The 144,179-nt window shown below is 43.3% G+C and overlaps 3 protein-coding genes and 1 pseudogene across 7 annotated transcripts; 2 read left to right on the forward strand and 2 right to left on the reverse strand.

Moving 5' to 3' along the window:
• Window positions 1–18,007: 18,007 nt before the first annotated feature.
• Window positions 18,008–100,566, forward strand: peb (pebbled). 5 transcript variants are annotated; one of them, XM_065220311.1, is made up of 4 exons: window positions 18,008–18,661; window positions 92,869–96,951; window positions 97,028–97,883; window positions 97,987–100,566. In XM_065220311.1, the coding sequence occupies exons 2-4, from the start codon at window positions 92,882–92,884 to the stop codon at window positions 98,404–98,406; spliced, it is 5,346 nt and encodes a 1,781-aa protein (XP_065076383.1). In that variant the 5' UTR covers window positions 18,008–18,661; window positions 92,869–92,881; the 3' UTR covers window positions 98,407–100,566. The 5 variants fall into 5 exon arrangements, with proteins under 5 accessions (XP_065076383.1, XP_065076381.1, XP_065076382.1 ...); XM_065220309.1 differs by lacking the exon at window positions 18,008–18,661 and adding an exon at window positions 82,471–82,721; XM_065220310.1 differs by lacking the exon at window positions 18,008–18,661 and adding an exon at window positions 82,471–82,721 and having other exon boundaries at window positions 97,031–97,883.
• On the reverse strand, window positions 89,805–90,410 carry LOC135700005 (uncharacterized; annotated as a pseudogene).
• A 15,371-nt stretch (window positions 100,567–115,937) lies between the features above and the next one.
• On the reverse strand, window positions 115,938–118,250 carry Srp54k (signal recognition particle 54k). The gene is made up of 5 exons (XM_065220326.1): window positions 117,864–118,250; window positions 117,551–117,802; window positions 117,029–117,483; window positions 116,699–116,960; window positions 115,938–116,631 (listed from the first exon to the last, which is right to left on the reverse strand). The coding sequence occupies exons 1-5, from the start codon at window positions 117,939–117,941 to the stop codon at window positions 116,164–116,166; spliced, it is 1,515 nt and encodes a 504-aa protein (XP_065076398.1). The 5' UTR covers window positions 117,942–118,250; the 3' UTR covers window positions 115,938–116,163.
• Window positions 118,251–127,594: 9,344 nt separating this feature from the next.
• On the forward strand, window positions 127,595–129,635 carry LOC135699988 (46 kDa FK506-binding nuclear protein-like). The gene is made up of 3 exons (XM_065220332.1): window positions 127,595–127,705; window positions 127,853–128,211; window positions 128,273–129,635. Exons 1-3 carry the CDS (start codon window positions 127,696–127,698, stop codon window positions 129,029–129,031), a joined length of 1,128 nt encoding a protein of 375 aa, XP_065076404.1. The 5' UTR covers window positions 127,595–127,695; the 3' UTR covers window positions 129,032–129,635.
• The last annotated feature ends 14,544 nt before the right edge of the window (window positions 129,636–144,179 follow it).

Genomic DNA, 144,179 nt, shown 5'->3' on the forward strand with positions numbered 1-144,179 from the left:
GTTGACCAACTCGTCGATTGTGCAGGAATTGCTGAACTGACAGCTACGTGGATCTTGGTGGTCGTGGTTTTCCAGCGTACATTCTCCTGAGACGACCCAACCGAATTCTGTGTTCTGGATCAGAGGAAGATCGATGCCAAGAGAAATTCGGCCATAACGGAGAACACGGAAGAAGTGTGCAGCGCCAAGGATCATGTCAATGCTACCGGTGATGGCGAACATGGGATCAGCAAGGTCAACGTGCTTTGGAATCGACCATTCACGAACGTCGACGGAGAACTGCGGCAGTTTCATGGTAATCGACGGGAGTATGAGCATGGAACTTTTCAGGGTGAATGGCGACACCCGGGAGGAGATGGTGACTGATGTTTCGTGTTCCACGATCGTGGTGGTGTTGCCAATTCCACTGACGGTAATCGGCTGTGGAAGTCGAATGCGAGGAAGTTGAAGCTTTTCGCACATTGATACAGAGATGAAGTTTCGTTGAGAAGCACAATCCAACAAACAACGTGCGGTAATGGTCCGACCTCTGCTAGTGCGAATGTTCACGAGAGCGGTTGGAAGAAAGACGGTTCCGGGGATCGCTGCTTGGGATTGCGAGACCAGAGCATATTGCAAATTCCCAGAAGTGTCGTGAAAACTGGAAGCTTGATTTACAGGAGCAGCAGAAGTAGACGGTTGCTGGACTGGAACATTCGGAACGAAATTAGGCTGCTGAATAGCTGGGGTGGACTGAGGAGCTTGCTCGATACCAACACAACATGTAGAATCAGCAGATTGATTGTTCGAAGCAGACTTGAAATCACTGCTATCCGTATGAAGCAGCGTGTGGTGTTTTTTGGAACAGACACGGCATAGGGTGCCCGTACAGTTTCGAGCAAAGTGGGAAGAGGAACGCAAACAGTTCATGCATATGTTTTTCTGCCTTACCAGATCGGCCCGTTGACTGACATCTAGTTCCTGGAATTCCGGACAATGGTACAGGTAATGCCCTTGACCACATCGTTCACACGGCTTCTCCGACTTGCTGGAGCTGGAATTTCCTGAGCTGAATGCGTTCTTCTGCGTGGTGACTGGAAAGGCGGCTGACCTTTGCAAAAACTTAGGCTTGCTGCGAGAAGGAGAAGATGTAGCTGGGGACACTGCGAACAATACTCGAGCATAATTCTGGAGGAAGTTGATCATCTTGACGTAGGATGGCATGGAATTCCACTCATCTGCAGGGGCGCTGGAACTCGAAGCAGTTCCTCCCAGAACTGAAGCAATGTTTTCAGTGTCGAGTCGTGCACAGTGGTTCTCCCATTCCCGGAGCGTACAAGGATCGAGGCGGACTGAAAGCAGATAAACCAGTATCGAGCTCCATCTGTCGGCTGGTTCACCCAAACCTTTCAAAACGGATATTTGCTGCTCGAAGCGATCAACCAACGCAAGTAGTTCCTCGGCTGATTCCTCCCGCATCGCTGGAGTGTCGAACAGCGTCTTGAGATGACACTTGATGAGCTGCCGCTTATTCTCGAACCGAAGCTTGAGTGTCCTCCAAGCGTCCTTGTAGCCCTGCTCGCTGACTTTAATCGGGTCGAGGATGCGTGCTGCTTCTCCTTGGACAAGACCCTTGAGATAGTGCATCTTCTCGACTGCGCCGATGTCACTCCGGGAACCTACAGCTGATTCGAAGGAATCACGAAAGACGCACCAGTCCTCCAAACGACCACTGAACTTCGGGAGATTCAACTCGGGAAGTCGAACGTTCATCTGCTTAACGGTTGGTGGTTGATTTGAGGAAAAGGAACTGGTGGACTTGGTCATCTTGTTGAGGTAGAACGCACGTAGGACATAATATCTACAGTCAAATTTCTTTCGCTCACCTTTTAGATCGATGGGATTCTTTTCAGTAGACAGCGCTTCCATCTTGACTGCTACCCGATGGAATTCGTCGTAGAACCGCTCAAGCTTCTCAGCCCAAGCCTCTACCTGTGCTGGTTGTGTCTCCTCCGCGTTGAAGTTCTTCACATAATACTCCAAAAGAGCCACGGAATCCAGGATGTTTTCCTTTTTCTGCTGCCATTCTCCACAATTCTTCGCTTCTTCGGCCATGACTTGGCTCCCGTACGGCACCTTTTGTCAATAAACGCACTCTTTCCACCACCGAGAATCCAAGAAACGTTCCCACGATCAACCCGTATGTGAATTCACAACTTTAACTTTGTTCGATATTTTTCACTTTAGCCACCGATTGAACCCACCGTTCAATCAGCACCAGATAGTCACACACACTAAGTAAAAAGGTTTCCAAGGCAAGGCTATCGGCCGGCTGGTGATTGCTTTGTATCACTTTCACACGCACGGCAATGAAACGATGTCACGCAAAATGGGGGATTCTTGGAAAGGAAACAGCACTTCTTTTTCCGCACTGGCCAACGACAATGGCGGTTAACAAAGAGCGAATTTGCACAATATGCACTTTGTTGCTGATTTGTTTGCTTCTAGTAGGCTTATCGAGAACACTTTTTCTTCACCGGAGGTTCTGATCCGGCTCGAAGGACCAAATTTATGTTTAAGCACTTGACCACTTTTCTTCAAAGGAATGAATTGTTGGAATCCTTAACCAACCAATCAAGATGTACACGGGATTTTCTCCTAGGAATCGTTCGGAAACACCACAGAAAAACGATACGATGAGAGTTCGAGTGCAGACGCGACGGAGTACGTAGTTCAACTGATTTATTTACACTATGTACAAATTGTTATGCTGCACTGGTTTGACAGCGGGTGTGTTGCATCTTTCAGCTGCTTGTACGCTACGTACGCACAATGGGTGTGGTGCGCGTTGTACAGTGGCAGTAATTATTAATATTCGGAATTTCATTTCAATCTGATTGGTTTTAAACAGTGGGAATGAGGCATTGATGCCGAAAATTGATATCACGCCATTTTTTTTTTGGAATCGGGCTTAAATCTAGAAGCCAGAAATCGATGTGCGACGCCATCTTGAAATTCAATTTAAGAAGAAGTGTCAAATAGCCCACAAATCTAGACTAACATTTGAAAAGGGCGTAATTCCAAAATGACCATATCGAGAAAATCGGTTCTGAATTTTGTTGACCTAAAAATTAATCATATTTCACGACTTTCCATTTTATGGTTGATTTTATAAGCTTGACATATAGTTAATAGTGTAATCTATCATCATGCTTCACTAAAAACTCAAAAAAAGTTTTCTTTGTCGTGAAATTGAGAAGAAAACATCATACGCCCTGATAATTTCATACATGTTGTTACCCCCCAGATCTTCCACCCTTTGAACTGCCAACACTGGTGATACGCCGTGGAAGTACACCCTCGGGATTTTTTGTTTGTTGTTCCGCCTTGGTTCTTCGTTCGCAAATTTTGTGAGAGTGGAATTACGCCCGGAGATTTTTTGGTCTTCTTTTTGTTCGTTGTTTACACGTGAACTATCAACCGGATGCATTTCAAATGAATCGGGCGTGACTAGATACTGCAGAATCAAAACATTTGGCATATTAAAACGATATAATTCGTAGTTCTGGTGCAAGGCGTAACAACCAGATTAATCATAGAGTTGAAAGTTGGAAATACGCCATGTAAGAAGAAACGTTTTTGATGATTTGAAGTGATATTTTCTTCTACTTTTTCGTGTTTATCGAGTAGTTTGTGAACTATTCTCTCTATATGTGGCAAAATATGGTTTGTTTACATTTTGGCTCTTCCGCCCCTTTCAAATGTTAGTCTAGAAATGGCATCGAATATCGATTTTTGGCATGTAAACGTTGTCCTCATTCCGAAAGTACCCATAATGTAAGGTATTTGACACTTTCTGAACCCTGATGGCCACCATATTGGATTCCAAAGTGGTATCTGATATCGATTTTTGGCATCTATTCGTTGTTCCTGTTCTGAAACTAACCATATTGTAGGGTATTTGACACCTTTTCTGCAACCCTATGGACGCCATATTGGAGTCCAACATAGGATCGGATATCGATTTTCGACAGCCACGCGTTGTCTCCGTTCTGAAAATACCCATATCTTAGGGTATTTGACACGTTTTAGGAAACTTGATGGCTGCCATTTTGGATTCCAAAATAACGTCGAATATCGATTATCCGCACCTTCATGTCGTCCTCGTTCCGAAAATACCCATATTGTGGGGTATTTGAGACTTTCCCTGACACCGATGGCCGCCATCTTGGAGTCCAGAATGGCCTCGTTAATTTAATTTTCGTTCAATATAAAATAATATATTATTACTACACCTAATCTGGATGCCTTCCCTATCGGCAACCTATATTGTGCGGATACTATCCAGATACTATATTTTGATTCCTGCGTCATCAAGTCGAATGAGCCCCGAATTGAAGTGAAAGTGGAAAAATGAAGGAAGCAGTTTTTGAGTCATTCATTGCGTCAATTGAAACAAGTCTTTGCTTCAAATGAAATGAACTGAAGCACTCGATGAACGAAACAAGTGATAGTCCTGTCATGTTTGAAAAGAGGAATGTTCATCGTGATTCGATAACAAGAAACACGATGACTTACGCGAAAATGATATTGCTCGAAATGAAGCGATTCTGCGGAAAGTTCATTTTCTTTTCTTTGTTTCGAAAATGCAGAACCCTGCACCGGACATGTTGACGAAAATTTCCATCAGTTCATCCGCTGAGAACAGATCGAGGTTGTTGTTTCGCGCTGTTGGTTATCTCCAAAATCCAGGGGGTGGAGAGCTTTGGCCAGCAGAATCACCGGAAGTTGCTTGAGCGGAATGCAGCCGCGAATTCGCTTGCCTTTGCTGAGGAGCACGACGAGGCGGGAATTCCTCCGTCCGAAATGCCGGGACTTTGTCCTTCTTGCGTCCTGGTTGGTTGTTAGTTGCCGCCTGTTTTCGGATGCGTTTGAAGTCCTCGCGTTTGGAGCACTGTCTGTCGAAACCTTGATGAGCACCACCACAGCGCACTTTAACGCCACGGCTCCATCCGCAGGGCAGTTGGAAGTGGCGTGTTCTTGAGCGCAGTTGCTACAACGTGGATTAATGTTGCAGTTGCGAGTGCCGTGCCCAAAGTTCAGACATCGTTGGCACGGTATGGCTCCCATCGTACGATGATGGAATAGATTGAGCGGATAGCCTGAAGCGCATTCAGCGTCACCGTTCCCTTCTGGAAGTGTACCAGGAAAAGACAATCCGGGTACGTCTTCACGTTTTCGTCTCTCCTCCAAAGACAGCGATTGGGGCCAGCTCGTACCGGTCCTTGAGTTCTTCTTCGATCGCCATGGGGTCAACATTCGGTAGACCCCTGATGACTACCTTGAAGGGCTTCTCACCAGGGATGTCGTGCGTGAAGTATTCCGCATTGGAATCCTTCAGGAATTTGACGGCGATTTCGTATTCCACTTTCGTCCGGAGCATCACCTTAGTGCCGATCCTGCTGATCTTGCACTCAGCTGCGATGCCCAGCGATGAGAAATCGCCAATGAGTGTCTTGAGTGGCACTACCTTCACCACCAGTGGAGGCAGCATGACTTTCACCGCACTCGGGCCGGCAGAATTCTCGGTTTCGACGGCGTCGCCGAAATCACCGATGTCTCTGGCGTTCGTCGCGGTAACATCGTCGCATCCGCTCGTACCATCGGACTGTCCTTGATTCTTCTTCCTCTTTTTCGTCGGCTTCACCGGGACTGGGTTGGTATTCCCAACATCGGTGGGAAGAGTAGCGTACCTATTCGAGGTAGGACCGAGCTACCCTCACCACTGTTCTTCTTCTCCTGTGTAATATCGAATCGTCCCCAAGTTTTGCACAGTTGTTTGGGACCCCCAATGGAACCAAAAAAAGGGTTGTTCTTGCTTGATGAGTTTGCGTTTTTCCATATAACGGTGATCCGTCCTAGTAAGTATCAATCGTTACTTTCATTCACCTTACAACCACACCAAAGTTACACTCGTTAACAAGGCCGAGATTGTTTGCATACTTTTATCCGAAACTGTCAACTAGTTAATCCGGTCCTAAATCTAGGCACACATTCCGCTCGAAAATTCCGGTAACACTTCGCTTTTACCTTTCCCTCCTTCGACCATCTCCCAATTTTAAGGTACCCAGCTTTGCCATGATAGTAGGTGAAATCCACGCCCTGCCGTCAGAGACGCCTTTCTCCAAAAAATGTAAAAGTGCCATGTATGCAAACAGCAACCATAATTCGATGATCACGCACGGGCGCGGCTGCCACCGCCACCGTTTATGACCGCTTATAAGCCAAATCGCAGCCACGAAGGCCACACACACACACACGCTCGCATATTCCCGTTTCATCGAAAAACAGAAGAAACAAAAATACCCCCCAAACAGTAGGCGGGTTAAACGCGCATTGTGACTGCTCTGCACCTCCACCAAAAGTCAACCAACAAGGGCACAAATGAAGATATTTTCGGCTATCTCCCGCTCGCTTGCCGACGACATCATCAATGAATGGTCACTAACTCTATATATATTATATTGGTTTTTCGGTCAGGTATGAATATGAAATTACCTGGGCGGACGCTGATGGTGTGGTGTCTGTCTATTGTCGATTGTTGCCATCGCGCTACCTGTGTTCAACCCTAGCGCCGTCGCCTACTTCGTCTTGGTCGTCTCGAAAACTAATCTTCCCTGCCTCCTCGAACGCCTACTTTGACGATTCCGTTCGTGTAACTCCGGTAGCTTAAGCCATGCAGCTAATTAATAATTCGTGGAGGACGTTGAAGCTTCCAAAAATGTTCGAGCAGGCACTTTTATTACCATAGATGCCAATAGACGCATTTTTGGGTGCATTTTCTAAAGATTTCTCTTCGACCTGGAATATGGGCATTTATTCATATCTCGTCACCGCACCTTCGGAGGCCGGTTTCGCGCTGAAACTAAAGTGAAAACAGTCTTTCTCATTAGCCCCTCCGGGCCCCGATCGGTGGCGGCAGCGTGCGCAAAGGTTAATGATATTTCAATTTCCAATAGGTGGACTTGTCCGAGTACAGTCCGGTCCGGTCGAAGGCACGTGGTACATCGGTGGCGACAACGAAGACGACAGCGAGGCAAGAAGAATCAATCCGAAGAGCTTAGCGCGCTTCTAGCCGTAGTGCGCTGCTGACTTGGCCCCGTATAAATGTATGCAGATTTCGACCTCATTGAACTTTAATAGCAAAACAGCTTTGGAAAGAAGATAGAGGACGTTTTAAAAATGAAAATCAACTTTGGGTGTAGACGAGTGGCGGTGGCGAGTCACGACGACAAATGAAGACGATTACCGCAAGAGGGCGCAACGAGACGAGTTGAGGTGAGTGAAGAAGAAAACGTTCAAAAAGTCACCTACCGATACGAAGAAGACACACAGAGACACCTGAAGTCAAACGGGCAGGCCATGTCTCATATCACTTCCGGATGTAATAACTTTCCTTTTGACTTGACTTTATGGTCTCGCTTTGAGGGTTGCCATCATCAGCAAATCTTTTTATTTTGTTTTACTTTTGGGGCTGTGTCTCGATGCGAGACGAAGAAGAACCGGATCGTTGAGACTTCCTGACTGCTTCGGGGTGAGATAGACCCGGTTTTTCGGCACAACAGCTTAAGCGGGTTGTCGCCGAACGAGATGTGGGAGTAGGTTTTGTCGCCAGGGTGCAAAGAGTTTTGGAATTTGATATGTCTGCAGCAGGTCAAATTGCACAGGTTACATTAGAGACCATAATTAAGTTTGCAGTGGTCAATTAACTCAATGCAATTTTACCCTCACGGTGGTTTAGCTTGCAAAGAGTCCAATACCTCGTGAGGGAACTCTAATATATCCATGCGAATGCTGTTGAGCTCATACGAAAATCGTCTCCAAATTAGCTATGAAAAGCTTACAGAAGTAGTTCTCTCCCATACACAGCAGGATGGAGTTTATTTTTTAAATAGTTCGGGAACATGTTTTTCCTTCAAAAATGGATTATTTGGATCATTAACGTTTAAAGGTGACACAAGGCGGTCTGAGTCCAAAATATCAAATGGTGAAATTTTCAAATTAAACATATGCTTCTATAGGTATTAAAGTGGTTCAACATATTGGTTTTGCTCCACCAAGCTTAATCGATTTCAAATCAGGTCCTGATCATTCTCCTAAAATTTGAGCTCATTTGGATGCGAACTCATACTGCACTGCCATTTGAAGTTTATATGGGAATTACTATGAAAAAAAGTGAACGCTGTAATGTTCTACGGGAAAGTTTGCTATAAGTACTAATGTAAAATTTTCCTGGTTGCAACTTTGCTCAAGACCACTGGTGGATTGAACATGATGATAATTAGTTATTAATTAATTGAGAAGATGATGCTCTTGTGACATGCTCCATGAACTGCTCCGCAGGCAACATTGGTGTGCTTGGTGGAAGGAATAGTGCAGAAGATCCAGGCTACTATGTCATAATGTTTCTACAGAGGGAATATAATTGTACCAACTGCAAAAGGCTGGGACACTCGCCCAACCATTGCGGCAACAAAACTCGTTGTGGTAAATGTTGTGAAAACCACAAAGAAGATTCTTGCCACATAGAATCAATAAAATGCGCTTACTGTGGCGAGAATCCTCACCCCTTGCAGGAGTGCTCGATGTACAAGCAGCACTCCGATAAAGTGCATCGTTCAATCTCCGGACGCTCCAAGCAGTCATATGCATCAGCCGTCCAAGATGAAAATCAAATTTCGATTTTGTCAGCTGAAGAATCGGACTCTGACTCATCCGATGAGGGCGACTCTACGGTGGTACAGTACTTGTTCGCTAACTGGGCGTTCTTTTTTTTTAATAATCCATTTATTTGTCAAGGCTCAAATGCGTTAGCTTTGTGGAGCCGAATACTTTTTACATTATTGAGTGTGAATATCATTTTCTTACAACTAATGTTAGTAGAACGGGGGCCGATTACTCGCGGTTTACTCGAGATTAGGGATTACATTTATTGATCATTTGGAGGGAGGACAAGGGAAAGCATTTTGAACTAATTTAAAACTTAAACGTAAAGGATGACTAAAACACAAAACATTAAACACATACATCAACAGCTTTAAGAAAGTCGTAAATAAGCTTCATAAAGTCGATATCACGGCAAGCCAAGACGTCTGTAATTGGCTTTAACACTCCGAATACGATGCCTCCGAAAAACGTGTAACGGCAAGTTTGCAATGTCATAACTTAGCCATTTCTTAATGAATTTCAAAAAATGTGGTACCTTTAGAATTCATAGGGTTTGTAGATGATTTTGATTGCAAAAAGATTGGAAATAAAGTCGTCTACTTTTTTAAAAAGTGAAAAGAGTTGTTACACGTTTTTTTGAAAAGTGTGTTTGTAGGGTTTTGCAAGTGGCGCAAGATCTGTAATTTAGATTAATGGGCACAAATGTTCACAATTAGCCAGAAAACAGTCATGGGTGCTATATATGAATCCTGGAAACAACGGAACGGTCCTCAAAAAATCCGGAACATCCGTAAAATTGGTCAATCCATGAAACTGATCCTAGAGCTCTGCGGTTTTTTTGAAAACATTAGGAACTGTGATATAAAAAAAAATATTTGGGGTCGTGACATAAACATGTACCTGGATGGCCATGAGACCGTCCTCCGGAAGATCCGGAACATCCGTAAAAGTGGACAATGCATGAAACTGATCCTAGAGCTCCACGTTTTTTTTTAACATTAGGATCTATGATATAAGAATGAATTTGGGACATGGACCCAGATGGCCATCGGACCGTCCAGCGGAAGGTCCGGAACATCCGTAAAAGTAGTAAATCCACGGTCCTGATCCTAGAGCTCCGCATTTTTAACATTAGGAACTGTGATGATAGAAGCAATTTGGGGTTGTGACATAAACATGAACCTGGGTGTCCATGGGACCGTCTTCCGGAAGATCCGGAACATCCGTAAAAGTGGTCAATCCATGAAACTGATCCTAGAGCTCCGCAGTTTTTGAAAAACACTAAGAACTGAGAAGATAGAATGAATTTGGGATCGTGACATAAACATGGACCTTGATGGCCATGAGACCGTCCTCCGGAAGATCCGAAACATCCGTGAAAGTGGAAAATTCACGAAACTGATCCTAGAGCTTCGTGGTTTTCTTGAAAAAGTTAGGAACTGTAATATAAGAATGAATTTGGGATCGTGACATAAACATGAACCCAGATGGCCATCGGACCGTTCTCTTGGAACTGTCATATATAAAATAATTTGCGGTCGTGACATAAACATGTACCTAGAAGGTCATGGGACCGTCCTCCGCAAGATGTAGAACATCTTTAAAAATGGTCAATCCGCGAAACTGATCCTAGAGTTCTACGTTTTTTTTTTGAAAGCATGTGGAACTGCGATTTTGGGGTCATGGAATCACACAGAACGGATCTCGCCTCATGATGCAAGGATCAGGACCAAACTTCATGCTCGATATCGTGATAACCGTTTCCACAGGTACTGTTGCTGCTAGGGTGGGGTACCTAGGGGGCTACCAGGACAAACACTTCGGAGGGCTTGGCAAAGCAACGGCCTACCAGTGAGGGTGGGTTATACAACAACCTCTTTTAATGGCTAGCAGAGCTGGAGAACTATTTCTGAGTCTCAAGGTCGGCTGGTGTACTTTACTCGGCAAATCAGACCTCGGATAAGGTGTAGTAAAAAGAAGCTGGTGAAATACAATTTTACCATTTATTTCCCTAATTTAACATGGTGTGTGTGTGGGGGGGGGGGGGGGTGTGTAATACCTGACCGGCCGGTGGCTGCTGGAATTTACTGGTGGGGGTGATGGTGCTGGTGGTGGTGGTCTCGATGACGGTGGCTAGCTTGATGGCGGGAAACAGTGAGGCTGATGAAGACTCGGTGAAAGCGTCTGGCGACGTCGGTCGGTTGGCACAATGGCGGACTCTGGCGAACAAATGTTGGCTATGCTGAGAGTCTGTGGTTCCAGGCTTGGAGATGGCAGACTTGGATTTCACGGGTGTGTGGAGACCTGCTCGGTACCATTTGGGGTGGAACCCAAATCCTAATCTTACCGAGTCCAATCTCGGTATCGTCGAGAGGCCAGTTCTCCACCAAAAGCTACCCTCACAACTAACGGGTCCTGACTCTCTCTCTCTCTATCCACTCCTGCTACTACGACACTCTTACTCTTCTTCAATAAACTTTTAACGGATTTTAACTTATGCAACTGCTCTTGTTTGAGTTTACTTGGCAAGTGGCGGAAGAAGTTTCCGTGCTACTCGCCGTTCCCTTTCTCTGTACTTCTCGTACCCATTCTCCTATGTTCCACTGAACTCAATTTGTTGGCTCATCACCTATTCCAGCAGTTGGTAGTAAACTGTGGTAGTGTATAGTGTACTAAAACTAGGGGTATCAAATTGGAAATTATTATTCAAATTTAAATGGACATGCAGATTACGATAAACATACAGAAATACATCAACAAATGTTACAAACGGTAACAGTACACAAGTTGCTGTCGACAAGCGTAATACGGAAGAGGTGAGATTTTAACGAACAGTGATTCGACATGAACCTGGACATTACACGAATAAAATCACGACTCATATCCAACCCTTTGAACCAGGGTTTGATCGACACCTGTGGGACAATAGAAGGTAGCCATCTTCCCAGATCACCATCATTCCACTTTTGTTGCCAGTTGGCGAGGACTTGCTGACGAGAAATCGTGAAAAAATCGTGGTAGGCGATTTGTCGCTCGTAAATATCGCCTTCCATAGCGCCCACCTTGACCAGCGAGTCCGCTTTCTCATTGCCCGGCATAGAGCAATGAGAAGGGACCCAGGGTGATGACATGCGAGCTGTTTGATAAAGCACTCAATGACGATCGTATTTCCTGGAGGAAATACGCCGAGTGCTTCATCGGCCTCATTGAACGCATAGCCTCCAGGGAGCTTCGGCTATCCGTAAAAATGAAATAATGGTCAGATGGAAGTGAGGCAATACGCTCTAACGTGTACGATATAGCTGCTAGTTCAGCAACGTATACCGAACACGGCTTTTGAAGCTTGTATGAGGCGCTATGAAGATCGTGGAATACTCCAAAACCAGTGGAAGCATTTATCACCGACCCACCTGTGAAAAATCTCTTCTTGGTGGGGAAGTGGCGGTATTTGTTCGCAAAAATAGTTGGGACAGTCAGGGAACGGTGAGGCTCCTTGAATCTCCTACCTCATTGTGAGATCGAATCTCACGAAAGAACAACTGAAATGATGAGAGACAGCGCGATTGGGGTTGAACGAGGAGGGGCCGATGCCCAGAGTCATGTACTCGTAGTACAAGCTCATGAATCGTGTTTGAGGATTCCGCTCTAGCAGCTTCTCAAAGTTTTCGATCACTAGCGGGTTCATGACTTCTCAGCGGACGAGGAACCGGAACGATAAATCCGCTAAACGATTTGTTAAGGGGAGGACGCCCGCAAGAACTTCAAGACTCATGGTATGCGTCGATTGCATACAACCTAGCGCGATTCGAATGCAACGATATTGAATCCTTTGGAGCTTCAATATGTGCGTCCCCGCCGCCGATTGAAAGCAAAAGCTACCGTACTCCAAAATCGAGAGAATGGTGGTCTTGTAGAGTCTTATCAGATCTTCCGGATGGGCTCCCCATGAAGTGCCGGTAATGGAGTGAAGGAAATTGATTCGCTGTTGGCATCTCTGCCTCAGATACGCTATGTGTTTTCCCCAAGTGCACTTGGAATCGAACCAGACACCTAAATACTTAAACGACATGCTGTGAGTGATTGTTCTACCCATAAGTTGAAGCTGAAACTGTGCTGGATAAAGCTTCCTAGAAAAAACAACCATCTCTGTTTTCTCCGGAGAGAATTCGATACCCAGATTCATTGCCCAAGTAGACAAATTATCCAAGGTATCTTGCAATGGTCCTTGCAGGTCCGGTGCTGTTGGTCCAACCACAGAAACCACGCCGTCATCTGCAAGCTGCCTTAGCGTGCAATTTTCGGCCAGACATTCATTAATGTCTTTGACATAGAAATTGTACAGGAGAGGACTTAAACATGAGCCTTGTGGAAGACCCATGTAGCTGATTCGTGCAATTTCCGAGTTGCCATGAGAAAAGCTCATTCGTTTCTCGGACAACAAATTAAACAGGAAATTGTTGATAATCGGAGAAAGGCCACTCGCATGGAGTTTGTCCGAAAGTATGTCGATGCAAACAGAACCAAACGCCCCTTTAATGTCCAAGAAAACTGAACCCATCTGCTGTTTTTCAGCATAGGCTTATTGGTTTTCAGTTGAAAGCAACGCAAGGCAGTCGTTCGTCCCTTTGCCCCTGCGGAATCCAAATTGCGTACCTGAGAGTAAGCCATTCGCCTCGACCCACTTGTCCAGACGAAGAAGAATCATTTTTTTCTAACAGCTTCTGAATACACGACAGCATCGCGATGGGACGGTACGAATTGTGATCCGAAGCGGGTTTACCGGGCTTCTGGATGGCGATAACTCTCACTTGTCTCCAATCATCCGGAATAACGTTGAGCTCAAGGAATCGATTGAACAAGTTCAACAATCGCCTTTTTGTGACTTCTGGGAGGTTCTTGAGCAGGTTGAACTTGATTCGATCAATTCCCGGAGCCGAGTTATTGCATGAAAGAAAAGCAATTGAGAATTCTACCATCGAAAACGGGGAGTCCATGTCATCGTTTTCCAGCGGCGGATCGCGAGTGTTGCATTGAACCGGAACCGAATCGGGACAAACCTTACGCGCGAAGTCGAAAATCCACTTGTTAGAGTATCCTGGGCGTTCTTTAACTGGGCTGCTTTTTAACTGGGCGTTCGTTAACTGGGCTGTAGCCCAGTTAAAAAGCAGTTATACGTTAACAATAGACGTCACATTTAGTTTGACATTTCGTTGTCATAATTGGTGAGGGGCATTCGAATGGAAGTTTAAGTGTTAATTTAAATAAATTTGCAAATATTTTCATTTCACACTGAAATCTAGACTTGAAAGCGTTTTTAGCAAAAGCGTTAAGCCTTTTAAAATTCGCGAGTATGAATGCTGTGAAAATAGCAATAACAAACTTTACACTACTTCAATCCAATACACGTGAATTTTTTTAACGTCGACCAAATTTTAAGTTTGTTTTTTTAGGTTGGACAAGCCAGCCCAGTTAGCGAGTGGAATTCGCTATCTGGACTGTACTTTTAGCCCTAACTAAAGTCACAGACTTTTAGAAATGGGGATGAAAAAATTAAATCGAATGCTCCTACTGCTCCACTTCATGGCTACAGTAAGGATTTTCCGCCATTACCGAACAAAGATAAGAAAAATTAAAAAAAAATGCTCCTCAAACTTCTCAAAAGAAATCTAAATCCGAACGAGGTTTGCTAGCTTTTTCGAACATTGTTGAATTCATATTAAATATGTTCAACATACAAGACCCTCTTAGAAGCATATTTTCTGCCTTGCTTCCAACATTAGAATAGTATCTTAAGCAATTGACTGTTTCATGGCTCCTCCTTGCATCAATCATATCTTTCAATGGATAATTCATCGGACGAGGTCGAAGATATGATCACTGTTCTACAGTAGAACAGCCTCAGTCTAGTGCCTAAACTAGACTCATTCAAATTTTTACTCCACAATTCTGATTGTGATATATTTGCTCTCTGTGAAACATGGCTTTCTTCCGATAAAGAACTCAACTTCCACGATTTTAACATCGCCTGGATAGACGATTCTTAAGGAGGAGTACTTTTAGGGATCAAATTTCCCTTCCTGCTCTATCAGGCGTCGAAATCGTCGCTTGTCAAATCAATGTGAAGAACAAAGACCTTTGCATAGCTTCAGTATATGTTCCACCAAGAACCTCCATTAGCCGTAGTCAACTCTGGAATCTAGTTTCGATTCTTCCATACCCAGTATTATTTCTGGGTGATATGAACTCCCATGATGCTGGGTGCCTCACGATGACAATAGAGCGGCTATTTTTTACGATTTATGTGACGATTTCAACTTGACTATTTTGAAAACTGGTGAAGTGACACGTATACGCAAACCTCCGGCACGAGAAAACCGACTCGACCTAATTTTGTGTTCAAGATCACTATCATTGGATTGTCTGTGGAAGGTTATCAATGATCCACATGGCAGCGATCATTTGCCAATCATCATATCAATTAAGTGTGGCCCTCAATCTGCAGAACCAGCTCGAGTTCCATTTGATCTTACAAGGAACATCGACTGGCTGAAATACGCTCTATCATCCTCTATCCCTCACCCAGCCGGAGGCGTTGGACAAGTAAAACTGCGAATAATTTGATCAAATCTCATGCTCCGTAATGGTGCCCTTTATATTGTGAAGACTAGTACTTCAAAAAGGGTAACTTTTGAGGCAAGACAGAGCGTCCTCAACAAGTTAAGGGCACGGCAAAACATCACATAGACGCTCTTATTCACACTAACTACTCAGGGGGTAGAAGGTCAAGAAGAGCCACCACCGCCAACTGAAGCTTGAACGGGTTCTCCCACGATATACCCACGGCAATGGTCGGCAGACGATACTCTATGCGTATTTAGTATGTAATATGTGTTATTTGGATTCACAAATTGTTTGAAGCCATGCGTCATCTAAACCATTATTTGCATCACCACAAATGCACTTTTCAACAATCTTCAACTGGGACGTACTCACCAAATCATTACACCCGGGAGCGCATTCCCGATGCTGCCACGTATATTTTTCTCTAGTCATTTTAAACCACTCCTCCTCCAGCGATTCCAACCACACAATAACTAAATATCACTTTAAGCGCTTCTTGTTCGCTTTTAGCATGAAGAGAGCAGTGAAGAAAGCACAGGTCTGATTATCGCAACGTTCGTGGTTCGAGTCCTGCCCGACACCCTTTTTGTTTTCATCATAATTAATTTCTTTCACTTATACACTCCACATTTTGCGGTCTTCAATTTTCTTGCATTGGACCGCAGCTCGGTTTATTTCATCCTGCGTTCATGGGGTCTCCACTAACATCCTGTGATGATGAATCCAAAATAATTGTTACCAAATCTTACTTCTCACCGGTAGGGTGCAGCTTCTTAAAAATTCTCGTCGCCTATATGTGTTGCGTATGCAATGAAATAAATATACAACCTTTTGGTTTGGTATAGTTAGTATAAGAATGATTTATAAACTCTGACAGTCATAGATTACAACTTTGTCATGGCTTGCTATCAAAAATTAATGATTTTGATATGAATATCATTTACCATATTAAAATCCAAGTGAGTAATAGAGTATAGATTTCTTCATGTGATTTAGTGGTGCAATTTCCAATTGTAAATGTCCTGTAAAACGTTCAGTTCGAACGTAAACAAGACCTCCTACTAAGATCGTCAATTTCGTCTGAAAATGCGTCTCCAACTCGATGTGATCAGACTTGCCGAAATTGGATTGCTTCGACGAACCTTTTACAAACTCCGAAGAAACAATTGGAGACACATTTCCTCCTCGTTCGACACTATGGGCAAGGCAGGTAACCATGGCAGACAATAAGGAAAGAGGCAAAAGAGAACCGTCATCACCACCGCGCGCCTTGGCGTAATGTCTTTGCAATTATCACATTTCACTTACGGAACGGCCTCTTTCGATCCCCCTCGGCAGCACCAACCAGCATAAGAAGAAGTCCCCATCATGAACATCGCGGCAACGGACTAAGCTATGTGTTTATGTGTTACATAGGAGCACGTACAGGTAGGCAGGCAGGCAAGCAGGCGGAAAAAGGTAAACAACACATCACCAGCAGCTCCAACAGCAGCAGCAACAACAACATTACATTTTGAACGTCGACTTTTGAGCGCGCGCGGATTCGGATGTGAAAAATTTCCATCTACCTAGCCTACCGACAACTCTAGACTAACATTTGAAAAGCCCTCGGGATTTTTTGTTTGTTGTTCCGCCTTGGTTCTTCGTTCGCAAATTTTGTGAGAGTGGAATTACGCCCGGAGATTTTTTGGTCTTCTTTTTGTTCGTTGTTTACACGTGAACTATCAACCGGATGCATTTCAAATGAATCGGGCGTGACTAGATACTGCAGAATCAAAACATTTGGCATATTAAAACGATATAATTCGTAGTTCTGGTGCAAGGCGTAACAACCAGATTAATCATAGAGTTGAAAGTTGGAAATACGCCATGTAAGAAGAAACGTTTTTGATGATTTGAAGTGATATTTTCTTCTACTTTTTCGTGTTTATCGAGTAGTTTGTGAACTATTCTCTCTATATGTGGCAAAATATGGTTTGTTTACATTTTGGCTCTTCCGCCCCTTTCAAATGTTAGTCTAGAACTATACTCCTAGAAGAGTCCATCTCCTCACCGGAATCCAAAGGAGGAGGAAGGTGGTTTATCTACAAACAAACATTCGAACGAACGAACGCAAAGTCAGACGGTAGAAGAAGAAGAGCAACCCGACGGAGACGAGAGCGAGCATAAACTCACCACACCACCCTTCTCTGTATTCACCATGGGCGCTCTCGCATCAGCGCAATCGGTAGCAGAAGAGCAGCAGTAGGCCTTGGGGAGTTTCGAATCATTCTCCGTCGGTTGTTGTTGTTGGTGTTGCTGCGACGTCGTTCACCTGGAGCAGGACTGATTGAAACTTTTCAAGAGAGAATCATCAAGCAAAAGAGAGCGCCGTGCACACACACTTTTCTCGCTCGGACTCGTCGTTCGGATCGGATTCATCATAATCACATCGACATCACGGTGAGTGCAGTCTGTGGGTGCGCCGAGAAGTGCGGAGACGGAACGGGAAAAAGCGAAAGCCTCTTCGTCGGTCGTTCTCGCTCCCCGGAGCCGTAGAAGAGCAGAAGGTTTGCTGCGTGTGTGAGTGCGGGAAGATATCGAAGGAGACTCCGCAGCAGCAGCAGCAAACAGCGAGGTGACGGGCGATATCGCGCAGCAGCAGCAGCATGAGAAACTTCTTTCTCAATTTCTCATAGTCATATCTGCCAAGACTGTCGTGGAAGAAACATCTCTTCTTCGTTCGTTCGTCCGTGTGGTGCGCCGACGATCACGCAGCAGTAGTAATTTTTGCAATTTTCATTCGGAAACGGTAACAAGAGGATCTTGCACATTTTGCATTGGACGCGCGCGCGAGTGTGTTAATATAAGATTGCAGACTTGATCGCCCGTCTGCCATTTGGATGTTTAGTTTTTAAGTGTGGAAGTTGTGAATTTGTTTCAAGTCCCAGAAACTTGTCAAGACTGGGAAGAAGCTGTGAGTTTTGTGAAGACAGCGAAATTAGTGAAAACAGTACAACGAAAACTACTGGTCAAAACGTGGGTGTTCAATCAGAAGTGTGAAGCAATCAAATCAGTCGGATGAAGCGAACGAGAGATTCAGTGGCTTGTTTTTGCAACTGAAAGAGTGATGAAATGATTGTAAATGGATTATGTGACCGAATCGGATGGAAAAGTGCCTTTGGAAAAATCCAGCGAGAAAAAATAAGTGCAATTTAAGATTTTAAGGAGAACAAACCAACAGTGAGAAGAAGCTAAAGAACTGAAGCAAGCAGCGAGAAGGAGCACTAGCCCAAGCTGAAACATTTACACGACTCAGACCGTGGCGGCGAGGAAACTGCACTCGAAGCTCAAGGTAAGTGTTTTATTTTTACCCGTCACATTTGCGCGCCCCGCATGAAAAACTTAGCAGGCGAGGAAGAGAAATCATCAGGGTCATCCGGGCTTCTCAGTAGGCGCGCGCGTTCGTTGTCTTGAAAGCGTACTAGACTCCTTTGTAGGCAACATTGTTGCCACATATCAGTCAAGATTGTTACGAAACGTCTCAGCCCGAGCGTTTTAAGGGGCGGCACCACACCCTGAGGCTGAAAAATTTCCTATCGATTTTTCTTCGCTCCGAAGGACGAGATATATCTCTTATCTAACTCTCGACGAATCCACTCCCGTAAGACACACAGCGGGACGAGCTTGTGAGTACACAAGAAAAAATCCCACCCGTTTCTGCGCATATTCCGTCCCAGCACCGACCACCATCTCCACCACCGCCGTCACTGTCGCCACCATCACCAGGTGAGAGGCTGATGAAATCACCTCATCATCATCAAGAACCCGTAAACCGTCAGCTCCCTTGCTTAAGCTGATCGGTAAACATCTCGCTGCCCCCACCCCCCTCCTCCTGTCCTCCATCGACATCGCAGTAAGCCCTTATCTCGTTCGCTAGTCGAAGCAAACAAAGCCAACTTCGATCTCGCTTATCAACACTCTTGGTATCGAAGAATGTGTCAACACACACAAATAGACCACAGCACAGCTTGCTTCGATCGAAAACATCATCATCACCATCATCATGGCCCGCCTGCTTGCTTCCTGCTCGCGCTCATCGTGCAAAGGGACGAACGAGAGTACCTTTTACAGCAGGTGATGAGGTAAGACCTCTCGACCATTAGCGCTGCTCAGCCGAGTCACACCAAAAATTTAATATTCTCGGAACGGGGCAGCACCAGATTTTGAAACGATTTTGATTCGATCAATCGCCTGTGCTGTGTGTGTGTGTGTTTTTTTAGCTCGGTGGGGATTTTCGAGAGCCGAGTCCGGGAGATAAGGCGTCGAAACCGTTTCTCCGATGTTTGCTCTAGATAAAACGCCCGGGGCGAGAAACCGACTCAGCTTGCGGTGAGTGAGAGATCTGATGATGGGCTGCTTTATCAGTTCGTTTCGTTTTGGCCGGGTTTGGGACCGCAGTGCCGTTGCGGTTGAAATATATATACATATAAAAAATGTGCGATAGTGTCCCCACGCCCGATGGATGCGCATGATCGATTTCGTCAGATGCTGTCAGAGTTTTGGCTTGACGATTTTGACAGCGCGTTACCCCAGATGGGATGCTTTTGGGCGGGCGTTCGTAGCCGCCTGATTGACCGCCTTTGATGATGACTCTGATTTTGCACGCTTATTTAATTTTAACGTTTTTAAATATTTAAAAAATAACGAGCGTTTAGAAGCTACGATCGAAAACCGTGCTCTAAGGATAGTTTACCAATTAAATCATTTATTGACCTGAGTTTGATGAAGTTGGCGGACAGTACTAGATGAGTTTTCTCAATTTACCCTAGGAAATTTTATCAACTGCGGTAGCTCTGTAAAATGAATGAAAATTGAAATTAATGGATCACATCATTCGAGCAGTTTAATATGACGTTTCCCACCACTCGAACTTTGCCGTGGAACAATGTTTTGTTTTTTTTTTCTACTAGAACCTCGAGAAAATGGGGTCTTATGTATGCTCAGCTTGAAAAATCTGGAGTTTATTGCCTCATTTTGGTCGTCTGAAAACTGCTGGACAATGTGATAAATTGATTATCTAAATTTGGATAGTCGATTCGTCGAGCTTGTATGCAAGATGCCGATGATTCTGAAGGATTTTTGTACTGTGGATTAGCACAAATGGAAATGTCACAAAACAAACTATATTGGCAACCTACACTACCCGTCATACGTATGGAATCGCTTGGAAAAGTATTGCAACACTCTTTTGAATATTACATCACCTTAAAAAGTTTAGCATCATAAAAAATGTGTATACTGTTTTAAGTACTTAAAGGGTGGAACGAGCAAAAAGTAGGCACACAAAATTAAGTGTAGAAAAAAATAATTTTAATAAATTAAGCATCTGTTTTATGTTATTCTGAAAGCCCTAAAATTGTACGGACTTAACAGTTGACCCCTTCCATTGAGTTTTGCACAACCTTATTGTATTGCTAAATTAAGTCATTTGACAATGTTTACTCCATTTTGTGTGGATTATTTTTTTAAATTAATGATTGTTTAATATTTTTAAAATGGCCGAAGTATAATGAACTTGGGGCGGGTTCTAGTATTTGGTTTTATACAATGTTCACGTAATTTTACCGCAATGACAAGGTGCGAGATCAGGTTCATACAGCTTAGGGTATCAGTGGTTTCTAATGCAAGGCAATGCCCATTTGTTCTAACACTCGCTCACGTAAATATTCTGGTTGATGATACCAGCTGTCTCAAAGACAATTGCTCGTCAGCTCACCAGTGCGAATAACCTGCCCGACCAAACAGTGTTCTTCAACATGTCGACTTATTTGTTTTGCTTAAGTTGTCCTGAGTTATTTCTCTTCCGGATGCAGTGTAAAATTCTTGATCATAAAGCTGTTGAAAATCGGCCTTCACAAAAAATTTAATTTAACGAATGCGCGTACGGAATTTTAAAATACTGGTTCTCTTTTTTGATAGCGTAGACACAGGCCTTCGTAAATCAACGTAAATCGGAGACAATTTTGAACGTACTGATTATTTAGTATTACTTCAAAATTTACTGAATCACTTCGGAAATGTTTGGTATCATTTTGGAAAGTGCTGACTAACTTCAGTAAATTTTGGAGTCAGTTCGGAAAGTACTGAATCAGTTCATAACAGTTTGGAATCCCTTCAGAAATTACTGAATCACTTCGGGAAATTTCAGAATCACTTTGGGAAGTACTGAATCATTCCAGAAAAGTTCGTAACTACTTCCGCAAATACGTTGGAAAGTACATTGAAATTTGAATCACATCAGAAAAAATCGGAATCACTTAGGAAAGTGCAGAATCAATTCATCCAAATTTGTGATCAATGCCGCAATTATTGAAACACGTCAGAAAGTACTGAATCATTGCACGCTTAACAGAAATGTACTGAATTTGAGTAGGCTACTTTTTGCTCGCTCCACCCTTTAAGGTGGATTCCGTACTGAGCGATATTTCACGCGCGGGGCGAGATTTTCCGAAGGTGTGAGAAGGAGAGAAAAACTAGTTGGCTCTCTCGTTCCGCTCCACTAATGCACGCTCAAATCTGAATACACCATTAATCACTTTTAAAAAGATCGGAATGACATCAGAAGGTATTGAACCGATTCAGAAAAGTTTGGAATCACTTCGGAAAGTACTGAGTCACTTCAGAAAAGTTAGTTAGCATTTCGGAGTACTGAATCACTTCTAGGGAGAACAACACATCCCCATCCATCCTCATCCCACATCCATTTTATTCTTAAATCTGCATTCTCATCCACATTAACACAACAAATCAGTAATTTTTTCTGTTTTAGACATCCCTTTTCTATTGTTCTGCAAAATATTCTGAACATCCCTGTTTATCCATCTGTCTATTCCGATCTATTCTTTCCATCCCGCTCGCATGCCATAGCAGCGCTGCCAAGTATTTTTTCGAAATAAAATGCATCCGAATGGGTGTCGTTCCCCCCGATCCGTTCTGAAAGTACTGAATCGCTTCGCAAAACTTTTGAATCAGTTCGGAAAGTACGGAATCACTTCGGAAAGCTCTGAATCATTTCAGAACAACACCGAATCACTTTGAAAAGGACTGAATCGCTTCATAAAGGTTCGGAACCACTTAAGAAAAGTTTGGAGTAAATTCGGATAGCACTGAATCACTTTAGAAATGTATCAATCACAACGGAATCATTCTGAATCACTTCAGAAAGGTTCGGAGTCAATTCTGAACGTACTAATTATTTGGTATTGCATCAGAATTTACTGAATCACTTCGGAAATGTTTGGAATCATACTTTAGAAAGTTCTGAATCATATCAGAAAAGTTTGGAATCACTGCCGAAAGTCCTGAATAGTTTCAGTAAATTTCGGACTCAGTTTGGAAGGTACTGAATCAGTGCATAACAATTTGGAACAACTTCAGGAATTAATGAAGCACTTCTGAAAATTTCAGAAACACTTTGGAAAGTATTGAATCATTCCAAAAAAGTGTGTAACCACTTCTGCTAGTACTGAATCACGTCCGAAACTGCATTAAAATTGGGAATCACTTCTTCAGGAAAACATCGAATCACTTTGAAAAGGAGTGAATCGCTTCAGAAAAGTTTGGAGTAAATTCCAAAAGTACTGAATCACTTTAGAAATGTTTCAATCACAACGGAATCATTCTGAATCACTTCAGAATGGTTCGGAGTCAATTCTGAACGTACTAATTATTTGGTATTACTTCAGAATCTACTGAATCACTTCGGAAATGTTTGGAATCATAATTTAGAAAGTTCCTAATAATATCAAAAGTTTGGAATCACTGCCGAAAATCCTGAATAACTTCAGTAAATTTCGGAGTCAGTTTGGAAGGTACTGAATCAGTGCATAACAATTTGGAACCTCTTCAGGAATTAATGAAGCACTTCTGAAAACTTCAGAATCACACTGGAAAGTACAGAATCATTCCAGAAAAGTTTGTGTCCACTTCAGAAAAAATCCACCCACTTCAGAAATGTTCGAAATCACTTCGGAAAATTCTGAGTCACTTCAGGAAAACACCGAATCACTTTGAAAAGGAATGAATCGCTTCAGAAAAGTTTGGAGTATATTCTAAAAGTACTGAATCACTTTAGAAATGTTTTCAATTACTGTGGGATTGTTCTGAATCACTTCAGAAAGGTTCGGAGTCAATTCTGAACGCACTAATTATTTGGTATTACTTCAGAATTTAATGAATCACTTCGGAAATGTTTGGAATCATTTTGGATCATATCAGAAAAGTTTGGAGTCACTTCCGAAAGTCCTGAATAACTTCCGTAAATTTTGGAGTCAGTTCCGAAAGTACTGAAACAGTCTGCAGTCTCTTCAGAAATCACTGAAAAACTGCGGTAAATTTCAGAATCACTTTGGAAAGTACTGAATCGTTCCAGAAAAGTTTGTAACCACTTCCAGTACTGATCACGTCGGAAAGTACATTGCAATTGGGAATCACTTTAGCAATAACTGAATAACTTAAGAAAATTTGAATCACTTTAGAAATGTTCGAATCACTTCGGAAAATTTTGAATCACTTCAGGAAAACACCGAATCACTTTGAAAAGTAGTGAATCGCTTCAGAAAAGTTTGGAGTAAATTCTGAAAGTACTGAATCACTTTAGAAATGTTTTCAATCACAACGGAGTTGTTCTGAATCACTTCAGAAAGGTTCGGACTCAATTCTGAACGTACTGATTATTTGGTATTGCTTCAGAATTTACTGAATCACTTCGGAAATGTTTGGAATCATACTTTAGAAAGTTTTGAATCATATCAGAAAAGTTTGGAATCACTTCCGAAAGTCCTGCATAGCTTCAGTAAATTTCGGACTCAGTTTGGAAGGCACTGAATCAGTTCATAACAATTTGGAACCTCTTCAGGAATTAATGAAGCACTTCTGAAAACTTAAGAACCACTATGGAAAGTACTAAATCATTCCAGAAAAGTTTGTAACCTCTTCTGCTAGTACTGAATCACGTCGGAAAGTATATTAAAATTGGGAATCACTTCTTCAGGAAAACACCGAATAAATTTGAATAGGAGTGAATCGCTTCAGAAAAGTTTGGAGTAAATTCTGAAAGTACTGAATCACTTTAGAAATGTTTTCAATCACTGCGGAATTGTTCTGAATCACTTCAGAAAGGTTCGGCGTCAATTTTGGACGTACTGATTATTTGGTATAGAATCTACTGAATCACTTAGGGAATGTTTGGAATCATTTTGGATCATATCAGAAAAGTTTGGAGTCACTTCCGAAAGTCCTTCGGCAAATTTTGGAGTCAGTTCGGAAAGTACTGAATCACCTCATAACAGTTTGCAGTCTCTTCTACTGAATCGTTCCAGAAAAGTTTGTAACCACTTCCAGTACTGAATCACGTCGGAAGGTTAAAACATTTTTAATCACATCAGAAAAATCGGAATCACGTATGAAAGTACAGAATCAATTCATGCTGTATTGAGTATTGAAACACGTTTGAAAGTACTGAATCATTTCAGAAAAGTTCGGAATCACTTTGGAAAGTACTGAATCACTTCAAACAAAATTTTGAATCACGTCAAAAAAGTTTGCATTCACCTCTGGAAGAAATGAATAACTTCGGAAAGGCCTGAATAACTTTAAAAAAAAAGTTTATAATCATTTCAGAAAGTACAAAATCACTTCAGAAAATTTCGGAATAACTCCGGAAAGTACTTAACAATTGCCAGAAATCTTGTTAGAACTTCCGCAAGTACAAGGTAGAATCACATCAGGGAAGTTCGGAATCACTAAACCACTTTAAAAAAATGTCGGAATCACTTCGGGAAGTACTGAATCAATTCATAGAAGTTTTGAATCAATTCAGCAATAACTAAATCACTTCAGAAAAGTTTGGAATCACGCTGGAAAGTACTGAATAATTTAAGAAAAGTTCGGGATCACTTTGGAAAGTACTGAATCATTTCAGAAAACTTTGGATTCACCTCCGCCAAGAAATGAATCACTTTGGAACGGTCTGAATCACTTTAAAAAGTTTATAATCATTTCAGAAAGTACAAAATCACTTCAGAAAATTTCGGAATAACACCGGAAAGTACTTAACAATTGCCAGAAATCTTGTTAGAACTTCCGCAAGTACAAGGTAGAATCACTTAAGAAATAACTGAATCACATAAGACAAATTCGGAATCACTGAACCACTTCAAAAAAAATGTCGGAATCACTTCGGAAAGTACTGAATCAATTCATAAAAGTTTGGAATCGCTTCAGCAATAACTGAATAATCTAGAACCACACTACCGTTCATACTGGCGACATCGCTCTGGTGAGATAACGAAAACCTAACCCCAAGCTCCTCCCCTGTTCCTATCCTTCGACAATGTACCCCTCTAACCTTGGGTAACCCGCGAGTATTCGGCCTAAGTCCTACTAGACATAGAATTAAGTGAAGTTTATTACAAACAAAGAACAATGAATTATCGGCTCCGTAAAACTAACGCGATTAAGCCTTACAAATAAGCGATCTAGATAAAACAAAAGCAATAACTGAATCTGTTAAAAAAAAATGGAATCACGTTGGAAAGTACTGAATAATTTAAGAAAAAATTCGGTATCACTTTGGAAACTACTGAATCATTTCAGAAAAGTTTGGATTCACCTCCGCAAGAAATTAATCACTTCGGAGCGGTCTGAATCACTTGTTTTAATTTCAGAAAGTATCCACTTTCACTTCAGAAAATTTCGGAATAACTCCAGAAAGTACTTACTAATTCCAGAAAGTTTGTTAGCACTTCCGCAAGTACAAAGTAGAATCACTTCAGAAATAACTGAATCACATCAGGCAAGTTTGGAATCACTCAACCACTTCAAAATAATGTCTGAATCACTTAGGAAAGTACTGAATCAATTCATAAAAGTTTGGAATCACTTCAGCAATAACTGAATCACGTCAGAAAAGTTTGGAATCACGTTGGAAAGTACTGAATAATTTAAGAAAAATTCTGGATCACTTTGGAAAGTACTGAATCATTTCATAAAAGTTTGGATTCACCTCCGCCAAGAAATGAATCACTTTGGAACGGTCTGAATCACTTTAAAAAAGTTTATAATAATTTCAGAAAGTATCCACTTTCACTTCGTAATAACTTTGGAAAGTACTTACTAGTTCCAGAAAATTTGATAGCACTTCCGCAAGTACAAAGTAGAATCACTTCAGAAATAACTGAATCACATCAGGCAAGTTCGGAATCACTAAACCACTTTAAAAAAATGTCGGAATCACTTCGGAAAGTACTGAATCAATTCATAAAAGTTTGAAATAAAGTCAGCAATAACTAAATCACTTTAGAAAACATCAGAGTCACGTAGGAAAATACAAAATCAATTCATACAAATTTGAGATCAATGCCGCAAGTCTTGAAACACGTCGGAAAGTACTGAATCATTTCAGAAAAGTTCGGAATCACTTCGGAAAATACTGAATCACTTCAGAAAAGTTCGGGATCACTTTAGAGAGTACTTAATAATTCCAGAAAGTTTGTTAGCACACTTCCACAAGTACAAAATAGAATCACTTCAGAAATAACTGAATCACATCAGGCAAGTTCGGAATCACTAAACCACTTTAAAATAATGTCGGAATCACTTCGGAAAGTACTAAAACACTTGGGAAAAAACTGAATCCGATCTAAGTTAGCCATGAGTATTTGAATTAAATAATTGTTCTTTTCCTTGCAGTGCTGTTAGTTCTCAAAATCAATTGAGCATTTTTGATGAAAATGAGAAAAGCAACTATCGGCTATCAAAGGGGACCTCCTTCGGATGGGTGATATCTGCAGGCTTGCTGAAACTCCTCAAACTCACTGGAGGTTTAAAAAAAAACTCTTGTTCAGTGGGTTTAGCCAGCCAGGCAGGAATATGGAAAAAGAAAACAAAAACTCCTCGATAGAGAGGAAGAGTGAACTTCAGCGAGAGGATGATTTGACGTGAGGTGCGCTTTTCGAGACTCTGGATGACTTTTCTGTTCGACGTAAGAAGCTCAGAGTTCACCCAGAGTGAGAGTAAGAGCTTGTGATAGAAAACATGGACATGAATGGCAGCAAACCTCACTCTCATTTTATCCCCCTTCGCTCACAAGCTCTGAAGCTCAGTGGAATGATTTGGCAGTAGGCATTCTACTCCTCAGAAACATGCTACGCTCGGTTCATTTCAAACTCGCGAGCGAGGTTCCATCAAGCCTGGATATCAGTTGCTTAGTCATTTGACGAAGGCATGGATCATTCTCATTTGAGAAACGCTTTATGTCATCCAATTGAGTGTAACCTACACATAAACGGAGCTCTGGTCGACATCCCGGCGAAAAAGCTAAGCCAACCCGACACCAACCTGACTTCTACCAAACCCATTCCCGATGTTGACCCGACATAAACCCAAAATTGACCCGACAACAACACGACATTGGGTCGACATCGACCTTGAATTCGCCTTACATTGATCCGATATCGTGTCGACTTGTCTGTTCGGGACCATTTTGCTGGGTTTCTTCCATACTTCACTGACGTATTTCAAATGATAGTGAGTGACTCACTTGTCAGTGACGATGAGCTTCGAATGAGAAAGGGGCTCTTCAAATTATGATCATTTGATCTTCAATCGAATGATATGAAAATTAACAGCACTGCTTCCTTGTAGTCGCTATAACGGACAGGTCGTCTTTTTACTTTGCTCCATTCATTCCAAGAATAGAATCTTCTGCAACACGCGATCATAGTTTAAAAAAAATCATAATTCTGATACCTAGACAACTAAATCAAGCGTAACTATTCAAATCGACGTATCTGCTTTTGTAAAAAATCACCCACGCAAACAAACACCATCATCAGGTAGGGGAATCTTTCCCCTGATAGTTGGTGTTGTCAGTTTCTGAGCTAGCAGATGCCACAAATCGTTGATTGAAGTGATTGTATACAAAATCAGATACGTCGATTTGAATAGTTACGCTTGAAATATTTAAATATTTCGTAAGTTCAAGAATCTTTAAACATTTTTGAATTTTTGAATTGCCTAGAAGATTTTTTTTAATGTGCGTGATCTCAAAAGCTTTTCAAAAGTATCTGATAATTTGAATTTCATAGAAACTTTTCGAAGTCTTTAAACGCTACTGAGCTACAAGGGCCATTATCCTGAGTGTTTTTTTTTTTTTAAGAGAAGGAATAGACATGAAAATTGATTTAGAAACTTTCCAAGACTGTGAGACTCAAAAAAAAATCAAAATCACGAGTCATCTTCTGAAACACGAATATTAGAAAAAATAGAATATTTTCAAAATTTTGAACGATTGAAAATGAATAATCCAAGCTTGGATAATTTTTCAAGATTCTAGAACAAAGATTCAGATGAGGGACTTTGAAAATTTTCAGAAGAATTTCTATGGTGATTTTTGGGAGTTCGAAGGACAATTCGAACGGAATTCTGATAAGTATTCTAAGAGAGTTGAGTTGACTAGAATCCCATTTCAGTTTCGAGGAGAATTCAAAAGTAGTTATGATGAGAGAGTTGTTCACACGAAATCTAAGGAATGCTTCCCTGGACCGCTTGATCGTGGTAAATGTTCAGGAGAATATCAATGGAGTTCTGTGAATAATTCCTTTGTAGTTTTGAAGAGCATTCAAGTTAGAAGAGCTTGCATTTCATCATGAAGAAAATTTTCAATATCTTGGTTCTTAGAGAAAGAATAGTCCAAGCTTGAATAATTTTGCAAGATTCTAGAACAAGGATTCAGATGACGGACTTTGAAAATTTTCAAGATTATTTTGCTTGAAGAATTTCTATGATGATTTCTGAATAATTTTAAGGCAAACATAATGGGAATTCTAAGCATAATTCCAACGGAATTCTGATAAGTATTCTAAGAGAGTTGAGTTGACTGGAATTCCATTTCAGTTTCGAGGAGAATTCAAAGGTAGTTAGGAGGAGACAGTTATTCACACGAAATCTAAGAAATGCTTCCCCGGACCGCTTGATCGTGGTAAGAGAGAGAATTCAAGAGAATTCATATGAAGTTTTGAAGAGCATTCAAGGTAGAAGAGCTTGAATTTAATTCGAAAGATAATTATGAAGAAAATTTTCCAAATCTTGGCCCTTAGAAAAAGAATAGTCCAAGCTTGAATAAATTTGCAAGATTCTAGAATAAGGATTCAGATGACGAACTTTGAAAATATTCAAGATTATTCTGCTTGAAGAATTTCTATATTATTTTCTGAATAATTATAAAGCTAACATAATGAGAATTCGAAGGATAATCCCAACGGAATTCAGGTAAGTATTCTAAGAGAAGTGAGTTGACTGGAATTCCATTTCAGTTTCGAGGAGAATTCAAAAGTAGTTATGACGAGAAAATTTTTCACATGAAATCTAAGGAATGCTTCCCTGGACCGCCTGAATCTTGGTAAAAGCCCAGGAGAATTCCAAGGGAGTTCTGCGAATAATTCCTATGTAGTTTTGAAGAGAATTCAAGGGAGAAGTGCTTCAATTTAGTTCTAATGATAATCTTGAAGAAAATTCTTAGGATTTAATATCATTTATTTGTCAAGGCTCAATTGCGTTAGCTTTGCGGAGCCATGATTCAATGTATATGAGCAAGATTTCCTAAGACTAAAGTCAGTAGAACGCGGCCGAATACTCGTGGCTTACTCGAGGTTAAGGACTACAATTTTTAAGCAGGTTAGAAGAGGAAAAAGGTGCGGGGTGTGAATTTTTGTCTTAATCTCCGTCGCCGTTGCATCGGTGATTGAACGTGGGAGAAGCACTGCAGTGGCGAGCATGTACTCTGGATAATTCAGAGGCGTCGCGTGCCTCATTTGTTTACCTTTGCACCAAACTTTGTTCGTTATAGCTTACCATCACATATTACTTTTTGTTTTATTTTTCAATGCTCCATGAATCCGAGGGACATATTCACAATTACTATATTAATCACTACATAACGTAACATTTGAAGGGTCTATCATCTTGTGTAAACAAAACTTGTATGGCCCTTTTCGCGCTAACCGAAGTAGGAGGAATTGCAAAACTTAACTAATTCTCGTTTTTATCACAAGGCTAACTCTTTCGACTGAAGTGTAATGAAGAATATCCGTTAAACACTTCCGAAAATGAAACAGTGTCAAAATCTTGAGAAAATTCATGAAGTCCCCTGGGTAGCAAACTTGAATTGATCAACTCTTTATTCATCAGAAGAACACTATCAGAAAACAGGGGAAGCTCATAAGTTTTGACAGGCGCACCGGCGCAACCATCGGTAATTGAGAGATTTACAACTGACAATACAGTGAGAGCGAGCTTTTGCGCTCTCTTTCTCCATTACTCTCTTTGCTTGCAATCAGATATCCAAGTGCACAGCGAGAAATGCACGCTTTAGGCACCCATACATCAAAAATGTTCTTCTAATTTAAACTCACACATTCAAACCGGTCTGCAAGTATGATAACGTCCAAAGCGTACCAGACTGCTGTTTCCGTGTTGCTCCCGTTTGACGCGTGACTGCTGAAAGTTTCAATTACAATTAGTGGTGCAAGCCACCATGTATTGTGGAAAATTCTCGGGAAAATTTGTGGTACGTTTCAAGCGGTGATAGAAGGTCTGCTTCGCAAACTTATCACCCGCCTCCCAGAAAAGCTCGCTTTTAGGTGCACTATTTAACAAGTTTTGTCATGGTAGTGATATCGGCATGCTTAGAAATCAATGCATTAGGGATTTGGCAGACCATCTGAACTGAATTTAATCCTTTTATAAGCAATCCAAGGTCGAACATTTAATTGAGACACATTATAAAATAGTGTATTCATGGTCACTTGTAGTCTGGAGTACAGAAGTACAGCTATAATGTGACCATAAAATCTATATAAATCTAAACGTATTTTTTTAATCTTTTACACCTGTGTCGTGCACAGGTTGCACATGTGGACGTGACGCCACTGGGATAATGCAAAACATCATGTAACCGGCATGTTCGTGACGGGGTATTTTGGTACCCAGCTCTCATTTGAATGGTGTTAAGCATAATTACACTAGCCATTCGCTAAATGAAACGTCTTTTAACTGAAATTCTGCACTGTAACAAGCTAAAAGACATTTCCAAATACATTTCAAGATGGGTCAAATGAATACGAGATTAAACACTGCTGATCAGCTGATAGGATAAAATTCGAGAATTTGTGATGACGAAATCTCTTGATAATTGTCATTGTCGGTCTCCAAAAAAAAAGTTGGACATGGCCATTTGCGACGAAACTATTGAGTGTAGCATCGTGATTTCTTCTAGAATATTTCTTCATTTTTTAAGTACTTTATTTGAGAGGTAAACATTTTTGCTTAAGGGGGATATACACTCAGATAAAAAAGAAAACTATTTTATGTCTTGTTAAAATTGATGAACATCTATGGAGACATTGTAGATGAAGTCATTTTAAGAAACTTTTCCTCAGACAACAATTTTGTATCTCTCAACTGGACGAAGTTATAGGGTGAAATGGAGTACAAACGGTAGTACTCCCTTAAAACCCCTTTTTTTACCATAACTTTTTTGTTTGAATTTTACATTTTTTTCAATGTTCTACAAAGTTGTATGTGCTCTGAAATTGCACATTTTTGCTAAAGAAAGCAAATCGCTATCTCTTCGTTTAAAGGACATCTGCATTTCTATTTTTTTTAACACTATCTTTAAGGGGGTGTATCTTGCAGGTTAACAAGTATTAGCAGCTAAACTCCACGTAATTTCGTTAAGCAACTTATACCATACTTTTAGTACTCCATTGAAAAAGCATTGGAGAACTCACCCTAATGTAAATGCTTGGAAAAAAAAGGGTCATGCAATCAGCAAAACGTAACATAACATTGAGGTACTTCATTAGATAATTCTTTAGGCATCCCCCTTGGATCCCCCTACGAATTGTATATGTAACAGTAGGGTATAAGATCTTGATCAAAATAACGTTGAGGTTAGCTGCTAATATCTGCAAGATACACCTCATTAAATATAGCGTTAAAAAAAATATAAAAACGCACGTAAATCCTTAAAGCGAAAAGATAGCGATTTAGTTTCTGAAACAAAAATGCGCTTTTTCAGAGCACTTACAATGTTGTAGAACATTGAAAAAATCAAAAAATTCAAACAAAAAAGTTATGGTAAGAAAACGATATTTAAGGGGGTACTACCGTTTCCACCCTATATCTTCGTCCAGTTGAGAGATAGAAAATTGTCGTCTTGGACAAAGTTTCTTAAAATGATGTCATTTACAATGTCTCCATAAATGTTCATCGATTTTAACAAGACATAAATAAATAAAAAAAAATTATCTTGGACGTAGCCTTTCTGAAGAAATTCCAAAAATATAAGGTTATAACTACACACTTAGAAATTATTAATTTTACACGAGACGTAATTCAGCTTTGACGTAAATCATGGAACGTAAACAAACATGGCATGTAAAATTAAGTGTCTTGAATCTGAAACATATGCAACTCGACGAAAAGTGCGTTTGATTGAATTGATTTTCTCGTCCTTTTCAACTGATTCTTATGTCAATGGGGCCGACATCTACATGTCTTTTTCGTTGTGTGTATAAGCCATAGGATTAAGGTACGGACACCCACCCTACCCAGCGTAGTAAAGAGGATGGAAGCAGAGTTCATCAAGGATAGCATCAGACGGCTATATAGCAAACTAGACATGAAGGTTTTGGAATGTTATTATCTACATCTCGAATTGGCCAAGGAGTATCCAATTAAATTCCAGGAGTTTCTGTCTAGGGCCAAGGAAGCAGAGGAGTGCGAATCGGATAGGAAGCGGAAGCTAAACAGACTACGACAGGAGTCTCAACGGAGACGGACGACACACCGAACGGGTGAGCCGATCCAATCAACCATCACCACGACGCCGAGGGTTCACTCCATTGATGGGTTGGTTGTCAACCGATCGACGACCGCATTCACGGAAGAACAATTGACACACCTCAACAAGGGGCTAGGATACGCGGTTACAACCAAGCTAGACGTGAAGCAGATCATCATTGACGTAGAAACAGCGATTACCAAGACACTTCCAACATCAACACAGAATACGGTTAGGACTATCACATCGAACATAATCAAGGACGGACAGGAACATAGTCGCGCCAACGAAAAAGAAATTCGGATTGTAAAGGAGCTAAAAAGTCAAGCAGTAGGTATACTACGTGAAGGCAGACAAGGGTCGTTATCATGGACAAGGACGATTACGACAAGCTACAGCTTCGAGTAGACCCCTTACAGAACATAGTGAAACGCGTGGAGAAAGCCCTGAAGGAGTGCAAATCGATATTAGGAGATGGAGCAGGTCGTTTACGGGAACCCAATCCCATTCTACCCAGGATCAAAGGTCTCCCGAAAGTCCACAAACCGGGAAATGAAATGCGAGAGATCGTGTCTGCAGTTGGTTCCCCCACCCACAAACTAGTGAAGTGGCTAGTCAAAGAGTTCCAGAGTATGCCGAATCAGTCCCAGAGTAAAGCAGTTAGTAACACCCAGGAGTTCGCCCAGCAACTACAATCTTCAAGAGACATCAACGAGGATGAAATTATGGTATCTTTCGACGTCACAGCTCTTTTTCCCAGCGTACCGGTCAAGGAAGCGATCAACCATTTGGAAGACTGGCTATTAACACAACGAGAGGATGCAGTATGGAGAAACAAGGTTCGGACGTACCTTAAGCTGACCCGCCTTTGTATGGAAGAGAACTACTTCTCTTTCCGAGGTAACTTCTACAAGCAGACGAAAGGAGCCCCAATGGGAAACCCCCTATCCCCCTTCTTGTGTCAACTTTTCATGGCCAACTTGGAGACAATCCTGAAGGAGAAAGGACTATTACCGTTGGTGGAGGTTTGTTGACGATATCTTCAGCGTAGTTAAACGGGGAGCCCTTCCACAAATTTTAGATGAGATCAACTGAATTCACTCAGGAGGTAGAAAAAGACGGGAAACTCCGAGGGGGACGACTCTATCTACGATGCAGAAAAGATTGTGTTTTGCTGTGGCTAGCTGCGCGCACGCTGAGTAAATAGAAAGAAGATTGATGACGATTCTGAAGATTTCCTGCAAAAAGATGATGCGCGATGCAAATAGATGCGACAAATGAAAGAAGATTTTTCAAAGATTGATTCGCTAGTGTGAGATTTGTTGAGCATCTAAACTTGAGATTTAGATGTGTCACCCCCCTCGGGAAACTCGCATTTCTCGATCTTCTAGTCATCAGGGAATCGTCATCATCTTCCTCGCTTGAATACGAAATTTACAGGAAACCAACAAGCACCAAAAGAGTTATCCCCTATACTTCCAACCATTCGTTCCAGCAGAAAATGGTCGACTTTCACCACATGATTCATCGAATGCAGACTCTTCCACTCAGCGATACAGAAAAGGTTAAGGAATTACAGTACTTCTTCGGAACAGCAAGACTCAACGGATACAAGGAGACCACAATCCAGGCGATCATCGATAAAAAAGCGAGAATTCTACAAAGGAGATTATTTACAACCCTCACCATTGAAACGAGTGTCCGTTCCATTTGATCAAGATATTATTTGTAAGCCCACAGTTAACACAATTCGGATTAGATTTAGTTTTCACCAGTAGACATAACCAGTTGAAATCATTGTTAGGATCCACTAAAGACCCAGTTAATGTTTTAGGTAAAGCAGGTGTATATCAAATAAGCTGTAATCATTGTAATTTACTAATCCTTCTCTCTCTCATTACACTTCAAATCGTCAATTGTTCCTTTTACCCCCGTATACAAATTTGACCCCCACTTTCCCTAACATTTTCATTTCAGCGAAGGGTAAGATTGAAAATTATTTAGAGTGAAAAGTTTTAGAATTCAAACTGAAAAATTTAGGGGAATCTGCAGGTTGACAAAATCGGGAAAGCACTGTATTTAGTAAACATAAAAGTATTGGCCTGGAAAAGATTATAAAACTTATAACCAAAAACGTGAATTCCAGACAAATTTCACAAAATATCGTTATGTTGTTTGGAGATGTACAGATTTTATGTCTTCAGAGAGTTTTCATAAAACTTTACGTTCTAGCGAACGAATTAAAAATGGTGGTATCGCTGCGCCATCTTTGCGGCAAAAACTTGAACTATTTTAATCAACCAAATTATAGTCGAAACTAAGTCAAGAAACTTTGCTGAAGACGTCAACTTGATTGGCTTGAATCCCAGAGCGTTATTATTTTTCTACTGCAAAATTTCATTCCTGGCCCACTGTGCAGCGGTACTTTAAAATTTAATAAATTACTCCTTAAGAAGAGTTTTTGAGTGGATTTAGTGATTTCCTTTAACATTTCGTTATAATTGCTTATCTTTTGACAGATAAGCGTATTTCGTCCCACTACCTCTAGACTTCCTCAGTACCTGTACTCCACACAGGACTGCAACGCCTGTCATCTGCGAACAACTCGAGTGAAGCCAAATTTCTCTGGTGCCCTGCAAATTGCGCTCGTCAATTCGAAAACAACTAAATCATTTATTAACTGTCCATTGCGGGAAAGTAAGAATGGTTTTGAAGGCATGACATTTGTTACCACCTTGCCGCATTTAATGTTACATGGTTGGAGCTTAAATATGTTATGGATCACCAGCGCTGCTGGAGGTTTTCGGCACTTTCAAGAACTGGGTAACCACTATAATGTAATTAACTGGATTAGATTCTATACCACGGATTGACAAACAATTTTGACATTTTACCACAATACGTCACAATTAAGCCATTCGCTACACGCCGCACCCACGTAACGAAAATAGTGCTTCGTCGTCGCCTTCGTCGCAAACGCCTATGACGATGCCGACGACGTCTACTGCAGCGGGATCAATTTGCCTAAACAAAAGCAGATAAAAACGACACCTTTTTGCCCGCCACTCCGCGTCCTGTCCCCCTTCTAGGCTGTGCGCCGCGCGCGCGCCCCCCCCCCCATACATCGTCGATTAATTTATCTGAAACAATAACATAATCGCAAAGCGTGTTAAGTCGCAGTTGCCCATGCTTCTCTTCCATTCCATGGGTGGTAACCATGGCGCAAGGGGGATGTGTGTGTGTGTGCGTGTGTGAGGGCGGCTGAGCAAAAACAATCGAACCTCAAGACGGCGGCAGCAGCGTGCAGTTTTTACTCGTATTTCTTCTTCTTCTTCTTTTTCCCTATTTATTGCTTCTAATGTCAATCCGTCAGAAAGGCAGAGATGGTGGTGCAAAGATCGTTTCTAATCATACTCACATGGACGGTCGTCGTCGTCGACGACGTCTGCGGTGCAGCAGAAGAGGAGGAAGATGATGGCGTATTGTTAGCTGTGCCCCAAACGGCGGCTGCGGCGACGACTAATTTTTAAACGATGAAAAGCAATTGAAGTTACACCGATTTGGATGACGACGACAACGGCGGCGAGCGTAGTTGTGATTTAATGGGCGCAATCTGCCATCAGATGGATTTGTGATGTGCGGAGCCGGGCTCGCTCTAATGTGTTATAACAATAGCAATTATCAATTTACGACGAGTGAATGGCGGGGGCGGTGGCTGCTGGAGCTAAACGATGCGCGTTAAAAATAAGCACATTGTCACCTCCTCTTCTCCGGCCGGATGATAATTTTGAATATTATAATGTACAGGCAGATGAGGGACGAATCAGCACTTTTGATCTCGCTCGTGAGCGCGACCCTGCGGCAGAAAAGTCAGAGAACCCAAAAATAAAAAAAAGATGATGATGGTGGCGGCAGTGACGGGCAACACAATGCGTGTACGTGACACGTACATTTCGGCAGTGCCATTAATCAGACTGAAAATCCATTCATCATCATTAGTAATCATCATCGCACACACATTGCGATCCGAAGGCTCCCTATGTACCACCTTAACAACGGCGAACCTGTTTGTATCTATGTAGATACCAAGGTATATACAGATGGACGAGAATCGTGTGCTCTTGGGAAGGGTTTCCGAGCGCCCTCTTTGATCAGCAGAGCCCAAGATGGCAGGACGCCATCTTTGTGCTCTTCTGATGTGTGCGAAATCCCTGTTTTCCGATGCGCGCGCGCAAGATCCCAGCAGAGTTTTTATCTCATTATACATTACCGCACCAACCATCGTCGGGGTCGGGGCATCGCATCCAATCCGGCCAGGGGGAGGGAGAGCGAGAGATAGAGAGCGAGAGTGCGGGCGCCGAAGCGCGGGCAGAATGGCGAAGGGCGGGAAGAGGGACTCTTCTGGGAATAATGGTTTTTTCCCCCCGTTGCAGCTAGAGCAGAGAGCTCGACTTTTGCCCGGGGTTGGGTGTTTGGGGTGAACGTCACGCGATGTTCGTCGCCGTCGGTTGGATCCGTGTGGCTTTGTTTTTTTTCTTCTTCTTCTTCTTCCCCTGGACGGACGGTCGCAGGTGGGATGTGTGTGAGTGCGGGTTCAGCGTTGGCGGGCGGCAGGTGTGTGGGTGGGAGGAATGACGAAGGATAATGGTGATGATTCTGCGATGGAGAGTTTCTGAAAAATAGCTCCTCTATCTGCGGGAAGAGGAAAGTATTGGTACGTTGGGACCGCTGTAAATAAATTATTTAGAAAGACATTGACATTTCTATATTTTTGTAGAATTTTGGTTTCTATTGTTTTCCTACATGCTCACTCAATTATCTTCCTTGAAATTCACTTTCCTAGTGCTGTTCGTAATATTCTTTAAAATTTAATATGGGGAATAATTATGAAAGCTCGAGTCATTTAATATCTGGAATCACTGTTTATTTTACTGCAGTGCTCCTAGCGATCGGGTCGGATCTGGAATGTTTTGACAGTTTGTTTTGAAATGTTACAAAGTTCGTCACGATTCATTTTGTTTAAAAGAAGTTATACTTGATGGAAGCCGCGAACCGGAAATTACAGTTGGACACCCACTTGGAAAATCCGACGTGGTCAGGTTCAAAAATCGCGAAGTCGTTGAAATTGGCTAAATCGACCGTTTGCAGTTTCCGTGAGCGGCAGGTTCATAGCAAGCGTCGTAGTGGAACTAAGGATCGGAAGGTGCATTTGAAGGTGTTGGGAACGGTTAGGGCAAACCCAGGTCTGTCGAATTTTGATATCGCCAAGAAATTCAAAGCCAGCCAAAGCACCGTCAGAAGGATTCGTCAGCGAGAAGGATTTCGATCTTTTCGGGCCAGTCAGCAACCAAACAGGACACTGAAGCAGAAACTAGTGGCCAACAGATGTGCCTGGAAGTTGTACAATGAGGTTCTTACAAAGTACGAAGGATGCATCCTGATGGACGACGAAACGTACGTGAAGATGGATTAGGGGCAGCTTTCCGGACAAAAGTTCTATAAAGCCACTGGTCGAGGTGATGTCCCTAGCAAGTTCAAATTCGTTTTTGTCAATAAATTAGCAAGGGTGTCGACTACCTGAGAAAAAAACTGGAAAATCGGGGAATACCAGGGAATTCATTTTTGGACCTGGAAAATCAGGGAATCTTAGGGAATTTAATTGAAATGCAGGGAAGTATTTCCTAATCACAGAAGTATGACAACCTTTGCTAGTTAGCTAGCCTAATATAAATTCTGTTCCTACTGGATGTTGACACATTCCTGAGTTAAACTGAGATCCTGAGGGTTGATAAAAAAAATCTATTTCCGTAGACACTAGACATTGTTATTCGTTGCAAAATATAACATCCAAATGGGTATGTGCGTCTCTCTTTATAGATGTTACGCCTAATTGCGTCTGACGTAGATCCTTTGGGCGCTTTTTAACAAATTCAAAACTGGTAATGAGTTAGGAGAAGAAGATGATTTTTTTTCTGAACACTTGTAGACTAGCTCAGAGAATTAACTAAATGAGTATTTACGATAATGGCCTTGGAGTATCACTTTAATGTTTGTATAATTATTCAAGAAACGTAGACTAACGTTGCCTCGACAGCATAGAGTGGTGTTATTCAGTATTCTAGGTCTTCATTGTAAATCTGATTAGCTTAGAAAATTATCTTCTCAGTTAAGTTTTAGTATTGCAATTGCCGCGGAAATTAAGCTACTGAATTTTGGAGGTGAAAGTGTTGTTTTTTTTTCGATTTCCCACCCTAGGAATCTGGTCGGGAATTAGCATTTTGTTAAGCGTATTATCCGAAGTAAGTTTCTTATATAACTGGGTCTCAAATTGTGCTCAAGGGAAAAAAACATAAAGGGATTAAAGACAAGTGTTTCATATGCAAGATGTAGGAGAACTGTGTAAATTTTTGACCCTAGCGTTGATTGAAAAAGTTCAGGAGTCATAAGGAGTTTTGGTGAATATTTTCAACACTGCTTCTAAGGGTGAGAAAATCGCCACGCCAAGGACCTCTTCTCATATCATGAAGTTAATCGAGCAAATTTGCTGCAAGCTTTAAGCGATTAAGCAAGCCTTGTTTGTAGATTGATATCGAGATGGTTGCAGAACTGATTCCCTGGCGCTTACCACGATTACAATTTTGTGAATTTAAAAAAATGCGGTGCCTTCCCGGTTTTGGTAACACGCGATTTCTGTGTTTTTTTGCATCCTATAAAAGGTATCGAACGCTTTATTCAATTTGAGATTGTACTGGACCACTCTTCATGGGTTAGAGGTCCATAGAGGTCCAGGCACTACCCAACTAACAATTTTGGCTGCAGACTAGCTCATACAGCCAAAAATTTCCTTATGCAGCTAATGTGTGCCTGTATAGGCTGGTCTGCAGCTAGAATTGTTTGTATATCTGAGGAAAGTAATAGCTGATGAGGTCGTGTTGACAAAATCCTGGAAAATTACTGGAAAATCAGGGATTAGCAGGGAATTTGGTTTTCTTCATCGAGTCGAAACCCTGAGAAAGCTTATGATCTGGCAAGGTATTTGCAGCTACGAACAAAAAACCCAGGTTTTCGTGACAAACAAGACTATGGATTCCAAAATGTACAAGCAGGAGTTTCTGAAAAAAACTTCATCCGTACATTTAGGCTCACAATAGACCTATAAAGTTTTGGCCTGATTTGGAAAGCTGCAACTACAGCGGAGAAGTTCTACAGTGGTACCGAGTCAACGCGCAGTTGATTTCTTCGAAAAGGGCATCAATCCACCCAACTGCCACTCAATATCATAAAAATACACAGCTTTTCTGAAGACAGCAATATTGTAAACCACTTCATTTCCACCGAAAAGACTATTGGAAGTACCTCTGTACCCGAGCAGATCAGATTTGTCGTACATTAGCACTTCATATCATGATTGATCGAACAACGTAAATTTGGGCTGCCAGAAACTGTGGAGATTTTCGATGCTGCCAAAGAAAGTTCCAGTGGATTCTTCTGACGTTATCGGCGAAAGAGGTTCAGTCGATTCCGGTGAAGATCTTCGATGCTGCCAACGACGGAGGAGGTTCCAGTCGATTCCAGTAGACATTTTGATGCTCCCAGCCAAAGATCTGTTGGGGTTTTCTGCATTCTCGGGGGAGCATGTTCCTCTCGATTTTGGTGGAGATTTTCGATGCTACCAATGAAAGTTCCAAGAATCTGCTACGTTGCCGACGTAGGAGGTTCCACCCGATTCCACTTAAGTTGACTGGAACATGCTCCGTTGAGAATTCAACAAATCAAACGGAACATTCGTTGGCAGCATCGAAAACCTCACTGGAATCGACATGAACTCAGCACTCAGGATGTAATTGCTGCGTCTAGTTACGTCTCTCCCTCGACCTTCTCCAGCCATCCATTTTCTATCACCAGCGAAATGGTTATTTCATCCGGGAAGCAGCCAAAAACTTCAACGGGTTCCGGTCCAGATGGCGTACCGTCGTTAGTCCTCAAACGCTGCCTGACTGCTCTCGCGACACCTCTAGCCAACATTTTCAATCTCTCCTTGATGTCTTGGGTTTGCCCAGCTTGCTGGAAAGAGTCTTTCGTGTTCCCAATCCACAATAAAGGCTGCAAAAGGACTGTTTCAAACTACCGTGTAATAGCTTCGTTTAGTGCTACGTCCAAACTTTTTGAGTTGATTATGCTCGAAAAATTGGTTCAAAGTTTTGCACACTGTATCTCGACGGATCAGCATGGCTTCATGCCAAAGCGTTCCACGACGACCAATTTCGTAACGTTCACTTCGTTCATCATTCATGAAGTAGAACGTGACCATCAAGTAGATGCCATCTACACAGACCTCTCTGCAGCATTTGACAAAATGAACCATGACATTGCGTTGGTTAAATACGACAGGATAGGTGTTCACGATGGCCTGCTTACTTGGCTCTACTCTTACCAGGCTGATCGAAACATGTCTTTTAAGATTGGAGACTATGTTTCTTCATCCTACCCCGTGACATCCGGCGTTCCTGAAATGCCTTAAACTATCGTATGCGTTCGTTCCTTCACCATGACTACACCCTGACGGGCATAACTTTGAAACGCGAATCGACTATCAAGGATCTGGGAATACTGATCGACTCCAAGCTCAGCTTCAAGGATCATGTTCCATACGTAGTATCCAAAGCTTCCTCACAATCCCAGCTTCGCCAAAAAATTCAAAGATGTATACTGCCTAAAAGTATTATACTCTTCGTTGGTGCGACCTATTTTGGAGTATTCGACGGTCGTGTGGTCTCCATACTACCAAAATGAAACGATGCGTATTGAAGCTATTCAACGAAAGTTCATCCGGTATGCTTTAAGGCTAGCTGCCTAGCTATGAAAGCCGTTGTATGCTTATCAACTTAGAGCTTTTGGATGCGAGACGTAACGTAGCAATGGCGAGTTTCGTCGGTGATCTTCTTCAGGGAAACATTGACTGTTCTACACTGCTGAGTAGAATCGACATCAATACCCGCCGCCGTAGTCTACGATCGCATGCTTTTCTGAACAACCGCCTCTCACGAACCAACTACGACTGGAATGAACCCATGCGGAGGATGTGTCGCATCTTTAACAGATGCTACAATGTATTTGACTAGAATAAGTATACTGTCATTGGGGTGAATATTTTACCTGTTGACCATAACATTAATAAGCCTACTCGGTCGAGAATTGAGAAAAAATTCACCGGCACTGTCGTTGGCATCATCGAAAATCTTCACCGAAATCGATTGGAAGAAAACTCCGCGGAAATCCACTGGAACTTTCGTAGGTTGGAAACGCCTGCAAACTCCTTTAAATTGTCTGCAACTCGGTCTGGAACGTCAGAGGAAAATAATAAACAACTTTACATGGCGTCACCAGTCACCAGTCTCTATGAGTGACCTAGGCTTTTGAGAATTTGAATGAACGGGACTCAAATATGAGCCGTGCTCAGATTCAATTGGCGTTGACGGCGACTCTGTAGCTCTTTACTCCAATGGTAAAATCCATAAGCAAACGTCAGACTGTGCGTGAAACATGGCGGATTTCGTACTATCCTTTCACTCCACTGAAAATTCCCATAAGAAACTGTTGATAGAAGAGACGACGCCAACGCCAACTTAGCTGCGCATCCCAGTAGGAAGAATCTCCCAACTGAAGACTGACAACATTCCCAGATGGGAAAAAATCGTCTTATCGCCAACCCCGATTGCTCGGGCGGCTAATTCAGTTTGGTGACGCACACGGCATGCTTCGATTCTGTCAGCAATCAAGAGCCATTGTTTTTTTTTCTGTTTAACTAAACTTCTTTATGAGCCGGGTGAGATTTGATGGATTCCCGCGTATGTTTGCAGATTCATAAACTCAAGCAGTTCGAATCGACTCGAGAACTTTTTCTTCCCCCAGCTTCGAATGATAAAGCAAAAGGAGACTCACACTCTCGAGTGGGTGCAGTCAAGCGAGAAGATTCACTTCCTCCCGGCTACCTTGATGATCATCACACGATTCGCTGAGCCAGGGTTGCTCGTCTTTCTTTGCTCGACCGTGTCTCGGTTGGAGTCAGTTGGAAGAAGTATCTTTCCGCTTTCGTGCACTCTTTTTCTCCTCCTGTGCAATCTTCTACCTTGAACCAACAACGTGTGCGAGTAGCTGCGGCTGCCTGCTGGAAAAGAAGATCGGTCTTGAAGGTCCACCAACGACGACGACTTGGAGGGAGCAATAAAAGAGCAAGCCAAAGTAGTAATATTTCAAATGATTCCACTCCAATTAGCGACCGGACCCCCAGCCCGAGCGGCTGCGTCCGGATCCATGTGCGGAGATGGTGATCACACGAGAAGAGACGAGCCACGAGACCACCACACCAAGAGGAGGGGTAACCATTTTGAATTTAATCTCCCGCCGTCAGCGAACCGTATCATGATGTTGTGATGCGACCGGTGTGCTGAGGGTCTTATCGAAAGTCGCAAGCGCGCAGAACCTTGTCTTGAAAAGGGGGCTCTCTTCCGACAAGAAAAGAAGAGCAAACCCAGTCAAGCGATGATCCGACACGGGCGCTTTCAGTCTTCACGACCTGGCGGAGTATTCTTTCCGGTCTACCAAGCTTGCGAACACACAAGATCATCATCACACACAAGGCGTCATGTAGTCAAAAATTGGGAAACGACTGTTGCCTCTTTGTCCGCCACGTCAAGAGCGTCCGTTGGAGATAAAAAGCCAAACCATCATTCACTCCTCTGTGCGCTACAGCACGGCGCGCGATCGTCGCCTCAGCCCCCAGAAGATCGCTGGAGGAGAGCCGGAGACAAGAAGAAAATAAATTTCCTTCATTTATTATTATTCTTTCGCTTCACGCATCAGAGAGGATCAAGCTTCTTGTTCTCATTCGCTCTCTTACTGAATTTCCTTTGTGCCACGACATTTTGGGGTCTTTGTCTTCTGCCCCGAAAAATAAAAGAAGAATCCGTCAGATTCTTCACATCTTTATGCTGGAGTCCTTCTTCCTCTTGCTGCGACCATCAACACAAAAACGAAACAACGAATTCGTGACTCTGCAGATCATAAATCTGCCCGAGCCGTTGGTCGTCGCTTGTTCGAATAATGGCCGGCCGAGAAATCAAAACCTCAGCAATCTGCCGGAGCCCAAACCAACGCAACGAGTCGACGTCCTTCTCGAAATCCAAGCAACCAGATTGAATTATGTTTATTTCGAGTTTCGCTCTTCATCCCGCCCGCGTTTCGATCGTTCGTTCATTCGCCCAGACGCCGCCACCCCGACTGAAAACGTGATTTTATTTTAAAATGTATTCCACTTTTTCTCCGCCGATCACCCTTCTTCTTAACGAGCAGGCAAGCGAGAGCAAATCACGATCGATCGCCGCTAACTTCCACCCGACCGTATAGCCATCTTCTCGCGCCGCCGACTTTCGTCACGACGACGACAACGAGCATTGGGTAGAATCTTTCGCCCGCTTCGCCCTTCCGCCCACCAGAGCTGCCCTCCGAAACTGCCCCCGTGCCGCCCATTGCTCGTTCGTCCGTCGTGATCCAAAAGGCCGGATCGTGCTGATGGCGATGATGATGATGATGATCATGCATGTGCGCGGAGGAGATTCTTCTACTTCCTTCTCTATCTCTCGCTTCTTTTCGCCTTCGCATCATCCTGCTTCGATTCGTCGGTCGTGATTTCGTTCGATTTTTATTGGTCGATTGAATCATGGCCATCGCTTGGAAAAAGAATCTCGTAAAAATCGCTCTTTGTTGCGGCCATGAGCGGAACCATAAATGTTTTGGAAATTTTTTCGTTTTCGGTCACCCCTTCCAAGGTGATTTATCGTCGTTATTGATGAGGCATTCTGCGAACGAAGGCGTAAAAAATCTGCTGAGGCATTTCTACATCGAACATCATCATCTTCTTATCTCCAAACCCCACCACCACCACCACTGCACCGCCCCTTCACTCTCAGTAGGCGCTGCTATCGCAATCTTGAGAAATGTACCCGAAGAAAACACGTTCGGTCTTATCGCGTTCGTACCCGTCCCCCGTCGCACCACCACCGTGCTTCGTCTTAACCACAATTCGGTGGCGGCGGCGGCAGCGGCGATCAAATTCCTTCGAATCCAGCGAGACTCGACGGCTAAAAATATCCATCACCGCACCGGCGTGGACAGCCATCAGCGCGAGCCCTCTCATCGGCGGAATTCAAATCATCGAACAACTGAAGCGAGATAATAATTGAGCGGGGCATGTCTGCTTTTCGGACAGCACGCCATTCCCATCTGACAGCACCAATCGGGAGCGATTGGAACGCAATCGGTTTGACAGGTGAATTTTTCCCCGTCCCTCTCTTGTGAATCTCCATGCGGCCAGCTAGTTTCATTTTTTTTAATTTAGGTTTGGGCTGGAAATTGGATTAATCGAAATTTTTTCTTGAATTGGGCTTTCTGCCGAAGCCAGTTTTGGCTCGGTAATCTGGTAATCGGCTACTGTTAGAACAACCTAAGATGAAGGACAAATGTTCAGTGGCGTCCCGTAACCTCACTGTTTACCGGTGCACCGACTTTCAAAACCTGGTTTAATGTTATATTCATACTCGAATCGGTTGAAAAATACACTTAATCTTCTATATAGTTTACTCGATATCTATCCATCGCAAGCAATATTTTGATAATTGTTTATGTTTTGAGAGTTGGTGCACAGGTAGATTGGGGTTAAGGAAACGCCACTGCAAATGTCGCTTTGCTGTTGTAAGATGCAACTAAGCACGCTTAGTAGATAGAAAGAAGATTGATGAAGATTTTGAAGATTTCCTGCAAAAAGGTGGAGGGTGGTGGAGTAGATGGATTCAGATGCAAGAGTCAAAACAAGATATTTCGTAGATTGATTCGCTAGCGTGAGATTTTCCGACCATCTTAAATTGAAATATAGATGTGATATGTCTATGGGTCGCGAACCACCGGTAGGTCGCAGGAATTCAGACATTTTGGGCATGTTTTCAAAATGTCTGAATTTATAATTAGGGACCATCCGAAATGTAATTTTTGTGTTTAATTTCAACGAATTTAAGGTTGTTTTCTTTTTTTGAGAGCTGTTCGACCAGTAAATTTTAGGGCAATTACGGCATTTGTAATGCCATTCTGATTTTTTTTTAGTGTTGTGGAACATTTCGGAAATTTCGGACCATGCTTTTCGATGTTTGGACCTTTCGACGTTTTTGGGCCATGTTAGGCGTTTTTTGGATTATATTTGAATTTTAAAGTCAGTGCTAGTCAGAAATCTAGACCACTTTGATAATGTTTGACCAATTATGGCCCAATTTTTTTCGTTTTCAGTACCGTCCCGACATTTTCAGACCATTTTTGGTGTCATTTTTCTTGTGTTTTTGGCCATGTTTTTTTAATTTTTGGATTGTTTTTGTAATTTTTTAGAACATTTTTGGCGTTTTGTTAAGCATTGTTAAGTCAGTTTGATGCCATTTTTCACAATTTTTGGGCTGCTTTGGGTCAAATTTGGCGTTTTTGGGTCATTTTTGGCATTTTCTGAACATTTCTTAATTTTAAAGTCAGTTCCAGGTCAGTAGTCAGTTCATGCCATTTGGGCAATTTTGGACCAATTTTGGCACAATTTTTCACGTTTTTATCAGAATTTTGAAATTTTTGAACCATTTTTTGTACTTTTTGCTCGTCTTTTTACTTTTTTGGTGATTTGGCGTTTTTTGGATGAATTTTTTCGTTGTCGATTTCTGGCTTTTTTTGAATTTCAAAGTCAGTTTGGAGACTAGTTTGGTGAAAGATCCAGGCCATTTAGACGATATGAACCGTTTTTGGCACATTTTTTCTCGTCTTTGGATCTTTCTGACGTTTTCAAACTATGTTTCTCGTTTTTTTAGATTATTTTTGAATTGTTGGACCACTTTGTGTTTTCTGGTTATTGTGAAATCTTGAAATCAGTTTGGAATCAGGCCATTTTGACCTCGATTTTGACAATTTTTACCCGGTTTTGGCCTGGGGTGGGACGTGCTGTCAAATCAGTCTACTGATCATTCTTGTATGAAGTTGGTTCCAAACGTAAACAAACCCTGTAGGTTTCTTATGGCTTGTTTACGTTTGGAACCAGTTGTGCGAGGTAGGCGACGATTGTTCGTATTTCTCCGTAGTATTCGTGCGTTCCGCTTCGCTTCGTGTGCATCCTCTTCATCATATTCTCGCCATCTTTTTCACATTTTTCATCGTTAACGGGTTCGGGTCGGGTACGGGAATCTAAAAAAATATATGTCGGGTTCGGGTCGGGTACGGGTAACAAAATAAATGAACAAGTCGGGTACGGGTTGGGTTTGGGTAATATTATTTGCATCAGTGTCTTTGATTGAAAAAGATTAATCGATTCGTGTAAAATTAAAAAAAAGATAGATCGCCCAATGTTTTTCATGCCACCACAGCTTGCTTTGTGGTTACTTGCTATTCCAGCTTCATCGACTTCGGATGAGCGAACTTTATCAGTGACAGGAGCAACATTAGACGCTAGAAGAACAAACCTCTCACCGGAAACTTTGAGCACATTGACATTCGTTCACATGAATAAGCATTTTTGGCCTACCGGTAATTAATGTTTACTCTCATATTCACTTGTAAAATACTCAATACGAATGATGACTAACAAATAAATATGTTGTGAAATAGTTTTAATTTTTTAATAAGCATATCAAAAATTTCAGTTTTAGCTGGATATTTAGGTTCGGGTTGGTGTCGGGTACGGACGGGTATTAAGATTTATGATTTGTCGGGTTCGGGTCGGGTACGGGTTTTAGAAAATGTAATCGATCGGGTTCGGGTCGGGTACGGGTAAAATTCTTTTCAATTTATCGGTTCGGGTACGGGTAATGGTATGTATTTTGAAGTCGGGTTCGGGTCAGGTACGGGGTCTTGAAAATTTAATGAGTCGGGTACGGGTCGGGTTCGGGTATTGGAATTTCCATACCCAACCATCTCTAGTAAACCTAGTATGACTATACTGATCGATCCACTCATTCGTTTCCCTTTTGACCTCCTTCAGCTTGATATCTGTCAATTGTGCCCAACGTGCTTCCTATTACTGACGACTTGGTTGATATTCTTGTATAAATGGCCAAAGCACGGTTAAACCGGTTTGCCAGCAACTCCAGCTCCACCCGCCGTTTCACATCCCAAAGCATATGCGGCTTGGGTTCATACCATTCTCGGTTGGCGAGACGTAGCCCACAGCGACTCACGAAGAGCTATTGATTCCGATCAGTAGCGGCGCGGCTTCTTCCTCCTTCTTCGGTAAATGGACGCTTATGTGGGCTGCTTGCGGGCAGCCTTACATAGTGCCCTGCTGCTACTGCTGATCACGAATAGAATTCGATTTTGAAATCTGTGTTAGGGAAAGCGCTTTTTCAGACAATCGGTGATAATTTTGATCACCATTGTAACAGTTGGACATTTGTGTAATTTTCAACAGTGACCTATTGAAAATTAATGAAGGGTTCATTTTAGCAGATTCGTAGAAAAACTTCCAATCGATTGGCTTGTTTAGAGTTAATATCCATCCGCTATTGACAGAGTTATTAGTGGCCAAAACCTAACCACTTTTCGTAACGCGGTCGATTTTGTTTTTATTTTTGAAATTGCTTCCCAATATGTTGCCGAAATACGCCAGGCGATCGGACGACCGTTCCGCAACTGGAATATTTCCCAATCAAACGAATTGCAACACGAATTATAGCTTGCAGAATCATAAGATCGAACGGCAATGAACCTGCTTCAGCCATAATCGCTGGAATCGGACTGGTGACGTACGCCACTGCACTACCGAATCCTTCGGTCTACTGACGAGCCCGATACCGTACATAAGTCGCGAAGTGACGATTGCCGATCCGATACACAACAGAGAATCGCGGTGCCCTCGCAGAAGTTTAGCCCCAATCATCTTCAAGATTCGCAGCCTAGAGTCACATGTGGTTTTGACTATCTTGCAATGGTGTTTGAAGGAAAGCTTGACGCCGACAACTTTTAGTTTATTCGTCCTCGGTACAGTTGCGCGGTCGGTGAAGATATCATCGCTGGGTTCTCGACGGGTTGATTTTGTCGCGGAAATTCTGAAGCCGGCGCGTTTCGCTCACTTGTCGACAGCTTTCACTGCAACCTGTAGATCTCGATATAGAGGACGCTCCTTATTCCTCCGTACCATCAGCAAAATATCGTCCGCATAGAGTAGTACCAACCGGTGGAAACTTACGATTTTAAATTGGCTCACTACTTGACTAGCCTATTGGTCCCAAGCAAATCGATTAACGTACCCCATTCTAGACAAAATTCTAGTACTACACTATGTTTGTTTTGATTCGCTATGAAAGTTTGACAGATAAAATGAGGGGTTAGTGGATTTTCCTATGTTTCGAGGGGTGAATCGACTAGCTTGGGACCGAAGATAGTACCAGATCTGAGCCAAAAAGTTGAGCAGGTTTCTTCGGGACCTACTAGTCTTAGAGTTACCTCTATGGTAGTACCAACAATCAATACGAAACTAACGATTTTAAATTGGCTCACCACTTTAGTAGCCTATTAGTCCCAAGCAAACGATTAACGTACCCTATTCTAGTTGAAATTCTATTACTACACTATGTTTGTTTTGATTCGCTATGAAAGTTTGACAGATAACATCAGGGGTGTGTGGATTCATGCAGAACATGCAGGGGTGAGTGAAATAGCTTGGGACTGCTTGGGACCGTTGTTCTGGTACTGAGTGAGCCAAAAATAATAATGATTTTCTTCGGGACCCAGTGGTCTTAGAGTTACCTCTATGGTAGTACGGTGACAGTATGCGGCTGCATCGCAATAAGGATTAACGTGACGGACAACACTGACTCTTGGGGGACTACGTTCTCCAATGGCATTTCACCCGGTAAATGTCGTTCCACGTTCACCCGGAAATACCTGTTGGCAAGGAAGCTGTTCAGCACGTTGAACATGCGCCCAGCGATCTGCCTCTTCCGCGGAGTGCACAACATACCGTACCGCCAGCCAAGTGGTGCCGCATGCTTTCGACAGATCAGTGTTCATCCCGATATGGCAATGACCTATCCAACTCCGCCAAGTATGTATCGACGCCTCTCCCAACTCTAAAGACGTGCTGCCTCTTGTCCAGTCGTCCATTCGACTCCAACTCAGTCGTCAACCTGCGGTCCACGAACGTTTGGATACCTTTGCGATACAGTTGACGATGTTTGGTATTTTTGGATGGCTTTTTTGGAATTCAAATGTCAGTTTGGAGATTAGATTGGTTAAAAATCTAAGCCATTCACTCGATACGAACCATTTTGTTTCTCGTTGGAAGTATTTAAAAGTCACAGTTTCTGCTGTAATAGGAACTTCTTGAAGATCTTAAGAGAGCTTTGCTAAGAGACATTCTGAGACCTTCTTGGAGAATTCTGCTAATCTATAGCAGCGAAAGTCTAGGCAAGCTCAAATGAAAGCGCAAATGTCTTCAAAACGAAGAGAAAGCTCCGTGAAAATCGAAGAATTGAAGAACCAATCCCTAGTTTCAAATCAAATTTGTCGGAATTGATAACCGTTTGCTTACAGCGGCACAGTGAAAACCTGCCAAATAATCCTTCACCACCAATCTCCTACACCAAAACCAAACCAAACGCTCCACTTCAAATTGAAAATTTCCCGCCCGAAACCGCCCCAGTTCCACCAAAAAAGAAAAACCCCATCTCGGAGACGCATTGTCGCTACCGAAATCGCACAAACAAACAAACGGAAGAAGAAAAAAAACAAACCATTCCCGGTTGCCATAACAATAAAGAATTCGCCCCCGTCAGTGACAACCTCCGCAGAATTATAAATATTTCCCCGGAAAAACTCCCCCGTCGTATTTTCTTCTCTTTGTTGTGTGCTTTCTTCCCCCTCCCAATCCGCTGATTCGGTTTCGCTTCGCTTTACTGCCGCTGCCATCATCATCATCGTCGTCAAGTCAAGGTTTCTTTACTACGGTCGGGTTCAGTTGTGCCGCTGGTGATAAAAATGACGGTTGCAAAATTCCGGTGGCGGTGGCGGACGAAAACGCACAAGGGCGGGCAGTGGGGAAAATGAAAAATTCGAAAAACTTTTGTCTGCATACACATAAATTTCCACAAAGGGGAAAAGTTTTTCCCGTGCGAGATCCCGTGGTAGGTGGACGAAATGTGGAGACTTGCGCTAGTGGGAGTGGGAATGGGATGTTTTATGAAATTTTCCACTCATCCATCCGCACCGAAGGCGCCCGGCAGGGCCAGTAGAGGAGCCTGGGGCGCTTTCCTAACTTGAAATCGCTTTTTCTATAGAACAAAACTCGCCGTGTAATTTAGGACAGATTGTTTGGGCAGTGAAAAGTTAAATCTTTGATTATAGAAAGAAGTTCGGTTCAAAGTGAGTAAAACGCCCCAACCGCCCCTAGCCAGGTGTTCTCCCGTGTTCCGAAGGAAAGAAGCCCCGGGAATCGTCTCGCTTTCACTACTTATTGATTTTATGATTCACTCTGCGCTGCTCTGCTCTCCGGCTCTGTGTGGAGGTTTTGAATTGTGGTTGGGAGTGAGGAATGGGAAAATACGTTTCTCGGAATGCTTCTGCCGCCCCTGCTGTGTGTCTGTGTATTCCCTGTTTTTTTTTTTCGGAGGATTTTCCCGATGCTTTGTGCGCTGTAGGGCTTCTCCGCCGCTCTGTGCTGTGATGGTGGGTGGCAGCAAATTCCAAACCACCCCCACCCCTTCTTTTCTTTTTGCTCGTGATACACGTGACAGGTGGAAAGAAATTCCGCCCTGGTCGGCACGACGGGTACAGGGTGATTTATTTTCTAAAAAAAAAATATATTTTCCGTAAAGGACCAACAATGTCAGTCGAAGAGCGGGGGGATGCAAAATTTCCACCGTGCTAATACTGCTGCTGTGGAAGTTTTTCCGAGAAGAGAAAATCCAAGCAAGGCATAAATTATGGGCAGCTTGGACGACGGCGACCGACGAAAGCAAGCAGGCCCCGAACGGGCGGTTGACACACAGAGGGCGGGGAACAAGTATGAGGTTGTGCTTTTTCTCCGGAAAGCAATCTACTGGGAGCAGCGAAATGGATGAGAACGGGTTGCGGCGGCCGGGGCAGTTACGTGGCGTGGAGGAACAAGATGAAAAATTCAGGTCGTAAATGTTGAACACAGCTCCGCTCGACAGTCCTTGGTTGGTTGGTCGTTTGCTTGGCGACGACGGCGTTCGGTCGACATGACACATGTGAAATCTGTATATGCGACACACAAGTGTATAACATGGAGCGAATGAGCAGCGCAGGGTTGGGTTGCGTGTGTTGGTAGGGCTGCTGCTGCTGGTGCCCAGTTGAGGAGGAGTAAATACGAGAAAAACATGTTTCAGGCAAAGCGAAGGGAGAACAAAAACTAAATCGTAGTCGTCGTCGTCTGGTTTTCGAATGGGAAAACGTGAACGAGTAGAGTGTAGAGAGAGAGAGCGGGCGAAGGTGTGCAGTGGAAGAGGAGAGCACGCGGTGCGGAGGATCAGGGAGCGAGATTCTAGCAGCAGCAGCAGCACCACCAGCAGCGAGAGTGCTTCTTATTTATGACTATATGGGAGAAGGCCTTGTATGTGTATTCCGCAGCGTGCGGAGCAGAGACAGCCAATCAAGCAGCCAGAGCTGCTGCGGACGTAAGCGAGAACGAGAGGACGAAAACAAAATGGAGATTTCCTCTGTGCGGTACCGGGTTCCTGCGAGATAAATGACTTTCCCTATGTACATTCCTTGTGTTCTGTTTCACAAGGCGGTGCAGAGTATAGAAGTCGGAAAATCGAGCACCAAGGGGCTTTTCAGCTGCGAAGAATACGATGACAGCACGCCGCCTACTGGGTTGGGTTGTGGGGGAAGGAGGAGGTGGAACGATCCATTTTTCACTCAGAAAGCAGGCCGCAAGAAATTCGGCCCGAGTGACAGCCCTAGAGTCTGCGGCGGCAGGGGTGGACAGGAGTGCGCGCAGCTGAAGGATTTTTCCCCTGTTCATTTCCGGCAGTGGCCCAGAAGTTATCTAAGCATCGCCATCGACGTCGTACACAACGAATGCTTCTCCGCTTCTTTTTTTTTTTTCGTTTTGGGACGTCTTTCTATGTAAATTTTTGGCCTCGCAACTACCAACGCAAACCGTCCAACCCGCGTCAGGAGCAATCAGCAAAATTGAAATGCCCAAAAGTAGAAGCGAAGCGGCCAAATAACCCAACTGTAGTCACCGTCGTCGTCGTCATCGCCATCGCAGGCTAAATAAGGGAAGAAAAGCTCTAGATCAGAGACGATTAGACGTACCGCCGAAGGAACTTCCCTCTATACTTGGTCGCTTGGGGAAGGGGGAACCTTCAGATAATGGAAAATGATAATATTGATCAAATTTTCCCTTCCACCCTGTGTAAACTCGTTTCAAGTCGAGTAATCCCGGAGCTTTGCGAAACAAAAACAAAGAAAGAAGCCAGCAGCAGTAAAACCGTTAGGCGTCACTAATTAGCATTATTTTCAAGACGTCGTATTCACAGGTAGATGACGGAGGCAAGCAAAAGCAAACAAATCATGGGAAAATATTGATTTTGACTACCATTTCTCCAGCTGCCCTCCAGTGTCAACGCAAAGCTCGTTCAAAAGGGCAACGCAAATAAGGTTATAAAAATTTAATACATTTATGATCGCAGGCGGCGGCGACTTGAAAGTTTTGGAGGGGCAGAGAGGAGGCAAGTCTCAGAATCCGGTCCGACTGATCTCGTTCATTCAGATCTCGAAATAGACGGGTGTGGGTACCAGTTTGAGCAGAGTGTGTTCAACATTGCTTTTAGGCAAACTGGAAAATTGTATGCCAGATAATTCTTGCGGAACATTTGAATAGGGCCTATCGTCGTTGATCGATTATCTTCATCGACTTTCTCTTTGGTTTACCACGGCAACGTAAACGAATTTCTCGCTATGCTCGCAGCACAGTTCGACAGAAGATTGTGTTAACTTGTGCCTGAAACAACGCACTCGATGGAAAAATGCATTTGCAGTCGCTTCATTCGCGAAAGACAAAATCGATTAATAGAATCGATCAACAATGATAGGCCCTTTTCTCGTGTGTCGCAAGAATTGAAGCAATTTCCATAGCAAAAGTTGTTTGAGCCGCTTTTTGGTTGCAGCGGTACTGAAGAAAGTCCGGCATCATCTTAAATTCCGGAGAACTTCGAGATTAGGGCGTAATTGCTTTTGTAAACAAACACTTCATTTGAAGATTTTTCGCGAATTAAAGCCCAATCTCAAAAACTAACAACACAAACAGGTAGATGAATGGTTCCTCTATCATTTGGTATAATTTTTTCACGAGATTGTTCTTTTATTCGCGAGAAATCAGTGATTGACATGTTTGTTTACAAAAGCAATTACGCCCAAATCATAAAGTTCTCCGGAATTAATACCTTGTTCAGATTACGAAGCTGTAAAATGATATACGATAGGTGATTCAACTCAATAACATAATCGTTCACACTAGAGAGGGTCTAGTACAAGAGAGGAGCGGACTAGTAAGTTTGGAGCCAAACCTACTGTCAAAGCCAGAGTCAATCGAGCAGCGCCTATCTTGGTTGCATTGGCAGTGTTGCTAGAAATCACCTCGGCATAGGTTGCCAAGGCTGTTTATTTTGAATCCGCTCCTCTCTTATACTGGACCCTCTCTAGTTCACACTATGCTCTTGATAGTACAAAATGACAACTCAGCGGTTGCTATGGTTTACGAGGGTTTTTGTTTTGGTTGATTTTGTGCTTTTCTTTTTCCTAAGTGCGAAAATCGAAACCGATGTAATCGTAATCTTCCAGTTATTGCAAAGTATTGAAACAAAAATGAGAATTATCAATGATTCATACGTCGAATCATTGCCACGCCTCCGAAAGCAGCAGCATATAAATAGTAACCTACACAGTTTTCCCTACTGCACGACAAATTAATGTGACTCATATTTAAGTGCCATTCACTCAAATTCACAAAACGTTGGTCACTCTTAAGGGCCACACACATTAGATCCGTTTGCGTTGCGTTGACGTAAATGTGACAGTTAGACAATAGATTTATCTGTCACTTTGTCGCAACGCGTCCGATCCGGATCTAATGTGCGTGGGCCTTTAGAATGAATAAATTGTTACTCAATTATGAGTAAATTTTGCAAATTAGAGTCAAGGGTACCCAAATATGAGTCAGATTAATTTGCCGTGTGGTCACCACCAAGTTCTTTTTGTTTCACTAAAGGTGCGTTTAAACTATCTGATTTGTTGGTCTGATTCGAGCAGTCCGATAATTTTGTCGGATGTAATGTTCGAATTCGTTCACACTTCTTCGACATTATGATGGGAACTACAGAACTTCAGAAAATTTTACAGAAATTTAAATAAATTTGCAGAAATTCAGAAAAATTCACAAGAGATATCGTAGATCTTCAGAAAAATGTTCAAAGAAATTTTCAAAACTTCAAGCAAGCTTAAATATTTTCAGATCAATTTGTAAAACTATAAGGGAAATTTCGCAGACCTTCAGAAAAGTCCAAGAATCTACAGTGAAATGTAAAAAAAAGTAGTTTGGAGATCTACTGAAAAATTATTGCACATCAGAAAAGTTCCCAGAACTTTGGAAAAATCACAAGAATGGTCATAGATCCTCTGAAAAATTTTTAGACCTACAAGAAAGAGTGCAACTGTTGTGATGCATTTTTCGAATGTCAGTGAAATCTGCAGAACTTCTGGGAAGTTCGGCGGTTAAAAAAAATATTTATACAATTTCAGGGAAATTTGTAGATCTTGAGAGAAACATTTAAAACTTCAAGGAAGCTCAACTGTTTTCAGATAAATTTTGAGAACTTTAAGTAATTTAGAAGATCTGCAGGGACATTTTCAGATGTTCAGAGTAGCCCGAGAGCCTATAGAGGAATTTACAAAACTTCAGACAAGTTTGCAGATCTACCGAGAAATGTATTGAGCCTCAAGGTAATTAAACTACAGAGCTTCAGACAACTTTACAGAACTTTAAAGATATTTGCCGAACTTCAGGAGAGTAGATATTTAGAGAAATCTGTAGAACTGCCAGGAATTTTACAGATCTTCAGAGACATTCAGTGATTCAGTGTTTCAGAAAAGTACTTCAATTCCAAAAACCAATCTCAGCAAAGTACGAAAGTCCAAGATTTTGCAGAACTCCATGGAAGTTGGAAATCGATAGATCTGAAGAACTTCAGAAAAGTCCATAGGCCTTAAGAGAAATCTGTAGAACTTCAGAAAGTTCGTTCCTTTTTCTAGAAAAAAAATTGCAAAACTTCAGCAAAACTCACAGAACTTCTGGAAAGTTCGTCGATCTTTAGAAGTATTTACACAACTTCAGAGAAATTTAAATATTTTCAGGTAATTTGTAGAGCTTTAAGGAATTTAAAAGAATTTCAGATAAATCTGCAGAACTTAATGGACGTCCAAGAATCCACAAAGAAATGTATAGATCTACTGAAAAATCTGCAGAATTTTATTGAGGTTCTTGGATTTTAAGTGGAATTTACAGAACTTCTGGGAAGTTCGCTGATCTTTATTGATATTTGCACAGCTTCAGAAAAATTGGTAGATCTTCAGAGAACTTTCTAGAACTTTGCGTAGATGTTCAGAGATATTTGCAGATATTAATTGAATCATGATAATCTAGAATCAGAGAAATGTAGATAACTTTCGAGAAGTTCGTAGATTATTGGACATTTAGTGAACATCAGAGATAGTTGTTGATATTTAAGGATCTGTAATCTGCATGGATTCAAGAACTTTGTAAATTTTTAAAGAAATTTGCAGATCTTCTAAAGAACACACAGGACTTCTAAGAAATCTGCAGAACTACCGAGAAATTTGAAGATCTTCAGGAAAGTTTGTTGATCTTCAAATATAGTTTACCAGAGAACAGAAATACAACTTCAGGGTCGTCCGAAGGCCTTCAGAGAACTATGCAGAATTTGGATCTTAACAGAAATTTTCACAACTCTAGGAATCATGTAGATCTATAGAAAACTTTTCCCACTAGCTTGTCGAAAGTTGGTATCGATATCCTGGCGAAGTTTTGAAATCCTTTTTCGTCTTTATATAGCAGTTCTTGAAGGACAAGATGAGCCAGATCCCTGCCGGTGTTCCTCCTGAGCAACCATATCCTACTCCACAAAGTTCACCTCCTCCTTCTCATTTTATTTAAAATAATAAAAGCTAATACGCCTTCCGAAGCTAGAGCAATTTTCCAGTAATTCATGATGGAAGTTTTTACTTTTGATTCCTGATACAGTTTTGTTTTGAAATCAAAAAATCTGGCCGGGCATCGTTTCTGCATTTATATGATTAAAGTCCTTATACCGTGGACCCCCCGTTAATCTGACCGCTTTTTATCTCAACAGTCCAGGGCTGGAAAGCACCTCACAGCGTCAGCAAAGCAACTTTGTGCATGCATGTCACAAGACTCGACAAAGAGTGTGTGGTTCTCCCATTTGCTTCGCACACTCTTTTCCAACTAATCTGTGCGCAAGCGATCCACACAATGAGTGGTGCACTCCGTGCGCCGCAGAGAGCGAATATAATACAGCAAGCGCTAATGTCTTCTTTGAGTTCTTTGCCGACTTTGCTTACCACGACTGCATGCATAGGAGATGAAGAAGGGCATAACGAAGAATAATTTTGTCTTTTTGCTGGGTTTGAGTGGCGCTCTTTGCGTCGGAGCCATCGAAGCGATTGAGCTTTCAACACTGTTTAATTTTAACCCCGCCAATCTGCACGCCTCATTGTTCACTCGGCTGTCGACAGAAGCAGACTCTATGTGTGTCACGCGATCGTCTGTTTACTCGGCAGCAACCGCATTTTGTGGTCCTCCTCATTGTGCTTCATCAGCACTTCTTTCCGTCGATGCGTCGTCGACTTTGGAAAGCAACCGTTTCGTGATGAATGTGTGAGTGCTGACCACGTTTTGCGTCCATTGCTGAAAATGGAGCGCTCTGCCTCCCGTTGGCGATACTGCCATACAATGAAACCACTGGAAGCGGCTCCCATGCTGGTGGAGGAGTTGTATAGTGAACAAGAATCCTCGGCTCTGTAAAGTTAATTCGATTGAGCCTTATCAAATAAATTAATAAACAAAATTAAATCTGCACGCCGTGCAAACTAAAACTTGTTCGAACGTCGGGCGGTGAAATTTTTAGTTGAGAATTCATTCACTACGCGGCGCTAGTGTACAACTGAATATTTGTATGAGCTATATCTTGAAATGCTGGCCACCTAGAAAGTTTTTGCCTTGCGTAAAGTTGTTCTGGTGACCAAGACCTTTCGGACGGTGGGCAGATTAGTTGAGAATTCATTCACTACGTGGCGCTAGTGCACAAGTGAATATTTGTATAAGCTATATCTTGAGATCCTGGTCATCTAGAAAGTTTCTGTCTTCGGCATAGTTGTTCTGGTGACCAAGACCTTTCGGACGGTGAGAAGATTAGTTAAGAATGAATTAAAGTTTGTTCAGTGCATGAAGGTTGATGGATAGCAGTTCATAATTGTCTCACTACGCGGCGCTAGTGTACATGTGTATTTCATGCTTATACCATATCTTGAGATCCTGGCCATCTATAAAGTTTTTGTCTTCGGCAAAGTTGTTCAGGTGACCAAAACCTTTCGGACGGTAGGATGATTAGTTGAGAATTTATCCACTACGCGGCGCTAGTGCGCAGGTGAATATTTGTATAAGCTGTATCTGGGATTCCTGGCCATCTAGAAAGTTTTTGTCTTCGGCAAAGTTGTTCTGGTGACCAAAACCTTTCAGACGGTCGGCAGATTAGTTGAGAATTCATTCACTACGCAGCGCTAGTGCACAAGTCAATATTTGTATAATGGAGGCGAACCAGCCCAAGGCTGAAAGCCTCATTAATAAAGTTAAATAATAATAATAATAATATTTGTATAAGCTATATCTTGAGATCCTAACCATCTATAAAGTTTCTGTCTTCCGCATAGTTGTTCAGGTGACCAAGACCTTTCGGACGGTCTTTTAGTTAAGAATAAATTAAAGTTGTTCAGTGGATGAAGGTTTATGGATAGCAGTTCAGAATTTTGCGCACACCCACTACGCGCACGATGTTGTCACTTCCGGGATAGATGGCCACAACTCTGCCAAGGGGCCATTGCATCGAAGGGACGTTATCTTTCTTCACCAAGACTATGGTCCCGACGTGAAACTCGGTTGGTGGAGAAGCCCGATGTATTCTGTGGACCAACGCTTCCAGAGATTTTGGACGGAGCGTTGTGTGGCCTGGAAATGGTTGAGACGATTGGTTGGCACCTCCGGCAAATGAAAGGGGGACTCTCCTAGCAAAAAATGGCCGGGTGTCAGGACAGAGAGATCCTGCGGGTCGTTGGAAAGAGGCGTCAATGGTCTGGAGTTCAGTATACATTCAGCTTGGGAAACAACTGTGCGCATATCGTCGTAGTGGTGTGGAGTTGCTCCGATGATCTTCCAGAAATGCCGCTTGAAGGCCTTTACTGCAGCCTCCCATAGGCCGCCGAAATGCGGCGCACGTGGTGGAATAAACTGGAACTCGATGCCCTTCTCCAAACATTTGGCGGTCCATGCAGTGCCGTTGAGTTGATCAACCAAAGCTTGTCGCATCTCCATAACTTCTCGACGCGCTCCGACGAACGTAGTGCTGTTGTCGCAGTGTATTGTACGAACACGCCCGACACGACTCACGAAGCGCCTCAACGAATTGACGCACGACTCCGTCGACAACCCGGCGACGATGTCGAGGACTACGGCTTTTACGGCGAAACAGACGTACACTGCGACCCAGACTTTTACCGACGCGCCTCTACCTGCCAATGGTCGAACGAAAAACGGCCCATAGTAATCCAGCCCCGTATGCTCGAATACTTTCGCTGCAGTGACACGGCTTGATGGTAGTGGAGCCATGAACTAGTTGCTTGCTGGGGGATGAAAACGAAAACAAGTCACGCAATGGTGGACTGTCCTTCGAGCTAGATCTCTTCCGCGTATTGGCCAGGAGCTGTGTGGGTCCTGCATGCAGTGTTTGATGGTGAACGGATTTGGCGATCAATCTTGAAAGGTGGTGGTCGGCCGGTAGTATGATCGGGAGGCGGCTGTCGAAGGATCCAGGTGAGTTTGCTAGCCGTCCATTCAATCGGAGAAGACCGGTGTCATCGATCCACACATGAAGGTCTTTTAATGGTGATTAGAAGTCAGCCTTTCGCAGGGCCATCCGTTCTTGATCATTGTGCCGCAGGTGGCGCAGTTCCTGCTGGAAACATGCAGCTTGCGTAACACGGATGAGTGACTTCAAAGTACTGTCGTATTCGACCGGAGTGATTGGTCCCACTTTACGAGCCATCCTCGGCAATCGGCAGTTTTTTGCAAAACGTTGACAGAATGAAGCAACTTTGATAAGATGCGACAGTTGTGAGTAATCGTGGATTAGCGAATCGTCAAATGTGACACTTAGGAGTACAACCGTTTGCCGCTGCTCAGGTGTCTGCTGCTGAATGTCGGTCGACGTCAATGGAATTATCGGAGCTGGCCACGATTCCACTTCATTCAACAAGTAGGACGGCCCAAGCCACCACAGTGCATCGTTCTTGATATCAACTGGTTGTACCCCGCGAGATATACGATCGGCGGGATTTTCTAGGGTTGGAACGTGCCGCCACTGGGATCCTTGTGTGAGTTTCTGGACCTCCGATACTCGGTTGGACACGAATATCTTCCAGGACGACGGTGGTGAATTAATCCAGTGCAAAACGATCGATGAATCTAACCAGAACGTGACCGTAGCGTCAAACTTGGTTGTTCTACGAATGGTATCAGCCAACTGGCTTCCCAGTACGGCTGCACAGAGTTCCAACCGTGGGATGGAATAACCACATACTGGAGCAACACGTGATTTTACTATGAGCAAATGGCTTGTTCGTTTAGTGGAAGGTCCTGATGATACTGTGTAGATGCACGCCCCATACCCTTTGGAAGAAGCGTCGACAAAACAGTGCAACTCGTAGCTCTTTGCACTCTCTTCGAACACCCATCGAGGGACTCGAAGATTCCGAACGATACCAATTGCTGCTCGGAAGGACAGCCACCATGATTGCAGAACGTCCGGCAGCTTTTCGTCCCAGCTAAGTTTCTCCTGCCATAATCGCTGCACAAACAGCTTCGCACTGGCCACCACTGGACCGACCAGACCCAAGGGGTCAAATAACTGCGACATCTCCGATAGTACGAGGCGCTTCGTAACGTGTGGCAGGGCTGGAAAATCAGGGACCTTGAATCCAAATACGTCCTCCTTTGGAAACCATAGTAGGCCCAGTGCCTTGATCGATGCAGATCGGTCGAGTTCTAGCGGCAACTGATGCTCCTTTAGTTCCTCTGGAAAATGTTCCAGAATACTGGAATGATTCGCGCTCCACTTCCGCAGATTGAAACCACCTCGCTTTAGTAATTCGGTCAGCTGTATGCTGGTTTCAACTAGAGCTTCGATGCTCTCGGATCCAGTTAAAACATCGTCCACATAAAGATGCAGGTCATCTAGAAAGTTTTTGTCTTGGGCAAAGTTGTTCAGGTGACCAAAACCTTTGAGACGGTGGAAATAATAGTTGAGAATTCATTCACTACGCGGCGCTAGTGCGCTGGTGAATATTTGAATATGCTATATCTTAAGATGCAGGTCATCTAGAAAGTTTTTACCTACGCCAAAGTTGTTCAGGTGACCAACACCTTTCGGACGGCAGGAAGATTAGTTAAGAATTTATCCACTACGCGGCGCTAGTGCGCAGGTGAATATTTGTATAAGTTGTATCTGGGATTCATGGCCATCTAGAAAGTATTTGTCTTCGGCAAAGTTGTTCAAGTGACCATAACCTTTCAAACGGTGGAAAGATTAGTTGAGAATTCATTCACTACGCGGCGCTAGTGTGCAAGTGAATATTTGTATAAGCTATATCTTGAGATCCTGGACTGGACTGGTTACTGTATTCGGCAAAGTTAAAGGTTGATGGATAGTAGTTTGGAATTTTCTCACTGTTCAGGTAACCAAGACCTTTTAGGACGGTATGAGCTATATTTTGAGATCAAGATTAAGCAATTCTGGGAAGAAATGTATAAACAAAATTTCAAGGAGGAAAATTTCAAGAGAAAACTGAACATTCCTGAGGAACTTCATAGTCCAGGTGAAATCTAACCCAAGTAGAATTGCAAGGTAGTTCTCAGTAGAATTCCGAGGGAATTTGAAACGAATTCTGATGATAATTTCACGAAAGAGCGGTACCTCAAAGTTGCCGAAGTTACAACTAGTTTCTTTTAACATGCAGGAGCCTAAAGATCATTTCTCATATGTTTTAGAAGCCACAGATCGTTTCTCGTTATAAGTTTTAAAAACAGAAAATTGCTTCTTATACTTATAAGCTGCAGAAGCAGGAAGTCGTGAATCGTTCTTATGAGGTTTTGAAAGCTGAAAAGCGTGTCTCATAAGTTGCAGAAGCTGGAAATCGCTTCTTCTAAGTTGCAGAAGCTGGAAACAGTTTTTTGCAAGTTTCAGGATTCTGAACATCGTATAGTGTTCAGAAACAGAAGTCTTAAATCGTCCCTAATTAGATGCAGAAGTTATTACAAGACTTTTTACATTGCTTGCTCAGTTTCGATTGATTTTCTACGTGCCCTACGTTTCGGCCTTTTTTGGTTGTGGCCTTTATCAAGGGAATTAGTGTCTACCCTTGATAAAGGCCACAACCAAAAGCCCACCTGGGCAGGAGAAACGCGGTACTAGAAGTTCTTCAAATCATTTTGGATTTTAAATCTTGAAGTTCTATAAGCCAAATAACATTTTGTTGGATACAAAGCTATGTTACTAAAATATTTGTTACTCTCCGAATTGTCCTGGAGATATTTTATCGTTAATCGAAAGCTTGTCTGTCTGTCTGTCTGTCTGTCTGTCTGTCTGTCTGTCTGTCTGTCTGTCTGTCTGTCTGTCTGTCTGTCTGTCTGTCTGTCTGTCTGTCTGTCTGTCTGTCTGTCTGTCTGTCTGTCTGTCTGTCTGTCTGTCTGTCTGTCTGTCTGTCTGTCTGTCTGTCTGTCTGTCTGTCTGTCTGTCTGTCTGTCTGTCTGTCTGTCTGTCTGTCTGTCTGTCTGTCTGTCTGTCTGTCTGTCTGTCTGTCTGTCTGTCTGTCTGTCTGTCTGTCTGTCTGTCTGTCTGTCTGTCTGTCTGTCTGTCTGTCTGTCTGTCTGTCTGTCTGTCTGTCTGTCTGTCTGTCTGTCTGTCTGTCTGTCTGTCTGTCTGTCTGTCTGTCTGTCTGTCTGTCTGTCTGTCTGTCTGTCTGTCTGTCTGTCTGTCTGTCTGTCTGTCTGTCTGTCTGTCTGTCTGTCTGTCTGTCTGTCTGTCTGTCTGTCTGTCTGTCTGTCTGTCTGTCTGTCTGTCTGTCTGTCTGTCTGTCTGTCTGTCTGTCTGTCTGTCTGTCTGTCTGTCTGTCTGTCTGTCTGTCTGTCTGTCTGTCTGTCTGTCTGTCTGTCTGTCTGTCTGTCTGTCTGTCTGTCTGTCTGTCTGTCTGTCTGTCTGTCTGTCTGTCTGTCTGTCTGTCTGTCTGTCTGTCTGTCTGTCTGTCTGTCTGTCTGTCTGTCTGTCTGTCTGTCTGTCTGTCTGTCTGTCTGTCTGTCTGTCTGTCTGTCTGTCTGTCTGTCTGTCTGTCTGTCTGTCTGTCTGTCTGTCTGTCTGTCTGTCTGTCTGTCTGTCTGTCTGTCTGTCTGTCTGTCTGTCTGTCTGTCTGTCTGTCTGTCTGTCTGTCTGTCTGTCTGTCTGTCTGCCTGCCTGCCTGCCTGCCTGCCTGCCTGCCTGTCTGTCTGTCTGTGGAAGTCATAGGGGGTAGCCCCTAGTATGCTTTTTTTAATTGAGGCATAAACTCGAGCTAATATGAAATATGGTTGATTCCAAGTAACATTCAAGACCAAATTATGGCCTAAAGGATGGTTTTTCCGCATTTTTCACGGTTTTCCCCCCGGATTTTCCGGTTGGAAGGACACTCTGCAGTCGTTTTTACTTACAAGACTGAGAAAGCCACCCCAAAAAGGTAGTTCCAATCAACCAGTCGAAACCGCCATTAGTTATAAACAGTTGATTAAAAGTTGCAGAAGCCACAAATCGTTCCTGAAAAAGCCGAAAACCGTTTCTTATAAGTTGCAGCAGTCGTAACTCGTTCATAATTGAAGCAGAAGCCGAAAAGCGTTTCTTCTAAATTGCGGGAGATACAACTAGTTTCGTTTAAGTTACAGAAGCCTCACATTGATTCTCATAAGCAGGGATGGATCACTCATTTGGACTGTCAAATCCACGTTGAATCCAATTGAATTTTCAGTTAACTCATCCTAAGTGCTATAAATCTCCCTATCAACATTCAAAATTTCCGCACCGCAGAGCCACGCTCTGTGTCTTCACTCAAGGTGCAATTGAGAGCGCTCTCGAGTGCACCTCCAGTGAAAACACAGAGTGTGGCTCTACGGTGCGGAAATTTTGCATTTTTTTTATAGGTAGATTAATACCAGTTTTACGGTTTACTGAAAATTCAACTGGATTTTACGTTAGCATTCTTATAATAAACAGTAACAAACCACAAGAAGAGCGATCCATCACTACTCATAAGTTGCAGAAGCCTAAATTTGTTTCATATAAGTTGTAGAGATGCCAAAAAATTCTGTTTATAAGTTGCAGAAGCAGAAGTCGTAAATCGGTCTTAAGAAGTTTCAAAAGCTAAAAAGCGTTTCTCTTAAGTTGCAGAAGCTGAAAATCACTTTGCAGAAGCTACAAACAGTCTGAAAACCTACATAGGGTAAATGGCTCTAATGTTGTCCTATGGATCTAAGATTGGGCCCATCGCTAAAAATCTGCTATTTATCAATTTTATCTAGATGAACGCGTCATTGGGACGGTACTAATAGATATTTTTGGTCGCTATTGAAAATTGCCGATTGCTGAATTTATGTATGGGCCCAAATTAGGGGCATTTAGGACGACATTACATCCATTCCCAAGAATTCCAAAATCACCTCTTACAAGTTACGGAATCTATAAATCGAGTCACAGAAAGCGAAAATCGGTTGCTATTTATTTGTATAAGCCTCAAATCGTTTCTCAGGAGTTGCAGAAGCCTGAAATTCATTTGTTTACATTGCTGAAGCCACAAATCGTTTCTTATCAGTGCCGAAAATCGTTTCACATAAGCTGTAGAGGCTACAAATCCTTTCTTATAAGCGGCAGAAGAAGAAGAAGATCAGCCTAATGTCAGTCAAGGCATTAGAGGTGGTTCTCGGAATTTAAGAAATTCGTTATCAGTTAACACACGAAATGAATTTGAAGCAACTTTAGTTAACTCAGACGATATTCAGCGGAAATTTGTTTACAGCGAACACAGCAATCGAAAATGGGGTCATTTTTCCGGAAAATCATACCCAATTCAACGCTTCCCGAGTGCCTTGCTTGGTTACGCGGGGTTGTCCCGACGCATTCCGCACCCCGTCAGTTGGCAAACATCCAACAAGCTAGTTGAAAGCCTAGCCAACAACAGCCCGAAACGCCGCAGTGCCCCACGACAGTTTCGCCGTACGACGATGATGACTATACGAGAGTTGCACACACACACACACACTCCCGACATGTTATTGGGAAAACGACAGCACAGGTGAAACATACTGTATTCTCTTCCCGGATCGCGGCGGTAGCAACAAAACAGCCATCAGAGGGTTCTCGTTCCATTATATAATCATTCAACCGTAAAAACTATTTCATATAAGCACCCGCACGACCCGAACACAACGTTCACATTCACATTCTCGAGGGCTGCTGCTGGCCGGGCTGAGCTCTGTTTTGAACACACAACGTTCGGAGCTGGAGAACAGAACAAAGCAGGCTTCCCAAATCAACCCCCTCCAGGGCAATCGATGATGATGGCGGAGGGCGGAGGGCGGTTGGAAGGGGCGGTTTAAGAACAACAGCCGCCCAAAGCCTGCTTAGTTTGTTCTTGTTTTCCTCTCTCTCTCTCTCGGTCTCTGCATGAAGGGTGACACATACGACCCCTCGCGAAGCTGTACATATGCCCCCGATGAACCGATTCCGGAATCGACAACGGGGAGGAAACAGATATGAGAAATGATTTTTTTTTTTATTTTCAGCTTTTTTTTCTGGCTGGGGGACGCCGATTTTTTTTTTCGTTTTAACCGAGGTCGACAGCACAGGATAACTAATAATCATTCGGAAGTGGCCTGAATATGAGAAACGAACGTATGCATGCATTATTTGCCGTTATCATACGTTTCGCTCGTTTGAGGGGGAATGGGAAGGTGGTTTTTTTTTTCAATATAGGAAGAAGAAACGACAGCCCTCTAAAATAGATAACAGATAGCATTTTTTTTTTTTTGCTGCATCGAACGGCAATCAGGACGCGGGGAAAAATCTGCTTTCGCGTGATTCCTCCCCCACCGACAATCGTGACGCGAACGAACAAGCGAGGGTTTCGAAATCCTATTATCGGAATGGTAAGGCTGTGGAATCGGATGGTGGGCGGAACAAGAACAACAAGCAGAGTCGCCATCATCACCCCAAACAGAAACAGAAAGAACTCACTTACGACGACGACGACGACGATGACGACGGCTGCGATGGGCGATGGGGCGTCCTCGTGTCGTGATATCATGATATGTCAATATATCTTCCGTTGTCAGCTCGCTCTCTGCTGTTGTTGGTGTTTTGTCTGGTTCGAAGCGAAAAAAAACAAGCACTCTTTTGCACGTTCCAATTTTCGGTTCGGATGGGGCGCAGCTTAAAAGCGCATCAGGCAGGGGGAAGCCCCAGTTTTCTCTACTACAGTGCCGGAGACCGACAAACAAGAGAGAACGAGATCGAACTGGACAACAACCAGCCGCCTGCTGACGACGCGTGGGAGCTTGGCCGGCTCTAATTAAATTAAGCGATTATAGCGACACGAGAAACGAGAATCCCTCGAGCAGATCTTGGGCGGAGGTGGTCGGATCGGTATTGATTTTTTTCTTCTTCCGAGGACGACTAGTACTCAGAAAAAATCACCCACGCTCTTCAGGCTGTGTGGGAGAAAGAAGACTTCACAGCACATGTGTGGGCAGTTCGGTTTGGATGGCGAGTGACGCCCCACAAGTTTCTCGGAACGTCACACACCGGCGAGGTGGAACTTTTCACCGGAATCAAAGGAAAAGAGGATTAGAGGAAGCAGCAGCAGCAGCAGTGGAACTAGGGGAGTACGTCAATCAATTTCTGGTGAAATTGAGACCTCGGTGCGGCATCGACCGGCGGCCGGATGGGATTATCGATTGCTGCCCTCCAAGCGTCTCCACACTGGCTGCAGGATTTCGGTGTGCTCACAGTGTTTGGGGCTGAAGTCAAGATTAGCAGCGGGAACGTGGGGAGATTTCGTTGGCTTGCTTCGGGCTCAACTGTTCACAATTTCCGAGTGACGTAGGGTGTAAGACTGCCATTCACCGTTGGTGCCGCTGCAAAGGTATTAAGGGAAAATCTTGTCTCCTTTCGCTGTAGGGCTAATTTTGACAAACCAAACATCTCAATTTATAGAGCTTATGCTAAGCATGTTAGGGAGGGGTAGGAGAAATCTCACGCAGAATCAAAGAAACTTTTGCTACAATTTCCCTGTGGGAGAAATATGGACTTTCTGGTAGAATTTCTAAACATGACATATACCATGGCCTTCTTCGCAGAGGTGTGCTTCATCGTTTTTCGATTAATTTCTTTTGAATTTTAGCAGCTGCATCCAGTGATGGCATAATTCATTAGCAAATGGATGTTTCTTCGCTCTCAATATTGCGGATCTTAAGAAAAATTTCCATGCGGCGACTACCGTGGAGCAGCTGTCAAAGTTCTACCGCCAGTATGGAAATTAGCTGAAAACTTATGCAAACATAGTGTGCATTGACAAACTTGAAGTATTTTTTGCTAGCGATTCTTTGAAGCCTTGTTATTTGACAGCTGCGGTGGAACTTCTTCTTCTTCTTGAAATTAATCCGTAAGACAGAAATTCTGGATAGAGCTAAAATTAGGGCGTAACAGCCTTTGTAAAAAACGACTTCTCTCGATGATTTCTAGGAACTCAAGGCACGCCTAGGCAAACCAACTTAACCATCGGGTAGGCGAAGTCTTGCCCTACCCGATGGTGATGTTGATCTGCGTTGGCGAGTCTTAACTTTCTAGAAATCATCGAAAGAAGTCATTGTATACAAATGCTGTTTCGCCCTAATTCCAGCTCTATCTAGAATTAATCTCTGCAAGAGCAATATCACGCTTGATGTGTCAGCAAAATATCATGCTTGATATTGATTTTACAAGCTCCTTTGATATTGCGAGACTATTCACATCGTGCAAAGTTGAAGCTGAGAGTTGAACCGACGCAAAAATGATTCCGTTGCACCTCGTTATCTCTCTTTTCTCTCTTCACCGATGGCAGACACGAAGCGACTGCCGTCAGTTTCGGTTGCGCTCGGGTGTAAAGCTTGGTTTAGACTAGAGATAGGCGATCCGCTCCCGAGACGGCTAATACATAGATGCCACAGTCGGAAGAAGTGTTAGTTTGTTTACTTAAATGAACCATGCCCATTTTGTTATGGCATGTTTGCTATAAGAAATGCGCCTCGTGTTTTTTAGCGAATTTCACATCAAAGATTGATGAATTGAGTAGGAAATCAGTTTGGCACGGCATTTGTGACCAGCATACACCTTCCGGTAGTATGAAACAGGTCAAAAACTGTCCAAATCCGCAGATAAAAAATTTTGTTTTGAATTTCTGTATAGCAAAATAGTGAACTTTTCGTGAAAATTAACGGCAAAGAACTCACCAACACTGGGAAACTGTGAGTTCCTGCCCACGATGGAAAATGAACAGGTGGGCAGGAACTCACAGTCTCCCAGTGTTGGTGAGTTCTTTGCCGTTAATGTTCACGAAAAGTTCACTATTTTGCTATACAGAAATTCAAAACAAAAATTTTAACTGCGGATTTGAACAGTTTTTGACCTGTTTCATACTACCGGAAGGTGTATGCTGGTCACAAATGCCGTGCCAAACTGATTTCCTACTCAATTAATCAATCTTTGATGTGAAATTCGCTAATAAACACGAGGCGCATTTCGTATAGCAAACATGCCATAATAAAATGGGCATGGTTCATTTAAGTAAACAAACTAACACTTCTTCCGACTGTTACACCTATGTATTAGCCGTCTCGGTTCCTGCCCACCTGTCATTTACCATCGTGATCCGCTCCCGAGCTGTTCTAAAGACCCGATTCACTAAAGTGAGCTGATGACCCGCGGTTCATTTTTTAGAAACCGCAGCTCATCATCTCACTGATATCACGGGGCTAAACCATTCCATCATCCGCATAAACAATAACTATAAGAAGCGCCTAACCACCAATTCGGGATATCATCCCAAGAGTATGTGGTATGGTAGTACCATCTATGACATCGTTAGTGTATGGTAGCGGTTATTAAGGCACATGTGCCTGCTGATCGATAGCGTCAACGGTAAAAGCAAACTTCCAAGCGGCTGTATGGGAAAGACATGTACATGTGTTACACGATGTTAAATTTCTACTGGTATTATCCAATGTAGGATTTACGTACCCGGCTCTTAAGCTGGGTTTAGACAGGGCAAGTCAATTGATCAAGTCAGTTGAATTCAACTGACTTGAACGCGAATTGAACGTGTAAATCATGTTATTGAACTGACTTGTTCAACTCACTTGAATTGAAAAAAAGTTAAAACCAGCCTCAACTTTTCAAGCCAATGGAATTCAACTGAGTTGGTCATTTGACTTGCCTAGTCTAAGCCCAGCTTTATTGCTAATGTTACTTCTCCAGTTCACCTCTCATCATTCTCTGGAAGAGCAGAAGATCCGCACAACAGCAAATAACCGAAAAGCGAAATGCAGCTCTCCACCTCACAGCTCAACTCTGGATTCGAATTAGAGATGTGCGATCCGCTCCCGAGCTGTTCTAAAGACTTGATTCACTAAAGTGAGCTGATAACCCACGGCAGCTCATTAGCTCACTGATATAACAAGTCTAAAACAGCTCCACTTACGCATTTAACAGCCACCGCGTAAACCAGGATGCGCGCGTAATACAATATGTGATCGATAGCATCAAGGGTAAAAGCAAACTTCCAAGGTACTTTATGGGAGAGAGACATATTTACATGTTTTACACTACCCATGTATGTAAAATGTCTACTGATATTATCCAGTGCTCTCATCTCTCTTCCCATCATTCTCTGGGGGAGCGAAAGATCCGCTCAAAAGCAATCGTACGTGTTTCCTGTACATAAGAAAGGTTGTAAGCAAACAGTTTCAAACTACCGTGGCATAGCCGCTCTATGTGCAACCTCAAAACTCTTCGAGCTGATTGTTCTGGACTTCCTTTCACACGGCTGCTCGCACTACATCTCGGAAGATCAACACGGCTTTATGCCCAAGCGCTCTACTACCACAAACTTAACCACGTTCACTTCATTTCTTGCTCGCTCGATAGAGCGTGGCTGCCAAATTGACGCAATCTACATGGATTTGTCAGCAGCTTTTGACAAGATGAACCACGAAATCGCTCTGGCCAAGTATGATAAATTAGGCGCTGATGCTAGGCTACTCAAATGGCTACGTTCATATCTGATGGGGCGTAACATGCGTGTACGGCTCGGCAACCAGTTTTCAACTTCGTTTCCTGTTACATCCGGTGTACCGCAAGGAAGTCATCTGGGGCCATTTCTGTTTTTGTTGTTTATGAACGACGTCAACTCAGTTCTAAGGTGTCACAAGAAATCCTATGCAGACGACTTCAAGATTTATGCGATCATCGAGAAACTAGACGATGCCGAGTTCTTACAACATCAGTTCGAAACGTTTGCTGATTGGTGCAGAAGAAATCGTATGGTATTAAACACATCCAAGTGCTCAGTGATTTCCTTCACTCGCAAACGTTCACCGCTCATCCATAACTACAGCTTGTCCGGAGTGTCTCTAGCACGAGAATCCTTGGTTAAAGACCTGGGAGTGCTTTTGGACTCGAAGCTAACGTTTAACGCTCATCTGACATACATCATCTCGAAAGCATCTTCCCAGCTAGGCTTCATATTTCGCTTTGCCAAGCACTTCAAAGATGTATACTGCTTAAAGGCCTTGTACTGCAGCTTGGTGCGACCCATACTTGAATACTCCTCCGTTGTTTGGAGTCCATACTACCAAAATGGAATTCAACGCGTTGAGAAGATTCAACGGAAATTCATCCGTTATGCTCTACGACACCTTCCCTGGACTGACCGTCTGGATCTTCCTAGTTACGAGAGTCGTTGCAAACTCATTCATCTGGACCTACTCAGTGTTGGACGTGATGTTGCAAAAGCTTGCTTTGTCAGTGATCTGTTAACGTCTCTCATCGACTGCCCTTCGCTACTTACACAGCTAAACATAAACATTAGGAGACGTCAGCTACGTACACACGCCTTTTTGTTCATCGATACTTCCAGGACAAATTATGGTTTGAATGAGCCAGTTCGTAGCATGTGCCGTGTGTTCAATCATTGTCAACATGTATTTGACTTTAGTTTTTCACGTGCGTCCAATAGGCAGAATTTCTTGAGATTTATGTCACAGTAGCAATAGTGCGATAGTTCTAAGTTTTAATTGTCATTTGGGTATTTTAACCTGTTGACTGTAACAAACTACAAATAAATAAATAAATAAAAAGCAGATAACCGAGAACAGCGAAATGCAGCTCTCTACCTCACAGCTCAGCTCCGGATCCGAAGCTGGGAGCTGTCCAGCTCTCGGATCCGTCCAGCTCTTCGGATCTTTTTGTTTTCTTCTCTCGATTCCTCACGATTCTGCTCCGGAACCGGATCTGAGCCGAGAATGGTGAGAGCAATTTTGCTGGAGAATTAACATCCCAAGCAACAATTTTGGTTTTATGAGGGTTCTGCAGATCATGATTCAGGCTTGAAGAATGCTATAAAACCTCTATAAAGCTTGTAATGTTACTTGGGATCAGCATTAAAATCTGTGTGTAGACTGAATTGAATAGCATGACATGGGAAAAGGCGTCAATTCTATCATCGCGTGTGATATAGCTATAGATTTCTCGAATACATTTTGCGTGCATTTTAGTTTTCGCGGTGGTTGTTCAGTTGATGCATTAGTGGCGTTTTCAATTGAAAAGTAGAGCAATGTTGTACGGATTTTACTATTTTATGTTTTTTTTTTTTTGTTATAGCTCTATTGGTTTAGGGTCACCAAACCCAAATAAATGGTTTGGATAGATTACGATTTTGAATTTGTGTCAAAATTTCTATAATTTCAATGTCAGCTGAAGAGCTGTTCAAAAGAATCAGCTCCCCTTATTGAGCTGGACGGGTCTGATCCGCTCAGTCAGATGAGCTGTTTTTCCCACCTCTACTTTAGACTAGGCAAGTCAAATGATCAACTCAGTTGAATTCAATTGGCTTGAAAAGTTGAACCTGGTTCAATTCTTTTCAATTCAAGTGAGTTGATGAAGTCAGTTGAATAGCATAGTTTACACGTCATCAATTGACTTGCCCTGTCTAAACCCAGCTTAAAGAAAACATCATGCAACTCAACCTCACCACAGTTTGGTGAGATTTTCAGCTGGTGAGTTTTGTTAGCTTGATATTCCGAGCTGCGATATCACAGCTTGCAATATCAACCGCAGTTGTTTGCTTGTTGATTTTTGCGTACGTGATCTTATTCTTTAGTAAGATTTGATTTTTTTTTAATTTTCCCAGCACTGATTGCATCAAACCCCATTTCCGGCCTATTAAGCACAACCCACACTTAGTCTTTCTTAATCTAGCGTAGTAGTTTAGCACCAAGCGGAATGTTATTATTACTGATGGCTTCCAAATGTATTTACCTTTCCGTGCGTACCGATTTGATAAAGAGAAAAAAATTGTTGAAATGAAATTGTTGAAAGTCTAACCCTGCTTCTTGACGCCAAACTCGGCCTCCGGATTCTAAACTCGGCCTAACGCATTGAAACGCCAATGAATTCACTTCGGCCTATCGGATGAAGATAAAGATTGAATAGGTCGGAGGATCATTCATATCACGCGTTCTTATTGACTTCGTTCGGTAGCATTTGAACTAAAGTATCGTACCAAATGCATAATTTACCTGTTAACGCCGAAATCATGGATTCACTTGATGTTTTCTGCTTGATAGGCCCAAAACTGGGCGCTTAGGCCGAAGTAATTCTCTACCCTACACGAAACGAAAATCAATTGTTTAATTCATGTGTTTCACTTATACATTTTTGCCAAAGCATCAGCCTTATACATTCCATAAGACAAACCACATAGGTCCTATTAGAATGCATAAAAGGTATGTGTGACCGCTTATACATTTCATTTGACACATGATCTTTATTAACTTTTTGCAAGGCGTCTGCTTATTAGTTGACTTATACATTTTATGCATAATCAGCAATGGAAATTTGCCAAAAGGTATAAGGAGATTTCTATCCGTGTACCACCGGAAATTGAGTGTATTCATTTGGTTAACAGTCGTTGAAACCGACGTCACGGCCGAAAGCCATTTGACCGAATGCCGTTTAGCCGAATACTTGAGACAAATTCAACCATTTACGAATAGTACTGTAATAGTTCCTGTTAGTTGACCTATAGAGGGCACCCCAAGCAACATTTTCGGGTTTTTTCGAGGACTTTAAATCGATTCTAATCTTGACAACCATAATAAAACCAAAATTGTTACATGGATCGTGGATAAATTAGGAGATTCCAGGTCCCAAGCTTAGTGGAATTTTCAAGCGACTCCTTTCCCCTACTATTTTATTTGGCCACTCGCTTTCGCATCGGTTGTTGATACAAATGTTGCCGAAGTAAGTTCTGCAAAACGGGGTATCTTTGATAGTAGAATATAATTAAATTTACTCTCTGCACTTTTCCCGAATTGGAAACCTATTGCCCTTGATATCGTATAGAGTTTTTATATAGTATGTGTTATACCATTTTCCCAAATATTCAGAAAATACTCTTTAACAAATGTATAGTCGTCCTCTAAAGGACCGTTTTGTCGTGATGGGTGAGTAATGCTGAGCTACTATAGGGTGTTCAACACGGATGAGACTGGCGAGCTGTATGTTGTTTGGGACGAGGGTGACGCGCTTGGCATAGATGGCCCACAGCGGCTCACGAAGAGCTACTGAACCTGATCAGTAGCGGTGCGGCTTTTTCCTCCTTCTTCGGCGAAAGCACTGCTGCTGCTGCTGATGATGATGACAACCGAACGGACACACCACGGTGATTGAATAAGCACCGTTCAGTGAGACCGGATGAAATTCGATTTTGAAATCTGTGTTAGGGCAAGTGCTTTTTGCAGGCAATCGGTGATAATTTTGATCACCATCGCCACAGTTGGACATTTGTGTAATGTTCAATAGCGACGTATTGAAAATTGATAAAATGTGTATTTTAGCAGATTTGTAGAAAAATTTCCAATCGATTCGCTTGTTAAGAATTAAAATCCATCCGCTATTGACAGAGTTATAAGTGGGCAAAACCTAACCACTTTCCGTAATGCGGTCGATTTTGTTTTTTTTTGTTAATTGCACCTCCAATATGTTGCCGAAAGACGTAATCCTACGTCAAAAAAGAGCCATTAGCTTCTTCAAAGTCCCCAAACTTGTATAAATTTCCCACTTCTGCGAAGTTTTCCAGAATTTCTTCGAAGTTCTCCTAATTTATATTAACGTCCCTTCTGTTGCTGAGTTTTGAAGAATCTCAATAAAGGTCAAGATAAATTCCTGAAATTCAGCGAAGCCCCCCAAATTTAGTGAAATTTCTTCAAAGTTTGATGAAGTTCTTAAAAAAATATCTGCATTTCTACGAAATTCGCTGAGTTTTTACATAATCAGCTGAACTCCTTTATATTTTGTTGCACTTGTAATTTTTCAGAATTAAATTTGGCAGTCGACTCTAAGAACACAAAGCATATTTGTTCCAGCCTAATTAGCAGTTAGAAAAGAAAAATCCTCTGAAACTGTGCTCGTTAAAACGATTTAAGGTGAAAATGAAATTTATGGAAATCATTGGGATGCCTGACTTTACGTTAAGTTTCACTCGAATTTTCCATCAAACAGTAATGAAATTTCCCCTCAGGATTTCGCAAACTTTTGTCGATAAATAGTTGGTCAAATTTTCCAGTAAAGTACTAGGATAAAGTAATCTCCTCCCATTCTAGGGTTATGCCCTCCACCCCCCCTCAAGATTAACATCATAGTTACGCCTATAATAACGGAGATTTATTTCAGCGAAAGAGAAATTCGATGAAGATAATCGCTCAATGTAGATAGAACCTATTGAAATGTAACGCAAGAATTTTTAAATATTTCAGAAAATTTAGAAAGTCCTGAAAATCTTGCGATTGATTTCGAGAAATTATGTCCCTTTGCTTTTCAAAATTTTCAATGTCTTTGAAAGCTTTGAAATTCTGCTTTTATTTTCTGAAACCTTCACCCGTCTGCCTACACTGTACCAAAACATCCGCAATACTTTGAATGATTATTGCATTGCTCGAGCCCTTTAACAATATGCATTCGAATTTCGGATGATTTTCTTATGGTTGAATTCGTCGTCAGATGTTGAACCTCCATATGACTGTCATCCAAATACAGGATGTTTTTCGTTTGAAAATTAGCTATAAAACAAACGGAGCTCAGAGGACAAACATTTAAGAATAGTGTGACATGCAAGTGCTTTTAATTAGATTTATAATTTGATTATCTACAATTCCATACTGAATAGCCATAATAAGCCATTTCATTATGGATACAAAAAAATTTCGTGGTGGAGAAAATCTCCTCCACCACGAACTAGCCAAACATTGGTTTTCATCCTTTACCTATGTTCGTAACAGCTCTGATAGCGATGCATATGCTTCCACCTCGTTTGTCAGCTCAGATCAGCAAATGACGTTCGATAGAATTATCTACATCATCGTTTTGAATGATTTGCGTTATGGGGCTGAACCAATTCCATATGCATTTCCATTTAGTATGACAGTCATTCTGCAGAGAGCATTACGCATTTCAACTGAAGACCCTATCCCTTCTCATAACAAGTTTCATCCTGTATTCTAGAGGAAAATCATCTGATTTCAAAACAACCGTCATCCGGTTGCAGCTATCATTCGAAAAAGCGATTTCGGTGTTTTGTTTTGAATGGTCTGAGGTTTCATTCGATCAGAGGATGATGTTTGTGTACAGTGTAGAAATGGCATGAGTAAATCAAGCTGAACATTGCATTAGGTCCTAAGTAACATTGATCGATTCTCTTCATCGACTTGCTCTTTCGTTAATAGTTCGTTAATCTTGGGTATAGAACCATTTCTTGTCATGTTTATCGTATTAGAAGATAGATAATAGTTTCTTTCATCGATCTGTGAGCTGAAAATAGCTGGCAATGTCTTAACATGGCCGTGAGGATGCAAAGAGAAAGTCGACGAAGCTAATCTGACAATGTTACTTATGACCTAATGCAATGTTCAGCTTGAAATATTTTCCGGCCATTTCAAACGTCTCTAGAATGAATGCATACTTGAAATCTGACATCCCTGACTGGACTGGGTCCAACATTCCACCACAACCTCTTTTAGCTTCTCCTGACGTACTGTCGAGAAATTGTTTCCCTTAAGCATTCCAGAAGACTCCTATGACGTTTTGTGGACAACAGGTTCAAAGACCAAAGGTAGAGACTGTGTACTGGTGAACAGAGGCTGTGTTCCATTTGATGAATTTTTACTCAAATGTGACATTTCGAAAATAAATTATAATTCGACAGTGAGCATGCATAAGGGCGAATACGCGATGATCGATTCTCTTCATCGACTTTCTCTTTGCATTGCTGCAGCCAAGCGAAACAATTTTCTAGAATTTGTTCAATGCATAGTAGTATCAGGTTGTATTGGCTATCAAAAGCAACAGCAAACGCACCGAGAAATGTTAAATCTAGCGAGTTATTAACAAAAGAGAAAATCGACGAAGAGAATCGACCATCGCGTATATGCATGCTCACTGTCGAATTTTCGAAAATCCCTCTGTTGTTAATCGGCCGATTTTAGGCGGACCAGTGGTAGCTGAAATGGTCGATTCGGTCGAAAAATAATCGGTTTTATTTACGCAAAAATACGATTTAAAAGAATAACTCGACAGTGAGCATGCATAAGGGCGTGAACTCGATGATCGATTCTCTTCGTTGATTTTCTTTTTCGTTAATAACTCGGTTGGATTATCGATTCTCGGTGCGTTTGCTGTTACATTTAATAGCCAGTACGTCTTATTACAGCACTACATTGAACGAATTCCAGAAAATTGTTTCGTTTAGCTGTAGCAATTTAAAGTGAAAATCGAAGAAGTTAATCGGTCATCACGTTTACGCCCTTATGCATGCTCACTGTCGAATTATTCTTTTAAATCGTACACGGCGAATGAGGACGACTCAAATTTAAGTTTAGTTCACTCATAATCGCCAAAAGTGCAGGAACTCAGCGATGAGTAAATTTGCCTCATGTTTTCCCAGGTTTTTCCAGGGAAAAATTCCCGAATTTGAGAAAAATAAAGATTGGATTCACTCAGTCTATTAGGGCTACTGCGAGACTGGATAAAATTTTCGTCAATTTCCTCATTTTCCGGCAGATTTTTTAGGTTTTCCACAGGAAACCTTGAGACAAATTTTACTCATCGCTGAGTTCCTGTACTTTTGGTGATTATGAGTGAACTAAACTCAAATTTGAGTCGTTCTCATTCGCCGTGTAGATGTCAAACTCAGTGGCGGGATGTCAAGAGGCGGATATTCGATAGGTGCGCTCACCGTAGAAGGGTGCATACACTGTACCAAAACATCATGTTCTGTTCGAATGAATCTTCAGACCATTCAAATTATAAGACTGCTTTCCGCCCCGGAACCACTGAGTTCCTGAAGGGAACTCCCTAAGGCCCCAAGCTGCTGGTCTTAACCAACGGCAGCTCCCGGGGTGGGCACTCAAGTCCCTTGCAGTATCGAACGGTGATCGACTGGTGGTTCGGCTGACTCTGGCCGGGAAGCGGTGATGTTAGCAGGTGGTTCGGTAGACCCTGGCCGGGAAACGACGATGGTAGCCGGTGATGGTATCGAAAGGTGATCGGCTGGGGGTTCGGTCGAAACTGGCCGGGAAGCGGTGATGTTAGCAGGTGACCCTGGCCGGGATACGGCGATGGTAGACGCCCGTGTGAGTCTGCCGGTAATCCTGGCTCTAAACGGCGTCGAAGGTAGCCCGGGAGGTATATCGGGTGCTGATCGGCTGCCGGGTGGGCAACGTGAGGACTTGAATGGCCGGGGTGATCTGGGCTTTGCCGGGTAGTCAACCTGCAATAGCAGGGGCCGACAGCGAACAATGGCGGGCCTTCTGCGAAGGACTGACTGTCGGCAATGCAGTGGCGATTCATGTCCGACTGATGATCGACTGGCAAGCTGGCGGACTGACCGGACAGATTCGTGAATAGCCGGATAACTTGGCCGACTAATGGTGGGTTGATCGTGAAGCCGGGTATCGATTTAACCTGGAGCGGCAGTACGGCGTCGAAAGTCGTCGGACTGAATAACAAGTGGTCCGATACTCAGGACCTCGCTTCTACGACGACTCACGACTTACTGCCTAAATCCACTGACCGTCGGGCTCTCTCTTACCTCTTCTCATCGACCGTGGTGTTGCGTTTCTCTTCATCCGCCTCCGATCGTAGGCAGCCTTCCCAAGTAACATTGCAAGTTTTATGGAGATTTTAAAGCATGCTACAAGTCTAAATCATGGTCTACAGAACCCTTATAAAACCGAAATTGTTACTTGGGTTCACTCCTATCTCCTAGCTTCTAATACAACCCTTACACAAGATCCACACATTTCGGAACCGATCGCCCCCCCCCCCCCCCCCCACTTTGAATCGGCTGTTTAACATATCCCCCTCTGGTCAGGGTAAAAGAAGCTTTTACAAATGATTCCTTTCAGGTTCAATAGCAAATTTTAACATTAACTCTAGAGATAACACTCAAATAAACTATTCTCCGTGACATACGGATCGCCGCCATCGGTCGAGGCAAACCATATTTCAGTACACCGGTTTCTCTTGATCACTGAAGATCGGGATGCGTGCGCGACTTGAACTTTGAACTTTCGAAAACTTGTGGGTGTTAGAATTTGATGATTAATAATAATTGATAGATGTCAAACTCATTGGCGGGATGCCAAGATGCGCATATTCGATACGTGCGCTCATCGTAGAACGGTGCATACACTGTACCAAAATATCATCCTCTGTTTGAATGAATCTTCAGACCATTCAAATCGAAACATCGAAATCGCTTTTTCTAATGATATCAAACTACCGGATGACGGTTGTTTTGTAATCAGGTGATGCTCCTCTCGAATACAGGTGAAGCGAACGGACCACAGCTGAAATACGTAATGCTCTATGTAGAATGATTGTCATCCCAAATTGAAATGCATGTGGTAGTGGATCAGCTCCATAACGCAAATCATCCAAAACGATGATGTAAATAATTCTATCAAACGTCATTTGCAGATCTAAGCTGACAAACGAGGTGGAAACAAAGTCATCGCTATCAGAGGTGGAACGAACATTGGTAAAGCGTGGAAACCGGAGATTATCTATTTCGTGGCGGAGGAATTTTCCTCTACCAACAAACAATTGTTGTATCTTTGTTGGAATGTTCATGGCTATTCAGTATAGAAATGTAAACAAACAAATATTGAATCTAATTTAAAGCTTTTGCAAATCGTCCTATGCTTAAATTATTGTGCTCTGAGCGCTGTTTGTTGTGCAGCCAATTTTCAAATGAATACCATTCTTTATTTAGATGACAGTCATATGGATGCTCATCAGCTGAAGACGAATTCAACCATAAGGCAATCATCCGCCATTCGAAAGCATATTGTTAAAGGGCTCGAGCAATGCAATAATCATTCGAAGCACTGCGGATGTTTTCGTTCAGTGTAGTTTGTGTTCACCAGGTGAGGAACAAGCAGTGCTCCCGTTCGACAGATTTGATTATTATCTTGAAATTTCTTCCCCTCTGTCCGAATGCTGTTACTTTCAGATGTACTGATGTCCACTTCCCAGATAGCCGCTGTTAAAGTTGATAATAGAAGAGTTACGCAGACTGAAACCAAAATCTACCTATCTAACTGTCAAACCGTCTACCTATCGAGCATAGTAGGCAAACTGATTCTGTGGCATGGAAAGTATTGTTTTCAAAAATCAGGATAACAGAGGAAAATTTCACAACCCAGGTGGAGTCATCCGGGGTGTAAACAAAAACAAAGGTTTCAAAAATTTAAAAAAAAATGTCCGTTGATCGACATCAGTGTTGCAAGATTCACTTTGCAGTCACGCACAAACGCTCCCACTCATTTATCGGTACCGCTGTAAACAAACGACTCACAAGCTTCTTTTGTCTTGATTGGTTTTGCATCGATCTTGTTTTCGGTACTGAGGCTGTGTTCGAATTGGTGAATTTTCGCTTAAATTTGACACTTCGAAAATAAATTAAAATGCTCCAAAATCCCTCTGTTGTTGTCGTCCGATTTACGAAAAGGTGGTGAAAGCAAATGGAACACAGACTGAGTACTAATGCTACTGACGCCAGAGAAGCAGCTCCCACACCTGGACCCTACCTTTCGATCGATCAACCCATGGACCGAGAACCAACGGCTTAACTTCCCATCCGATGGAAGGCATGATCAGAGATTTCATGCCTCAGAAAATCCCGACGACATCGACTGACTGGGAAACTCACAAGCTTTGAATCCCAGTCTATATGGAAGTAATGTTTACAGCGGTACCTTCGCTTCGAGCTTGGGGAACGGACGCTGCGTGCATTTCCCGACGTCATTCTAAGTAATTTGTTTTGATCAATTTTAAGCCGCTCTCTCTCACAATTTCTACCTGCTAAAGTTATTCAAACGACACTCATTTACCCATCCGCCCTCATCGAAGAAACGCAAACAAACCTTCGCGCGTCTATTATTACCCGTTTCACGTGATCCACCAACAACCACCCACCCTCCCACCTCTAATCCGATTACTGCTTGTTGTTTCCACTTTCAAGTCGCCACCGCTTCTGCACGGATGGCTGCTTTCTGGAATGCCTCATCAGCGGCAGGACTCGCGCTCGTTCTCTTCACGCTCCTGGCTTGGCCCGTCATTCCCCCCTCAGAATACGGAGAAAAATCTACCTGCCATGCCAGCAGCAGCAGCCACAGCCACAGCCGCCTACTCGGTCGTGTGGTGAACGATTTTATGTGGTGACCCGTGCGATCGCCATGGCAACGGATCAATAGATTTCCACGAAACACTTTCCTCCCCCCCCCCCCTCCCCCTTGCTCTGCTGCGATGGCAAAAACGGAACTGGCCCCCTCTGCCGCAGGAAGAGATTTATTACGCCACCATCGTGCCGCAGCTTTCCAGGTTCCCGGTTGTCGCCGATCCTTGCGACTGTCTGGCGCGCGCAGAGGTCTCCTAGTTGGTGTGCGTGGAGCTCCCTGCATGCATGCTGGACAATTTGGACGATCCATCAACCAAGTCAGAGCTCTGCTGACTCCCTCGTTGAGCACTGGAACCAGAAGAGGGGACGTCGTTTTCTCTTTCCGCTGTCTTCTTCCTGGGGGGGAGGGCGCGACGGGTGCGGACGGGCGAAGGGAGATACATCCGAGGTCATACACGGACCAGGAGAGGAAAGGTGTTTTTGCGTTATGTAGCCGTTGAGCGCGTTTCCTCTCCCCCTTCGAATAGAAAAAAAAAACACCGAAACCAGTCTCAGCTCACCGTCAGGCTGTGGGCGGATGGCGGCGGCGGCAACGGCGGCAGCAGGTGTATCTTTTTCCCAGTTCTCTGCTTCCTTTCCGCTCTGCTCTGTGCTCTGTCTCTGTGTGTGAGTCCGTTGGAGCCTCACCCATACAGACAGGTCGAGAGGAAGGAAAGCTGGCTCCTCTCTTTCGGATCGGACGAGGGTTCGAATCGAGCCCGATGCGAGAGATGAGGTCAGTTGCAGAGATCTCTCCGTCAGGATCAAACGTGTTTTACCTGTGGGCTCGTCGTTTGAGTGACTTTTCTCGTGTTGTAAGAAGGAAACCCGGGCGTGTGAGTGATTACGGTGTTTATGGATGACATTCTGCTGGGCCGTATCTGCTCATCCAAATGTCGAGAAGATCTAGTAGGCGCAGCACCCCAGGCGGGCGCCCAAAGGGCGGCGCTTCCATGGCAACGGCAGACAAACAAAGCCGTCTCCGTTCCAGCTCTTCTAGGTAAGCGCAGAAAGAAACACTTTTTCGAACTGAACGTGGAGGTTGGAGGAGCCTGCCTGAAAGAAAACAGCAAAATCAACAACGGGTAGAGCAGATATCATCTTCTGCCTCGCGCGCATAGTTTTCTGATTAAGTTTAATTTTCTTCTACCTTGCTCCGGACATGCGGGGAGAGATGGGCCCCAGAGGTACCGCGCGAACGACGACGACGATAGAACGAAAATTTCGATTGCGTGACTGCTATTAATTTTCTATGCCACTTCAATCATTTTCCATTTGTGTTGCTTCCTTGCTCGTTCCTCCTCTATAGTCTATCTTCTCTTCCAGCAGCGAAACCCCAATTCAAAGACTGCCTTCGCGGCGAAGTTGCGTTTTCATTAATTTGAATAATTACTCTCCTCTTGAATCTGCTGGAATCTGGCAAGACTTTTCGGCCATTGTCCCCTCCGTTTGGGGCGTTTTCAACCTTGAACTTCACTTTCAGTCGTCGCGAGAGCAAACAAAGGGTTTTAAACGGCCAGCAATTTTCCCATCCAAGCATGCCGCGTGAGTCAGTCAGGCCGTCGCCGTTGGACGCGCCCGCGCGTCATCTTCGCTAATTTGCCTAATGGCGGCGGCGGGCGATTTGTTTGGCACGCAAAAGAAACTGCCCCCCCTCTGCCTTCTCTGAAACAAGCGCTTATGCAATTTCTCATCAATGGTGCAGCTTCCGGTGTCTGCTGTCTGCAATTCGGCGGGGGGATTGAGACTGATTAACATTCAAACCCCGCCAGTGTCGATTAAAATTAACGCCTCCTACGATGGTGACAGCAAGGAACAATAAATATCGTGCGTGACATATCCCTCGTTTGCTGATGCAGCGGCGGCGGCGGCGACGGCTGAAATCTCTTTTCTTGGTAAGGAAGAAGCCCAGCCGGTCGTAAACCGCAACCGCGGAGATGACTTAATCTTGATAAACAAACACACGCTGTGTCAGATGATAACGAATTTGGCTTTACGACTTTTTCGGCGAAAAGCTGCGGATGTTGGAGTGCCCCCAGCCCCTCCGGGAAACCGATCAATCACGGCGCCCCTCGTTCATGGATGATTCTTCTCGGCGCGCAGCTGCTGATGAAACTGGCGATGGACTCCGACCCACGCCCCGACATCGGTTATCATCGATTTCGAAGAATGGGGGCTTTTTTTATCGCCCGCAACGAATTGACAGATTGCCTTGCCCGCGGTTGATTGACGTCTGCGCTGAGCGCGCTGCAGGCAGGTGATGAATCAGATCGTCGCGGAACACAAACTATCTCTCCGTTATCTGTTCCCGCTGACAAATAAAGGCGTGATCTAAATTTTAACGGTTTGTTCCTTTCCGGGCGGCGGCCGGGGCCTTTGATCTGCTCACCCAGCCGCTAGACCCAGATTGGGAACGTTTCCGGATGGAAGTCATTCGTTGCAATAATGCGCGTTTCCTCATAAAGAAAGCCTCTCGGAACAAAGATGACACAGACACAGGTTCTCCTAGAGTCTTCTTATCAGAGCTAAAGAGGGTTTGTCCTCTAAGCCGTTCCGTTCAAGTAGAACTGATAAGTGATTGATCACACGGGAGAAAATGGAAGACGTGCGGGCCGTCGAACGGCGCCTCTTGCCTCCCAGCCACCATCTTGGCTTGTGGAGCAGGCGCGGGCGATTGATGACGATGATGATGATGATTGCGATGATAATCACACGGTGAATGATAATGGCTTCTCCGCGACGGACGGATGTCGCTCTTTTGCAGGTCGTTTATTGATTGATGATGTTGCTACCAATACTGGGAATGTTGCGCTTCACAGATATATTTCATTCGACGGGAATTTTCATCACTTTTGAACTGGGTTTGAACTAATCAATACCTGGGCTGTATTCCATTTGCCGAGTTAAGCTGGGTTAAAAGTGACCGAAGGTTAAACAATGACCATACTGAGGAGCTATATCGGCATTACTCTGTGTAGATCGACCGATTTTCTGAAACGGTTGTCAACATCAAACTTGTCAGAAGTTCTGTTTTGATAGTCGACTAAAAATTCTGTTTCGAAATTGATTCATCAACCACTCAGGTATTTCCGTGATTCATTTGTGATTGGCCCCGGTCCCTTTCAGATTGTCTCACTATTTATAAACGGTCCCTTATATTTGGCTTTGACGTGGGATGTCAAAATGACGTTTCACATTCATCTAGTGTCCGATTTTTATTCGAATAATCGATTTAACAGAAAAATCAAAAAAATTTCAATCGGTTGTATTGTCGCTGCAGCACTACCCTGAAATTCGCTGGAGAGTTCAGCGACGCGAAGATTTCTAGCGACGTCAGTGCACGCCTTACATATACCCTGAGTGGTGCGAAGTGAAATTTTCTTCATGTTGGTAGTGTTGAAATAAACGTTTCATCACCGTCGGTTGGTAGAGAGAAGTGTCAAACGGCTTTTTGTGCAGAGCCGATTCGTGACTTTGTGATTGTTTGTTGACATTGTTCATAGCTGGAGTTTTTACGGAGTGGAATAAAATTCAGAATGAAGTGTTTTGCTCACTTTTGCAATTATAAAGATGGACACGACGAAAAGCGAAGCCTATTCAGTGTAAGTGCTGCCGAAATTCCCTGGGACCTCCAATGGCAACGATTTGACTTCCCTCCAAATCGTGTGAAACTCGAACATGAAAACTCTATAGAACCCACGTAGAACCTCGCTGGCAGCAACTAAAATATCCACTGAAACCTCTTCTGTCGCGGGAAAAATCTGTTGAAATTTCCTGGAACTTTTGTACTATCATCACAAATCTCCTTAGAACGTTTTCCGAAGTCACAGTCGTTCCTGAGCGAAAAAAATCGGAGGGGTTTTTTTCAGCGCAGGAGTCTACTTTGGTCCAAAATACGCAATAATACTGTTATTTTTAATTGTTTGAATCGTTTCGAATCACGTTTTTAAAAAGATCAAAAACATTACTGAAAAATATTTATTTTTTTATTTTGGACGATAACAATACTTCTATCTATTTCAACGAACCACAATGATAAAAAAGTGGTTCGATTTGACAGCTCGAAAGTGGTTCGATTTTGAGGTCCGTCTTCGCACCACTCAGCATATACCAGGCTAGCTCATTAAAGAGTAAACATCAACCAAAGCAGGTCGAAGCGACGTCATCGGAATCGTTTAAGTAAATAGTTCAGAAGGGAACATGTTTTTCCCAGCTCTCGGGTTTTCGACGTGCCTCACGGGATTTGAATTCATCCGGGTTTCGGCACATGGTGGCAAACCCGGAACTCAAGCAGCTCTGAGAAATTGCATTTGATGTTGTAGAGGATCCTGATAGCTTCGTGTCCCGGCAGCATCGAACATCCAACACAAGCTTGAGCATCGGAGCCCAAGGCTGATAATCATCGCGAAATTCAGATCACTTGCGTAGGAAATATATTTGGCAAGGCATTTGCGACCAGCATAGAACTTCCGGACGTATGAAACAGGTCCAAATCAGTCCAACTCCAAAGCTGTTTATGGAAAAATAGTGTACTTTTCATGAACATTAACGACAAATAACTCACCAACACTAGCGGACCATGAGTTCCAGCCCACCTGTGATTATCCGTCTTGATCGGAGATACTACGAGGTGGAAACAGGGGTGGAAAGCCGTTTCTTCGACAGGAATTTGCTGTGACTCAGAAAATCACCACCACGGATGCCACATTCAAGGGCAAGGGGTCACAATCCGTTAGATTTTTAAACTGGCCATTTGATTGCTGTTGCGTTTTCCATTGCATTTAATGGTCGCTCAAACTATTTCCAATGTCTTGGCGTATGACATTGATAGACACGTTCCGAAAAAGATTCACCGTCATACGACACATCCACCATGGCATACAGCGAATTTCGTCGTCTGAAATCCACAAAGAGAGCCGCTCTTAAGCTGGGTTTAGACTAGGCAAGTCAAATCATCAACTCAGTTGAATTCAATTGGTTTGAAAAGTTGAGCCTGGTTCAACTTGTTTCAATTTAAGTGAGTTGATGAAGTCAGTTGCATGCCCAAGTAATAATTTTGGTTTTATGAGGGTTCTGTAGACCATGAATTAGACTTGTAGAATGCTATAAAACCTCTATAAAGCTTGCAATGTTACTTGCACCATGCACCGCACACTATCCCTTTAACATCACTATGCCAGGATCAATCACGAATTCAAACGAGTTGCGAAACGGTGCTTTCTTCAGTATCGAAGTGGATTGCAGAGAAAGCTTAAGTCACGTCCCAAGCAGTTTTGGAAGTTTGTCAACGAACAACGTCATGAAGCTGGTCTGCCGTCGTCTATGCAACATAATAGTAACGTGGCCCCATCTACGCAAGATATCTGACAGCTGTTCTCTGAAAAAAAAAACGACAAGGGACAGCCCTATGGGGTTGTACGCAATGGTGACGTAGGACTACGTGATCTTATATAATAAATCTATTTGTTAACTGCAGCAGAAGCTTGTGTTTTGTGTAGGAATAGGAATTTGTGCGGGGTTCTCGCTGTTTATACTCTTTTGCATGACGCGCTTGACAAAGATGGCCCACAGCGACTCACGAAAAGCTACTAATTCCGATCAATAGCGGTGCGGCTTCTTCCTCTTTCTATGGATGCTCATGTGGGCTGCAGCTCGCTGCTTCCGGGGAGCATTTCGTTGTGTACTGGAGAACACCACTCACCACGCGGTGATTGAATAAACACCGTATGGTGAGACCGGATGGAATTCAACTTTGAAATCTGTGCTAGGGAAATCGCTTTTCTCAGGCAATCGGTGATAATTTTAATTATCATAGCAACAGTTGCAAATTCGTGCAATTTTCAATAGTGACATTTTGAAAAATGATAAAGTCTTGATTTTACAGGTGCGTAGAAATATTTCTGATCGATTGGTGTTAAAATCATCGTAATTGGTCCAGGGGCAGCTGAGTTATTAACGTTCAAAATCTTTCATAATTTTGTTACATGTTCCATTTTCGGGTTTCACAAAGTGTATACCCATATAGAAATCACAGACGTAGTCCTACGTCAAAAAATGCTAGTGTCTTCATGGACAAGAGACTGAGTGACGACCATGTCCGACTGGTTGCCAGTTACGTACCACTCTCTGGCCAAACCATGAGCAGTATTGATATCAATCCCGAGATGTTTTCCAGGGCTTCCTCGAAACTCAAGTCGCCGTACAATCGGGGTCCTGACGGAATTCCATCGGCGTTCCTCAAACGCACTGGACAGTTTATTGTTTCCACTGCTGCACGTTTTTCAACGGTCCTGTTGGAAGCTAGCGCACATGTTTCCAGTACCCAAGAAAGGCAACAAACAGGACGTTGGCACTTCGCTTAGCGCTGTTGCTAATTCGTTCGAACTTGTTGTTATGGAACCGTTACTCACTCACTGTAAGCCGTATATTAGTATCGACCAGCATGGTTCACATCTGCATCTCTAACAGTATGTCGGATCGTGCTCAGACGGATGTCATTTATGCTGACTTATCTGCAGCCTTCGATAAATTGAATCACCGCATATGTATCGCAAAACTGGACAGGCTTGGTATCCACGGTTGCCCTTTGCTATGGTTTCAGTCGTAGCTCACCGATCGCTATCTTACTGTTGTCATTTGTGATCACCAGTCCCGTTCACTGCCACGTCCGGGTAGTCACCTGGGACCGCTGATCTTCCTGATTTACCTCAACAACGTGAATCTAGCAATTGAGAGTCCACGATTAACTTACGCAGATGACCCCAAGGGGATGGTCACTCCACACAGTGTGCCAAAAACAAGCTTGGGCACACCTGGGCACAATCATTGACACTGTTTGGCACCCATGGTTACAATTTTTCTGATCTTTAAAGTTACTGGCAACACTGAACTTTTTCTGTGCCTGCGCAGTGTGCATGTGTCAAAATTTGTTATTGATGTTGCCACAATATAATCAAATTATTTTCAAAACACAACCGTGAGTCTCCACCAAGTCTCGCCATGGATTCTCAATATCGATTGCCCTGGTCCACAGTTTATTCTTGGTTGCAAAGATTCGAAAATGAGGGTGTCTACCAATGGAAAAAATGGATTCGAATTTACAAAAAAAAATCAAGCGTCCTTTGCTATTCTTGGATGAAGCTAAGGAGAGATTCCAGCAGCAGTTTCAATAAAGTATCAGCGTTTGTTCAGTTTGTTCAGGCCATTCCGTGGTACATTTATAACTTGGTGTTCCTCGATGAGGTGAGTTTTGATAATAGAGAGACATGTTACGCCGGAAGGATGATGTTCCGTGGGGAATTTCGCTTTCAGAGCGATTTTATGATTCGTGAGCGTTCCCTCAGAGTTAATTAACCACTTCATCCGAGCAGCTAAAATGACGTTTACTTCCACGAATAAGGTACAGTTCATAAGCTACGTATACATTTTAGAGAGGGCAATTTGCTGGATGTCCCCAATCCATACAAATTAACAAACATTTATATGAACGTTTGTCTACGCGAGGGTAGGCAGATCTAAAACCATTTAAAATCAGTCTACGTAGTTTATAAACAGCCCCTAAACTAATAGTTCTTTCCCGAGGAAAGTAGCCAAAATTTGCGCGTTTCATAAAAAAAAAAATTAAATTTGTTTGTCCAGTTTTGTGGAATCGCTGGTAGAAAGTACCGCCAGCTCTGCTTGACAAAGTGGTCCATTGACGTTAGAATCTTTGTTTACAAAAGCAGATACGTCCTTTTGAAAAATCATCCTTGATATACGTGGATATACGTTGGTACTGCTGTAAACAAATTGTTCTTCAAAAATCACAGACAAAGAAGTTTTTTTTTTCTTTGGATTTGTCTTTTCAGACAGGCTAAGACCATGGCTGATCCATCTGGCCGATGGTAGTCAGTAATTTGCTTTGTTTCTTTAATTTAAAGGTGTAGGTTTTTGATGAATGGTTGTCCGTCTTAGATGTGGATGTTGTTTTCCCTAATAAAAATTGTATGGTTAATTTGCTTAACGACGTGTTCTGGGTATCATCCAAACCATTTGTGGAATAGTTCAATGATTTGGGTTATCATTCGTTTATGGTTATTTTTTATTAGGGTTCCTTTAAGAACTTCACCACTTGTTTCAATTCTTCTTCGCAGCTTTCCGTCAGGATCATTTCTAACGGTTTCATGTAGTCCAGTACTATGTATCTACTTCTACTTTGGTTGTATCGAGGGCAGTCGTATAGGATGGGTTATAAGTTTTCGGTTACTTCACACCAATCACACGTATCGTACTGTTCCCATCCCCAGCTTGCTTTTCTTTCCTTGGTCAGACTGTGTCCGCTTCTTATTGTGCTTAAGATTTTCACTTCATCTGGCTGCAACTTGAGATCCTTGCTCCATATCTTCTTGTTTAGCCGGTCCATGAGCTGGTAGTGCCATTTCCCTTTCTCCTTCGATGTTGCTTTGTACTTCCTGGTCCAATCCTCCCATATTTCTGTGTTGCTGAGTCTTAAGGCGTCTCCTACCGTTATTCCATGGTATTTTTCTTGTGTTTTGGTCACGGCAAGTTGGACCGCTGTCTCGTTGCCTTTGATACCATTGTGACTTGGTACCCATTGGATCTTGATCGTTCGTCCTCCAAGGTCCTGGAATTCCTTGTGAATCGCCCACAGCAGCTAATTTGCTTCGTATAGACTTTCGTTCAGCAACATATCGTAGGCACTCCTGGAGTCGGTGAATATGACCGTTTTCTTGTAGCATTTCTCTTTGGTTAGCTCTATCGCCTTCGGAATTCCGAGCAATTCAGCATTCGTAATCGTGAAGTTGATATTGATGCTTTCCGCTAAGCTGGTCTCATCTGTCTCATCGAACCGTGCCTGAAGCCGTTTTTGAAGCGTCTGTATAAATTCTGTTATGCTGTTTGTACAAGATCTGGCTTGCTTCCTGGAAAAGTGCCTGCCATACTGCTGCAGGGGTGCGTACCTTCTTGGGCCTTGCTTCCATTAACGTTGTTTTAATTATCCTATCGAACTCGACTTCAGGAATGAATCGCCTTCTCTTCAACAGGGGGAACTCCCTGTCTGAAGGGTGGACTTGGAAGAGTAGGTCCACGTACTTGTCTGTGATCTCCGTTAGAAAAGATTCGTTGCTCGTTTATCTATTTAGAGTCTCTCCGACGAACTTCATCAGCGGAGTTCTGTACCAAAGTGTCCTGATGAGTTCCCTTTTCGTAAGGGATTCGATCCGCTGTTCCATAGGTAGTTGGCCTGCTTCCGCCAGCATAACGTGAACTGGAGTGGTGCTGAGGAAGTTTATTGCTTTTCGCACATATGCATTTTGTTGCACTTGTAGCTTCTTCAGGTGGGTCTTTGCTGCGTTTCCGAACACTGTTGCTCCGTATTCCATCCGGCTCCGGATCAAAGCGTTTCCTATTTTTACGAGGGTTTCCGGATTAGCTCCACTTGATTTCCTTGATAGCATTTTAAGTAGTCCGATTTCGCTCCCCGCCTTGTCTCTTACAGACTCTATGTGTTTCCTGTGCGCTTATCCTCTGTCAAGCACATACCCAAGGTACTGATGGGTGTTTACCATGTCGATTTTGACCCCACGTACAGCCACTTTGAGGCCTTCAGTCCGCTTTCTAGTGAATGGGATGATCGCTGATTTGTGACTGCTCACTTTTAGGTTCAGTTTTTCTAATCTGTCGTAAAGTTGCGGTAGGAACTTTGAGCAGGTATCTGCAGCTTCTTCCACTGAGTCTGCTGTGATGATGACAGCGAAATCGTCCGCAAATTGCACCAACTCGCAGCCATCGGATGAAAGGTCATGAAGCTCGGCCGTTTACAAGTTGAAGAGAATCGGTGAGAGGGGACAACCTTGCGGTAATCCCGGACAGAAAAGTTGCTTCTGGGCGTTTTCAGGCTGTGTTCCATTTGGTGAATTTTCACTTAAATTTGACGCTTCGAAAATAAATTGTGATGTTCGAAAATCCCTCTGCTGTTGATCTTACGATTTTCGAGAAGGTCTTTGTCAAAATTGATTCCTGGTATGTCAGAGACAAGTCTGGTACAATGTTTATTTCCATCAATCAAATTTAAGTGAAAATTCACCAAATCAGGGGAGATTTAGCTTTAATTCGCGAGAAATCGGTGATTGACATGTTTGTTTACAAAAGCAATTACGCCCTAATCTCGAAGTTCCCCGGATGTCAAAAGGGTCTTGCTCAAAACTTAAACAATGACTTGGATCGTCGGCTTCTTACGAATGACAACACACCCACTCAAACTAACTAAGGCTGTGAACCATTTGCTGAGTTAAATTTAACTTGTGGTTAAAAGGGACATTTCGAAAGTTATTTTCTATGTTCGAAAATCCCTGCGCTGTCGATCGACCAGTTTTCGAGTCACGGTTGTCAAAATTTAACTTCTTGTCTGTCAGAAATAACCATGCTCGGATAGTAGGGTTGATCGATAACTTTCCATTTGTCAAATTTTAACCAAAAGTTAAAAAATTCGCCAAATGGTTCAGAGCCTAAGGCTGTGTTCCATTTGGAAAATTTTCACTTAGATTTGACACTTCGAAAATAAATTAAGATGTTCGAAAATCCCTCTGTTGTTGATCGGCCGATTTTCGAGAAAGCGTCTGTCAAAATGTATTCCTTGTCTGTCAGAAATAAGTCTGCTGGAATAGCAGGCTTATTTGAAAAATTTTCATCTGTCAAATTTAAATAAAAATTGACCAAATGGAACACAGCCTAAATCATCTGACAGAGAAATGTTTGTTCGATGAGCTGGTGTAGTCATATTCCGTGGGTGAGTGGTCATTCAAGAGAAATCGACGTTCAAAGTCATTGTTTACGTTTCGAGTCATACCCTTTTGACATGTTTCCCCTGAAATGGAACACAACCTCATCGGAATGTGCCAAAAATCTCCATATTTTACATAATAATTTCAAATTCAACCATTTGAACCGGACCTTGCAAGCTTATCTGGCTCTCTCTCTCTCTCCCCCGCTCTCTGGAAACCAATTCCAATTGTGCAAGGTCATGTTCAAACTTATACGACCACCTTCCTTATCGCCACTGGCTACCGAGCTCAATAAAATCCCTCCCACTATGTCTAATCACTTCTAACCTCCTTCCTACCTTGTCTCTCCCCGCTCTTCCGCAGATCACAACCCGCAATGGACCGCCGGTTGTCGTCCCATTCGGACTCATCCCAGGAACCGATGGACATTAGCTCCTCGAACCGGACGGCCAACAACAGCAGCAGCACCGATGCCAACAACTCCTCCCTGAACAACCACCAACACCACCACCAGCACCACCATCTCCTCAGCAAAGCCCTCCAGCTGCACCACCACCACCACCACCACCAGCATCAAACCAGCGCCGATTCGGACAATGTCGACTCGGACGACGACCAGCAGCAGCACCAGCCGCCGCGACATTCGGTGCTGTTCCAAGCGCGGCACAATGCCCGCAGCGACAACCTGCACCAGCTGATGGACAACATGCTGAGACGGAAGTTCCAAAGTCTGAACAACAACAACTATGGCAGCGGCGGCACCACGCTGTTGCAGCAGCAACTAGCGGCGGCGGCGGCCAACGTGGAAAACAACAATCACGAACCGACGGAGGGCGACGGCAAGCGGTACGTGTGCCCGATCTGCGAAACAATCTCCATGACCAAGCATGACTTTACGGAGCACATTCGGTCGCACAACAACAGCAAATCCGGATCGTCCGGCGACAATGGGGACGGGCAGTTCGTCTGCAAAATCTGCTCCAAGGTGCTCTCTTCGGCCTCTTCGCTGGATCGGCACGTGCTGGTCCACACCGGTGAGCGGCCGTTCAACTGCAAGTACTGCAATCTAACGTTCACGACCAACGGGAACATGCATCGGCACATGCGAACCCACAAACAATCGGAACGGGAGAGCTACGAAAGTGACGGATCAACGGATAGCGGCGGAAGCAGCGGTGCCAGCAGCGGACTGGCCAACAACAACAACAATAGCTACAACAGTAACTACGATGGGGAGGGAAAGCGGAAGAACTCGGACGAAAATGTGCATTACAAGCGGAAGATCCGAACCATCAACAATAACAACATCCTGGACGGAAGCGTGACGGAGGGTGTCCAGAAGTTCTGCTGCCCGGTTTGTATCCGGAACGACTTCTCCAGCATGGTGAGCCTGGAGAATCACATGGACCGGGAACACCCGCAGATTCCGGCCAAGTGCAGACACTGCGAGGTCGTGTTCAAGAGCTACAAGGCCCTGAATGCTCATCGGTGCGGCAACAACAACTACCAGAACATTACGCCCGGCTTCAAGGATTTGACGTTTGTCGATTTCTCGAGCGAAAAGTTTCCGCTCATTGCGAAGAGCGTCTGCGAGCAAAGCATCCGGACCCCGGTCACGAGTCAGAAGTTTGAATGTAGCAAGTGCTATCGGGCATTCCCGTGCTCGAAGACGCTGGAGATGCACGTGAAAGATTGCGGTCTGTTGGAGAACACTTTCAACAGCACGGGGGCGAAGCGGAAATGGAAGACCAGCGAGGGTTCTTCGGAGGATGATCTCAAACGGGATGATTTCTTCGCCAATCTGGACCTTCAGAACAAATCCATGTCGACGAACATGTCGTCGAATGTGTCGGAAGCACCGACGACGCCGTCGTCGTTGGACAAGTCCTTCTCTTCGCCCATCATGTCCCGGGAAATCAAGCAGGAACCGACCTACTACCACCACAGCGGCGCAAACTTCCCCCCTCAACAGGACACCAAAGATCTCGCCGACATCCAGTCGATCATCAATGTAACCTCCTCGGGAAGCTTCTTCCGTCAGTTGGACAAAGATCCGTACCCTCCGCTCAAGGATGAAGAAGAAGCTCAGGATGCCTTCACGGCAGAGTTCCGCAAGATGAAACTCCGCGGCGAGTTCCCTTGCCGACTGTGTACCGCCGTGTTTCCGAACCTGCGCGCCCTCAAAGGGCACAATCGAATTCACGTTTCAGCCGCCGGCCCTGGACCGTACCGCTGTAACATGTGTCCGTACATCATCAACGACAAAGCCACCCTCATCCGTCACATGCGAACCCACAATGGGGACCGCCCGTACGAATGCGCCCTTTGCAATTACGCCTTCACGACCAAGGCAAACTGCGAACGCCATCTGCGGAATCGCCACGGGCGCACCAGCCGGGATGAAGTCAAACGCGCCATCATCTACCACCCGTCGGAAGATTCGTCCTGCGACGATCCGCTCAAGAAGCTGCAAATGTTCAACACTCCACCGGGCGACTTCGATCGGGATTCCATGGATGACCAACCAACGGACCGAAGCACTCCGGTTTCGCACCTCAAGGACATGCTGATGCCCATTCCGATGAGCCTAGTCACCAAAATAGACAACAACCCGATGCCAACGACTCCGGCCAAGATCCAGGTCAAGAGTCTGGAGAAGCTAAATCAACTGACTCCGCCGCAGGAGCAAGACTACGATAAGGACCCGGCAGAAACGCCAACGATTCCACCGACGACGGAAACGGCACGGCCCATAGATCTCAGCATGGATGCTTTGGATCTCAGCAAGAAACCGGAACCGATCACCCGCCGCGAGCATGATGTCGATTCCGACGATCAGCGTTCGGATGCCGAGGATGAAGACGATGACGATGAGGACGACAATGGCCACCGGGACGACGATGCCGAAGATGAAGACGAGGAAGACCAGCAGCAACCTGCCAAGATGCCAAAGCTGGATCTGTCCCTCCTGGAGAAGAATCAACAGCAGCTGCAGCTGATGCAGCAGAAACTCTTCAGCGAAGCTCTGTCCAAGATGGACCCCGCCCACTACTTCCAGCTCAGTCAGCTGTACAGCCGGTTCGGCTTCCCGGCCACGCCATTCCCACTGCATCCGCTGTTCCTGCAGAACCCTCTCCTGTGCGCTCCAGGAGCCCTCGGTGACCTGAAAAACTTCTTCCCCAAAGAGTTCCCCAACATGTTGCCACAAATGTCCGGTGGAAGCCTCATCGGAAACCCGTTCCATTCGCCATCCGAATCGCCCAAACAGCAGGATCCCTGCCAACCGCAGCAGCAACAATCCCAACCACACTCGTCGATTCCTCTGTCCGTGAATGCCAATCACCACTCACCGGTGGCGTCGAAACATGCTCAACCATCGCCGCAAGGGTTGCCAAATCACCACCAGAACAAAGCCCTTGGGCACCCACAGCAGGCGCCACCGCCACCTCCTCCGCCCCAAATGCCACCGATTCCCCTCGGAAACGGACCCGTCAAAATGGTCATCAAGAACGGAGTCCTAATGCCAAAGCAGAAGCAACGCCGCTACCGTACCGAGCGTCCCTTTGCCTGTGAACACTGTTCAGCCCGGTTCACACTGCGATCGAACATGGAGCGCCATATCAAACAGCAACATCCGCAGTACTGGTCCCAACGGCAACGCGGCGGGCACCACATGATGCGAGGACGCGGAGCAAGCCACTCGGGAATGAGCCAAGGTCTACCACCGCAGCATCATCACCCATCATCGATGACGGCAGCAGCTGCGGCAGCATCGGCATTCGGAGGCATTTCCGAGCAGGTCAAGTACGCCATCTTGGCACAGCAGTCGGGTAAGGCTGGTCATGGTGGCGGTCGAACGGCGGAAGCCAGCGGGATGAGTAGCATGCTGCAGAATATCATTGCTCAAGGACAGAATCCGTACCAGGCGCTGCAGCAACAGGAGCATCAGCAGCGAATGCAGATGGAGATGCAGCAGAAGGTTCAGCAAAAGCAGCAACATCAGTCACATCAGCCGAGGTTGGAGGGAAGACCAAGTGCCAATCATAGCAGCAACAACAACAACGGGCACGGTGCAGATGATGAAGAGGAGGAAGATGAGCGGGAGCTGGTCATTGACGAGGAATTTCAACCGGAGGATTTGAGCAAAGGAAACGAGTCGGAGGATGAGAAGGTGGTCAAGCGGGAAAGTCCGGTGTTCCAGCATCAGATACTGAAGCAGAAGCTGGAGGAGAGCAAGGACCAGAGGCAGCAGGCGGCGAAGGCCGTGGCCGAAGGGATTCTCGAGCAGGCGATGCGTCAGCGAAAGGAACTCGAGAGGGAGAATGAGAAGGAATCGGAAGCAGCGGCCGCCAAGGAGGTCGATAGCGGAAAGGAAGAAGGCGATTTGGTGTCCGTTTCCAAGTTGGTGGACAACGCAACTAACGTTGCGTTTGAGAACTATTTTAGGTAAATGTCGACATCTCTTTGCGTAGTTAGCGTCTAAGATCTTTGGAATATTATTAATGAAAGGTTTCTTTTACAGCAGACCTGAGGTTCCGCTGTCCCAGGATCAGAGCGATGAGGAGGGCTTGGTGGCGTCCGGGTCGGCATCGGAAAGCAACAACTCGGGAACGGAAGATCCCAATCCGTCGTCGATTTTGCTGAAGAAGAAATCCGCCTACAGTTTGGCCCCGAACCGGGTCAGCTGTCCGTACTGTCAGCGCATGTTCCCGTGGTCCAGTTCGCTGCGGCGCCACATCCTCACGCACACCGGCCAAAAGCCATTCAAATGTTCTCAATGTACGCTTCTGTTCACTACCAAGTCCAACTGCGATCGGCACTTGCTGCGAAAGCACGGTGACGTCGAATCGGCCATGTCGATTCCGGTTCCGATCGACGATCTGTTGGATCCGAAACCGGAACCCATTCCGGTTGCCGTTGCCGAAGCCATTGCCAAATCGAAAGCCACGCCACCAACTTCCCGCCCAGTCAGCCCCAGGCCCCATCCTGCTCAACCCACGGAAGAACCGAAGACCGCCGCCGCTAACGAACCGGAACCGGAAGAACCTGAACCAATCCCATCGCCAGATCCACCGCAAATCAAAGAAGAACCTACCGCCGGCGACGAAGAAGCTCACACATCCGTCGATGACTCAACGATCCCTCCGATCAATTCGGATCTCCCGTTCAAGTGCCACCTGTGCGACAGTTCCTTCGCCGATCGCGTTACGTGTTTGGACCACATCAAACAAGCACACGTCCACGACTTTGCCCTCCTGATGAACAAGGTGACTCTGGAGGCGGAAAGCGAAGCGCCCTCCGCCTCGCCCGACGACGACGAAAGTGGCAACAATGGCGAAGGTCGGGGCGGAAAGTATCCCGACTACGCCAATCGGAAGGTAGGTCGCAGGTCAGTTTAGCGACGACGCCGACTAGTGCCCCCTCGAAGGAACGTTACCGTACTAATTGCAGGTCTTTTCTTTGTCCCTTCCCACGAAACAGGTAATTTGCGCCTTTTGTCTGCGTCGCTTCTGGTCGACGGAAGATCTGAGGCGCCATATGCGTACGCATTCCGGCGAGCGGCCGTTCCAGTGCGACGTCTGCCAGCGCCGGTTCACCCTGAAGCACAGCATGTTGCGTCACCAGCGGAAGCACAAGTGTGGCCGCCTCAACGGGAGCCTCTCGAAGGCCACATCCGACGTGAGTGATGACGAGCAGGATGTCCCCTTGATTCACCTCCCAACGGCGGCGGCGGCGGCAGCAGCAGCAGCAGCAGCGGCGGCCGTTACCCGCTCCAAGTCGCTCCTGAGCCAGTCGGATCTGATCGGAAACCTGCTCGGCATCAACGATCAGAGCATCCTCAACCGGATGCTGCTCGGATCCGCCTCGGAAGCGGCCAAACTGCTCGGCGTGGAGAAGTAAGTTCAACCGGTAGCCGCCGGTGTTTGTTCAGCGAAAAGCAGATTCTAGTCATTTACTTTGTAGAAGCAAAAGCAAAAACCGAGCAATTCAGTTTGTGTTACGATTTCCCATTCCACGAAACGATTGATCTTTGCGAAGCATGCGTGCGTGTAAATAGATTTCCTTTCTTTAAAAAAAAGGCGAAAAGCTAACGCTTTCCCATACCCGACACAGCGAGTTGGTGTCGAGTTGAGTCCTCGAATAATATTCTCTTTACAGCGGTACGCGCGATTGCAGTCGGATCGCCAGATTCCACACACAAAATAATTGAGTTAATTTAGCTCCGTAATTTTTAAAACCAAGCCTTATCAACATCGAAAATCAAAAACAAATAGCGAGTAAGGGTTGTGTAGTGTGGTAGGCCTATTTATTAAACTTATTAGAGAGACTTAAACTCCTTCGAGGGATCGCTCGCATTTGCGATCCGATGTGTAATTTATACTAGGATAACTAGCAGGAGCAGAGAGCAGCCTTTTACGCATGAACCGAAGTGGCTTAGTAACGAGTAGCTGATATTGTACTTAAAACAAAAGCGCCCACCGCTCATGTCCGCGGTGGGGGCAGTACAGAAAATCAAAATTTGTTGTAGGATTTATTGTATAGGCCGTTTGTTGCACTGAACGAAAACAGCATGCTTTTTTTACTAGCTTAGTTAAGTGTTCTCTCTTACCATTTTTTTTTTAAATTTGTTTTTACCTCAGTACATTCGTGTAAGTCAGCGTTTTCAAAAGACTGTTTTATTCTCTTTATACAGCAAGACAAATGCTTAACTTAATTTTAGATGTAACCATGATAGGTAGATTATTTTACAGAAGAAAAAAAAAGAAGAACCAAACAACTGCTTAATTTTAAAACGAATAGGTTTCCCATTGCTTTTATCACCAATAAGGTTTTCCTTTTTATACACAAAGTGTGTGTTTGTGTGCATATTAGCATGTAGTTCTTTAATTTACCAACCCACAAACAGAAATGATGTGCCTCTTGTAGAAACACGAAAGATTTTTAATCATTCCTCTTAAATAGCCATGTAAGAAATTCCGGGCTCTGAGCCTTTCCAGAAGCAGCAGCAGGCGTTCGTTTGCTTGTTTGTTCTCCCCCCACCTCAAAAATCCCACAATTCTTTTTCTTCAGTAGTTGTACATACAAGTACTTAATTTTTGTGTTCTATTTTAATATTTTTTGTTTTTGTTCTTAGAAATTGATTCGCGTGTGAAAAGACTAAACGAAACAATATACAGCAGATAACCAAAGTTGCGAAAGACGAAAACCGGAAGCTTAGTAGCGGTGCGGTTCCAGTTCTCCACAGTGAACCGCACACGAAATGAAGGAGAACATTTTTTCGAGTGCAATTCAAAGCAAAGAGAACGACTTTTTAACTTATGAAAAACAAAACAAACAAAAAAGTGGAAATCCCAAAGATGAAAAAAGAAAAAAACCCTAATTTTACTAGTAGAGAAAATAGCCCTGATATGTGTAATAAATAAAGCAAAAAACTAACAAATCGAAACAACGCAAAAAAGTCCTTTCTTAAGCTAGGAAACGAATAAAAATAAAACTTCAAGTGCCATCTGACGAAGTGCGTGCGAAGACAAGAGAAAGTTTGCTCAGTTGATAGAGTGTATCCTTTCCTGATCAAAAGAATAATCAGTTGTTTCCGTTTTTTTTTTTGCTGTTTTTGCCTGATAGTGGACAAAGTTCATGAGAAATCAATTACGAAAAGAAAAAGAAAAAAAAATGCAACGAATTATAAGCAAATGAAAATTGCCTTTCCGTTTTCTAACGAGCGAAATGTGAGGGGCGAGTTTCTTCTAGCAACTAGAACTAATCACGATGACAAATTGAAGCGTAAGAAATTCCAGCAAACGTAAAACAGCAAATCAGTCCATACAGCAAACAAAAAAAAAATAAAGGACAAGAAAAACAACATATATAAATTATTGAACAATATTACATTTTAGTGCATATTACTAAATTCTTATTTGAAATGAAAACAAAAGGAAATATGTCAAATAAAAATACGATTGAAATAAAAACCTAACTTAAACATAGTTACTTATATATTATATATATGAATAAACATGATCTATGATTGAAATATATCAATAAACTTTTGAAAAGATAGCAGTTTTTGGTGGAAAATGTGTTCTTGTCCGAAAACCAGCGTTGAAAATTATCCTGCATAGCCCTAATAAACATCAAACCTAACATCATTTCTCCGCACTCTTCCATTAAATTTTCAACATAAAATTAAGATTTTTTTAAAACCGTCAAAAAGTTCATCCTTTTGGATCTAGCAGGGCCACGATCACGGACTCACTTCCCAGGTTATGCAGCAGACACCGGAAGACCGAAACAACTATAAGGGAAACTTCGGATTACGCGTAAACGTGAACAGTGAACAAGGAATACTTTCTACGTCTATATTAATTGATATGCGTTACAAGAATGGCAAAAGGAAATTAGCACTGTTTCTTCTCCGCAATCAGTGCCAGTGGTGACAACCGTAGCTGTCATTTCAGTTCAGTGTCTTAGGGAAAATATCGCACAAATCTACAACACCAACACTCCTCCTCGAAATTTTCCAGATTTTCATTTGGAAACGCCTTCGCCAACCAAACCCATGTGTAGTATCGCGGCCTCCTCGCTAGCTGGTCGTTACTTGAATGCCCTCTCTATCTCTCTATCTGCCCGTTCTCGTCTATGCTTTCACTACCTCTTTCACTACCACACCCTTATCAAGGCCGAGGTAGCTTAACCCAAAGGTAGTCCTATTTTCTTAGACACAAAGGTTTTTTGGTAAAGGTATGACTAATATACTACAATCCCCCCCTTGGAATAAAAAAGCATTGTAGATTACCAATGTCTTCATTTATTGTTTTATCCGTTTACAAACAGCTTTATCCCTTCAGTGTGAGATATAATCCTCATATTTGCTTGGAGCTTTCCTAATCCTTTTAATAGGTACTCCTGCAGATGTAGAATCACCCTCGGAATCATCAACCTGAGTCTGTGGGGCGACTGTTTTAGAAGCGATCCCATTTGGAGAATACCCAAGATCATTTCTCTCAACTCGCTCCAACACCTTCTTCAAGTGAGCTGAACTGCGTCTGTATTCCTTACCGGATTTTGCTGATTTGATGATTGTATCAGTCCCAACTTTGCTCTGAACTATGAACTCCTCATTACTGAAATTCGTATCCAACTTGTTACCCTTTCGCATTCGTTTAGCCAATACAATATCACCCTCCTTTATTTCAGAATGCTTGGCATTTCTCTTTTTGTCTGAATACTCTTTCCCCTTTTGTTTGACAATGGCGTCTCGTTCTCGGACCGAACTATCCTCGTGGAATATCATGATTGATGGAACTTTGCTCCTGATAAGCAAACCCTACACGCATCAATATATTGACGCGAAGGGGAATTATTGACAATAATATTGATGATGTGAATTCAGAAATATTGTCAATCTCGATGTATTGACGTCAAAATAGAATGTATTGACAATACGATTATTGTCAATAAAAGTAATCGTGTGGGGTCCACTATACGTCTTCCAAACATCAATTCGCCGGGTGACTTTCCTGTTGAGGGATGATTTGTCGAATGATACGTCAATAAATAATCACGTAGTTCTTTCCTCCAGTCCAAACCCAACTCCTGGGCAATGCGAAGACGTTTTAGAATGGATCTGTTCTGGCGTTCCACTTCTCCGTTGGATTGGGGCCAATAAGGGATGGTATTCAAAATTTTTAATCCTGTTGATGCACAGAACTCTTTTATTTCCGCACAATCAGCACTAAACTGACGAGCATTATCTGCCTTAATGACCGAAGGGACTCCATACCTACCGAACATAATAGCCAACTCTCTAATTACATCGCTTGAAGTAGTGGATTGCATTTCGCAAACTTCAATGAACCGAGAGTAATAATCGATGACCACAAACAAACTTTGTCCCTCCGGTAATGGACCAAGGAAATCAACGGCCAAAGTATGCCATGGATAAGACGGAAGCTGGCTACGGGTCATTGCTTCTGGTGGATCTGGGGCTGCCACAAGCGTGCAACCTCTGCAGCTTTTTACGTATTTCTCCACATCGGAATCCATTTTCGGCCACCACACATTTGACCTCAAATGGTTCTTCATCATCGATATTCCAGGGTGACCATCATGAGCAGAAGACAAAACCCTATTCCTAAGGGATTTTGGCACTACAATACGATCTCCTCTAAGCAAAACATCTTCAAACTGACACAGCTCATTTGTCAGCACCCGATATTCAATTGGCAGGTTATCTTGCGTACCGTTGAACAGCTGTTCTAATATGTTCTTGATTTCAGAGTCTGATTGTGAAGCTTCTTTGATATCATTCCACGTGAGCGCTGTCGAAGAAAGAGCAGATATCGTTATTTCTTGAACCACTATCTCTTCATTCGCGTCAAATGGTCTGGGTTCTAGTACAGCTAGGCGGGAAAGAGAATCAGCCACATTTTCCTTACCAGCGATATGTTTAACTCTGTAGTCAAACGTTTGCAGCCTCAAAACCCAGCGTTCGATTCGCGCGCAGGGCCTGGAACGTTTTGCAAACAAAAACGATAGCGCTTTGCAATCAGTCATGATATAGAAACTTCTCCCTAGCAAATAAAACTGAAAACGCTCTACTGCCCAGACGATAGCCAGCGCCTCTTTCTCCGTCTGGCAGTACCTACGCTCCGTTTTGGTCAGCGATTTGGAGGCAAAACTGACCACACGATGTTCGTTATCCTTGTTGAACTGAACCAGCAGTGCCCCAAGCCCATGCGAACTTGCATCCGCAATAACGGCAGTTCGGTCTTCTAATCTATAGAATCCCAAATTTTGAGCATTGCTTAAAACCGCTTTTATCTCATTAAAAGAGTCATCCTGTTCCTTTGACCATTCAAATTTGACGTCCTTTGCTAACAACTTCCGTAGCGGTTGATCTGTGGTTGCCAAAATAGGTATGAACTTGTTCATGTAGTTCGCCAACCCAAGGAAACTGCGGAGCTCCTGCTCATTTTTAGGCTCCCGGAATGATAGCAAAGCTCGTATCTTCGAATCCGATGGCCTGATCCCTTTATCGCTGATTCTGTGTCCAAGATACTCTAACTCGGTGACTCTAAACTGACATTTTTCCCAATTGAGGGCGACATTGCGACTTTTGAAACGGGTCAACACCTGAAACAGTACATTTATCTAGCAAGGAATCATCACATACAAAATAAAATAACACAAATTTGATGTTATTTCATTCACTTTTATTATCAAAACAAAACTTGTTACATTACCTCATTTAGGCGAACATCATGTTCCTCCATATCTTTGCCTTCGATGATGACGTCGTCGAGGTACCAAGCTACTCCCTCCCATCCTGACAAAATCTCATCCATCGCTTTTTGGAAGAGCTCCGGAGCCGTCACCAACCCAAATGGCAACCGTTTGAACCGGAATAATCCTCGTCCTGTGATGAAGGTGGTAACATCTTTGGATTCATCATTGAGTTTGATTTGCAAGAAGGCCTCTTTGATGTCAAGCTTGCTCCAGACCGTACCTCTACCAAGTCGCGCAATGTGGTCATCCACCACCGGCATAGGATGATGCTCTCTTAAGACCGCTTCGTTTACACGACGAAGGTCAAGGCATAATCGTACTTCACCGTTTGTCTTCCCTACCACAACTAGCGGCGATACCCAGCTTGTCGGCCCTGTTTTCGACTCAATAATGTCACGCTGAAGTAACTCGTCCAACTTTTTGTTGACAGCTGCTTCCAGAGGCAAAGGCAGTCGGCGCATGGGTTGAAAAACAGGTGCAAAGTTGGGGTCAACGTGAATGAATGCTTCTACGCCCTTGATCGTCGAAAACGGTGATGACAAATCGTTGACTTTGTTGATATTCAACCCAACTTTCAGAATGCCCAGTTGTTTGGCAGTAGTGTCACCTAGCAGACAACGCTGGCCACCTTCGACCACCAGAAATTCCACCTGAGTTCGGCTTTTTCCCACCTCTATGTCAGCAACAAAAGAACCCAAAATCTTCAACGGATCATTACTTCCATAAGCCTTTAGGATCCTGGTACTTCCTTTCGTGGATGACTGCAACAATACCCGTTTATCCTTCAGTTTGGACCAAGACGCTTTGCTGATAAGATTGGCGTCAGCACCGGAGTCTACCAGCATTTCAATTCAACGCCACCGATGTCGCACGTCACAACGTTGCTTTCGTTGCCCGAGTAGAAAGCATAGTATACTTTGTCCTGTCCAATCTCCTCCTTGACATTACTACTGTCCTCACAAGTTGGTTGCTCATTCTGTACCGCTCGAATCTGCTTGCCACCTTGATCCGGAAGTGGTCGTTGCTTCTGTTTGCGGCACAGTCGTTCAAAGTGTCCATAAATCTGACAATTTCTACACTGTTTGCCCCGAGCTGGGCACGCTTGTGACGCGGCCACATGACCTACACGACCACAGTTGTAGCACGCATTATCTCGCATTGGCTTGAATTTCACCGACGAATCTTTAGACCTCGTAAATCGTTCTTGTTTTGTGTGACCCACTCGACAAATCTTCTGAGGGGGCTCGTTCATATTCATTTCTTCGATTTGTTGATCCACGCCTTCCAACGAGATTCCGAGAGCTTCAATATCGGCGAAAAGTAGATCCTTAAGCAAAATTCTTCGTCTTACTTCGTTCGAACTGCATCCCTCCACCACAGCATCTGTTAAGTAGATCTCCGTCAAAATCGCTTCAATCTCCCTTCCATATCGTTCGAAACCGCATTCAGAAACTTGCTGCTTCAACCGAATGATGAAATCGGCAAATCTCTCACCGGATTTTTGTCTTAGCTGTCGTAGCTTGCGGCGCTCCGACGTCGTTTGGTGACGAGGCTCAAAAAACTCGTCGAACTTTTCGACTGCTACATCGTACCATTTCGGAACGAGCGAGACTATCGGCATCTGGTCACGATCCTTCAAATTCTTGAAAACGGTTTGTAACGCTGGTCCGCCTAGATGCAGTAACTTAGCCCTCATCATTTGCTGGTCCGTAATACCATACGCTGCGAAATAGCATTCCAGCAATTCTTTCCAGGATCTCCATTCTTTTGCCAACTTGCTTGTTTCAATCTGGTTGCACCTGAAAGGTGGTACCGGACGAAATTCTTCCATCTGAAATGGAAACAAACACAAAATTTCACTTAGCGTCTCTGCACAATATTTACGCACCGATTTCTTCTTTTTTTTTCAAAAAAAAACTGCTCCTCTCAACTCACTACTACCTCAAGCTCTGTTTCCATTGAAAATCTCTCCCGATTTTATTATGCATGGAAAATTCACATAATTTTCGCATTCTGATCTCGCAAGGGGGATTTTCCCACTCCAAAATTAACCTCTTCAATTTTAACCTCCACGTGGAAAATCCCTCAGATTTTCGCCTATTTTCCAACAAACCAACATAAATTCTGTCGTTTCATGGAAAACCCTTACTGGTTTTCGCAAAATTTCGGGGACATCCTACTGATTTCCGCTATCCTCCGATTCAATAACATTTTTTTTCTGACCATTTCTCAACCATGGTGCTGCGAGGCAAATGCTTGGAATTTGCTAAATCACGCCACTGCCGTAGCAACATTTTCCTTTGTCTAAAATTCCAGGATTGGACAGTCGTCTCCGTGTTTTCTTTATTATTTAACATTCAGCACGAGTTTCACCGACAGTCAAATATTTCAGCATTGTATATTTTTCACAACTCAGCATTATGCTTACCATTTTCTTTGAAAATTAATCCCACCAAGTCGCCAGGTTGTAGTATCGCGGCCTCCTCGCTAGCTGGTCGTTACTTGAATGCCCTCTCTATCTCTCTCTCACTGCCCGTTCTCGTCTATGCTTTCACTACCTCTTTCACTACCACACTCTTATCAAGGCCAAGGTAGCTTAACCCAAAGGTAGTCCTATTTTCTTAGAAACAAAGGTTTTTTGGTAAAGGTATGACTAATATACTACACCATGGCTTCCGAAAACTTCTTCTGCTTGATGTTTCCCAGGGGCTTCGTCAGCACATCTGCCAACATCTCCTCCGACGCGCAGTACTTCAGGGCTACAGTCCCGTTCTCCACCAGTTCCTTCGTGAAATGCATGCGTGTGTCGATATGTTTCGACCTTCTCGACAGTCGTTCCACTTCCACGAAGTTTATGCAGTTCCTGTTGTCCTCGAACATTACCGTCGGTCCCTCTTGTTTGCGGTTCAAATCCTCCAGCAGCCGACGAATCCAAATTAACTTCTTATACGCTTCAGAGAGAGCAGTGTACCAACAATCAATACGAAACTAACGATTTTAAATTGGCTCACCACTTTAGTAGCCTATTGGTCCCAAGCAAACGATTAACGTACCCTATTCTAGTTGAAATTCTATTACTACACTATGTTTGTTTTGATTCGCTATGAAAGTTTGACAGATAACATCAGGGGTGTGTGGATTCATGCAGAACATGCAGGGGTGAGTGAAATAGCTTGGGACTGCTTGGGACCGTTGTTCTGGTACTGAGTGAGCCAAAAATAATAATGATTTTCTTCGGGACCCAGTGGTCTTAGAGTTACCTCTATGGTACAACAGTGTACCATAGAGGTAACTCTAAGACCACTGGGTCCCGAAGAAAATCATTATAATTTTTGGCTTACTCAGTACCAGAACAACGGTCCCAAGCAGTCCCAAGCTATTTCACTCACCCCTGCATGTTCTGCATGAATCCACACACCCCTGATGTTATCTGTCAAACTTCCATAGCGAATCAAAACAAACATAGTGTAGTAATAGAATTTCAACTAGAATAGGGTACGTTAATCGTTTGTTTGGGACCAATAGGCTACTAAAGTGGTGAGCCAATTTAAAATCGTTAGTTTCGTATTGATTGTTGCTTCTAACGTATTGCCATTAATGTTGTCAATATTTGTACATCGATGATATTTTTGTCAATACATTCTGATTATTGACAAAGTGAAGTAAAATCAGCTTTTCGTCAATACTTGTCATCAATCATCGTCTTCAATATCACCTTTTCAATAATATTGTCAGTATGTCAATTTATTGTCAATATATTGATATGTGTAATGGGCGCTTTAGAATGCGTGGGCGAGCTACCGGTTATTGACGATGAAATGCATTGTTTACAAAAGCTGATACGTCCCTTCGAAAAAGTAATCGAGATTTGGTGGATTATTTTAACTTTTGGTTAAAATTTGACAGATGGAAAGTTATCGATTAAGGTAATCACTGCGGCATCTTTATTCTCGTAACCACTTGGAAACTTTAAGCATAGAGGTTAAGCAGAAGGTCCCGAAGAAACGAGCTCAACATTTTGGCCCAGCTCTGGTACACAGCAAAAAAAAAATGTAATATCGATCAATGTTGATGTATGAAATAATGATGTAATAGCAAAAAGCAGACACAATATTACATCAATGGATGTAATTTTGTTCGCAAAACCGATGTACATCGTACAACGTTATATTACACAACCGATGGATTGACCTAGTTGCAGCAGTTTGGATGTAATATTCAACAACTTTTTTTTTCTGTGTACACTCTTCGGTCCCAAGCTAATCGATTCACCCCTCGAAACATAGGAAAATCCACAAACCCCTCATTTTATCTGTCAAACTTTCATAGCGAAACAAAACAAACATAGTGTAGTAATAGAATTTCGAAAAGAATGAGATACGTTAATCGTTTGCTTGGGACCAATAGGCTATTCAAGTAATAAGCCAATTGAAAATCGTTAGTTTCGTATTGATTGTTGGTATCACTTTCTTATCACCCTGTAGTGACACCCGTAATAAGACCCACAGTCTCCCGGGACCCACGAGGAAATCTACGTTGGTGATTGGTGCCAATTCACATGCAACGATCGGTTCGTGGTTGGAAATGTAGTCGGATTTCAATACTGCCGAGGTGTTGGCAGGGCAATGAACTATATCCTGGATCACACCCCTGTCAAAGCACCGGAGAATTTTTCAACGAAAGGAATGATTGTTTATGCTAACTGGTTCAACGAAACAAATAACGAATTTAATTTGGTGGATGTGAACGAAACCAAAATTACAATAGAAAATTATGTTAAGGACGTTTTGCCTCTTCGCATTTAACCTTAAAATGTGTGATTAAGGCGAAGTTTACCGCCCCTAAAATATAGTTTTTTCGACACGTTTTTGTTTTATTTTTAAATAATGGGAAAAATTATCAAAAATCCAGTTTTTTTTTCTTAGATAATTGACAAAATTTACATGTAAAAATATTATTTATATCTCCACGGATACGAATTTTGTTCATTCAAATCAAAAATATAACTGTTTATACTCTAAACATATGAATTATTCAAAGTAAATTGAAAACATTATTAAAACTAAGATATGTCTGTTTGAATTAAATTCAAAAGCATGTTTATTTCAACAATATAGAAATCAATCGTATTTGAAAGCATCTGTCACCGCTGTGTCTGTGTTTGACTGGCGGCTGATCGGTTTCTGTACGTGGTACCTGGTCAAGCGGGATCGGTGACAAAGGTGCAGAAGGCGGTAGCAACAATCAATACGAAACTAACGATTTTAAATTGGCTCACTACTTGACTAGCTTGGGACCGAAGAGAGTATCTGAGCCAAAAAGTTGAGCACGTTATTTCGGGACCTTCTTGTCTTAGAGTTACCTCTATGCTTCTAGTCTTGAGTTACCTCTATGGTAGTTCTTTTGCTGCCCATTTCGCAAGATCAGAAGTTTTTTTTGTTTGAGGCCGATAAGAGCAAGAGCTGAACGGACACTGGAGCTGGTATATACTTTGGACATTCTGCGACACGCTGCGCTATTTCCGGGAAAAATCGGAGCTAATATCATAGAGGTAACTCTAAGACCAGAACGAGGACCAGAAGGTCCCGAAGAAATGTGCTCAACTTTTTTGCTCAGCTCTGGTATTATCTTCGGTCCCAAGCTAATCGATGCACCCCTCGAAACATAGTGTAGTACTAGAATTTCGACTAGAATGGGGTATGTTAATCGATTTGCTTGGGACCAATAGGCTAGTCAAGTAGTGAGCCAATTTGAAATCGTTAGTTTCCACCGGTTGATAATATGCTATTGTCTTCCCTGCACGGATAACTTGAGTGTGTCAAGTTGATCGGTAACGATTATTTCGTGTCCTGTGCACATGGGACTCATCGTTTCCTATCGGTTTGGAGTTAGTTTATAAATGGAAAGATGAATAATGGGGAGGCGAATTTCATAAGTGCTATCGCGTCAACGGATGTGATAGCTTCCGGATCATATGATGCCGATAATAGAAATAAAAGCACACAATTGGTTTGAATCATCTTAGTGTCTGCAACGTATTTAAATCTAAACCCAGATGCATCGAAGACACCAAGGTGATTTAACCTAATCGAGCACTTTTATTTGTTTTATAGCGCATTCGGAAATAATTTATAATATTATCTGTTTCTGTGGTAACAAAACGCGGGTAACTAGCTCAGTAGCATGAGACCCCTGAACTGTGTCGCAGGGCCGGCATGTTACTGGGTATTCGGAGGGGCTACGCGGACAAAGTATGAAAACACAGGAATATTCACATTTTCTAAAACATTTATTGCCTTTTCTGTGGCGTGTGGGTGTGGATTTTCCATATATGTGGCGTGTGTGCGAGGGTTTAAAATTGGCACTGTACTTACTGCTGCAGCGGGATCTCCTACGGCGTTAGCTCACACGGCTGCTCCTGCACTACCGTGTGGCCGGAAACTTGCGGCGCGGGCTGCAAACAGCGGATCTGGTGGCGTTCATCGGCGACATACGGCCACCAGCCTGATGGACGATCGAGGATCATTAGCGATTAGGCTCGGAAGCCATCTTGACTTCCGAGTAGAGCCGTGTGAGACCGTTTTATCAACAATCAATATAAAACTGCCGATTTGAAATTGGCTCACTACTTGACTAGCCTATTCCCAAGAAAATCGATTAACGTATCCCATTCTAGTTATAATTCTAGTACTACACAATGTTTTTTTTTGATTCGCTATGAAAGTTTGACAGATAAAATGAGGGGTTATTGGTTTTTTCTATGTTTCGAGGGGTGAATCGATTAGCTTGGGACATTTCTTCGGGACCTTCTGGTCTTAGAGTTACCTCTATGGTTTTATTGTACGGTACGAGGTGTACAAGATGTACAAAAGCACAAGAGGTCCTATTGTAGGGTATTATCTCCGTCAGGTTGGCCGAGCCCCTAAATGGGGGAAGGGGGGGGGGGGGGTTATAAACCATTTCACTGCACTTCACTATGGTCTTGTTCACACGGACGCCTGTTTACTTCTGCCTAATTTTCCATATCTAAGATGGCTCTCTTCAATCAATGGAATGGAAAACGTGTCTGAAAGACAACCATTCAACGATACCTTAAACGACCTTTGCTGGAGGTAGTTACGGGTGATTTTAACCAGATGTAAAGGAAAGTTGAAGTTTTTTTTCCGTTTTGGGTGTATTCATCACTGCGACCATTACTTTGATCTATTGTGATATTCCCCGTTTTTATATTGCTTTATCAGTTCTGTCGTATCACTATTTTGTGAAGCGACCGACATAGACTGACCAAAAGCATTTTCCCAGCCAGGTATTACATTTCGAATGAAATGTACTACTTTACTGGGACCTGCATTCCAAATATCAAAGGGTTCTGCCAGCCCCTTATCCAGAAAAATACGCCTTTTATTGAAGATTGCTGCACAAGAGCATAGCAGGTGTTCAGAGTCTTCCTTTTCTATACCACAGAATCGACACATATCCTCTTGAAGTTTTCCTATTAGCTTCAAATGATATTTACATGGACAATGTCCTGTTATCAAACCAGTATAGACACTGAGATCTTTCTTTGATAATTCAAGAATTTTGCTAGTCATTGAAATGTTCGGAATTATGAACCGTTTCGACTGCCTAGCAATGGAAGTGTTGTTCCAATTGGTCTCCACTTTCATTTTTTTCCATTTCTTGAACTCCATTTTAAGAGAACAAGTAGAAACTCCACAGAATGGTTCTGGTCCTATGAATTGCTGTGATGATCCTAGCCTGGCTAACGTATCGGCTATTTCATTCCCTTCAATTCCACAGTGGCCAGGAACCCAATATAAGTTTACTTGGTTTTGACAGGCCAATTTCTGAAGTGACATTGCACATTCCAATACGAGTTTGGATTGGAAGTTGCTGATTTTAAAGCATTTAATGCTGCTTGACTATCAGACATAATGCAGATATTCGAATGTTTATAATTCATGCGCAAGCATATTACAGAGCATTCAAGAATTGCTTGAATTTCTGCTTGGAACACGGTTGGCCAGTAACCCATGGATATTGAGATATCAATCCCTGGACCAGTTACCCCTGCTCCCACACGGTTGTTCAATCTTGAACTGTCTGTATAAAAAACAGTTGAACCTGGACGGATGTTTGGTCCCCCACTTTCCCAAACATTACGATCAAATTCTGCTGCATTGTATAAACGATCGAAATTATATTTTTTCTCCATCCAGTCTTCATTTTTTAATACAAGAGAATCAATATCAAACATTTTTAAAATGCTAAGGTGTCCTGTAAGATCACCTTCAAGGAAGTACTTTGTTCGTTGAATCCTTAAAGCGCTCCTTTCAGCTTCTAATTGGATAAATTGATGCAACGGAATCAGATAAAGTAGAGCATCTAGTGAAATACTCGGTGTGCTGTTCATTGCACCAGTTATTGAGAGAGTAGCAAGTCTTTGCAGTCTCCCCAGCTTCTTCTGAGCCGATTTTTCTTTAGTTTTCGGCCACCAAACTAATGATGCGTAGGTTGAAGTTACAAAGCTTGTACACAAGTCCATCATGCCAAACATTGTCAAACGCCTTTTCAACGTCTAACAAGGCCATGGCTGTGGACTTAGATACAGCTTTGTTACTTCGGATGTTATTGATCACCCGTACTAGCTGATGATTGGTGGAGTGCCCCTTTCTGAATTCAAACTGTTCCGGAAGGAGAATGTTATTTTCCTCGACAAACTTGAGCAAACGATTGAGAATGAGTTTCTCGAACAATTTGCTCAGCGCTGAAAGGAGGCTGATTGGTCTGTAGCTTGAAGGCAATGTTGGATCCTTACCGGGCTTGCGGATTGGTATGATTTTTGCTACTTTCCAGATGCTTGGAAAGTAGTGCAGTTCCTTGGATAGTGGTTAGAAGAGACTGCACTTTCATGCTGAGTCTCTTCAAGATCAAGTTGAATATACCGTCAAACCCGGGAGCTTTCATGTTCTTGGTGCATTTCAGCGCTGAGCAAATCTGTTGTACTGTAATCATATCCGCCGGAGGCACGACACAAGGGGAGGCATCTATGTTTTGAACGCATAGCGCAACCTGATCATCGAGCGGACTTTGGATAGTCGAGCCAAGCAAATGCGATGAAGCAGGGGCCTCATAGCCTAGTCAGTAAAGGCACGGTATTACCAAGCCGGAGGCGGCGGGTTCAATTCCCGGTCTGGTCGAGGGAATCTTTCGGGTTGGAAATTTTCTCGACTTCCCTGGGCATAGAGTATCATTGTGCTTGCCACACAATACACAAATTCATGCATTGGTATTGGCATCGAAAACTCTCAATTAATAGCTGTGGAAGTGCATTTAGAACACTAAGTTGAGAGCACGCAATAAGCTAATATGCGCTAAGCAATAAGCTTGAAATGCGAATAAGAAGAAGAAGAAATGCGATGAAGCGACATGCTTGCCGATCGCATTTGCTTTCTCCTGTGGGGTGATTAAAAGCCGATCGTCATCATTTTCGACTCTGAGAGGTGGAATGGGTTTGGGATGAGTTTTCAGGACCTTGGCTACCTTCCAGAATGGTCTGAAGCGGTCGTCCATATTCTGGACAACACGCCCGAAACTTTCATTTCGGAGTGAGTCCATTCTGGAAGTAATCTGTCTGTTCAGATCAGCCATTTCACGTTTTTTGCCCAGATCTCCAGTCCTCTGAAACTGACGTCTACGAACATTTCTCAGGCGAATCAAAAGTTGGGAATGGGAATCAATGGCAATAAACTTACCCCTCACAGGATCTCGTCGGACGCACGCCTCGTCAGCCACGGTTATGGCTTGGTGGAGTCCCTCCAACGCTCGGTCGATGTCCTCCACGGTGTCAAGCGGCGGGTTGTCGATGATGTGCCTGTCTACCACGCGTCCAAACTGTTCAGCCACCACCGGTTGGTGGTCGGAGCTGAGTTCGTTCAAGGCTTGGACAAGCCGATCTTTGTCAGAAACAGGTCTAGCGTCGATGGGTTGCCCGCCGGTGAGATGAATGTTGGTTCATCCGAAAACCAAACGGAGTACAGCCCATGCTGTGAGTGGTCGAACAGGAGACGACCGTTCTGGTTCTGCTGGTAGTTCCGCCAGGCCTCATGGCGAGCATTCAGATCTCCTCCAACTACGAAGCGGGAACCGGTACGGGTGATGGACAGGTCCTTCTTAAATTTAGCCGCTAGTCCACTGCTGGCGACACACTGTCGAGGACAGTAGACGGCGATGAACTGGGCGTATCCAGTCGACGACTCCACCTCCACACCAAGGGCCTCGATGATAGAGGTGCGGATATGAGACAAATGTGGTATTTTATTCCTTTCTTGACGACGACCGCAACACCACCCCCCCTGGAGCTGGTGCGATCAAGCCGGATAATGTTGTGGTCAGGCAACCAGAAGCTGTCGCTGGACTTTAGTTGGGTCTCGGTTAGAAGACCCACGTCGATGCTGTGCTTGCGGAGGAAGTCGGCAAGCTCAATCTCTTTTGCTCTTACAGAGCAAGCATTCCAGGTGACGATAGTTAGCGGTTTAGACGCCATACTGGATGATGAACTTACCGAGCACTTGGATCTGTTCGGGTTTATTGCGGCACTTACGAAGAGCACCGGACATGTTGACGAAAATTTCCATCAGTTCATCCGCTGAGAACAGATCGGGGTTGTTGTTTTGCGCTGTTGGTTGTCTCCAGAATCCAGGGGGGGAGCTTTGGCCAGCAGAATCACCGGAGGTTGCTTGAGCGGGATGCACCTGCGAATTCGCTTGCCTTCCCTAATAAAAATTGTATGGTTAATTTGCTTAACGACGTGTTCTGGGTATCATCCAAACCATTTGTGGAATAGTTCAATGATTTGGGTTATCGTTCGTGTATGGTTATTTTTTATTAGGGTTTGCTGAGGAGCACGAAGAGGCGGAAAATCCTCCGTCCGAAATGCCGGGACTTTGTCCTTCTTGCGTCCTGGTTGGTTGTTAGTTGCCACCTGTTTTCAGATGCGTTTGAAGTCCTCGCGTGTGGAGCACTGTCTGTCGGAACCTTGATGTGTACCACCACAGTTGGCGCATTTTAACGCCACGGCTCCATCCGCAGGGCAGTTGGAAGTGGCGTGTTCTTGAGCGCAGTTGCTGCAGCGTGGCTTGATGTTGCAGTTGCGGGTACCGTGTCCAAAATTGAGGCACCGCTGGCACTGCGTTACGTCACGATGGCCGCCACGGTATGGCTCCCATCGTACGATGATGAAGTAGATCGATCGGATGGCTTGCAGCGCATTGAGCGTCACCGTCCCTTTCTGAAAGTGCACCAGGAGAAGACAATCCGAGTACGTTTTCACGTTTTTGTCTCTCCTTGTCTTTCGGAATACAGCGATTGGGGCTAGCTTGTACCGGTTGATTTCAGCTTCGACCATCTTGGGGTCAAAGTTTGGGAGACCCCTGATGACTACCTTGAAGGGCTTCTTACCGGGGATGTCGTGCGTGAAGAATTCCGCCTTGGAATCCTTCAGACATTCGGGTTGTTCAGACGGCAAGTCATTCACTCGTACATATTTAGCGTAATCTCCCGCATGCGACCCAATAGATCGTTTCACAAAAAAATTCTAAGTGTTTAGCAGGAAGTGGACCTAGTGTTTACGGTTCCAATGATAGTGTGATCATAAAATTTATCAATGTATCATTTAATGATACTATGTGCGAGCACGCGGGAAAAAATGCGCGCAAATTGAATGTGATGGTTCTTACTCAGTCTAACCGAACAGAGTTTTTAACTTCCTGTCAAAAACTTAGATTTTTTTTTTCGCATAGCAACGCTTGGTGAAACGATGAATGAAAAATAAAATCTTCCGCGAAATTGCTTTATCTTCCACAATCCGGTATGTTGCTTCCATCTGAACGGGATGCACATCCAGTGCATTCACGAAATCGACAATTTCGCCCATGTGTGGATTTCGCACGTCCATTTGCGAAGCAAAAATCTAACCGCATCCTTTGGGTATTCAGCGGGAATGGCACTGATGATGGCTGCACATTGTTGAAATACGTATGGATACAAAATACTAAGTGGAATTAAATGGAAAATAATCATTTTGCTTGCTCTTCTAACGGCTTCTTCAAAACTGTAGCCTTCAACGGAAAACCCCTTGCACCTACGATAGTGGATATACCTAGACATTTCTATTTTCCTATTGGGACGAGAACGCGTGTTCTTCTCGTTGTTTCAATGCGCTTAAAATAATACAAAAATCAATATTTCCTCGTACAACAAACATAAACTATTTCATAATCGGGAATAAAAGAACTCAAAGAATACAGTAGGATCAGACACAATCTTACCGGTTTTTTTTTCTCAAACTAAAAAGCTCCTACAGCATCTTCAGGACTTACCGAATCCTCCCATCAAATTCCCCAGCCCTCCGGCGCCCTGCTGCAGCTGCCGCATCATATTCTGCAGGCCACTCATGCCTCCCATCTGCTGGAACATCCGCGGGTCGATCATCTTCGCCATCTGCTGGTTCAACTTGGCCATCTGCGTGGGGTTCACGTTCTTGGTCATATCGCCGCTCTTGAACAGCCCCTTGATGCCGCCCATCTTCTTAATGACGGCTGCAAACTTCGTATACTGGGAGATCAGGTCCCGCACTTCCCGCTCCGTCACGCCTGATCCTTGAGCTACACGAATGACACGCGTCGGCTGCTTGCTGAACAGTTTGGCTCCGTCCTTGTTGTCCAGCTCCCCGTCGGACATGGAATCCATCATGGTCATGAGCCGCTTGATACGGGCCATAGACTCCTGCTCGCCACCCTTGGTCATAAAGTCCTGCGAGAAGCCGGGGATCATGCCCTGGAAAGAAAAAAAAAAACGAGAAAATGAGCAGATTCGTAGAATTAGGAAACCTTGCCGAACTCACCATGATCTGCGAGAACGGTCCCATCTTCATGATGTTCTGGAACTGCTCGTACATGTCCCGAATGGTGAACTGTCCGTGTTTGATTTTGTCAATCAGTTCCTCGTTGTCGTCCAGGTTCAGCTCGTTAACCTTATCGATCAAACCCTCAATGTCGCCCATTCCGAGCAGCTTGCTAATGAACGGTTTCGTCTTGAACGGTTCCAAATCGTCAATGTGTTCTCCGGTACCGATGAAGATGATCGGAGAATTCGTCGCGGCCACACTGCAAGAAAACAAAAATGGAGTCAAATTTATCTGACTCAAACTGACTATTCCAAGGTGTGCACTTACGCCGACAGAGCACCGCCTCCCTTAGCATGTCCATCTAGCTTGGTAATGATAACCGATCCAATATCGACCTTTTCCTTGAAAGCCTTAGCTTGCGACTCGCAAGCCTGTCCAATTGTGGCATCCATCACGAAAATAATGTTATCCGGCTTGACGGCCGTCGCCACGGCCAACATCTCCTCGAACAGTGATTCCTCCTGCTTGTGCCGACCGCTGGTATCCACGATAATGAATTCGAACCCTTCCTTCTTGAACATATCCACACCGTCCTGGGCGATGACCACTGGATCCATCTCCGTGTAGCTACCATAGAACGGAATTCGAGCCTTGGTGGCATTCTGCTTGATCTGATCGTACGCACCAGCACGGAACGTATCCGCACACACCAAACAAGACTTCCAGTTCTTCTTCTGATAGTGGTAGGCCAACTTGGTACAGGTGGTCGTCTTTCCTGAACCCTAAAATTCAAATTGATATCCCAATTAACAATGTTACTAAATATAAAATCCCATCCCCATTTCCGACCTGCAGTCCGACAAACATAATCACATTATGGCGTCCCTTCACGGGCTGGAAGGGCTTTACTCCCGGATCGACCAGCTTGACCAGTTCCTTGAACACGGCCGATTGGATCATTCGCCGTTTGTTCAAACCTCCGGCCATTTCGTCAAAGTCAATCACCGACTTGACATTCTCCCGCAGCTTCTTGACCAGCCGAATGTTGACGTCCGCCTCGAGCAGTGCCGTGCAGATCTCCTTCAGCATGGAATCCAACACCTAAAATATGCCACGGAAATTAATCACCCTCCCATGCCAAACCAAACTCCATGCACATTACCTCCTCATTGATGATGGTTGCCTTGCTGAGCGAATGCAGGGCATTCGTAATCTTCCGCCCGAGATCGGCTAAAACCATTTTGACTACCTTTTCTCGCTCTACTTTTTACTGGGAAAAATAATTCACACTTGAATTTCTGGTCCCCCCTCGATTTTCTGTTCCTTGTTCAGATGACAAAGATCCCGATGTGGCTGCCTTGAGATGGTTCCAAAATTGACATTTCCTCTTCCCAACTTTCTGCAATTTTCCTTCGCTGCACAATTTCCACACTTTGCCAAGCGATGATTTGTAACCTTCCGGACAAAACTAAGCAAATCCGAGCCAATTTTCCTCGTCGAAGTTGTGATAATTCACAGGAAAATTTGTGTGCTTTCGCGACTTTTGCACGACGATCGAAGAAAAACGAAAGTACAACACAACACGCAGCAGAAGCTGTCAAATGCGATTTTCAGTGATTTGGCAGCGCGGCGTGTCGTTTACGCTGCCCAAAAACAGAAGAAGGATTGTGAGAGCGGTGAGTGCTTTTGACAGACCAAGAAGACACGCTATTTCAAAAAATCCAAAAGTGAGTAGGACCCACCCATATCGGTCAAAAGTGAAGCTGATGGTTAGCTAAGATGGAATGACAAGTTGATATATGAACAACATTGATCCGATTCAGTTCGATGTTGTCCATTTGTCAACTTGTCACTCTCCACTTGATTTGCTGATTTTTGAGTAGCTTCATTATTGACCGATATGAGTGGATCTTGCTAAAATTTGGGTAGTTTATAAATAGCGTGTTGTGGATTGAGTGGCATTTTGATAAATTGAGCTCGGAACTCACCGTGGCGCTCTCAAAAGTAGTATCAGCCTTTATCAGCTGTTTCGTTAGGGCTTATTCAAATATTACATATTCAAGATTCCACGCTCTTCGAGGGGACCCGAAAAAAAACCATACAATTACTATAGAATAATATACAATCACACCTAAATCTATTTCCAACAATTGATCTTATTGTATTGTGTCCATATCGAGGTCCATATTTATTCAAGTTGTCTTTAAGGGTATGAGACATGAGATTTGTCTCGAAACGAGCATGGATACGAATTTTGTTCATTTAAACCAAACATATAAAATTATTCAAACTAAATATATGAATTATTCAAAATAAATTGAAAGCATGTTTGAAACTAAAATATTTATGTTCAAAGGCCTGTTTATTTCAACAATATCGAAATCGATTGTATTTGACAGCCTCGGTCACCGACGTGTCTGTGTTTGACTGACGATGATCGGTTTCTGTACGTGGTGAATAAGAATGGTATCATTGTCCGGTGGGACCTTGCCAAGCGGGAATGGTTGGCGCTAATAAAGGAGCAGAAAACTGTATTAGGTCGTATGAATAAAAGCGTTTACTTTACTTTTCCCGTAAGAAAAGCACGGGAAAGTAAACTAAACTCTTTTTATTCATACGGCCCATTGGTAGTAGCCGAGGAGATCAAGAGCTAGATGGAGCGACACTGGACCTGGTGAATACTCTGAGTGGACATTCACACGTTTTTAGCATCATTTTCGCTTGCTATTTTGACAGCTAGGTTGACACGTAGAAACACCCTCCGACACCCACAAACTCACAAGAAACACAATCAACACAGGCACAATGTGGCAGAGTGTCTTACCCCCTGAATTTAAATGAACAAAATGATGGCGAGTCACAGTTAATCAGCGGAAAAAGTTAGCGTATGGAACAGCTCGTCTGGCTGAGTGGCTCAAACCTATCCAACTCACTAAAGGGAGTCGATTCTTTTGAACAGCTCTTCAGCTCACATTGAAATTATAGAAATTACACAGAAAAAAGTTGTTAAATATTACATCCAAACTGCTGCAACCAGGTCAATCCATCGGTTGTGTAATATAACGTTGTACGATGAACATCGATTTTACGAACAAAATTACATCCATTGATGTAATATCATAGAGGTAACTCTAAGACCACTGGGTCCCGAAGAAAATCATTATTATTGTTGGCTCACTCAGTACCAGAACAACGGTCCCAAGCAGTCCTAAGCTATTTCACTCACCCCTGCATGTTCTGCATGAATCCACACACCCCTGAGTTATCTGTCAAACTTTCATAGCGAATCAAAACAAACATAGTGTAGTAATAGAATTTCAACTAGAATAGGGTACGTTAATCGTTTGCTTGGGACCAATAGGCTACTAAAGTGGTGAGCCAATTTAAAATCGTTAGTTTCGTATTGATTGTTGGTACAGCGGAGATTCGTTCGTTGGAACCTCGTTAGTTGGGTGTTCGCTGGTTGGGCCATGACCCAATTAAAAGGCATCTGGATGTCAAACTAGATTTGATAATCAACCATCAACTCTTCCTAGGGGTAAACATATGCGTTTTGAGCTGCGCATTCAATGTAATGTGTGTACACACTAACTTTAGATTACTGGAGTCAGTAAAATTTTACTGGGTTTTTGAATTGCGGATCGCCCAGTAGTCATCACAGAAATAATTTGCATTACCGAACTGTCCGTAAAGTCAATCTGTCAAAAATAACTGTTCATTCAGTAATTGGTTCGAGTTGCGTATACTGGAAAACCCAGTATTTTCTTTTTGTTTATTTTGCTGCAATTTAACTGAAAAGACATTTATTTGGTTCATTATTATACCGTGTTACCCAGTTATATTAAAAGTAGTGAATTTGCAGTCATAAAAGCATGAATCCTGGTGCAATTCACCGTTTATAATATGCCAATTAATATGACGACTTAATCCCTTGACGTACCCCGGAATAGCGCGTCGACAGTGAAAGCAAACAATGCAAACATCCATTTTGTTAATCAAAATTTGTTGGAGATCAAGGAACTGCAAAAAGAGTAAATAATAATTGTTGGTACTAACGAAATAGTACTTCAATTTTGCTGTCGAGCTTTCTCAGTTCCGTCATGATATAATTCAAATTTTAACAAAACCGCACGATTAAACACTTGCTTCCGGATTTTACTGAAGCTAAAATGGCGGCGGGAATAAAATTGACAGGTTAGAGTTTTACAATTCGTGGTCGGTAAAACAAGGTGGCTATTTTGCTGACCAGTCGGTAAAAAAAATAAAAACTACTTTGGGTAAAGTAATTATTTTTGCTGACTTTTCGTGAAATCACGAAAATTTGGAAATTAACGACTTTCTCAGTAAATAAATATTCTGTGTTCAGTATTTTGCATCAAACGATACCGAAGTTCAGTTTGTGTTTTGCAGAACGTCGGTTATTCACCTGATTTAAACTGAATGTTCAGTAAATCTTTCGTTTTACCGTGTAAGCCCAGTACAAAAAAAAACCGAACAACTAAATGCTGGATTAGTGTGTAAACATATGGTATTTGATCGAAACATTTGAATTTAATTTGAAATTCCATAAGAAATCTAAAACACTTATTAAGAGCACCAATGCGTTGCTATTCGGGCTGCTAGTTTAACAACTTTAGCCATTCCTATTTTAGTTAGAGCAACCGTAGCGGTCGTTGTCATTTGCGCGACTATTTTAACAGCGCACAGCGCTCTCATTTTAGTTTAGTCACTCTTCTCCACACCGGTCGCTGCTATCGCGGTTATCAATTTACTCGCTTTTGTCCGTACCGGTAGTGAGCATTTTAACGATAGCAACGAATAGCAACCTTTCTCCCGCGCTGCTATCGCGCTGCTAAATTTGGTAGCGCGCTTCTCACCGAGAAGCCGACTGCTATTTTAGTTACTCGTATGGCAACCCCCGATACGGTAGCTGCACTATGATTAGGGCTGCTAAAATGAGTTTAGCAGCGTACCGTTACGGTTGCTCTTAGAGCAACCGTAATACCCCGTTCACATTACAGCGTATATCACGTGATATACGCTGTCTTGCAATGAGCACTCATACATCTAGTTTTCATTGGAAATCCTATGTATGAGTGCTCATTGCAAGACAGCCTATATTACGTGATATAGGCTGTAATGTGAACGGGGTATAACGGTCGTTGTTATTTGCGCGACTATTTTAACAGCGCACAGCGCTTTCATTTTAGTTTAGTCACTCTTTCCTACACCGGTCGCTGCTATCGCGGTTATCAATTTACTAGCCGTAGTGCGTACCGGTAGTGAGCATTTTTACATTTCTACGAGTAGCAACCTTTCTGCAGCGCTGCTATCGCGCTGCTAAATTTGGTAACGCGCTTCTCACCGAGAAGCCGACTGCTATTTTAGTTACTCGTATGGCAACCCCCGATACGGTAGCTGCGCTATGATGAGGGCTGCTGCTGCTGTTTTCTATCACGATTGTGAATTTACGTTTTCGGCTTTCGCACCAATAATCAGGTATCCGAATAGCCCAGCGATTTTTTTTAAATCACTTGTTGTAATGCTACATGAATAAATTTGAAGCTGGGACCAGAATGCGCACAATGGTGGTCACGAAACTGTCCTCTGGGGGATCCGGAACATCCATAAAAGTGGTCAATTCGTAGAAATGATCGAAATATTGATCTCCGTATGCTCCTCTTATAAAAGTTGCGCACCAAAATGCATAAAGGCATTTTCGGATGCCCATCAGGATTACTAGATTACATATTTTAGCTTGTGAATTTATCAAGCTCGATTGGTTGAATTTAATACGGTAGATCAATAAACATCAGAAAAAAATGAAACCTTAAATAAGTTCTGATTGATAAAAATGTGGGGAAGTTAAAAGATCTTTAAGAGTAAGTTTCGACAGCTCCAGGGCAATAATCTAATAGATTTCAGGAAAATTTACTTCAGCGAAGATCAAGAACTTCATACCCCGTTCACATTACAGCGTATATCATTTGATATACGCAATACATCTAGTTTCCACTGGAAATCCTATGTATGAGTGCTCTTTTCAAGACAGCCTATATTACGTGATATAGGCTGTAATGTGAACGAGGTATCAGGGCAGTTCCATTAAACTCAGGAAAATTTAAGCTTAAAGACCTATTAGCAACAATCAATACGAAACTAACGATTTTAAATTGGCTCACCACTTTAGTAGCCTATTGGTCCCAAGCAAACGATTAACGTACCCTATTCTAGTTGAAATTCTATTACTACACTATGTTTGTTTTGATTCGCTATGAAAGTTTGACAGATAACATCAGGGGTGTGTGGATTCATGCAGAACATGCAGGGGTGAGTGAAATAGCTTGGGACTGCTTGGGACCGTTGTTCTGGTACTGAGTGAGCCAAAAATAATAATGATTTTCTTCGGGACCCAGTGGTCTTAGAGTTACCTCTATGCTATTAGTAAGTTACGTGAACTTCGGGCAGGTTCTGAACATGTTAGGGCAGTTCCATGAATATCAGGAAAACTGTGAGAACTTGAGGGACGTTCCTAAAACTTTGGGTTCGTTTCGAGAACTTTATGGCAGTTCCATTTATTTCAGTAAAATAGAGGAAACCATCAAGAAGTTCCGAAAATTTAAGGATAGTAAAAAAAACTTCAGGGAATGAACATTAAGAAAGCTACACAAAAGATCCATTTTTAAAGGGAAATTAAAAGATCTTCTGGGCAGTTCCATTAATTTCAAAACAATTCCAGGAAAATCACCAGAAAAACGACAATCAGATTATGTTCAAGAAAATCGCGTCTAGAGACCTTCAGAGAAGTATATAGATTTTTTTTAGCTTCATTATATTTTGGGAAGTTCCCAGAACTTCGTAGATGATTAAAGATCTTCATATCAGTTTCATTTATTTAAGGAAAATTGCAGGATATTTCAAGGAATTCAAAGGAATTATGGGATATTTCAATAATTTCATGAATTTTCCGGAACAATAGAAAAATTCAAGAACTTCAGGAAAGATTCAAAACCTCAGGGAAGTCCAAATAAAACTAGGATTTTTACGCTAATTGACTACTTTTGAGGATGTTCAAAATCTTCCATCGCTACCTGATTGCATATGCTAGTCCTGAATCCTAATAGGATTTCCAGTGAAAACTAGATGTATGAGTGCTCATTGCAAGACAGCGTATATCACGTGATATACGCTGTAATGTGAACGGTGTTCCGGGTCTTCCAGAGGAATGCTTTGCTGTCCCTTGGGTCCACATTTTTGTCCTAAATCCAAATGTATTCATATATCACAATGTTCAAATGAAAAACAAAACAAAAATTTCAGAGATAGCAACGCTTGGGCCGGTTGCTATCGCGCTGCTATATTTGTCAACCCGCTGTTCGCCGAGAGGCAGATTGTTATTTCCCGCACTTGAATAGCAACCCCCAGTGCGGTTACTGCGTTATGGTGGAGGTTGCTAAAATAGCTTTAGCAACGCATTGGTGTCATTTTAGCAGCCCTCATCATAGCGCAGCTACCGTATCGGGGGTTGCCATACGAGTAACTAAAATAGCAGTCGGCTTCTCGGTGAGAAGCGCGTTACCAAATTTAGCAGCGCGGGAGAAAGGTTGCTATTCATAGAAATGTCAAAATGCTCACTACCGGTATGGACAAAGGCGAGTAAGGCTCTGAACCATTTGGTGGATTATTTTAACTTTTGGTTAAAATTTGACAGATCGAAAGTTATCGATTAACCCTGCTATCCGAGCGTGGTTATTTCTGACAGACAAGAAGTTAAATTTTGACGACCGTAGCTCGAAAACCGGTCGATCGACAGCACGGGGATTTTCGAACATAGAAAATAACTTTCGAAATGTCACTTTTAACCACGAGTTAAATTTAACTCAGTAAATGGTTCACAGCCTAAATTGATAACCGCGATAGCAGCGACCAGTGTGGAGAAGAGTGACTAATAGTACGTTCAGACTACAGAGTTATAACATGTTATAGCGCTATCTTGATGGTGGTTTCTGTGTTGCAATTATTTGACAACCGTTATAACATGTTATAACTCTCCAGTCTGGACAGCGTTTAAACTAAAATAAGAGCGCTGAGCGCTGTTAAAATAGTCGCGCAAATGACAACGACCGTTAACGGCGCCGGTGGTGTAGTGCACTGAACCAATATGACATATTCCTGTTATGTGGAAGTCTTTTAAATTTGCGCTATAAGATAATCCAATGAAAATGATATGATTGAAAATGTGTCATGTAAATTCTATATGAATATCTGATATATTTACAATGCTGATAATTTGGTAACTTTTATATGATCGTCATATGATAAATGAAAATCGGTCAAATTATAATAATTAATTGAAATGAATTTGAAACCCATAAGCATAAGCTTTACTTTTCACCACAATATAATGTATGTGTCATAAATCAATCGAAGTAAAGTTTATGTGAAAATCACATGAAATTTACTTCTTCTTTTGACACATATATTTAATCGATTTCTAAAAATAAATCGAAAAATAAACATCAGGCAGTGGGAGCTTTCACAGTTGTGTCTTTTTTATTGTAGCTGATTTGGGATTCGATCAAGAACTGTTGAGGTGTGATGCTTTCGGTGTCTGCGCTCGATTCCACTGGGCCACGGCTGAGCTCGTTCAATTAGCATGAAGTAAGAACAGCTCTTCCGACATGGAATGTAGTGCAACGTTATGCTCGTTTTGCTGGAGTGAAGAAAAATAGAACTGACAAATTTATGCTCCGTTTCGGTGGTGTCGTGTATTCAAATCTTGCTTAATGCTCCTGTGTGCAATAAAACAACGACTGCATTATTTGAGTTCATGGAACTGGTTCATGAAGTTCGAGTACTAGTGCTGGAATCTGAATCAGCCGTGTAGAAGGCTTACAATTAGAATCTTAGCAAATAAATATTGCAGTAGAATCAATTTTTTTCGATCTCAATACATTCTTTTCCCCTTATCTTATGGAACAATAACAAACAAGGATTATTTCATGCAGTATCATTGTTGTTAGCAATATTTAGTTCGACTAATCATTTTAATTCAATAATTTATGAAGAACAATCATGTAAGATGTATTTTATTGGGAGCAATATTCATCCCAGAAAACCATGCCAAAACAAATGTTTGCTGATGGATTTCTTAAAAGGCAAATCTATATGACATCAAGAGCAAATTTTCATTACGTCGAATGTAACAAAGGTAAACAAAGTCGAGCTATCAGTGTCAATCGATGCTCCTGCTATTACACTATATACTGTCCGAATATAGGATCACATCTCATTTTTAAATTTATTTACCAGTCGAATTGCTTTTTGACGTAATCACCTTCCGATCAAAATAGTTTTCGATGTTACTTAAGTCACCCGATTTCTATGGAGATGCCGTTTGCCTTAAGTAACAGCACTGAGAAACCCGTGAAAAGTGTACTTTAGTCGTTTCGCTTTCTCGTTATTAAAGTGAATAAATCGAACTGTTTGTTGCTAAGATGATTTCGGTGGTCCTAAAATGATGAATGGGCTGCACGTAAGGAGACGTAATTGATAATTCTCCCGAATATCCTGGTAAATACACTTTGACTTAAGTAACAATAGGGGCCACCAAACGACGTATAATAACTTTTGACTCAAAAACCAGTATTTCTTAGCATGAAAGCTAGCGATTTGCTTTAGTATGATTAAAACCGGCTAAATATGTTAAACATTGCTATCACTATGAGATTATATGTGTTTAATTGGAAATAGGAATAAATTTTCGGTCGTCAAAACAAAACTTTATTTTTCTCGGATCGGTGCGAATGTTACTTACGACAAAATGAAAATTTGCTCTTGGAATGATTAAAAATTAATCCTCTCGTTCTACAAAATAAGCACCTGATATTAATCCCAATTTAATCATGGTTGATTAGATTGTAGATTATCTTTTTTTGAATATTTTTTTATCATTTTTGATTCTATTTTAAAAAAAATTCGATTGAATTTTAATCTTTTTTTATTATGTATCAATATTGAAACAGAATAAAATTTAATACTGGAAAGATTATTTCGATTTTAATCATGCATGACTACTGCCGAAGTAATCATGGCTCGGACTCAATAATGTAAAGCGGGAAACTGCATACTTTTTAAGCTTTTTTGATTAAATTTATCTTTGAGTGTATAATTCTATATAGATTGCTGACGTTTATCGTACGCACACTACGTCACGAATACGTATACGCAAAATGTTTTCATCGGGAAAAAAAAACTTCATAGCGGAAAATTTTTCCCGATGAAAACAAATCACTGACACAATCATACTTTAGCAATCTCTATTATGAGTAATTATCCTGCCACACACAATACTCCTTTCTGGTGAATTGAGCGAACAGTATTGTTTATTTACTTTGCTCGTTTGGTTCAGCGTTTGGTTTTTCTTGCTTCAGTCTATGCGTGTCTCTATTCAACGTCTCTGGGCATGACTATTACCGAAGTAATATCATGGCTCGGACTCAATAAGTTGAAGCGGAAATTTGCATACTTTTTAAGCTTGTTTGATTTTATTTATTTTTGAGTGCAGAATAGCGTAGACTTCCTCGCATCAAAAACCTACCGCACCTTCGAGTATTTTTCGTTGAATCGCTCACATTTGGCGCGCATTTCAAACTGAACTGAACGAAAAAACCGTGTTTTCAAAATTCTTTCGGTCACTCACCAACACATCCTCACCCGTGAGTGATCAACCGATGAAAATGTCCCACTCACACACAGAACTCCGATCGGAACAAAATTGACAGTCAGCGGCGAGGCAGCAAGGCGATTGAACGAACACAAAAAAGTGTAGTGTGATCCAGAGCACACGCGAAAAGCAGCAGCAGCACTCGGAAAAAACACATTTTGTCTGAAAAGTGAAGCTATTTCCGGCATTCGCAGCCCCCGCTTCCTATTAAGTTTCGTTGTTAGTTGTTCATAGTTTATCCCGTTGCGGAAAAGCCAAATAATTCGAAATGTTTTGGGGTAAGTAAAACGAGTGCCCGAGTGAGAACGTGCTTAGAAAATGCGGTCTCCCGGCGTCTCAAACAAGATGGCTATTTTCGTAAAGCAAACATGTCGCATGCATGGGTTAATCGGGTGTGCACGTTTCTTTTTCCCTTATTTTTGTAGGACTCGTGTTGAAGGCTAACAAAAAGTACTCGCAGACGGTTCAGAAGGCGTTCCACCTGTCCCAGGCGGCGCTGGATCTGTCCAAATGTGGAGATGCGGACGTACAGGTTATGTTGACCTCGGAAGACAGCACCTACCTGCTGTGTACGCTGGGCAAGAAGACTCCGCAGGTCGCATTAGATCTGAACTTTGACGAGGGTGACCAGATTAGTTTAAGCACCAAGGGCGAAGGTGTGGTCCACCTGACCGGGTATTTGATGCCGAATGAGGAGGATCTCTTCGGCGGTGAAGACGATGAGGATCTGGAGGAGGAGGAAGACGAAGAGGTGGAGGCTTCCCCTCAGAAGGGAAAAGGAAAGGTGAGTTTATAGCCGGATTGGGTCGTTTGGATGATTTTGCTGATTTGGATTTAATTGATAGGAGCGCATTGCCAAGAAGGTCGCCCAGAAGGTGAACGCCAAGGAAGTCCAGCTGGAGGAAGATGGCGAAGAGGACGAGCTGGATGAGACGTTCGAGTTGCCAACGGGTGCTAACAAGAAGTCAGGTGCTAAGGGTGCGGTAGAGGAAGAGGATTCCGACGACGATGATGACGATGAAGATGACGAAGACGATGATGACGATGATGAGGACATGGATGATAGCAAGTTGGACGGTGAGGAAGACAGCGACGACGATGATGACGATGAGTCCGATGATGACGAAGAGGACGATTCCGAGGACGAACAACCCAAGGCCAAGGTTGCTAAGGTGGAGAAGAAAGCTTCCAAGCAAAATGGAGTTGAAAACGGCAAGGCTTCCCCGAAAGAACAGAAGAAGGAAGGTCAGCAGCAAGAAGCCAAGACACGCACCCTTCAGGGTGGACTGGTCGTGGAAGACCTCAAAGTCGGATCCGGACAAGAAGCCAAACCGGGCAAAAAGGTTGCCGTCTTCTATGAAGGTCGCCTGAAGAAGAACAACAAGGTGTTCGATTCCACCAACAAGGGTCCCGGCTTCAAGTTCGCTCTGGGTCGCGGCGAGGTCATCAAGGGCTGGGATCTTGGAGTGTCCGGAATGAAGGTCGGTGGCAAACGACGACTGACGGTGCCCCATCAGTTGGCCTACGGAACCCGAGGAAGCCCCCCGGTGATCCCACCCAACAGCACACTGGTCTTCGACGTCGAGTTGAAGAACGTCTTCTAAATTAAGGCCACCTAGCGCTAAACTAACCTAATTAACACGATAAGGTACAACTACAAATCCCTGATGAATACACTTATTGATCGAAGCTGAGATCAACACTACTTACCACACACACACAACACACAACAGACCTTTTAACCGGCTGTCGTCCTATATAGCTTAGCCATATACAAACAATCATAAGGAACGAATAGTATGTAGGATTAAACGGAACATTCAATACAATAGGATCTTAAAAGTAAAAGGACTAAACAGCGATATTCTGTACAGATAGGCACGGTCATTGAATCTTACCCAGGGACTGAGTAAATACAATGTACTATATACAATTACTCAATGATCATAAAAACTGTCTAAATCCAGTGTTTATGATAGTGAGAGTAAAAGAGATAGAAATGCAATTTTACTCAGTCTCTGGGTAAGATTGAACGGCCGTGTGAACCACACCCAACAACAACCATCCGATCCCCCCAAGAAGAGAAAAACAGTAACAACAATAATTGTTTGCTCTTTTTGTTGTAAAAAAGTTGCATTTAATGTTTTCAGTTCGGACTGTTTTCCTATAAAAAGTTACGGTAATTATTGTCAAATATAAAAACGAAGTCAATAAAGTTTGTGTAAAAAATAATCTAACGATGTTATTGATTTTTCTTTGTTTGTTTGAAGAAATGTAAATAAGTCAATCTGGCGACATCACCTAGTTAATTTTAACTCACTTGAAAATTGGCGTAGAACTTGTTACAGGATTGTTTTGGAATGTTCTCGTAATTTGTTTTAAAATCTTTTCCCTACAAAGAGTTCTATTTCCTCTAAAATAAGTTTGAAAATCTCTCTTCCGTGAAATGTTCTTTTATAACAGTCCAGAAATGCTATGCAGAACAATCCTTACATTTACATAAGTCATGGAATTTATCCTAAGATTTACTATGATTTTTAAATGATGCTTTCAAGAATGCACTAAAGCTTCCTTGAATAATTGAAATTCTGCTCAGATTAATCTCTATATTCTTTGAAATTTTAACCTCAAAATTTGATTCTCTTAGGTGTCTTCTCAGAATTCCCTTGGAACTCTTTTGAGAATTGACTTGAAATTATTTTTGTGAACCGGTAATTCTAAGACTCCTAGAGCAACCGAAAGCTGAGGTCCCCGTTATTCCAGCAAACGTGGACGAGACCGAGGACGAATCGGCTGAGTTCGATCTACTCGGGTTCGACGAGGACGAGAGCGTGGACGTATCGGATGAGTCCGGTCTAGTCGGGTTTGAGACCAGCTACGACGATGCCAATGAGGAGACGTTTGTGGAAACAGAAGCGCAGGAGGAGCTTGAGACATCCGACTATCAGGAGGAGCAAGACCGACGTCGGCGAAGTTGATGTACCAGTAGTCCGACGATCGGAGCGTACCACAAAGGACATCCCGCCAGAACGGAACCGAGACACCGTGCGCATAGCAGCGGAATATGTCGACGAGCCACGCACATTCAAAGAAGCAATGGCTGTCCCCGAGCGCAACATGGAGGAAGAGATGAAGGCGCATGAAGAGAATTCCACATGGGATGTCGTCCGTTTGCCGCCAAACAAGAAGGCTATTGGCAGAAAATGGGTATTCACGAAGAAGATGGACGAGGGCGGAAACCTGATCCTGCCAGGCTGGTAGCGCAAGGATTCAATCAAAAATACGGAACCGACTACCATGAGGTCTTTGCGCCAGTCGCCAAGCAAACCACGTTTCGGACCCTGCTGAGTGTCGCCGCCAGACGAGGAATGCTGGTGAAGCACGTCGACGTGAAGGCGGCGTACCTACACGGAGAGCTGGAGGAGACCCTTTTCATAAAGCAGCCGGTAGGATTCCATAACGGGGTCAATGACAACGTACTGCTCTACGAAAAAGTCTCTACGGTCTGAAGCAGGCTGGAACGGTGTGGAATGACACTTTTTGGGAATCCGAGTGACAAGATCCGGCGGACAGTTTTTCCTGAACCAACAAACCTACATCCAGAAGGTAGCCGAACGGTTCGGACAATCAAAAGCGAAGCGCTCGCCGATACCGATGGATCCCGGGTACCCGAATGCACAAAAGAAGGAGGAGGAGCCCATGCCCAGAAACGACGAGTTCCAGAGCCTGGTGGGTGCTCTTCTATACATCGTGGTCAACACGAGACCGGACATCGCCATAAGTCGACCAACGGAAGCAGACTGGCCCGAAGCAAAACGGACGCTCCGGTATCTCCAGTCAACAGTGGATTGGAGCCTACATCTAGGTTCATCCGGACCGCTGGAAGCATACGTCGATGCAGACTGGGCTGGTGACAAGACAGACCGGAAATCAAACACCGGTTTCGTCTTCTGTCTTGGAGGACCAATCAGTTGGGCAGCCCGAAAACAACCATGCGTAACTCTTTCGTCTACCGAAGCGGAGTAGGTGGCGCTTTCCGAAGCCAACCGCGAGCTGATGTGGGTGATGAAGCTACTGAAGGACGTCGGAGAACCAATTTTGGCTCCTGTAGTTGTACACGAAGCAACCAAAGCTGCATTGCGATGCTGAAATCTGCCGGCGGTAGCAACCGAACAAAGCACATCGACACTCGCTATAATTTTGTGAAGGAGTTGGTCAACAATAGTGTGATGGACGTTCGCTATTGCTCCAGTGAACAAATGGTTGCCGATGGTCTAACAAAACCATTGGCTCGCGTCAAGATGGAGAAGATGCGCCTGAAAATTGGTCTACAGCCCGCCGAACTTGAGGAGGAGTAATCGAAGCAACTCACCGAGCTTGAGGAGGAGTGAACGAGATCGAAGCAACTCGGTGAAATTAGAATAATCCTAGTATGCTAAACTTGTCAGTACTGCATCAATAAAGTATAGTTTAGTCTCATGTTTCAACCCAACCGGTCGTATTAACTCCCTCCTCTAAGAGTTTGTTTGCATGTTTACATAACAAAACCAGCTGGTTAAACCGTTTGCATGCGAAAACATCAAGGAGAAGCTAAAATGGTAAGAGTTTCAACAGCCACTGAAGATTTGGGCAGTTTCCACATTTGGTCGACAATGTCTAAATATTCGTGGAAAACACATTAATTAATTTTAAATAATTCTATACAATTAAACTGAGGCACACTGATCGGCACGTCATGGCACACGATGATAAGTATGACACAAAATATAATATAAAATGGCATCACTGTTTTGTGTTGACATTTTGCCAATCGTTGCTAAGGTCTTCTTCGTTTACTTAAAAGTAAGGGGGAAAGGGATTTTTTAACAACAGATTAGGGGAAGTGTACCAGTATTGGCCATAGGTTCCTATTTTGGCCACACCTCACCACCGATGAATATTTTTTTATTCGTGACTTGTCCGGGGGTGAGATTTGAACTCGTGACTTTGGCGTGAGAGGCATGGATGTTAACCACTACGCCGGGGTCGCCCCCCTACCGATGAATATGATTTGTGTAGGGTTTGCGTTTATTACTTTTGAGTAAAATATATTGACAGTGTTATAAGTTAGGAACACTTTGGCCGAAAAGGTCTTGGCGAAAGGAGAACGAGTGAAAACTATCGGACGAAGGGACGTGAGAAGAGATTGATGAGGTGAAGAATAAATGTTGGTTGGTGTGAAAATCTAATCGAGTGGTTTTGAACAAATATTCCGAAACTGGATCTTCTTCAGTATCTACATCTGGCGACAAGGATTACAGAGAATCAAAGGTAATTACGAATAAAATGCAGTGTTATTAAATTTGTTCTGTGATTGAAGGAAACCTGAAAAACAAAATGGCTGCTTCTGATGATTGCAATTCCGATTTTTTTTCCCTATAAGGTATACCCAGGGGCGATGAAGAAGATTTATTGATGTTGTTTTGGCATGCGGAAAGATTCATGAATTTGTGTTGTCGGAGATATTAATTGAAAATAGATCCGGGATTGAAAGACCGTTCAATCCAGGCTATCGATTAGTTGGAGCCTCGGTTGGGGCCACTGTGATGAAAAAAAAAAAAATTAGTTGACGATGCTGTGTCCAGAAGGGGCATAGTACCGCAAGAATCAAATTATGAAAGTTGTTACCAGTGGAAGTAATGGATTGAATAGCTAATTATTTTGAACGTTTCTGCAGCTAGGGGGCTGGAAACAAGTGACTGGCTAGGGGGCCACTGTTTTAAAAGTTTCTGCAGCTAGGGGCTGGAAACATGAAATTGAATGGCTAGGGGGCCAATGTTTTTAACGTTTCTGCAGTGGAAGGGTGCCCTCGAATGTTATTTTGAGTCGTACCAGATTACTGATCAAAAGCTAAAGCGATCCAAGATGCTTCATTTGGGAGGTCCACAGCTTCAGAAGGTTTTCAGAAGTAGGGGACTGAACAATTTTCAATGGTGTTACTTGAAAAGCCGTGGTTTGACGTTGCTGTAGAGCGGCTGGAGGCCTATTTCAAGCCACGTAGACAAGACGTGCTTGAACGATATAAACTGCGGAACATGAAGCAAGGTACAAATGAACGATTTTCTCATTTCATTCTACGGTTGCGACAGCAGCTCCAGGACTGTGGACTCGAGAAGTATCCACAAGACGTCAGATGCAGCGTAGAAGAAATGATGCTGATTGATGTGATCGTAGAAGGTTGCACTTCTCAGGAACTCCGTCGTAAGATATTAGAGAAAGATCAATCTCTTTCCTGTATTGAAGCATTGGGCGAATCATTGGAAAGTGTCAGGGCACAGGAGCTGGAGATGAGCAACAAGCATCCGCGTGGTGAACCCGGGGAATTTGAAGTTAGAAAAGTTGATAAATTCGTAGTGAGCAGGGACGGGCGCAAGCAGGAACGGATTGTAAAACGGTTCATAGGTAGAACCACTTCAGATAGAGTTGACAGGGATCAGAGAGTTGTATGCTATTCGTGTGGTCAGAACGGGCATATTTCCAAAGATGCTGCGTGCCCTGCGAAAGGGCAAAGGTGCCGTAGGTGTCGGAATATTGGCCATTTCGAGAAGACATGTCGCAAGCGCCCACCGAAATTTCCGGAACATGCTACTACAAAGAAGGTCCGAGCAGTAAATGACGAATCGTCAACCACTGCCGCTGAAAAAGAGCCTTTTGTCGACGGTGTTGAGCAGAAAGTATATTATACGTTTCACACCGGAAATCTGACAAACTACCGAAATGCTAGTTGACTCGGGATCGGACGCAAACCTGATCACTGTTGGAACATGGGAAATGATGAAAGAAAAATGCATTATTGTGCAGAAGTGCACCAAAGGCTGTGATAAGATTCTAAAAGCGTATGGCAGCGATTTACCGTTAGTCATATTGGGATCATTTGTAGCAGTGGTTGAATTGATGAAGCGATCTGTCCGTGCGGAGTTTTTCGTCATCGAAAATGGACAACGTAACATACTCGGCGATGCAACTTCCATACAACTCGGCGTGTTGAAGATAGGAATTGATGTTAATCAAGTACAGAATAAAGAGCCAACACCTACTTTTCAAAAGATTAAAGGGGTACAGGTTCATATTCAGATGGATCCAACTGTCGTCCCTGTTTTCCAGCAGCTTAGACAAATTCCGATCCCGTTGGAGGACTCTGTTAACAAGAAGCTTGATGAACTTCTAGCAAGGGATATCATAGAGGCAAAGAAAGGACCAGCAACATGGGTTTCCCCTTTAGTAGTGGCAAGGAAATCTAATGGTGATATCCGGTTGTGTGTGGACTTACGGCGTGTAAATCAGGCCGTTATCAGAGAACGCCATCCAATGCCAATTATCGAGGATGTTCTGGCGAAGATAGGTAGAGGAAATATATGGAGCACACTAGATATCAAGGACGCGTTTTTTTTGCTAGAGCTGGACGAAGAATCGAGAAGTGTCACGACCTTCCTAAACGTCTCCCATTCGGATTGGTCTCGGCACCGGAGATATTCCAGCGTACTATGGACGAAATCTTGGTGGGATGCGAGGGTACTTATTGGTACTTAGATGACGTTGGAGTAGAGGGAAGCTCTCTCGAGGAACATGACGACCGGCTCATGAAGGTATAATAGCTAATTTCGTTGGATTAATAATAAATGATAAATACACTGTTGTAACACTAATGTTGTTTTTTTTCTTTATTTTTTTTTTATCATTGTTTGGTTTAGGTATTAGACAGATTAAATGCAAGTGGTGTGGTATTGAATCGAGAAAAATGTAAGTTCCGGATAGTTGAGTTCGAGTTTTTGGGGTACCGTATAAATCCAAAAGGCATCCTTCCCTCAGTGACAAAGCAAAATGCAGTGGCCACATTCCGACGACCAAGTAACAGTAGTGAAGTGCGAAGTTTTCTTGGGCTTGCAAATTATATGGGTAAATTTGTACCAAATTTGGCTACCATAGACGAGCCTTTACGAAATCTCATGCGAAAGGGGTCAAAGTTTCACTGGGGGGAAAAGGAGGAAGAGGTTTTCAATGAAATAAAAGCCAGCATTTCAAATGCAAGTTGCTTAGGGTTTTTCAAACCAGAAGATGAAACATCGGTTATGGCAGACGCGAGTCCTCATGCGTTGGGGGCAGTTTTAATTCAAACTAATGATATGGAGGAATCACGAGTCGTATGTTTTGCGTCAAAATCTCTGACAGATACCGAACGGCGATACTGTCAGGCCGAGAAAGAGGCACTTGCGTTGGTTTGGAGTGTCGAGCGGTTCCAGAATTATTTAATAGGCAGAGAGTTTAATCTCCTAACGGACTGCAAGGCACTAACATTTCTTTTTTTCACCTACATCGCGACCGTGTGCTCGAATTGAGCGCTGGGTGTTACGTCTACAAGGTTTTCAATATACAATCTTACACATTTCTGGGACGCTCAATATAGCAGACGTGCTTTCTAGACTTTCTACAATCTCGCCCAAACCATTCGACGAAGCTGAAGAGCTAATGGTCCACGAAGTAGTTGAATCAGCCGTAAGTGCAATTGCTCTAAAATGGGACGATTTAGAGAAGGCCAGTCGTGAAGACACTCAAATCCAACAAATTTTTCAAGCTCTGGATTCTGGAATTGCTGACGAGGTGCCTTTAGAATACAGAATGATATTTCCTGAGCTATGTAGGCTGAATGATGTGTTATTAAGAATTGACCGTATCATAGTGCCCCTAAAATTACAAAAACAAGTTCTTCAACTAGCACACGAGGGACATCCTGGAGCTTGAATTATGAAAGGGCATCTTCGTGCGAATGTTTGGTGACCAAAGATGGACCAGCATGTAGAAAGATATGTCAAAGCATGCCGTGGTTGTTCATTAGTATCTTCCCCAAATCCTCCAGAACCAATGGTAAGGAAGCAGTTGCCAACACGTGCATGGGAGCAGATCGCGATTGACTTCCTAGGACCACTTCCGGACGGAGAGAATCTTCTAGTATGCGTAGACTATTTTAGCAGATTCGTAGAGGTGGTGGAGATGGGTGATATTACAACGTCTGCCACTATTATTGAGTTAATGATTATTTTTTCCCGATTTGGAATACCGGAGAGTCTTAAGGCTGATAACGGTCCGCAATTTACCTCTGAAGATTTTCGAACCCTCTGTGAGGAGTAAGGTATCCGATTAGTACACTCGATTCCTTATTGGCCTCAAATGAATGGGGAAGTGGAGCGTCAGAACCGCTCCATTTTGAAGCGTTTACGGATAGCGCAGGAATTGGGGAAGGACTGGCGGAAAGAGTTGAGGCAATATCTGCTGATGTACCACGCAGCAAGTCACACGACTACAGGAAAGCCTCCATCGGAGTTCATGTTTGGACGTCGTATACGTACTAAATTACCGTGCATTTTAACCGCATCACAGGAATACGAGGTCGTGAGAGAACGAGACGCTATTGAGAAAGAGAAAGGGAGATTGTATGCTGACAAGAAACGTGGAGCCACGGAAAGTGACTTACAAGCAGGAGATCGCGTGCTAGCGAAGCGTACCAGGAAGGAAAATAAGCGGTGTGCTGACTTTGCACCTGAAACGTTTGACGTTATCCATAGAAGTGGAGCTGATGTCACCATTCGATCAACTAAAACGGGAAAGGAATTCAGAAGAAGTTCAGCACACCTGAAAGCACTTCCCCGTGCAGAGCCTAACAAGACTGATCCACCAAAGGATACAACTTCGTCGGAGCCTCGTTTGGTGCGCAAGAGCAGCCACCGTGAAAAGGAGGATAATGATACTACATCGACATCAGACAAAATACAGACGGCAAATACATTAAGAAGAACTAGAGTAGAACCTAATCATTTCAGAGATTACGTAAGCTACTGAATAATTCGTTTAAAGGAAGAGAGGGATGTAGGGTTTGCGTTTATTACTTTTGAGTAAAATATATTGACAGTGTTATAAGTTAGGAACACTGGCCGAAAAGGTCTTGGCGAAAGGAGGACGAGTGAAAACTATCGGACGAAGGGACGTGAGAAGAGATTGATGAGGTGAAGAATAAATGTTGGTTGGTGTGAAAATCTAATCGAGTGGTTTTGAACAAATATTCCGAAACTGGATCTTCTTCAGTATCTACAATTTGTACCAACAAACTGAACGCAACTGAACATCTCAAAATTGTAAACAACGTGAAATATCGTCAAAAGGTGGCCAAAATAGGAACATGGCCAATACTGGCACGTTTCCCCTATATAATTGACTCTCTTTGTTTTCTGGGGGATGAACGTCAACAGAAAGTCCACACGGCTTTTGAGAGATGTCCATAGTTTCAGGGAAGTCCAAACGAATTAATCAGAGTCACCAGACCATAATTAACTAGAATTAAGTATTAACTCGATGGTCGTAGTATCTGGACCCCGGACCGAGAGTCAATTGTATGGATAAGCTCGGTGCCGAACATTCTTCTGATGTATCTGCAATCGCTGCTGTACAGCTCATTCTATGGACTGAACTCGGATCGGATTCAATTGACTGTTGAGTCAGTGGATCCTGTATTACAGAGCGGTATTAATGAACGAAATCGGCACCGGCAGCAGATAAAACATATGAAGGAACAACTGAGCAGGTAATCATCAAACGACTGCAACCAGTATCAAGATACTGGACTGACATTGGGATAAACCTTGGACGAAGTAGTTTGACCTCCCGCCATAAACAAGGGGTGGACCAGTTGACGAATTTAGTACCTAACCACGACTGCTGACACTGGGAAGGTACTGCAGGTCTATTGCTTCCACTACTACATGCTACTACCGCCGGTGGGTTGAGTCCTTCCTGTTTTTCAGGTTGTAGCATTGCCCGAGTAACATGATGATAATACAGACAACATTCATCTTCCATTTTCCGGTTAGGTGCTTGATTTCGGCAAACGTCTGCCAGAATGACGCACGGTACAGAACTGTCTTCTCCTGGATGGACAGCTTCTCCCATCAGTCACCCTTCTCCTTCTCGCGGAGGGGCTAAACATCGAGTGCCACTTCCTTGAAGCGGATGACCGGCAACCAGCTCGTTGAATATTATCTTGGAATTTAGTTTCACAACTTTTTTTCCGTCCTTGACTTGAAAATGTAAACATACAATCTAAAGTCATGTCATAAGTGCAGGGTTGCTAAACTAATGGGTTACTGACACTGAGACCTTGACGACTAGAATACCATGCGTCTCCATTGATTTAACTGTAACATGATGGAGACGCATGGTAGTAGTCGCATAGGAGTATTGACCGAAAACTCAAAACTTGATAACTTCAAATAAATATAATTCAAAAACGCTCCCGCACCTGCACCCTACCTATAGACTAATCAACTCATGGACTGGGGACCAACGGCTGTACTTCCCACGCCGTGATCACAGATTTTATGCCTCAGAAAATCCCGGCATGGATTGATGAACGCCTTTTCGGTGAAAGGAAATCACGCTTACCACAAATTATACTTTTCCCCTATTGAAAATTCATGGGGAGGGGACAAAAGTACCATCCCTCTCCTAACTTGGCGCCTTTACCGGCTACAGAGCTCATTCCGGCATGCATCTGGAACTTCACCATCGTTTTGTTGCACAGCCCAGTATGTTCGGAAAACACATTCGGGACTCTGTTTTTAATCCGCCAAGTCGAAGGGAACCGACCACAATCTGGGTCGTAATAAACCCTCACTATGTCTCTGAAATCCATTAGATACTACATTTTTATGCTGTGTAGTTTACCAAATAACCTCGACCTCAAAACACCAACAATGACCATTAAAATTGCTGTCAAACGCTGAGGTATCCAGAATTATTGGGCTGAGCTAGCAGGTTAAATAATAACACCGGAATTAATTGGTTTGATAATAAAAGTAAACTGATTTATTCAACACATGTGTACAGTTCGAGAGAAGAAACGATAATCAGCAAAATGGGCGATCGCAGTAGACGGTGCGATCGCATAGAAAAGCGTCTCTCATTTATAGTTGTGCTTTCTCTATGACACAAGCTTTGAGCTGCTGGGTTCAGCAGTTTGGGGGTTCGGCAATTGTTGCCTCCCATCCAATACTCCTCCTCAACGATTACCAGCATCAAAACCAAACATCGAAGAAAATTTCAATAACTTGATCCTGCCCAACGGTTTGGTAAGTACGTCCGCTACCATCTCTTCGGTCGGACAGTAGACCAACTCAAGAATCTTTCCATCACAAAGTTCTTTGACGTAGCATTCCCTAGTCTCGATGTGCTTCGATCGACGGCTGCTTCTTTCCGATCCGACAAACTTAATACCCCGTTCACATTACAGCGTATATCACGTAATATAGGCAGTCTTGCAATGAGCACTCATACATAGGATTTCCAGTGAAAACTAGATGTATGAGTGCTCATTGCAAGGTAGCGTATATCACGTGATATACGCTGTAATGTGAACGGGGTATAATGCAACTCTGGTTTTTTTTTTTTTTTATAATGCGTTTATTTTTCCAGGCTCATTTGCCGTAGCTTTGCGGAGCCGATATTCATCGTTTGGGTACAAAATTACTTAAAACTAACGTTAGTAAAGCGGGGGCCGATTACTCGCGGCTTTCTCGAGGTTAGGGGTAACAAATTGTAACAAACGGGTGGCAGGGTAGGGATTGAGAACACAAGGTTTTTTAGAGCAATGTGCTCTTGATCTAGAACTAAGCGACATACTGGAGAAAAAGACAAACATGGGGGTACACCGATGGAGACCTAGCAACTTGAGAGAACACAAGATGACACTAACTACTAAATCCTCAGATCGATCCGTTTTAAAAACACATAAATTAAATTAAAATAATCGAGATCTCGGCTCGCCAAGATGTCTCTAACGGGCCGCATAAGTTGTTTTCCTCGGGCCCTGAGGGATGCGGATAACTCGGATCTAGCAACACAATGTAGGGTGCATGACCAAAGCACGTGGTCGATATCGTGATAGCCACTACCACAAGCGCACAAATTGCTGCCTGCGAGCCCGATTCGGAAGAAATGCGAGTCTAACGAGTAGTGATTGGACATGAGCCTTGATATGACACGTATAAAGTCACGGCTCATGTCCAATCCTTTGAACCATGGCTTGTTCGACACCTGTGGGAGAATAGAATGTAACCATCTTCCCAGATCACTCTCATTCCATTTTTGTTGCCAGTTGGTGAGGACGTGCTGACGGGTAATTGAGAAAAATTCCGCAAAGGCGATTTGTCGATCAAAAATATCGCCTTCCATAGCGCCCACCTTAGCTAGCGAGTCCGCTTTCTCATTACCCGGAATTGAGCAATGAGATGGGACCCAAGCTAAGGTGATAGTATAGGAGCAGTTAGATAAAGTACTCAATTTTGCTCGGATTTCGGTCAGGAAATACGAGGAGTGCTTCATCGGCCTCATTGATCGAATAGCCTCCAACGAGCTAAGGCTATCAGTAAAAATAAAATAGTGATCAGATGGTAGTGAGGCAATTTGCTCTACTGCGTAAAATATGGCTGCTAGTTCCGCAACGTATACGGAACAGGGTTTTTGCAGTTGATATGAGGCGCTATGAAATTCGTTGAATACTCCAAATCCAGTGGAAGCGTTTATAGTTGACCCATCTGTGAAAAAACTCTTATTGTTACTAATATGGTGGTACTTGTTTGCAAAAATTAAGGGAACAACCATCGACCGATGGTGATCTGGTATTCCACGGATTTCTTGCAACATGGTCAGATCAAAATTTACAGAGGAACTATAAAAGTCTTGGAGGCAAACACGAGAGGAATTGAATGAAGAAGGGCCAATCTCCAGCGTCATGTAATCGTAATAGAGACTCATGAATCTTGTTTGAGGATTTCTGTCGAGCAGCTTCTCAAAGTTTTCTATTACCAATGGGTTCATTACTTCACAACGGATAAGAAACCGAAAGGACAGCTCCGCGAAACGATCTGTCAGTGGGAGAACACCCGCGAGTACTTCGAGGCTCATCGTATGCGTCGAGTGCATACAGCCGAGCGCGATTCGGAGGCAACGGTATTGAACCCGTTGCAGCTTCAGGATATGTGTTTTCGCCGCGGATTGAAAGCAGAAGCTTCCGTACTCTAGAACCGACAAGATGGTTGTTCGGTACAACCTGATCAGATCTTCCGGGTGTGCTCCCCACCAAGTTCCAGTGATTGTACGAAGAAAATTGATTCTTTGTTGGCATCTTTGTTTCACATACGCAATATGTTTTCCCCATGTGCTTTTGGAATCGAACCAGACACCTAAATACTTGAAAGATATACTTTGAGTGATTGTTCTACCCTTTAGTTGAAGCTGTAACTGTGCAGGATGATGCTTCCTAGAAAAAAACAACCAACTCAGTTTTCTCCGGAGAGAATTCGATACCCAGCTTCAAAGCCCAAGTAGACAAATTGTCTAAGGTATCTTGCAATGGTCCTTGCAGGTCCGGTGCACTTGGCCCTATAACGGACACAACCCCGTCATCTGCAAGCTGCCTAAGCGAGCAATTTTCATCAAGACAACCATCAATGTCTTTTACATAAAAATTATAAAGAAGGGGGCTTAAACATGAGCCCTGGGGGAGACCCATGTAACTAATTCGTGAAGTTGTCGAGTTTCCATGAGAAAAGCTCATATATTTCTCAGACAACAAGTTGCTGAAATAGTTGTTCATAATTGGTGAAAGCCCACTATCGTGGAGTTTATCCGAAAGGACATCGATACAAACAGAATCAAAAGCCCCCTTAGGCTCTGAACCATTTGGTGGATTATTTTAGTTTTTGGTTAAAATTTGACAGATGAAAAGTTATCGATTAACCCTGCTATCCGAGCGTGGTTACTTCTGACAGACAAGAAGTTAAATTTTGACGACCGTGGCTCGAAAACCGGTCGATCGACAGCACGGGGATTTTCGAACATAAGAAATAACTTTCGAAATTTCACTTTTAACCACGAGTTAAATTTAACTCGGCAAATGGTTCACAGCCTTAATATCCAAGAAAACTGAACCCATTTGCTGTTTTTGCGCATAGGCCAGTTGAATTTCAGTTGAAAACAACGCAAGACAGTCGCTCGTTCCTTTGCCTCTCCGAAATCCAAATTGCGTATCTGAAAGTAAACCATTCGACTCGACCCATTTGTCTAGACGAAAAAGAATCATTTTCTCCAACAATTTCCGTATACAGGACAGCATCGCGATGGGACGGTACGAGTTATAATCCGACGCGGGTTTACCGGGTTTTCGAATGGCGATAACTCTTACTTCCCTCCAATCATCCGGAACAATGTTGTGCTCCAGAAATTGATTGAATAAGTTCAACAAGCGTCTCTTCGTGACGTCTGGGAGATTTTTGAGCAAGTTGAACTTGATTCTATCCATTCCTGGAGCTGAGTTGTTACATGAAAGGAGAGCAAGTGAGAATTCCACCATCGAAAACGGGGAATCTATTTCGTTATTACCCGACGGACGATCACGAACGTTGGTTTGAACCGGTACCGAATCCGGGCAAACTTTCCGCGCGAAGCTGAAAATCCATCTGTCCGAGTACTCCTTGTCTTCATTAATCGGTGATGACGCGTTTCGCATTCTCCTGCCGACATTCCAGAGTGTTCTCATGGAAGTCTCTCGCGACAAACCATCGACGAACCGACGCCAGTATCCGCGTTTTTTTGCTTTAATTAAGTCCTTAAAGGTTTTCTCGAGGTCGGTGTACCGCTCGAAATCCCCGACCTTACCGTGTTTGCGGAAGCGTTTAAACGCGGCGGACTTCTCGCTGTTCGCGTCGGTGCAATCCTTATCCCACCACGGGGTGGGAGGTCGCTTGCGGACGGAAACACCCGGAACACGTTTCGTCTGTGCTCGCAGCGCACAATCGATGATGACACGCGCGAGAAAGGAGTACTCGTCCAGCGGAGGAAGTACGTCAACCGATTGACTGGCATCAAGAACCGCGGACGCGAATTTTCGCCAGTCAATGTTTTTCGTAAGATCGTACGCGATGTCGACCGAGCGAGTAGAAGATGAACCATTGGTAATAGAAATTTTGATTGGCAAATGGTCACTACCGTAGGGATCTTGAATTACTTTCCACGAGCAATCCAACGATAGTGAACTCGAACAAAGTGAGAGGTCTAATCTGCTTATTTTTGCTGGAGGTTTGGCTACTCGTGTTGCTTCCCCGGTGTTCAGAATTGTCATTTTGAAGAAGTCGCACATGTCGTATATCAAGGTTGAGCGGTTGTCGTCGTACAGTTCCCCCCAGCCTGTACCGTGAGAGTTAAAATCTCCCAAGATCAACCGTGGCTCCGGCATAGCCGTGCAGATATCCGCGAAACTTTGACGAGAGATCGCGGTTTTCGGTGGAAGATATACTGAGGCAATACTGAGGCATTTACCTCGAATATTAACCTGACATGCAACTACTTCAATGCCTGTCACTGAAGGCAGATCGATTCTATAGAAGGAATGGTGCTTGTTGATCCCCAGAAGCACCCCTCCATACGAATCTGCGCGGTCAAGGCGTATAATGTTGAAATCGTGGAAAGCAAGATCGTTGTCTGAAGAGAGCCATGTTTCACAAACGGCAAATGCATCAGAAAGTGAGTTGTTAACTAAAAATTTAAATGTGTCAAGTTTTGGCATAAGACTTCTACAGTTCCACTGAAGAACAGAGATCATATCCCCGACCTCATTCGGAGAATTATCCATCAAAGGATATGATCGATGCAAGGAAGGACCACCTAGAA

The sequence above is a fragment of the Ochlerotatus camptorhynchus genome, unplaced genomic scaffold (assembly GCF_037179485.1).
Source record: "Ochlerotatus camptorhynchus isolate MF236.1 unplaced genomic scaffold, CSIRO-AGI_Acam_v1.1 ptg000124l, whole genome shotgun sequence".
NCBI classification, from domain to species: domain Eukaryota; kingdom Metazoa; phylum Arthropoda; class Insecta; order Diptera; family Culicidae; genus Ochlerotatus; species Ochlerotatus camptorhynchus.

Coding starts and splice junctions, on each gene's coding strand:
- peb (XM_065220309.1), top strand. CDS start 82,615: ATGTCGAGAAGATCTAGTAGGCGCAGCACCCCAGGCGGGCGCCCAAAG. Junction 96,952..97,027: donor GCGTTTGAGAACTATTTTAG/GTAAATGTCGAC, acceptor TTTCTTTTACAG/CAGACCTGAGGTTCCGCTGT. Junction 97,884..97,986: donor CCGACTACGCCAATCGGAAG/GTAGGTCGCAGG, acceptor CCCACGAAACAG/GTAATTTGCGCCTTTTGTCT.
- LOC135699988 (XM_065220332.1), top strand. Junction 128,212..128,272: donor CTCAGAAGGGAAAAGGAAAG/GTGAGTTTATAG, acceptor TTTAATTGATAG/GAGCGCATTGCCAAGAAGGT.
- Srp54k (XM_065220326.1), bottom strand. CDS start 117,941: ATGGTTTTAGCCGATCTCGGGCGGAAGATTACGAATGCCCTGCATTCG. Junction 117,803..117,863: donor CAACCATCATCAATGAGGAG/GTAATGTGCATG, acceptor GGCATATTTTAG/GTGTTGGATTCCATGCTGAA. Junction 116,961..117,028: donor GGAGGCGGTGCTCTGTCGGC/GTAAGTGCACAC, acceptor GTTTTCTTGCAG/TGTGGCCGCGACGAATTCTC.